This window comes from Schistocerca americana, chromosome 2, assembly GCF_021461395.2.
Source record: "Schistocerca americana isolate TAMUIC-IGC-003095 chromosome 2, iqSchAmer2.1, whole genome shotgun sequence".
NCBI classification, from domain to species: domain Eukaryota; kingdom Metazoa; phylum Arthropoda; class Insecta; order Orthoptera; family Acrididae; genus Schistocerca; species Schistocerca americana.
The window spans coordinates 498,080,751-498,224,929 of record NC_060120.1 but is presented as its reverse complement, the minus strand read 5'-3'; positions in this window follow the sequence as shown (position 1 = coordinate 498,224,929).

The window sequence follows — 144,179 nt, the reverse complement described above, 5'->3', positions numbered from 1 at the left end:
TAGTGCAAACTGTCAGCATACGGACCGAAGGATGCAGAGTCAGATTTTCACACTCAAGTTACCACTTAATCGTGACTTATTTAGTATCATAATCAAAAGAAGTTCCTTCAGATACGTATATTGATAGAGTGCTGTAGTGTTTTTGCAATCTCATTACCTAGACGTGAAAACTCTACCTGAGGAAGGCAATGTAGACGTCTTTGATAGTCTTAATATAGAAAGAGTTGTCTTTAGAACTGGAATTAACTCGTAGATGAATCAGTACGCCTGCACAAGCACATGGGCACTTTTAAATTAAATGGCAAACTATCTCGAAAACAGATCTGAGATTGGCAGTGTCCACTAAACGTTGTGCAACTCATGCTTATAATTCTTTCAAGGCCACAATGAATTATTCAAAAGTTGCGCTTTTTGTAACGCCAGCGACATTAGGGAACTGAAGTGTGTTTGTAACAATGTGTTCTTTCTACTTTCTTTTTAAATGCATCCCCATCAAATCAGAAAGAAGTTGATTCTCACCTTGCAATGTCTTACTGTGAGCAGTATGCAATCAAGTCCACTTAAAATTCGAAGTCTGCAAATTCATACCACACATTCTAATTTTCGTTCCTGCACTCTTTTTTCATCCATAAATTCAACAACAGCGAGTTCTAAATTGAAAAATCGCTCCAGGAATGTTGCTTGACTTAACCAACGTACTTTGCAATAATATGTGCACTGATCAGCCAGAATATTATGACTGCCTAACTAACAGCCGATATGTCCACAATTTGGCACGGGTAACAGCGGCGACGCGACGTGGCTTGGAAGCAGTGAGGTCTTCGTAGATTTCTGGAGGGAGATGGCACCACATCTGCACACACAAACACACAAGTCACATATTTCCTATAAATTCTGGGGAGGGGGCTACAAGCTCTGACGCCACATTCAATCAAATTCCAGATGTGTTCAATCGGGTTTAGATCTGGCGAGTTGGGTGACCAGCACGTCAACTGGAAGTCGCCACTGCGATCTTCGAACCACTCCATCACACTCCTCGCCTTGTGACATGGCGCTTTATCTTGTTTGAAAATGTAACTGCAGTCAGGAAAAATGATCTTCATGAAGGGATGTACGTGGTGTGCAACCAGTGCATGATAGTCCTCGACCGTCATGGTGCCCTGCACGATCTCCACTGGACCCATAAATGCCCACGTGAATGTTCCCCAGAGGACAATGGAGCTGCCTCCAGCTTGTTTCCCTCCCGCAGTACAATTGTGAGGGAGCTGCTCCCTTGAAAGGAGAAGGATTCGCAACCTCCAGTCGGCATGACGAAGAAGGTAACGGGATTCATCAGACCATGTAATGCTCTGCCACTGCGCCAACGTCCAGTGCCGACGGTCAAGTCTCCAATCCAGTCGTAGCTGCCGATGTGGTGTTCACATCGGAATTTCCATGGGTCGTCGGCTGCGGAGACCCATGGTTAGAAGTGTTCGGTGCACTGTGTGTTCAGACACACTTGTACTCTCCCCAGCATTAAAGTATGATGTGAGTTCCGCCACAGTTCGCAGCCTGTCCTGTTTTACCAGTCTGCCCAGCCTACGATGCCCGACGTCTGTAATAAGGGGGCCGCCCAACCTCACGACGCCTGGAAGTGGTTCTACCTCGATTTCACCACGTGTTGTGGACTTTCTCTACAGCACTCCTCGAGCACCTGACAAGTCGTGCAGTTTCCGAAATGATAGTACAGAGCATCCGGGGCGTTATAATCGGCCATGAGTCAAACTCAGATAGTTCGCTAGGCGCCGGCCGAGGTGGCCGAGAGGTTGTAAGCGCTACAGTCTGGAACCGCACGACCGCTACGGTCTCAGGTTCGAATCCTACCTCGGGCATGGATGTGTGTGATGTCCTTAGGTTAGTTAGGTTTAAGTAGTTCTAAGTTCTAGAGGACTGATGACCTCAGAAGTTAAGTTCCATAGTGCTCAGAGCCATTTGAACCATTTTTTTGATCGCTAGGCTTCCCCATTCTACACATGGTCAGCACGCTCATTGATACTACATGCCCTGCCGGGGTGCATGACGTGCAGTCATTCCTCGCCAGTTGACGCTGTTATCGCCTGGACGGGTTTATATCGATAGTAGGTTCTTATCATCATGTTCATGTTCTGGGTGATAAGTATAAAGGCTCCATACTCTTAGGTCAGTTCCGTCGAGAACTGTTGCAACTGACAGTGAAATAATGCGGTCTGCTTCAGAAATTCCACTATGCATATACCATCAGTTTCTTTACTTACTGCACATTGTACTTCTTGATGCACAAGACAACGAATCCCGTCTGTCGATTTTCGTAGTTTATGGCTCTTTCATGGCCAACTAAAACTTTAAATTCTTTCTGTCGTTCCATAGCAAATCTGCAGTACCTGTCACTTGTGCGACTGCATTCAGAATTCTCATCCCTCTCTTCTGGCATTCCTATTCATTTTCAACGGTTTTGACGATAGATCGCTAGCCTGCCTCCTTCTGTGCAGTCAGTCACTGTACCTGTGTATGTACTTCATACCACGAATAAATAGCGAAAGGTATACAGCGCTGACACCACGATTCTGCCGAACCGAAGAAGGTTGTGCCGGCCGAAAAGTACCACACCGCAGTTCTAAGAAAAAAAAAGAAGGGGGGGGGGGGGGGGGGGAGGGGTCGCCCCCTGCACCGGATACCTCTGAGAAGGATCGAGCAAAGACGAGGCAGGCCGAGCCTTGGCCAACACGCAGCCCCCACAATCGGCCTCTATGAGGTTCGGCACACTTTTGGGCCTGCCCTGCATTACTGTGTTTTACACTGTATTGGAAACGATCATTTGTGTGACACGAAAATTACAGAAGAATTTTTCCGTGTAGATGTCGAAGGCCCTTCATACACGATGAACGAAAGTGTTCAAGAAAGATTATAGTCTGCTGAAGCGCTCCAGGCGTACTAGGCCCGAACTATAAACTCGTTCAAGGCCTTTCCGCAGCGTGTTTAAATGATTAACGTAAACACAGCGTACCGCCACTATCATAACAAAGTCGTGATTTCGTATTAGTGTTATATGAAATTTACAAAGATTTAAAAGTTCCGTGAAAATTTTTTCGAAAAGTGCCCTATACTCACTTGCTCAGAAAGTTCCTTGTGATAACGAAACGAGTATAAACAGAAACAAAACTCAATATACGGTAAGTGCACCAGAAAGCAGTATGGCAGACTAAGCACTCAGCAGAGACGTGATCACACCAGGCAGCTGCTAGCTCGAGCATGCACAGTGAGGCCACTAATACCGATTTTAGAACTGGTCCTATACCTTTATCACTAGGATTATCGCTACTAACGCGATCATAATAGTGAGCCCGACCACAGGATAGACTTCGTCCGTTCACACAACTCGTTGTCAATCGATTACAAGTTAGTTGATCGTATAAAACGGTAATAATATCGCAAGACATTACAGCAATCTACAACTGAAAATGTGTTGCACAGTGATTCACCTGTCGATATGAAATGGTGCTGTTGATTATTTGGTATTTAGACTTTTACGATATGTCACTTTTATGATAGTATAATATAAAATGAAATTAACAGTAAATATATCATCTAAATGCTTAATGCATTCCCCTCTCTTACTTTCTCACTTCCTCTGTGTTGTAAAACAAACTGGTGCACTTGAACTCACACATCCACTAACTCACACATGGCTAAATGTTGAACTCGTTTCCTTAAAAATCTGAAAATGAGCTTTAAATGCTGAATTTGCCATTCTGCTAGGCCATTGTGGTTGACCCAGGATTAAATCCCTAAAATGCGAATATGATTATTTATTTCTTGTTTCATAATGGTTTTACGTACATTAACTGAGCTATTACATCTGTTGACCAACTTATTAAAACGTCCTGGAGCTGCTAAAAGACCTAAAGAATCTTACTGTCGAAAATTTTGTGAGATGACGTATTATTTTCAAAGCAGCAAGTCCATCCAATTGCTAGGGGTACATTAGCATGGTGCATCAGAAGAATTTCGGTTCATTTCTGCATTTCTGTAATATTTCTGCCATGCGGTACTAGGCGCTTCAGTCCGGAACCGCGAGACCGCTACGGACGCAGGTTCGAATCCTGCCTCGGGCATGGGTGTGTGTGATGTCCTTTGGTTAGTTCTAAGTTCTAGGGGACTGATGACCTCAGATGTTAAGTCCCATAGTGGTCAGAGCCATTTGAACCATTTTTTGTAATATTTCTGAAATAACCTGCCGATGAGAAGATATTTTTGCAGGGCAGCTATGAGTATAAATTTAACAAAATTTAAAATCTACTCTCACAACCAGACTGTACGGTTTGTCCACAATTCTCAGCACAAGTAAAGTAAGTGAGTCAAAAATAGTCGAAGCGTTAGCACAATTGCAAAATCAGGACCATACATCGATTTTCTATATGATCTATTAGCTAGTCAGCAAAGTCTACAAAAGTGTTATAAGACAATGTGTTACTGTAATTTGTCAATTTATATTGACGAATACGTTTTTACCACTAGTAAAATGTGTTTGAATCATATTCTACAAGATCTGTTTAATTTTAGTACCAGATTTTTAATCGAGATGTCGAGGTATTAAACAAAGATAATCCTTCTTGAAATTATTTCTTGTCTAAGAATGCGTGCGAATTTTTTAAAAAAGTCTTCTGTTTGGTTTTTAAAGTAAGCATTTACGAAACATGTTCCCACAAAATGTACCGGATAATACAGGTAATTAAATGATAATCAATTAATTTGGGAATTCTTTTGAGAATATTTAGTGACATTTAAATGTATTTTGGATGTTCTTTTGTCGTTAGTTCAGATGTAAAGGGGCATGCCTTCAGGGAGACACGAAGTTACACACGACTCTTTTTTCATTTATCAGTTTGTGACTGCTTTGATGCTGTCCACTACGATTTACTCTTTTAGTCTAGTCTCTCATCTCAGTGAAGCACCTGACGTATGGCGAGAGGTGGGAACACATAATGCACTCATGGTCATTGGCGAACATGATCGTTTTGGTGGTCCAGGTGTTATGTTCTGGGGAGCAAGTACTAAACTTTATGTGCGGCTGATCCTGGCGGAGGTTCGAGTCCTCCCTCGGGTATGGGTGTGTGTGTTTGTCCTTAGGATAATTTAGGTTAAGTAGTGTGTAAGCTTAGGAACTGATGACCTTAGCAGTTAGGCCGCTTAAGATTTCACACATTTTCACTAAACTTTAAATCTTTGGACACGGTACGCTCAGCGGCTGACGTTATTGTAGCTCTATATTCCTTAGCCATGCGCGTCTTTTCGAGTGTGCATTGGGCCATGACTTAATTTTTATGGATGACAATGGACGACCGCATCGGACAACGGAACTAGAGGGGCTCTTAGAGGATATTCGGCGAATGGACTGGCATTTGTGTTAAGTCCCATCGAGCACGTCTGGAATGCTTTAAAGAGATGTACTGGAACACGCCGAAATGCGCAGACGACCATCCAGCACTTGCCCATCTCGCTGGTGGAGGAGTGGCACGCTCTGCCACAAAAAGTCCTTATCAGTCTTGGCCCATCATGGGTGCAGTTTGCGGAGCGTTCATTGCAGTCAGCGGGGATGGCACACACTCTGAAGAACCATGTCCTGCGTTGGTAATTCCCGAAGAACCACCATGAATAGCGGTGACTTCAGTGTAATTAGTGGCTTTGAATAAAATTGTCATACCTGTTCCTCTCACTGCGTATTTCTTTCAGTTACCTAATGTGCTATACTGCAGCAATTCTTTCTATTTATTGTCCAAGTTTCATCCAGGTTTTTTCTTGGCAATGACGCATCATGTGAAAGTTGTTTTCGTCCTTAAGTATTACACACCAGCGTGGACGCTAACCCTTGATTTTTGAGTAAAGAAAAGTTTAAAAACGCAACAACCTTGGGTGAATGTAACGACAACAATAACTATTGCTACTACTACTACTGCTACTACCACCACCTTCACCATTACTATTATAATCCCCATCGTCCTACTCCTTCCTGTAGTTGGACTTTTCCATTTACTCCATTATTACTAATTCTGTGGACAATCTCATAATTTATCAGTCTACATAATTTCCACCATCCTATTATAACAACACATCTCATATACGTCGATTCACTTATTTTCATTGTTTCCTAACAGCAGAAGTACTTCCCACTTTGTTGGCATACGCCGTGATAAGCACAGGACACAGTACATCAAGCAAAGACAGGCTACAGATTTTGCTGCGCAATCTTCGCTCGCTACTCAGATGTTTCAGTTAACATCGCAGCAAAAGTACCTGCAGAAGATGAACACTAGAAAAGATCAGTACCCACACAGCGTTTTCTTGAAACTTTTTCTCTGAATCGATTCCTTTATATAGACATAGTAATCTGTTTGAATTCACTCTTCCAAATATGTTCCCTTAGAAAATCTTTGAATATTGGGATGATAATAATTCTTCAGAAAGTTTAGAGTAGCAGATATCGTGGAATTTCTCCACCGCATATGTGTCATGTGAAATGCACAATTAACAGCTCCGAAACTTTCCAACTAAAAAATTTACGATCAGTAATCGTATAGAGGAGGGGAACAGAGAAAGCCGCTCTGGTTCTGGTACCGAAAGTGTTTTCGAGACAATTCTCATTTTTCTGATGCTCCGTAACGAAGAATCTACGGCATGCTGAACTTATTATTTCTTAATTAACTGTTGCCTGGGTGCAATTCGGTATTAGCCCCCGCCGTTAGCTGTGTTAATGAGAACAGCGGGAGGCGGCAGATTTAACTAATGATGCTCTTGGCTGGTCCCCCGCCTAGCCAGATCTTCGCTCCCTTTTCTTTTCTCTCTCATCCGGACGCCCTTAGGACGAACCGCCAATTTGAGAACATCGTCGCTCTACTACCGCCGGTCAGCCAGCCGAACACGAAGCGCTTTCAATTAAAAAGCCAGTTCCTCGGACGTCTTGCCCCTACAATCTCGTTAAGTTTTATTACGATTTAAGAGTGGACACCGAATTTAGAGAACTGATTCGGAAATTTAATAGGAGTTTCTGTTCTACCGATTTCGGTGAACAGTTTATTTGTTCAGCTCAGTTCTGTCGCATCGGAAATGATGACTGGGGCACTAGTGCGAAGTAGCTCACAGATAAGCATAAGACGACACAAAGAAATTTGAGGGCATATTATAGTAAAAATAAGATCTTTGGAGACAAAGACGGCATCGATATTAAAATACGAGCAAACTCTGCTAAAGGAATTCTGTTCCTTAATTTCCTTGTAAAGAGAAAACGTATCATGAAATGTGTTACTCTATTTTAATCTCTCACCTCAAATAATTTTTACGTATAAGAGGTTCTCGCCGAGCAAACGTATGGAAAATCTCTCAATTCCAAAAGACCTCATCCCAACTCAAGAGTGGAACTAGAGAGCCCTCTGAAAAGCTATGACCATATAGCAACCCTAAAACCAGCGCATATATTATAAATTAGTATTTTACTTTTGTCAGTTGGCTTTAACTGACTGAATCGTGTTCCCGTCGCTACCTTTGTGCGAACTGTCCGACACAGCTCTCCACAAAGCAAACAACTCTATCAGAGTGACGACAGATACATTCTAATTAACCTCTAATTTCAAAGTAATGTATTCGTATGTTCACATAAATATCAAAACTAGTCTAATAAAACATACGACAGTTTGAATTAAATGTCAGTCAAATAGTAACAAAAATATCGAATAATATCAGTTATTAATTTAAAAGTTGGTACATGATGGAGATTGTGTACTGAGACGTGAAAAATTCAATGTGTTTCAATTCTAGTTCAGTTTCCAGAAGCTCTTTACCCATCGGTTTTTCACTACCTTATCATTCTGTTTGGTGTGCTTATTGCTCATCGTTTAACAAATTATTTTACGGAAAGCGTAATTCGTTTAATGCTTCTTATACAGCGTATACTACGACTTACACAGGGCGGTTTCAATTAAAGTTACTCACGAAAGTCTAGTGTGGGCTGTAATTATTGTATGAGAGCAAAACTTGGTATGAATGCTGACGTGTTAACGTGGAACCGATTTACGCTGGAGAAACTGGAGAAAAATTACTTCCTATTTTTGTCAGCAGGCGGAAATCTGGCACTGTAAACTGTTTATATGATGGTGTGACATCCAAGATGTCATTTGACAAGCCGTAACGGTTACTAATGAAATCAGCATTACCTTTCTCATGTGTTTGACCTTTTCTGCTCTTGTACCGTACCAATTCCATTACATATGGAAACATTTCTATACTTCTTGCATTCATGGCGCCAGATTTCCACCTGGTGGTCAAAAATGGAACTAGTTTTTTCAGCGGAAATCGGTTTCGCATTAATGCATAATCGTACCTACGTAGTTTGTCTGCCTTACGATGATTACAGACCACGCTGTACCTCTGTGAGTAACTGCACTTTAATTAGAACCACCCTGTGCAATGTACACTATGTAATCAAAAGCATCCGGACACCCCCAAAAGCATACGTTTTTCATATTAGGTGCATTATACTCCCAACTACTGCCAGGTACTCCATATCAGCGGCCTCATTATTTATTAGACATCGTGAGAGAGCAGAATGAGGCGCGCCGCGGAGGACTTCGAACGTGGTCAGGTGATTGCGTGTCACTTGTGTCATACGTTTGTACACGAGATTACCACACTCCTAAATATTCATAGGCCTACTGTTTCCGATGTGACAGTGAAGTGGAATATTGAAGGGACGTGTACAGAATAAAAGAGCAAAGGCTGACTTCGTCTGCTGTCTGACAGAGACCGCCGACAGCTGAAGAGGGTCATAATGTGTAATAGGCAGACATCTATCCAGGGCCATCACACAGGAATTCCAAACTCCATCAAGATTCACTGCAAGTACTATTACAGTTGGGAGGTGAGAAAACTTAGATTTCATGATCGAGTGGCTGCTCATAAGCCATACATCACTCGCTTGGTGTAAGGAGCGTAAACGTTGGACAGTTGAAGAGAGGAAAAACGTTGTGTGGGTGACAGATCACGGTACATAATGTGGCGATACGATGGTAGGGTGTGGGTACTGTAACTGCCCGGTGAACGTCTTCTGCCAGCGTGTGTAGTACCAACAGTAAAATTCGGAGGCGGTGGTGTTATTGTGTAGTCGTGTTTTTCATGCAGGGGTCTTGCACGACTTGTTGTTTTGCGTGGCACTATCACAGCACAGGCCTACATTAACGTTTTAAGCACCTTCTTTCTTCCCACTGTTGAAGAGCAATTCGGGGATGGCGATTGCATCTTTGAACACGATCCATTACCTGTTCATAATGCGCGGCCTGTGGCGGAGTGGTTACACGTCAATAACATCCCTATAATGGACTCGCCGGCACAGAGTCCTGACCTGAATCCTGTAGAACACCTTTAGGATGTTGTGGAACGCCGAATCGGTGCCAGGCCTCACTAACCGACATCGATATCTCTCCTTAGTGCAGCACTCCGTGAAGAATGGGCTGCCATTCCCCAAGTAACCAGCATTATCTATGGAGTGCGCCAGAAACTTGTAAGTCGTTTCCAGCCAGGTGACGGGGAATTTTGATCACATAGTGTATAAGGCACGTTTAGATTTCTTTGTGAAGTATCTGACACACTGAGCAATGTAGCGCAGTGGTAAGGCACTTGGACTCGCATTGGGGAAGACGGCAGTTGAAGCCTTCTGCGATTTGTCTAACTGGTTTCACTCAAAGACCTGGCCAATTTCTTTCACTTCTCCAGTCCAACCTCCTCGTCCGTCTCTAATGTTCTCGTTGTCGATTTGAACGTTATAATTTTTTATAAGTAATTGGCAGGTACATATTTCAGTATGGGCATTATTAATGTAATATTCGTTTAACTTTCGTCTCGTGAGTGAACATGAACTTTATTCCTAAAAATCATCAGAAATTTGAAATTTCGCATCCGTTGCTATAAATGCTGAATGGTGTGTTAAAGAGGCTCAAAGTGTTACTTTTCTAACCGTTTCATCTGTGCCCATTGTGTAATGCCTCTTCAGAAACGAATAAGAATGATTATCGGCGTATCGGGGATACAAGTGGACATTGGTAGAAGTCGTTTATATTCAAACAGGTGCTGTGGATTACATGCGAATTTTCCCTGCGTAATATACATTACTTCATATGCGAGATGTCTTTGAAAGAGACATTTAGAAGTTTTTATTAAAATGAAATTCCTCCAGCTGTACTTTGGATCTCACCGCGAACTTCTTGACTGAGCCACACACGACTGATTTCATCAAAGTGTACGGGCCTGAAGATGGCGTTGACGCAACGCCGAAACTAGTAGCGAAGTAAAAAAAAAATCTTAAGTACAGCTGGAGGAATTTCACTTTAATATAAGTTATACCAGCTGTGTCCCACCTTCGTCCAGTTTAAATATGGATGTACGAAAATTTAGAAGCTTGGCGATGCATCTATGTGAAAGAGAATGTTCGCCTTCGGAGAAAATAATTTACTTTACGTAAAAAAGTAACGTTTCCGTATTTAATTCGTTTAATAATTACTTTGAGTCTCCTTCCCAACCGGAAATCATGAACGGACTGACAGAAAAACTCTGCGCTTCAAATAATCTGAGGGATTCTGCTGCCATGTGCAGAAATTTATTTATATAGAAATATAGATGAAAAGAAGTAGCATGAATAGGGTTTAATTACGATGCATGTTCACGGTGCCTTTCGTTGAAAATTGTACAGCAGATATGTCATAACCAACCTCCTAAAATTCTAGGGGCTTCGTTGTAGAATTATAATTTATTATGAGGCTCGGTTTTAGTTTAATATGTATTAAATGTGTCTTTGAAGTAAGTAATGATTAATTTACGTGCAATACCGAATGTTTGAGTCAATTTTCTAGTGATAGTCGTTGCGCAGATAACGGCAACTGTTACACGAGAAGGATGCCGTCAGCTAGTGAAAAACTGGTCTTTAGACACGTAGTTAGAGAGATACGATATCCTATCTCGAGAAAGTCGTCTTCAGAGCGTTTGGGAGACGTTTTTCCGGAGTCGTTACCCAGTCGAATGTTGATACAAACGTTAAAATATGCAAGGTGTATGTTTTAACTTGAGACAGCTTAATATTTCAGAACGACATATTGTCCGAAATAAAGGAAATGGTCTTGGTGAAAACTTAATGTTAGTAAAGGGGACATCTGTCTGTGCTGCAACTGGCCTCCTCCATCACTTCTGTGTGGGAGGGGTCAAGTCTGTATTTTCAAATGAAAACTCCACCTTTTTATTGCATATTCGGTTTCTACGCCAAAAAACCTACATACGGTTTACTCAAACCATTGATATCTATTCGTGGTAGATAACCCCCTAATCGAAAAATTTTAATTGTGACTGTTTTTGCAAGTAGGAACGAACACTTTTGATTCTACATTCCATTAACGACTAAATGTAAACCTTTATGTTCTAACGGTTGGTACTGATATTCAAATGCTACTGGGGTATTGCAAATTTGAAAGTACAGTACAGATAATATGGCTAGACATTAACATATCTGGCAAATCAGCTACTTGTATGGTTAATGTAATTTTCTGTTCCCTAAGGGGTTACGATGTGGCCAGTTACAGCAAAGACAAATGTCACCTTTACTAATATTGACTTCTCATCTAGGAGATTTCTCTTTTTCGTACAATGCATCGTTTTAGAGATATTTAGTTGGTTCAAGTTAGAAGAAACATGCTGTACATGATGCGTACAGATAATTATATCACGAAACAAAGAAGCAAAAGAAATATTATTACAAATCTACATCTATAGCCCACAACCTTCTTCCGATGTGTGACAGGGGAGTATTTTGCTTACTGCTGTAGCCTCCGGGTGAGCTCTTATCTCTCAAACTTTACTACCAAGGTCTCTCCTCGCGATACATGCAAAAGAAAGCAAATAAACTGGTTGACTCGTCTGGGAACGTATGTCGTCAGAGTTTTAGCAGTAAAATAAACAATGGTGAAGGACAAAGCTCCTGCAGCGTGTACCAGTGAGTACTGAGCATATGCGTAACATTTTCGCATTTGCTAAACGAACCTGTAACGAAACGGGCAATGCTTCTTTAGACCTTCCCTGTGTCCACTATTAACTGTATCTGGCACGGATCCCAGACTGACGATCAATATTCATGTATCGGCAGAACGAGAAGTTTGTAAACTACCCTTTTGTGAATGCACTACATTTCCCGAGAACTATTTCGATTAATCTGTCCGGCATTGGCGCTACCTGCGATTAGATTAATTTGGTCGTTCCATTTTTAAATCTACCTGTACTTACAACGTCAGAACTGTCTTTACCTTTTCTAAAGCCAAACTGATTGTCATCCAATAGACCCTCAATTTTCGTTTCTATTCTTTTTTGTATTATCAAGTGTCAGCAACTTGGATTCATGAACTGTTAAGCTCATTGTATGGTAGTTCTCGCACTTACCTGTCCTTGCTACTTCGTAATTGTATGGATAATATTTTTCCTAAAGTCTGATGGAATGTCATCAGTCTCATAGATTCCACTCAATAACATGAATAGTCGTATGGTTGTCACTTCTCCCAATGATTTTAGAAATTCCGATGGATTGATATCTGTCCATTCTGCCTAAACTGACCTCAAGTCGTCCAAAGCCCTCTTAAATTTGACTCTAATACTGGATGCGCTATTTCTTCCCTACTGATTCTAATTTCTTCTTCTACCACGTCATCGGACAAGTCCTCCCCATCATAAAGGCCTTCAGTGTACTTTCTTCTCATTTCCGGCTCGTCCCCAGTGCTTCCTATTTATTTAATCCCTAAGTGATGTATGGTTCTGTATTCCTATCTTTCTCTGAACATTTCTGGTACTTCCTGTTTCCGTCGATCATTTGAAGTATTTCTTCTGTTACCCAAGTTTTCTTCGCAGTTACGTTCCTATTACTTCTGTTTGTCCTTACAACAACTGCGAATGCTCTTTCTAGAGTCGTACACTCCTCTTCAACTGCACTGCCTACGGTGACAGTCTTTACCACAGAATCCACATTTCCCGAACTTCTTCATTACCTCGGTACCCCTCTTCCTTCCACACTGATTCTCATGTACGGCTCTCTTAAACTTCAGTCTTCTCTTCGTCGTTAGTGAATTATGATCTGAGTTTCTACTTGCTCCTGGGGACTACTTAAAATACTAGATCTGATTCCGGAATCTCTGTCCGAGAACGACGTAATCCAGCAAGTATTTAGCGTCGGTAAACTGCATGTTATGCGTCAGTCCACATCATGAGCTTTCTTTCTCAGCATAGTTAGCCATGTAATGCATAATATTCAAATCGCTCAGGTTGCATCTGTCACCAAACGAAGAAATGTCATTTTTGACCAATGGTGTTTGAAATGGAGATGCGTTAGCATAATCGTGCCTATCTTCTGAAATGCCTACATCAGATTGAGAAGAACGAGTGAAATTGGAAGTAGCTTCCTTTATATCTAACATACGTTCACAATTTTCTTTAACGTTTTCGTTGGGTAATACCAGTTCCGTGATTTTACTTTCAAAAAATGATTTTATTGACGCTTTAGAAGATATTGTTTGGCCTTTTTAGCTCCATGTTAGTTCCAAAAAAGCAGCAACAAAAAAGGGAAATGTAAGCTCTCAAAAAGTTTTGACAATGTAATGGCGAAATAATCATAAATATTGTATTTTAAAATAAAGGGATGAAAGTAGTCTAAGTAAGTTGATTTTATAGAATATGTTTTTTCTAATGAGTAATCTGAACAGTGAGAAATTACGTAGAAGGACATGTTTAAAAATTCCACAGACTGATTTCCGTAACATTCCAGAATGTAGATCCGTTCAGAAAACGCACTTCATCGCAATTCTTTTATTCGTTACAACGAGTCAACTATTAATGTTGAAGATATCATGACAGTCATTACATTATTTTCTTCGATGATTGGTTAGCTCCATTAGGTAAACTGAAGAATGTGAGTGTGGTGTTGCGACTTACACTGAGATGACAAAAGTCATGTGATACCTCCTAATATCGTGTCGGACCTCCGTTTGCCCCACATGGCCATCCTAGTTCTGTAGCCGTCCGTCCATAACTGCGAAAGAGTTGCCGGTGCAGTATGTTGCGCACGAATTGATATCTCGATTACGTCCCATATCTGCCCCATGGGATTCACGTTAGTCTATCTGGGTGACCAAATAATTCGCTCGAATTCTCCTGAATGTTCTTCAAACCAGTCACTAAAAATTGCGGTCCGGTGGCATAGTGCATTGTCACCCATAAAAATTCCATAGTTTTTTGGGAACATGAATGGCTGCAAATTGTCTCAAAGTAATCGAACATAACTATACCCAGTCAATGATTGGTTCAGATCGACCAGACGACCCAGTCCAGTCCATGCAAACACAGCCGACACCATTATGGAGCCATCATCAGCTCGCACAGTGCTCTGTTGACCAACCGGGTAAATGGGTACGTGGGGTTAGAGCCATACTCGAAATCTACCATTTGCTCTTAGAAACTGAAATCGGGAGTCATCTGATTAGGCCACGGTTTTCCAGTTGTGTAGGCTCTAGGGTCTAACAGCTGTGGTCACGAGCCCAGGAGAAGAGCTGCAAGCGATGTCGTGCTGTTAACAAAGGCCCTCGCGTCGGTAATCAGCTGTCACAGTCCGTTTACACCAAATTTCACCGCAGTGTCCTAACAAATACATTCATCGTGCGTCCCACACCGATTTCTGCGGCTGTTTCATGTAGTGTTGCTCGTCTGTCAGCACTGACAACTCTACCCAAACGCCGCTGGTCTCGGTCGTTAAGAGGAAACCGTCGGTCGCTGTGTTGTCCGTGGAAAGAGGTAATGCTTCAAATTTGGTATTCTCGAGGCATTGTTGACACTGTGGATCTCGTAATATTGAATTCCCTAAAGATTTCCGAAATGGAATGTCCCATGTTCAAACTCTGTTAACTCCTGTCGGCCGGCCGTTGTGGCCGAGTGGTTCTTGGTGCTTCAGTCTGGAGCCGCGTGACCGCTACAGTCGCAGGTTCGTATCCTGCCTCGGGCATGGATGTGTGTGATGTCCTTAGGTTAGTTAGGTTTAAGTAGTTGTAAGGTCTAGGGGACTGAGGGCATCAGATGTTATGCCCTATAGAGCCATTTGAACCATTTGAACTCCTGTCGTGCGGCCATAATCAGGTCTAAAACCTTTTCGAATGATCCATCCGAGTATAAATGACAGCTCCGCTAACGCATTACCCTTTTGTATCTTGTGTGCGCGGAACTGTATATGTTCATATCGCTATCCCATGACTTTGTCACCACAGTGTATGTTTGTGTGACTTAAAAGTCTGTTTTAAAGTTTTGGGTTTAAATTTTATGTAGCGACTGCAGTACCACTGTTAAAGTACCACTGTTCATGTGTAACTCGCTGTTTTTTTTAATTTCTTTATTTAAAATCAAAACGCTTTCCTATCTATGTCTAAGAAGTGTTTATGCAACATACCGTTTCCTTTCCTTTCACACGCGATTCATGCACTTAACCCCCACCATAGGTTGCTCGTGTTAAGTAGCATTGCAGTTTCTTACGCTAACGCCCAGTGCACTCGCGTAAAGTGACCATGCCAACTTTCCCCGATGCAGTGCCAAGTATTGGTCAGAATTCGTCAATAGCATGCGGAAGCTTTCAGAACGCTGCCACTGTTCTTGCCACTCTATGTGAACTGACATTAAGATACACTGCACTAACTGACATGCAGTTAACTGATTGACCTTGAGCTGTGGTATTAATTCTGTTTCATTTGAAATTCACATATGAACATTAACATCGTTGTAATGGGCGTTCGCGAAACTTTGTTACGTACTACCGTCTTTTCCATCACAGATCGTAATGCGAGCTGCAAGTGTTAACGACACGGCGGGAGATGTCCAACCCACCCCCCTCCCCACCCACCCACCCCCACCCCACCAGTTACATTAAATTGACCAAGCTATACTGATATTGGCTTATGGCAGGCCCGTCATACTGGATTCTCAATAGCTTTCAGTTTGCTTCACCATGTTATCATTTTTTGCTGTTTTCTGGATAAACTAAATTTGAAAATGCTCTCAAAACACCAGTCTTAAGGCATAATTTGCAGGAGTGACGTATAAACTAAAGGAACGGTAGCCCTACGGAACTATTATCGAATTGAAATATAAATCGAATTTAAACGTATTCATTTAGGTACGTCAATCTATACGATGGCTTCTCTGTGGCCTCCCCATTCCCCCATGCAGCAGACCCTGTGAATACGGTAACTAAGTCCCTGTAAGTAAATGAATAATGAAACATTTTCCACTCTTTTATGTACATTATTCTACACATTACAGTACATACGAAGTCACATGTCCATTCTTAAAGTGTTTTTCCTCCAACGGGACTGTCTTCCGGAACATTTGCCTTATTTTTAATGCACTTAAAAGATCACTAGAGGCAGAAAATTTAAGGTTTATTTAAGTGGAAACCCTCTGAGATTAATATTGAATTGTTGAATGGAAGATAGAAAAGTTACATTTATTGTCATTTAATGTGAGCATGATTAAATTAACATAATTCATTAATAACCATCACTCTTCCAAAACACACATAAAAAATCTTAACCGTGAAATATCACCTCAGATGAAATGGACAAACACAATCTCAGTCACGCTAAGTACTGTAACTCCCTTCTTGTTATCAGTGTGACGAAACGTTTTAAAGCTTAGCGTTATCCATTGTGATAATATGAATATTATTTGTTAAATAATTATTCCGGGCCCACCCCATATTTTATTTATCCCTGTACTGAATCGAGGAAGGTGGCGAGAAAAACGAAAGGATTATATCACAGTCCGGCAATGACCTGCAAGAACGTTGAGTTACACAAACCAAGCATACTCGAATGAACAAAACGGCAACTAAAAGCGAGTAGGAGGTTTCTACCCCTATTAAGAAAATATTATGAAAAACATCAACACCTAATATTACGACCCATGACGCTTCCACTCTTCCTCTAGTTGTAAAGATACGTCACACCCCTATAAATCACTGGACATAAATCATCAAGCATCCCTTCGAATTTGATCATGTCTTGGTGGAAGCATACACCCGGGTTCGGCCTAAACAAGTTTTGTATTACAGCTCCAACAATTTCTCGAGAAGATGCTTAACCACTTGTTGGAATCCTCTATCCAGGAACCTACAACCTCTATGAAACTCTCGATATTTGTCACTAAATTCATAGCAACCCTTTAACATCTACGCTGGAGGGCCATGAAAATTCAGGCTCTGGTATTTGCTTCTTATATTCTCAGAAGATAGTTTTCAGATATTTAAAACTTCAAAATCAAGGAACCAATGCCTTCACTCGTAAGTGAGTGATTTCGAATAGGGCGAAGGAATATGTTCTTGGACACACATGGTTCAAACTTCACATTTTCAAGGCAAATCACAAATTCTAGCTGCTTTTATAGTGCCTGACTGTTCCTGGTGTCACATCAACAGAGACAACACTAATATTTATACATTAGGAGTGAAAGGCTATAACACTAACGTGCCGTGAAACACGCTAATGTTACCCTGTGAGAGGATTTCGAATTTTGACCGCGCTTATGTCTAATGGACAAAGGTATCGCACTCTAATTTTGAATATGGTGAAATTAACAGAAAAAATAAAAGGACTTTAACCTTGGGTGTTAATGAAATTGCTAAACTCATAAGTGAATGAAAATAAAAATGAACGGTCGCCAGTCCAATTAGGGACATTAATTTGGAAAGATATGTTCAAGAAAATTGAATATTGGTTATTTAAGTTACTTTAGCTGATATTTCCCATTGAATAGCATACAGGACAAAAACTGTCACAGTGCACTCTGAACTGTGTGTACCACCAGTTACCAATATCACACAAACCAGTGAATTATAGGAAACAAATACGCACCGAGCTCATACTAATGACAGCTACTCTCAAGAGTATTACTTAATCAAATACTGAAATGTTACTGCATGAAGCGCAGAACTAAATTTGAAAATGAGCAGTTTTCATGTTAACTGACATGAAAAAAACAAATAAAGATGAATAATATCATAAATAAACTGTTTAAACTCCTCTACATGTATCAGTTTTCCTTGGCAACAGTAATGGTTAAATTTTCTTTTCTAATAGATGGAGAATATGGTGGGGACTCATAAACTAGTATAGTTCCACTAGTCAAGCTCTCTGATTATTACAGTACAAAACGTCTAATTCAAAAAGCTAAACATTCACTTCGCTTGGAGTAGTTCATAATTAACTTTTCAAGACAATAAAATAAAACACTGGGCTTAATTAACTTCAAAAAAGGAACCATTCATGATAAAAATCAAAACCACACTATTTTTAAAATGAGCTTAACTTATTTGCCTTTTTCTCACCTGTGAGGCAGGTATTCTAGACAATAATACGTACACAATCTTGCACTGTAATCCTACAAATAATAAACTAAGGATACTGTAGCATAAGCCTATCCAACTTAACTTTTGTGGTGTTAACTTTAACTTTTACTACTCCTTTTATATTAGACAAAAAATCGCTTTTAAACACTTGAATGCGAGAACCGTTCATTTAAATCGTGTTACTCGGTTTTAGTAGCACTTGGGTGAGGACTCCGCGTAGGTTCGTGATCAGGATAGAAAATATGGTTCCGCAGACGGATTTATAAAGTTGTGATTATTACTATAACAACACACATATTAACTGGTCCATACCCATATACAATACTGAATGTATGAAGTTAATGAATCAGTGGAGAAGAATGGTGGCAAGCGACATGGCGGCTAATTGTACTCATGACTCTTGATGTTCGAATGGTCTATAAAATCTCTTCTTGTCGTCGGATTTTCCACTTATTAGAGCCATTCCTTTATGCCGAGAATACCAAATAATGGCCAGATCCACATCGAAGGCAAATACTTTATAAAGCAGCTTCCAATTGCCTCTCTTGGCACCACTGAAGTGTACTGTGCTACGGCTAGCCACATACTGTGTACCGTTCACACAAAGGAGCCGCTCAGTTCGACCACGAAAACCACCTTTTACATCGCGCCATTCCACTTCCGTTGCGGAGGAACTTTCATAGAGCTTTTATATGGCACAAATCGAAGTGCCCTAAGCATGAGCCAGCTTTCAATAAACATTTTATTTTTATGAATATACGCATATTGTAATAGTTTATCATTTTAACGTATCATTTTGCTTTTTTCATATACACATCACAAAACACTAATTTTCTTGTCACATATCAAGGAGTTTAAATAAATCAGAATACACATTCCATAATTGCAGATACTTAGTTACATAATCTAAACCTACTTCTAATCGATGTAAGTGTTACAAGGCTTTTTGTATCACCTGTAACATCCTAATGGCTGCTGTTGTTGCTACACCTGATTTTGGTTTTGAGCAGACTAAACATCTAAGCTTATCAATTTTAAATCTCACTTCATTGTAGTGGGTGTAATAAACAGACGAAAAGCCTAGAGAATGAAGTCTCACGAGACCCAAAATATTGCTTTCTCGGAATAACTCGCGCCTAAACAGGTATCGTCCAAGCGGGTTATTTCCATCCATATAACAAGGCTCACTAACAGTTCACCTGAAAACCTGTCAGCAACATATTAATGACATTTGTTGTGGCAAATTACAGAGATGAGTCAATGCTTGAACGAAAATAAATAATTATTCATCCTTATACGACTTACATTGATACATACATCTTAACTGATCAAGGCCAGGAGGAGGAAAGTTAAGGAAGCAAGTAAAAAAAGAAGTATTTCGGACAAATGATAGGGATTGCCTTACAGAAATATCGAAGTGCGACTTAGACGCCAAAACGTAAAACGTAATGGATTCGTGTTTTACATGTAAGAATCTATAATATATCACCAGTGGCACAGTTAACAGTTACTCCATTATATTTGCTTTTAGGAAAAAGAAAAACAGTTCTGCTAAAGCAAGAAAAAAAGAAAAATCCTCTCATTCAATAGGTTCATTTACTGAAAGAGGACAAGTTACTCTCTCACCTATTTTTCGTATACAGAAAATTATTAAAGATTTTGTTACAACCTTACGCACCTTGATCGAGACTTTAGAAAATTAATGGCCTGAGCAGGCGTTGACGGAGCCTGGTAGGGAGTTAAAAGCATCAGGTATTTTTATGGTTCTTAGTTCGTAGAAATGAAATGTTGGAAGTTGAAAGCAATTGGCGGCGAGTCCATCCCTCAGTAAATCTTGTCAGACAGGCCCACAGCCGTAAAGGGCAGACAGAGCTGCCCCTAGTCGAGATAGTTCTCCAGCAGGACAATGCCGCTATGCCTGCATTGGCGCCAGACATTGGCTATGCTGGGGGCGACGGACTGAATGGAAACGTCTACACAGTGGAGTCACAAACCAGACATTGTGTGCAGAGCCACGCGTAATAAAAATTCACAAGTTTTCGTGTTCGCCGATCCTGCAAATAGGCCTGTGACCCACTTCCATCGGCCCCCTTGGTTGTATAAGATACTCCGGCATCTGAGAAATGTTTAGAGATGGAATCTTTACTACACCTCATAGCTAGGACTAACATACTCCAAGGCACAGGCGATTTAGATAAAGATCTTTAAGACTGTATCTGTTCTCTTGTTGCCATGGGAAACGACGCGACTTTAGAGAAAAACACCTTCTGCCACCGTGAAAACTTAAAAAAAGCCAGTAATTGCCAGTTTCTTTTTTTTCAGAGATGCAGGTTTCTTAACTCTTGAGCTGGTTCGACATGAGTTTGTGCTGTCGTGTAGGAGGGGAGATTTAGCTTCTCTTCACTTGTAAGTAGTTAGACTGGAGATCCTGTGGTGAAGTTCTTAGTGTACTGACAGTGTGACTTCAAATGTCTCTGACTACTCATTTGCTGAGGGCACACATATTCATTTTTGGTTTACCAGTCTTGACGTTTGGTATCCTTGTACGTTCTGTCGTATAAGTGAGCCAAATTGGTCCTTGGTACGACCAGAAAATGGGTGTGTCACGCACTGGAATCTGATTTCAGGGCTCTGGTAGAGAGTAAATTGCGATCCAACTGCCTGATCGCTAGACCGTGAGATTTTGCATTTCCTTCGTGGCCACGATCGTTTCACAGGTGCCGCCTTACGCCTCGCCTCCGCCGAACACATCTCGCCAGCTGCAAGTTACATCACTGCATGAAGCAAACAGGGTAACGTACTGCTGCTCCTGCCTTGTCAGGGCGTATAGATCTCAATCGCCACTTGCTCTCAGCTGCACCTATATAGACTTCTGTAGATTATCAGTAAAAGTCTGCTCAGCATCAGATGAATTCAGATTGCATTATCCACATCTTTAGGGTCAGAGTACTTGACTCACTTCTGCCACCAAGGATCTTTGTCCATTGTTCTCTTAACCCAACTGTCAGTTTTTTACTTTAATCTGTCAATAACTATAATTTATGTCGGTTTTTCTTTTAAAAAATGAATGTTGATAGTAAATTTTACTACGTTTTCAACCATTTTAAATAGTCAGCACCATGGGATAATTTTCATTCTGGCGCCCTTGCCAGGATAACTTTCGATATATTCAATACCCAGGATGTAGTCACTGTATCCCGTTTGTCTGCGCTAGATTACTATATGCAACTGTAAAAAAGTGTTCTAAATGTTCATATAGTGCGTATCAGTGGCGGAACGTGGATTCCATACCGGTATTCACCTAGTGGATGTGGAAAACCACCTAAAAGGCACTTGCAAGCTGGCTGACACACTGGCGGGCGGATTCGAACTGGGCCAGCTTGCCTCCCGCTAACCCAGTAGCGGTCTCTTTAACGCTCATGGCTATTTGGAAGGGTAACATCCCACTTGCGTTGCTAGTAATTTAATATTTTTTTGTAATTCAGATGTCTATTGAATACTGATTCCACCACTGAACGTCGAATTTATGACTGCCAGCGCCCGAAATACATTACAGAATTGCGTCAAGGCGTTGTTGCCACTGTACTACAGACATCTTAGCGCCAACAGGCAGATCTCGTCAGTTGAGAGGTATTAGTCACTAATAAAAGGTCATGTGACGGTGAGAAACGTTGGCACACTACACACCAGTTCCAGAAACTGTTTTATGCAACATCGAACATGTACTGGCTGAAAGTGTAGTTTGGGTTGAGAAGTACCACGAATATGATGTATATCTTTTATCTTTTATTATTTCTTCATTCCCCTTGTCGCTTTCGGGTAATGTATGGGTGGCAGAAATAACATTTACTTTCACCTTTGAACCACAGATTTTATCTCATTCATGTCTCTGGTTCGTCTCTAATGATATCCGCATAGCCAGACGCTGAACTTGCATCTGTCTTACAATCTCGACTACAAAATAAAAATAACTGTCAGCTTATATAGTAATTACACATGCTATTTTCAGAGTCCGTTAGCATTCGTGTTGATAGCGGTGCCGTTGAACGCAGTTTTATGTCAGTTTCCCAACGCACGTTGAGCTAAAGCCAATTCCCATGCATAGCGTAGTTGCAGACACCTATCATATTCAGTCCGACGTTGTTATATTGTGCCTACGGTCTTACCGAAATACTAAGTCCCCAATCACGCGCGTGGTGCGTGGGATTTGAGGACTTTGCTTTCTTTCACAGGCCTCAGGGTTGACTTATTTTAGCTGTGATTCTGAAGATGGACGTTATGCGTCTTTAGGAGCCGTCTGACCTTCTTGTTACCAAACTACAATTTTAAAAAAATAAACAGAAACTTAAGCTTTTTATTGTCCTCCATTAACGTGTTCTACCTGTGGACACCGCCTGCAGTAGCTTGCGGTACTTATTTGTTGCTGCACATATTCTCGGAAGACTTTTCTTGGGTAGTTGAGTTCTTTTGGCACGTTTCGGTATAAGAGACGGCATTTGCTCGATGAACAAGCTTTAGGACTGGATGGTGACAAAGTGTACAGATACCGGCTTTCCTGTATACGGTGTGAATGAGACACCCTAAATGGGGCCATTTGGTCCTGTTGAGGGGAACACATTTAGACACAACAGAGATTTATTTAAATACAGCATACTCCTTTTTTGCCACGGTGATCTAATGGGATCTGGAGGATCTGAAACCTTCCAAAATAGGAACGAGGAGTTTTCCTCATACTTCCTCCAGAACGGCCCGAGCCTGCTGTCAAATGAGATTTCTTTTCTTTTTTACGACTGTTTTCATTCCGCCCACCACGAATTCGTCTTCTGTGTCGACCTTTTCATCTCACAGTAGCAAGTGCACCCCACGTACTCAGTTATTTGCTGTGTGTATTCTAATCTCTGTCGTCCTCTACAGTATTTACCCTCTAAAGCGCCCTCTAGTACCAAGGAAGTAATTCCCTGATGTTTTAACAGATGTTCTGTCATTCTGTCCCTTCTTCTTTTCTATGTTTTCCATATGTTCCTTTCCTAACCGATTTTTCGGAGAACCTCCTCATTCCTTATCTTATCAGTCCACCTAATTTTCAAAATTTGACTATAATACCACACCTCAAAGGCTCCGATTCTCTTCTGTTCCCGTTTTCCCACAGTCTGTGTCTCACTGTGCTAGAAACACACATACTCAGAAATCCATCCTTCAAATTAAGGCCTATGTTGGATACTAGTAGACATATCTTGGCCAGGAATGCTCTTTTTGCCAGTTGTTGGTTCGTTGGTTGGTTGGTTTATTTGGGGGGAGGGGACCAAATAGCGAGGTCATCAGTCCTTCGGATTGGGGAAGGATTGAGAAGGAAGTCTTCCGTACCCTTTCAAAGGAACAACCCCAGCATTTGCCTGAAGCTGTATACGGAAATCACGGAAAACCCAAATCAAGAGGCCGGACGCTGGACTGAATCGTAGTCCTCCCGAATGCAAGCCCACTGTTTTTGCTTTTAATGTCCGCTTTGCTCCATGCGTCATGGATTATTTTGCTGTCTAGGTAGCAGAATTCCTTAACTATCTCACTCCAATCAATATATCCTGTAATTCTTCTTCAGTTTCACTGAGGATAGCAATGCCAACAGCGAATCTTAGCACTGAGATCCTTATTCCCACTCTTGAAACTTTCTTTTAATTTGCTCATTCCCTCTTCGACGTGTAGATTGAACACTAGAGTCGAAAGAGTACACCTGTGCCTTACTCGCTTTTTAATCCGAGCACTTCGTTCTTGGGCTTCCAGTCCTATTTTTTCCTCTTGGTTCTTGTACATATTTGTATATTGCGCGTCTTTCTCTCTAGCTTACCCCTATTATCAATATTTTTCTCCGTATTTGGAACATCTAACACCATTTTACGTTGTCGAACGCTTTTCCACGGCGACAGGTCTACCGAACATGTCTTGGTTTTTCTTCAATCTTGATTCTGCTGTCAGCCACAACGTCAGAATTGTTTCTCTGATGTCTTTACCTTCCCTAAATCCGAACTGACGTCATCTAACACGTCCTCAGTTTTCTTTTTCATTCTTCCTTATATTATTCTCTTCAGCAACACGGACGCGTGAACTGTTAAGCTGAATGTACGACAAGTCCCGCACTTATCGCGTCATGCTATTTTCGAAATTGTGTTTACGATGTTTTTCCAAATATCAAGTGGAATACCACCAGTCTCATAAATTTGACACACCCATGCGAATAGTCGTTTTTTGCCACTTTCCCCAACGATTTTATAAATTCCGGTCTAATGTTATTAATTTATTCTGCCTTATTAGATCTTAAGCATTTCAAAGCTCTTTTAAATTCTGATTCTAATACTGGATCCCCTAAATCTTCAGTCCGGAACCGCGCGACCGCTACGGTCGCAGGTTCGAATCCTGCCTCGTGTGATGTCCTTAGGTTAGTTGGGTTTAAGTAGTTCTAAGTTCTAGGGGACTGATGACCTCAGAAGTTAAGTCCCATAGTGCTCAGAGCCATTTGAACCATTTTTGAACCTAAATCTTCTCTGTCGAGTCCTGTTTCTTCTTCTATCAAGTCATAAGAAGTCCTCCCCCTCATAGAAGGAATCAATGTCCTCTAGCCGCCTATCCGCTCTCTCCTCAACATTTGCTCAGATCTTAATGGCACCGCCCTTGCGTTTAATTTCACCGAAGGTACTTTTGACTATCCTATATGCTGAATCCGTACTTTGACAGTTATTTCTTTTTCGATTTCTTCCTGAATTTCTCTGAAGACTTTTTTACGTCCCTCTTTCGTCGATCAACTGAAGTATTTCATTTGTTATTCATCGTTTCTTTGCTGAAGTCTCCTACGGTTTCCTTTCCTGCTTCTGTGAATGCCCTCTTTAGACATATCCACGCCGCGCGTGGTGGCCGTGCGGTCTAGGGCGCTTTGCCACGTTTCGCGCGGCTCCCCCAGTCGGAGGTTCAAGTCCTCCCTCGGGCATGGGTGTGTGTGTTGTCCTTAGCGTAAGTTAGTTTAAGTTAGATTGAGTAGTGTGTAAGCCTAGGGACCGATGATCTCAGCAGTTTGGTCCCATAGGAACTTACCACAAATTTCCAAGAGATATACGTTAATCTTCAACTGTACTGCTTACTGAGCTATTCATCATCACAGTGTCTACAGCCTCAGAGAACTTCAAATGTGTCTCTTCACTTCTTAGTACTTCCATATTCCATTTCTTTGCACATCTAATTTTCCTGACTAGTCAGTTAAACTTTAGCCTAATCTTCAGAACTACTAAATTTTGATCTGCTTTTGGGTACACCTCACAATCCAGTATCTGACTTTGGAATTTCTTTCTAACCGCGATGTAATCTAACTGAAAGCTTCCAAGTATAATTCCTCCTCCGGTGATTCTTGAAAAATGGAAGGAGAGGCACACAGCAGTTGGTCGCAAACCCATTAGCTTTTATTATTCCTCCAAATCGAGGTTTCGGCTCTAAATAGCCGTCTTCAGTGCATTTTCGGTACATGTCAACAGATTCGAGGCAGTTCATGTCACTATATGTTCTTATAGATGTATAGGCCTACACACATGTAAGAAGATATGGTGACATGAACTGCAGCGAGTCTGTTGAAACATAACGAAAATGCGCTGAAGATGACTATTTATAGCCGTAACCTAGATTTGCAAGTATAATAAAAGCTAATGCGATAGCGACTGGCCGCTGTATGCCTCTTCATCCTTACAGTCTACGGTCGCTGTGCACAACGGTTTCTGATGGAATCAAAGTTTATTGAAAAGAGTATTCGCTATTACCAACTCAGAACTCAATTAGTCTTTCTCCTCTTTCGTTTCTATTACCAAGGCCATATTGTTCCGTTCCCTTTCTTCTACTCCCTCCCCTACAACCACATTCCAGTCCTCCACGATTTTCATCTCACTTTTCGCGCTGAATTACCAGTTCAGTAAATGTAGATGTCGTGTAACTAAGGCCTCCCGTCGCTTAGACCGTTCGCCAGGTTCAAGCTTTCGATTTGACGCCACTTCGGCGACTTGCGCGTCGATGGGGATGAAATGATGATGATTAGGACAACACAACACCCAGTCCCTCAGCGGAGAAAATCTCCGAACACAGTCGGGATCGAACCCGGCCCCTTAGCATTGACCACTCAGCTACCGGGGGCGGACGCCAGTTCAGTATCCTACGGCTTACGATTTCGGCGGGTATACCTGAAATACAGTTGTCCACGAAGATTTTCTGTCGATTGTGATGGTAGCAACCCTATCCCTGAACTGTTTACCATAGCTCACCCATCCTATTGATAACGAATGCTATACAATTTTCTGCAGCCATTGATATTACCCTATACTCGTCTGACCATAAAACCTTATCTTCCTTCCATTTTAGTTCACTGACCCATATATATGTAGATTGAGCCTCAGCGTTCCCCTTTTCCGATATCCTAGCTTCCCTACGACGTTCAAGCATTTGACATTCTACGCCCTGACTGGTAGAAACTCGTAGAACGTTATCCTTTCATTGGTTATTCAATCTTTCGCTCATGGTCACCCCTTCCCCTCGGCGGTCCCCTCTTGGAGATCCGAATGGGGAACTATTCCCGAATCTTTTGCCAATAGAAAGATCATCATGACACTTCTGCAATTATAGGTCACATGTGCTGTGGATACAAATTGTGTCTTTAACAAAAGAAGTACCGAATTTCGCTGTACCCATAGTAGTACTACGTGGGTCATTTTTGATCCTCAGCAGAAAACCCCCGTTTTATTCGTATTTGGGTGGTATTTCGAGCGTTGGCAATACGTTTCTAAAATGAGTAGTTCACTGTCAAACATAGATTTCCAGATGTAAACTTATTTTATTTTAAATTTTACAGAAGAAATTACACAATCTTTCATCAATCGTCATTAAAACAAGTAAGTAAAACTAGGTTATAACGTTTTCCTTTGTAAAAAGATTGACACAGAACCAAAATATATTGTTTAGTGCGTATTAATAGTATTTTTACTTTTATAGAAAAATAAAATAAGTACAAAATATTTTTAATAGATTCTAAAATGCAGTAGGTGACTAAAATGCTCTGTGTGCTTTCCTGCTTATTGCAATATGGAACTAAAACATAATAACAGACAACTTCATTCTGTAATTATAAATATTTGGAAATATTTAAGAATAAGAACTTGACAGAACTGCCTAAGCTGAGATTCAGACATTCGACAAGTGTTTTTGATTGGCAGCTTTTGCACACATAATTATTGCACTTGAAGCATTCGCTTGATGCTTTATTTCCCTTTGTTGTTTTGTTGTTTGCAGAGAATCTGAATTTGGCAACGCCTTTTCCATATTGGCCAGCGCCGGTATCGAGTGCCTGCAAGGGGAGACTAGCTCCTGTCTGCAGTTAGTAGAGGGAAACAAGCTGATCTGCTACTTTGAGGATAAAGTCCCGACGTGAAATCTTCTTAGAGATAAGTAACATAAAAATTGTGTGATCGTTGATCATGGGAAGGTGAAGAATATTCTAAAAGACATGCACAGGCCATTGGTGGGTGCCAGGTGTCTAGCCATTTAGTCAACTATATCGACTCACAGTTTTTGGAAGTTTCGTCTCAGTATTCTCATTCATCTGACACCCAGCATGCATGTTAGTCTTGATGTGTTGGTAAATGTGCCAACACCTTGTAGATAGAGGCGGCCTAAATGCACGCTATCTAACGCAGACGGGCGTGAATTCTGGAACAGGATAAGGAGTGAATGCTAATAAGAAAAGTATGCAGCACCTCGAATACTTAACTTTATATCGTCCTTGTGGTACATCGCTCTTGATAATACAGATAAGACTATCTTCAGATACGGTTAATGGCGCCTTGCTAGGTCTTAGCCATGGACTTAGCTGAAGGCTATTCTAACTGTCTCTCGGCAAATGAGAGAAGGCTTCGTCAGTGTAGTCGCTAGCAAAGTCGTCGTACAACTGGGGCGAGTGCTATATCGTATCTCGAGACCTGCCTCGTGGTGGCGCTCGGCTTGCGATCACACAGTGGCGACACGCGGGTCCGACATGTACTAAATGGACCGCGGCCTATTTAAGCTACCACCTAGCAAGTGTGGTGTCTGGCGGTGACACCACAAGTCTTTTTTTTCCTTTATTGAAATTCAATCCGCCCCAGAGGGGGGAGGGAGGGGGGGCTGACAGCACCTTATATGCCGATCTGCAGCCTACACAAGAGTTAAAAACATAATGAGAAGATAACAAACAATAAAAGCGGGCGGTAAAACGGTGACTTTGTAAAGATTGTAAAGTGGCGGAAAGTTGTGGAAGTTAAAATATAAAAACACAGGTTGATGACGCTAATGAAGACACAATTAAAAAGACATGGTGTCAGTCTGGTTTCTGTTCGGTACACTTGAGAAAGGGTATGCACAACACTGAACACTCACATAAACAAAACACTGCACTATATAGTACACATGAAGATGACACACCACAGCCTGAGGCAGATGGGGGGGGGGGGGGGACCTGGACAGATGAGGAAAGAAACGGAGGAGGAGAGGGAAAAAGCAAAAGGAGGGGAGTAGCTGATTGTGGGAGAGGACACATAAAAGGGGGGGGGGCAGGATGGACGCAATAAGGAGTGAGGAAGGCAGAGGAGAAGAAAGCAAAAGGACTCCTGGGGGATGGGGGAGGAGAGAATGGAGGCAAAGAGAGGGTAGGCGGAGAAAAGTACGATGGTAGGAGGGGGGAAGAGGGAACCCAGGAAAAGGAGAGAGGTAGGAAGGGGGAGGTAAGGATCAAAGTGATAGGAGGGATAATGGAGGGAGAGAGGCCCTTATCTGGAGGGGGAGTTGACAGAAGGCATGGAATGCATATTACTCAGGACATGGATTTTTTTTTCTTTTCCCCTAGGTATACTGTGAGAAGGTTGTTCCCTGGCTTGTGTGTTGCATACAATGTGTCTCTCCACTTCACACTGTGGGAGGGTGCTCCTTGTGTGATCTCCGAAGAGAGCAGACTAAACGTGTTTCTTGCTGATTCAGCTCATCTGCCAGTTTCACTGAGGTGAAGAAGTTATCAGTCATGATGTCCCGTAAGGGCGACGCGCCTGACATGTGATGTCGTGTTAGAGAACTGTTAGCAATGCCGCAGACAGCAGTGTAGAAGGGGACAGGGGGATCCCCCACTGTATAATATGTTATTCTGTAGCGTCCCAGTGTCATTCCGTAAGTATGAATGTCGCCGTTCCATAGAAAACGGAAAGATGCGCCGATGTAAAGTACCATCCGAATACCAAATACTTTGTATTTCACATTCTTTTTGGCTCAGAGTATCACAATATGCTCTAACATCTCGTGAATAGCGTCGAGGCATGCCCAGAAACTATTTAATGACTGAAAACCGGTGTTACTGATACCAAATTGCGTTAAAATGCATATGGGTCAAAAATGGCCCATATGGTACTACCGGTATAACAGGTAAATATTTCATACTTCTAGAAGTCAAAAGTGACCCACATGGTTATTCTAGTGTTAATGAAGTAGTTTTCATTGCCTTCTGCACTTTCATTCCGTTGATCATTGCTGATGTTTCGGCCCTCAGGGGCTGTTTCCCACCCCAAGGGCAAGACACTGCCCTTCACCTCAATCCGCTCTTCCACTCTCTTTGATAAGGGTGCTCGTTGAATGAGGGTGACTTCTTATGACGAAAGTCTTCGGCCGTCATTGCTTATGGCGTTTATTCGAGATATAAGCGGAGACGGGGTTTGAACCCGCGATCGAGGACGTTTTGATTACTAATCAAAGACGCTACCACTAGAACAAATTTCCCAGAGCAAAAGGCGTCTGGGGTGCTGGCGTCTAAACTTTCCCTCTCCCATTGTCACGTCAATAACAGTGGTGCTCCTTCCCGTAGTCGGAAATATTCTGGCTATTGGCTTGCACAACACACCTTCATATTCGCTTAGTTTAAAATGTAAATCAAATGAGAGTACATAAACAAATAAAAACACTCGACCGCAAAATAAACTGTAAGACAGAAAAACACGCACCATGAAGGAATTATCCGAATGGGACGGTAATCGGTAGACGTTGTTTACACTTACAGACAAATAAATGATTACAAGTTCTGATGACTTCTGATGACTTCGGATAACTCATTCAAGAGAAAGAGATTCACAAATTGAAGATGTCAGTAATGCGTTGGTCCACCTTTGATCCTTGCGCAAACATTTATTCTGTTGATAGAGTTGTTGGATGACCTACTGACGGATATCGTGACACATTGTGTCCAGTTGGCACGCTATATCGTCAAAATCACCCACTGGCTGGAGCACCGTGTCCCTAATGCTTGAAGAATTTTCAGTAGGGGGAGCGACCTTGCTGGCCAACGTAGCGTTTGGAAAGCTCGAAGACCTGCAGTAGAAATTCTTGCCATGTGCGGGCGTGTATCGTCTTGCTGAAATGGAGGACCAGGATGGATTTCTAAGAAGGGTAACAAAACCGGCCGTAGAATATCGTCGACTTACCGATGTGATGTAAGGGTGCCGTGGATGACAACCAACGGGGTCTAGCTATCGTATGGAATGGCACTTCAGACCATCACTGTCTGTTGTCGGGACACATGGCGGGCGACAATGAGGTTGGTATCCCACTGCTGGCCAGGTCGTCTTCATGCAAGTCTTCGCACGGTTAGACTACGAAGTCTATCGCGATGGTGTCCCTGCATAAAAAGTTTTCGGTTTACTTGCCGCGTCAAATTTTGATTAAATCCCAAGCTTTCGATGACTACCTCCGTCATATTCGTCAGGGGTAAAACTGACTGTCGTGGATCTACTACTACTACGCTATGCAAATTCACGGAGCATCGTACTCCGGTGTGCTGTAGGGTGAGCGGATCACGCTGTTCCTACTTCTGCCAGGGTGTGCTGGAAGTTGTCCTCTCGTCGGAATCTTCCTCACGGCTGCGTTTCTTCTTTTACTTCATCCGGATCATGTTGCGGCGTGCCTTCACTCCAGCAACAGGTCTGGCCACCTTGTGGTCGGGCGCCAGTGCACTTGGTTCCCCAAGTTGCGTATAAGCTCGTTCTCCGACATCCGGGCGGCCGCGTAAAAACGATGCGCCGCCTGCCGGAATGGGTGTCTAAGCAGCGGGACTCCTGCCACTCTGTGGAGTTCTCCGGTGCTGAAGTCTCGTGGCAGGTGAAGTGCTAACCTAAGCGCCTTCTTCCGGACAACTGTCGTGGACCTGTTTTTTTTCTTTATTGCTATTTTGAAATCTGTTTACAGGCAGGCCTGCAGCAGCATACGACGCCGCTCTTTGGCCTCAGAGAAACACAAGGATACAAATGAAGACAATTAGAGAAAAAAAAGATGGTGGACATATAAACAAAGACAAACACTGTTTAAAATACAAGGTGCCGTTCACGGGCGTAGAGTCCAAGATAAAAATGTTCAGACACTTGGACACATACAGAGACGAAAATTGTCACACGTTAATGTAGGTGCACAAAACGAATAACACTGAACCACTTAAGCACAAAACGATGGCACACACAGAACACGAGGCGTTGATCTCCAGCGCGCAAATGTTCACTAACTGTGTACGAGTCGGGGACCTGCGAAGAGAGGAGGAGGGGGGAGGGAGAGGGAGAGGGGAGAGCAGATGCCATGGGCAGGGGAGATAGGGGGAAGGGAGGAAGGGGAAGCCTGGGGAAGAGAGTGGAGGGAGGGGATGGGGGAAAAGGAAAGAGAAGGGAGGGAGGGTGCCTAACAGAAGCGACACAGGAAGTGGGGGGGGGGGGGTAGGATCAAAGTTGGTAGGAGGGGTATACGGTGGGGAGGAAGACATCATCAGGGAGGGGGAGCTAGCGGAAGCCACCTTGGGAGAGGGTAAGGAGGGTGGAGAGATGGAAACCGGGTGGGACGTGGGAATACAGGCGCGGCAGTGGGCGGGGGTGGGAGAGGATGGGTGAGACAAGTGGGTGAGGAGTATCGAGTTTACAGGAAGTGTACGAGATCCGTATCCTTTCAAGGAAAAGGAGGAGGTGGGGGAAGGAGATGAGACCGTACAGGATCCACATGGGGGAGGGGAGATGGATGCGATAGGCGAGGCGGAGAGCATGGCGTTCAAGGATTTGGAGGGATTTATAAAAGGTAGGGGGGGGGGGGGCGGTGGAGATCCAGGCCAGATGGGCGTAACAAAGGATAGGGCGGATGAGGGATTTATAGGTGTGGAGGATCTGGAGGGGTCCAGACCCCACGTACGGCCGGAAAGGAGCTTGAGGAGATGGAGTCGGGAGCGTGCCTTGGCTTGGATTGTCCGGAGATGGAGAGTCCTGGAGAGGCGACGGTCGAGGGTGCCGCCAAGGTACTTAAGGGTGGGAGTGAGGGCGATAGGACGGCCATAGATAGTGAGACAGAAATCAAGGAGACGGAAGGAAGGGGTGGTTTTGCCTACAGTGATCGCCTGGGTTTTGGAGGGATTGACCTTGAGCAACCACTGGTTGCACCAAGCGGTGAACCGGTCAAGATGGGATTGGAGAAGGTGTTGGGAGCGCTGCAGGGTGGGGGCAAGGGCAAGGAAGGCGGTGTCATCGGCAAACTGGAGAAGGTGGACGGGGGGTGACAGGGGGTGACGGCGGCGGCATGTCCGCCATATACAAAACGTACAGAAGGGGGGAGAGGTCGGAGCCTTGGGGCACACCGGCAGAGGGGAAATAGGTGTAGGAATCTGTGTTATGGATGGTGACGTAGGAAGGACGGCGGGAGAGAGAGGAGCCAATCAGATGGACATACTTAATGGGAAGGGCGAAGGTTTGGAGCTTGAAGAGGAGACCAGAATGCCGTACGCGGTCATAAGCTCGTTCGAGGTCCAGGGAGAGGAAGATTGCTGAGCGATCGGAAGTAAGCTGGTTGGAAAGGAGATGAATGAGGTGAAGGAGAAGGTCGTCGGAAGAGAAGGACGGCCAAAAGCCACACCGGGTAACGGAAAGGAGGCAGTGCTGGTGGAGATGCTGGTGGATGCGTCAGGTGAGGATAGATTCCAGGACCTTGCTGAAGACTGAGGTAAGGCTGATGGGACGGTAGGAGGAGACGGCGGACGGCGGTTTGCCAGGTTTAAGGTACATCAGGATACGGGAGGTTTTCCACAGGTTGGGTAGTAACCGGTGAACAGGATTACATTGTAGAGCCTGGCCAGGGTGGAGAGGAAAGAGACAGGAGCTTCACGAAGGTGACGATAGGTGACACGATCGTGACCAGGAGCGCTGTTGCGTTTTGTGCGGAGTGTAGCAATGAGATCCTGTGTAGTGGTAGGGGCATTGAGTTCTGTGTGTACAATGTTGACCAAGTACTGGAAACCAAGTGCGAGGGGAGGGACAGAGGTGTCAGTTCGATTGCGGACATCCGGGAAGAGGGAGTAATCGAACTGGGGATCATCAGGGATGGAACATACATCAGAGAGGCAGGAGGCAAAGTGATTGGCCTTACTAAGGGTGTCAAGGAAGGGGTGGTCATCATGGAGAGGAGGATAGTAGGGGGAGGGTGTAGTCCCGGTAAGGTGACAGAAGGCTGACCAGAACTTGGACGAGTTGATAGGTAGGGTAGCATGTAAACAGGTGCATGTCTGTCGCCAGTCCCAGCGTTTCTTAGCCGCGAGCAAATTACAAATGTATCGCTGGAGTTGCCGGTGGTGTTGTAGTGTGTCCGGGTCATGCACGCGGAGGAAGGCACGGTAGAGAAGGCGGGATTCACGGAGGAGGAGGACGGCCTGTGGGGGTAAGGTAGGACGGTGGAGGTGGAAGGCGACGGTAGGGACATGGGCCACCATGGCCTCAGACAAGGTCTGCTGGAGAAAGGAGATGGCATGGGTGACTTCGTCAGGGTGGTGGTAGGTGAAGGGGTGGCTATCGACCTGGATGGAGAGGGTATCCCGGTAGGCACTCCAGTTAGCACAGGAATAGTCATGGACGTACTTAGGGGGAGGGTCATTACGAGGGTCGGGGCGGGGGCGACGACCGTCTGAAATGGTGAGTAGGACAGGGAGATGGTCGTTACCAATAGGCTCCAGGACATCCACCATTATGCGGCCAAGGAGGTTGGGGGAGGAGAGGATAACATCGGGAGTAGAGTTGGATTCGGGACGGGTGTGCTGGAGGATGGGGATGAGGTCGCCTTGAAGGGAGGAGAGGAACCGATGCCACCGCCGTAATTGGGTGGCGGAACGACTATGGATGTTGAGGTCGGCGGCGATCACGTAGGAGAGAAGGTACGGTCAATGTGGGAGCGGAAGTCAAAGGGAATTGGGGCTTTAGGGCATACATAGATGGTGGCGCAGGTAACAGTAAGGCCGGGGAAGAAGAGGCTGAGGATTAGGTGTTCGGTGGGGTCGGAAAGGAGAGGTTGGAGCCGAATGGGGATCTGGTGGTGGTGACCAATGGCAACTCCACCACGCGCAATCAGGAGGGGATTATCGGAGCAGTGAAGGAGGTAGGGCGAAGTGTGGACGGTGTGGTGGGGTTGGAGGAAGGTTTCATTGAGGAGGAAGGCATCCATGCGGTGGGTGGCAAGGGTGTGCAGGAAGAGGTTCTTGTTGGCGGGAAGGGAGTGGATGTTGTTGAAAAGGATACAATGCTGTCGCGCTATGACAGGGATTTAAATGAGGGTGTCAAGACGGGAGAAGGTGAAATGGGCCTGGTTGTTGGAGTAGGTGGTGTACATTTTTAGGTGGAAAACGGAACGGGCGGCGAGGGAGATCTGTTGGAGGGTGTGGGGCCGCTGAAAAGGATGAACATTCTGTAGGGCGATGGTGAGGAATCTGATGATGTCCTCAGCGGTAGGGGGTGGGCGAAGGGGATTGCCAGGAGGTGTGGGGGCGACCACAGCGTGGACAGGAATGGTGAGTTCAGGAGTGGTAGGAGGGAGTTGGGCCTTACATTTCTGGGAGCAAGTAGGATGAGGGAGGTTACAGGTATTGCAGGAGAGGGGGGGGGGGGGCTGGAGATTGGGGCACTGCCGTAAGAAGTGGCCTTGTCTACAGTGGGGGCAGGTGGGGGCCTCGCAGCACTCAGATGTCATGTGTGCATTATACCGCGAGCACCTCTGAAAGCGGAGAGATTGAGGAGGGGAACAGCGGGGGTCAACTTTATAACGTTGGTTAAAATGGAGGGCACCCTCCTTCAGGAGACGGCCTATGGAGGGGGTGTGCTCGGAAAAGACCCGCATAAGACGGGTGGGGCAGGCAGAGTTGTGCATGCGACTAACCGCACGCATCTCCAGATGGGGATGTGCCTGAAGTTCCGCCAACACCTCCTCCTCTGTGATTGTCGGACTAAGCCGAGTGATCATGGCAGTGAGGATCGGCGGGCGATGTGGGGGTTGGGGTTGGCGGGAGGGAGGTGGGGAAGGAGCAGGGGTGATGGAGGCATTAGGTCGAAAGTGGGTGACAGGGATGCGGGAAAGGAGGTCTGTGTGGAGGGTAGGGCTGGGGGAGGAGATGAGCACTGAATCACAGTGAGGAGTGAGGAGGGAGATGGGGGCACCAGGAAAATTCTGGCGAAGGAAGAGAGTGAGGTTCCGGGCTTCAAGAAGGGAGGGATCAGGACGGGAGAAGAGGTAGCGGTAGGAGGAGGGGGTAGAGGAGGAGGAGGAGGGGGCAGGGACAGGCGGGAAGACATCATGGGTGGGGGAAGGGGGACGAGGCAGAGCCTTTTTGGGAGTAGAGGAGGCAGGGGTGCCACTGGGGTGCTTGACGGCGGCAGAGGAGGTGTAGGGGATGGGAGCGACTGGAATGTGGCGGGGAGTGGCAGGTCCCAGTGCTGGAGTCGGCACCGGAGATGGTGAGGGCGATGGCGAAGGCGACGGTGAAGAAGATTACAATGAAGGCGAAGGGGAGAGTTGAGTGTTGGCCGTAGCCCTCCGGGCGACCACCCTAGCGGGGGCCGCAGAAACGGAAGGTGCAGAGGGAGGGAGTGGAGGGGAGGGATCAGAGGAGGCGCGGGAGGGAAGAGCCGGGGATGGGGCAACACATAGGGAGGGAGTTGGGAGAGTGAGGACTGGGGGGGGGGGGGATGGACTGAGGGGGGAGTGATGCGGCACACCACGTGATAGTGGTGGCAGCGGCGGAGGGGGAGGTGTATATAATGGCATTGGTGGTGGCTGTAGAAGAGGTGGTGGGGGTTGACATTATGATAAGGGGGAAAAAACACAGGACAAGACAAAGAAGCAAACGAGAGATGGGCAGGGCGACGAGAGACAGAGTAGAAAGGGACGGAGAATGATGAAGGATGAAGGAAACTGGGGCCGAAGCCCCACTCTGCTGTCGCTGGCGGGGGGAGCGACCCGGCTGGCTGGCTGGTGGGGACGCCTCCGCTGCTGCTGCTGCTGCTGGTGCTGCTGGTGGTGGTGGTGGTGGTGGTGGTGGTGGTGGTGGCGGTGGTGGTGGTGGGGGCAGCTAGGACCACTGCTGGCTGCTGGCTGCGACCGCTGGTGGCAGCGACCGCTGGTGGCTGCAACTGCTGGTGGCTGCGACCGCTGGTGGCTGCGACCGCTGGTGGCTGCGACCGCTGGTGGCTGCTGGCGGGGTCCGCTGCTGGCCGCTGGCTGCTGGCGGGGAACAGTGCTGGTGGGGACCGCTGCGGGCTGCGGGCGAGGACCGCTGCTGGCTGCTGGCGAGGACTGCTGCTGGCTGCTGGCGGGGAACGCTGCTGGCTGCTGGTGGGGACCACTGCTGCCTGGACTGCTGCACGCCGACGGGCTGGCTGGCTGGCTGGCTGAAACCTGCAACACCTATCGCTTCGATTGGTACCGTAATAGCACAATCGAAGGGCGGTATTCAAACGAATTACCGCCGGAGATGGTCGTGACCTGTGAGGCTTCCGCCCTTATAAGCAGTTGACGGCTTCTCATTGGCTGGATGACATCATGCTGGAAATGGCGCGTACGGAGTTGGCGGCCTCTATGTCCATAGATTTTGTTTGTATGGTTAATCCAGCGTTGCTTGCAGCGGAGAACTGAGAGGAATAGAAGAAGTCTCCCTCTGCGCTCTTTCTTTATCTATTGCACGCTTCCATGCATTGATGAGTGCATAACCGGAGTCTCTGTTGAAATTATTTTCACAGAGTCTAATGTCAACTGCTTCCTTCATGACAGAGTCCCAATAGTTTGAAGCGTGAGCAAGCAGTCTTGTTTCATCGAATAAAATCTTATGTTTATTTAAGAAACTGTGCTCAGCCACCGCTGATTTTTCTAGATGCCTGTATTTCAGGTGATGCTGATGTTCCACACATAGATCGGCAACAGTTCTTATAGACTGGCCCACATAACTTTTGCCGCACTCGCAAGGAATGCTGTAAATTCCCGGTACTCTCAGGCCGAGATTATCTTACACGGGTCGCAACATTTCCGGAATCTTCCTGGTTGGCCGGAAGACTGGTCTGATTCCCTGCCGGCTCAACACTCTGCCGATCTCGCTGGTCGTTGCGCCGCAGAATGGTAGCCAGGCGATGTGTTGATCCTCTTGATCTGTTCATGCAGCGTCCTTCCTAGGTTTCTTCGCCAGAGTAGATCTGATATCACGATCAGAATATCCATTTTTTATGAATACCGTCGTCAGATGGTTAATCTCGGAGCCGAGATGATCCTTGTCCGAAATTGTCCTTGCTCTGTGTACCAAGGTATTCAGCATAGCTCTCTTCTGAGCTTGGTGGTGAAAACTACACGCGTTTAGATATAAATCTGTATGCGTCGGTTTTCTGTACACAGAATGTCTGAGACGTCCATCTGATTTTCGCTCCACCAGCACGTCTAAGAAGGGTAACTTCCCATCCTTCCCATCCCTCACCGGTTCACGACAGTCAGTTTTACCCCTGACGAAGAAGACGGAGGTAGTAATCGACAGCTTGGGATTTTATCCAAATTTGACGCGGCAAGTAAACAGAACTTTTTTAGCTTCGCAGGGTTCAGTTCGAAGCGGAACTCATCACTGAAGACAATTCTTCTCCTTTCTGATGCCCTGGGCCGCGATGACATTGGGACACCCGAGGCGAGCGCTTTGGCGCCTCTGGAACCTGTAGCGTCACCTGTGATCTCTGATGCCACTGCGCCCTCGGATTCGCACGTCCCTGCCGGTCGACACTTGCCTGACGGTGATTGGCGAACAATGTCGGGGTCGCGAATCCCTGGGCGGAAGGCGGAAGTTGGTGCTGGCCGCAAGGCTGTACCCTTACACCTCCGTAACAGGTTTGAGGTACTGGCCACTGCCGAAAGTACTTCTTAGCCAGCAAGGGCGGCCTCGCCTGTTGCGGCAATGGCCGGTCTTCCTGAGAGGTCCGGACAAGCGCAGAGGGTTGGATTGCTTGTCATTGGTAGCGCCAATGTTAGGCGGGTGATGATGCTCTTTAGGGATATGGTAGCTAAGGACGGAAAGAAAATCAATGTGCACTCCTTGTACTTACCGGGGAGAGTCATCCAAGATGTGGAAAGGGTACTTCCGGGTGCCATGAAGGGTACAGGGTGCAGCTAACTGCAGGTGGTGGCTCATGTCGGCACTATTGACGTGTGTCGCTACGGATCGGAAGAGATTCTCTCTGGTTTCCGGCTGCTATCTGAGTTGGTGAAGACTGCCAGTCTTTCCAGGGAGATGAAAGCAGAGCTCACCATCTGCAGCATCGTCGACGGGACCGATTGCAGACCTTTGGCACAGAGCCGAGTCGAGGGTCTGAATCAGAGGCTCAGACGGTTCCTCGACTTGCGCCATAGAGTGGTGGGGTTTCGGGTTCCGCTAAATAGGTCAGGTGTCCTCTACACGCAGGAGGCGGCTACACGGGTAGCAGTGGCTGTGTGGCGTAGACTGGGTGGTATTTTAGGTTAGACAGTCTCGGGAAAGATCAAAAAGGGCTCCAGTGTCAAAGGGTACAGTGCAAAGAAACGACAAGAATCGACCAAGCAACAGTCGATATTGTAGTTGTAAATTGTCGTAGCTGTGTTGGAAAAGTACCAGAGCTTCAAGCACTGATAGAAGGAACTGAAGCTGAAATCGTTATATGAACAGAAAGCTGGCTAAAGCCGCAGATAAATTCTGCCGAAATTCTTACAGAGGCGCAAACCGTGTTCAGAAAGGATAGATTAAACCAAGTTGTTGGTGGTGTGTTTGTGTCTGTTGGTAGTAGTTTATCATGTAGTGAAGTTGAAATAGATAGTTCCTGCGGATTACAATGGGTAGAGGTTTTACTCTACAAAATAATAACTGGCTCCTTCTACCGAGCTCCCGACTCAGATGATACAATTGCTGAACGCTTCAAAGAAAACTTCAATCTCATTACAAATAAGTACCCCACTTATACAGTTATAATTGGTGGAGACTTCAATCCACTCTCGATTTGTTGGCGAAAATACATGTTCAAAGCCGGTGGTAGACAGAAAACATATTCCGAAATTGTACTAAATGCTCTCTCTGAGAATTATTTTGAACACGTTGTTCATGAGCTCACACGAATTGTAAATGGTTGCGAAAACGCACTTGACCTCTTAGCCACAAATAATTCTGATCTAATAGAGAGCGTCATGGTGGATACAGGGATTAGTGAACACAAGGCCATTGTAGCGGGGCTCAAAACCATATCAAACAAAACTACTAAAAATATACGCAAAATATATCTATTTAAAACAGCAGATAAAAATTCGCTTGATGCCTTCCTAAGAGAGAGTCTCCATTCCCTCCAAGCTAATTATGTACGTGTAGGCCAAATATGGCTCAAATTCAAAGATACAGTATCGACAGCAACAGACAGATTCATACCGCATAAGTTAATAAGAGACGAGACTGATCCACCATGGTACACAAAACACGTCAGAACACTGTTGCAGAAGCAACGAAAAAAGCATGCCAGATTCAGAAGAACGCAAAATCCCTAAGACTGGCTAAGTTTCACGGAAGCTCGAAATTTAGTGCGGACCCCAATGCGAGACGTTTTTAATAGTTTCCACAGTGAAATATTGTCTCAAAATATGGTAGAAAACCCAAAGAGATTCTGGTCGTATGTAAAGTACACCAGTGGCAAAAAACAGTCAATACCGTAACTGCGAGCTGGCCGCTGTGGCCGAGTGGTTCTAGGAGATTTAGTCTGGAACCGCGCTGCTGCTGCGGTCGTAGGTTCGAATCCTGCCTCGGGCATGGATGTGTGTGATGTCCTTAGGTTAATTAGGTTTAAGTAGTTCTAAGTCTAGGGCACTGATGACCTCAGATGTTAAGTCCCATAGTGCTCAGAGCCATTTGAACTGTCACTGGCCGGCCGAAGTGGCCGTGCGGTTCTAGGCGCTGCAGTCAGGAACCACGAGACCGCTATGGTCGCAGGTTCGAATCCGGCCTCGGGCATGGATGTGTGTGATGTCCATAGGTTAGTTAGGTTTAAGTAGTTCTAAGTTCTAGGGGACTGATGACCTCCGCAGTTGAGTCCCATAGTGCTCAGAGCCATTTGAACCATTTGAACTAACTGTCACTGCGCGATAGCAATGGAAATGTTACCGATGATGGTGCCACTAAAGCGGAGTTACTAAATACAGTTTTCCGTAATTCCTTCACGAAAGAAGATGAAGTAAATATTCCAGAATTCGAAACCAGAACAGCTGTTAGCATGAGTGACATAAAAGTAGGTATCTTAGGTGTTGCGAAACAACTCAAATCACTTAAGAAAGGCAAGTCTTCCTGTCCAGATGGTATACCAGGCAGTTTCCTATATGAGTAGGCAGACACAATAGCGCCTTTCTTAGCAATCATATACAACTGCTCACTTGACGAAAGGTCTGTTCCTAAAGACTGGAAAATACCACAGGTCACACCAATATTCAAGAAAGAAAATGGGAGTAACCCATTGAATTACAGACCCTTATCACGGAGCTCAATTTGCAGTAGGATTTTGAAGCATATACTGTACTCGAACATTATGAATCACCTTGAAGAAAATGACTTATTGATACATAACCAACACCGATATCGTTCTTGTGCAACACAGCTAGCTCTTTATTCCCATGAAGTAATGACTACTGTCGACGAGGGATCTCAGAGCGATTCCATATTCCTAGACTTCCAAGAGGCTTTTGATACAGTTCCTCACAAGTGACTATTAATCAGCTTGCGTGCATACGGAATACCGTCTTAGTTGTGTGACTGGATTCGTGAGTTCCTCTCAGAGAGTTCACAGTTCGTAGTGATACACGGTAAATCATCGAGTAGAACAGAAGTGATATCTGGCGTTCCGCAAGATAGTGTCACAGGTCCTCTGCTGTTCCTGATTTACATAAATTATATAGGTGATAATCTGAGAAGCCCCCTTAGATTGTTTGCAGATGACGCTGTAATTTACCGTCCAGTAAAATCATCAGACGATCAGTTCCAGTTACAAAATGATCTAGAGAGAATTTTTGTATGTTACGAAAAGTGGCAATTGGCACCATTGAAAAAGAGAGAGGAGCGCTGCAAAATGGAGCCATAAAAACAACACAGGAAGCTCGTCGTTATTATCTACAAAATACGCTGGTAAGCTCTATTTTAATCGGCTACAGCACCTTATGTAACAAAAAGAATATTTTAAAATACTATCAATGCAGTACATAAAAAAACCATTACAAAGAATACAGTAGCAGGTATCAGATCGCATAAATATCAACAAAAGTACCAACTTCATAGAATATGCCACCTAATAACAAGTGGTGTTACCACTTTTTTTTTGTCATCAGTCTACTGACTGGTTTGATGCGTCCGCCACGAATTCCTTTCCTGTGCTAACTTCTTCATCTCAGAGTAGCACTTGCAACCTACGTCCTCAATTATTTGCTTGACGTATTCCAATCTCTGTCTTCCTCTACAGTTTTTGCCCTCTACAGCTCCCTCTAGTACCATGGAAGTCATTCCATCATGTCTTAGCAGACGTCCTATCATCCTGTCCGTTCTCCTTATCAGTGTTTTCCACATATTCCTTTCCTCTCCGATTCTACATAGAACCTCCTCATTCCTTACCTTATCAGTCCACCTAATTAACAACATTCGTCTGTAGCACCACATCTCAAATGCTTCGATGCTCTTCTGTTCCAGTTTTCCCACAGTGCATGTTTCACTACCATACAATGCTGTACTCCAGACGTACATCCTCAGAAATTTCTTCCTCAAATTAAGGCCGGTATTTGATATTAGTAGACTTCTCTTGTCCAGAAATGCCTTTTTTGCCATAGTGAGTCTGCTTTTGATGTCCTCCTTGCTCCATCCGTCATTGGTTATTTTACTACCTAGGTAGCAGAATTCCTTAACTTCATTGACTTCGTGACCATCAGTCCTGATGTTAAGTTTGTCGCTGTTATCATTTCTACCACTTCTCATTACCTTCGTCTTTCTCCGATTTACTCTCAAACCATACTGTGTACTCATTAGACTGTTCATTCCGTTCAGCAGATCATTTAATTCTTCTTCACTCTAACTCAGGATAGCAATGTCATCAGCGAATCGTATCATTGATATCCTTTCACCTTGTATTTTAATTCCACTCCTGAACCTTTCTTTTATTTCCATCATTGCTTCCTCGATGTACAGATTGAAGAGTAGGGACGAAAGGCTACAGACTTGTCTTACACGCTTCTTAATACGAGCACTTTGTTCTTGATCGTCCACTCTTATTATTCCCTCTTGGTTGTTGTACGTATTGTATATGACCCGTCTCTCCCTATAGCTTACCCCTACTTTTTTCAGAATCTCTAACAGCTTGCACCATTTTATATAGTCGAACGCTTTTTCCAGGTTGGCAAATCCTATGAAAGTGTCTTGATTTTTGTTTAGCCTTGCTTCCATTATTAGCCGTAACGTCAGAATTGCCTCTCTCGTCCCTTTACTTCTCCTAAAGCCAATCTGATCGTCATCTAGCGCATTCTCAATTTTCTTTTTCTTTCTCCTGTATATTATTCTTGTAAGCAGCTTCGATGCCTGAGCTGTTAAGCTGATTGTGCGATAATTCTCGCACTTGTCAGCTCTTGCCGTCTTCGGAATTGTGTTGATGATGCTTTTCCGAAAGTCAGATGGTATGTCGCCAGACTCATATATTCTACACACCAACGCGAATAGTCGCTTTGTTGCCACTTCCCCCAATGATTTTAGGAATTCTGATGGAATGTTATCTATCCCTTCTGCCTTATTTGACCGTAAGTCCTCCAAAGCTGTTTTAAATTCCGATTCTAATACTGGATCCCGTATCTCTTCTAAATCGACTCCTGTTTCTTCTTCTATCACATCAGACAAATCTTCACCATCATAGAGGCATTCAATGTATTCTTTCCACCTATCTGCTCTCTCCTCTGCATTTAACAGTGGAATTCCCGTTGCACTCTTAATGTTACTACTGTTGCTTTTAATATCACCAAAGGTTGTTTTGACTTTCTTGTACGCTGAGTCTGTCCTTCCGACAATCATATCTTTTTCGATGTCTTCACATTTTTCCTGCAGCCATTTCGTCTTAGCTTCCCTGCACTTCCTATTTATTTCATTCGCCAGTGACTTGTATTTCTGTATTCCTGATTTTCCCGGAACATGTTTGTACTTCCTCCTTTCATCAATCAATTGAAGTATTTCTTCTGTTACCCATGGTTTCTTCGCAGCTACCTTCTTTGTACCTACGTTTTCCTTCCCAACTTCTGTGATGGCCCTATTTTGGAGATGTCCATTCCTCTTCCACTGTACTGCCTACTGCGCTATTCCTTATTGCTGTATCTATAGCGTTAGAGAACTTCAAACGTATCTCGTCATTCCTTAGTACTTCCGTCTCCTACTTCTCTGCGTGTTGATTCTTCCTGACTAATGTCTTGAACTTCAGCCTACTCTTCATCACTACTATATTGTGATCTGAGTCTATATCTGCTCCTAGGTACGCCTTACAATCCAGTATCTGATTTCGGAATCTCTGTCTGACCATGATGTAATCTAATTGAAATCTTCCCGTATCTCCCGGCCTTTTCCAAGTATACCTCCTCCTCTTGTGATTGTTGAACATGGTATTCGCTATTACTAGCTGAAACTTGTTACAGAACTCAATTAGTCTTTTTCCTCTTTCATTCCTTGTCCCAAGCCCATATTCTCCTGGAACCTTTTCTTCTACTCCTTCGCCTACAACTGCATTCCAGTCGCCCATGACTATTAGATTTTCGTCCCCTTTTACATACTGCATTACCCTTTCAATATCCTCGTACACTTTCTCTATCTGTTCATCTTCAGCTTGCGACGTCGGCATGTATACCTGAACTGTCGTTGTCGGTGTTGGTCTGCTGTCGATTCTGATTAGAACACCCCGGTCACTGAACTGTTCACAGAAACACACCCGACACCACTGAAGTTGCAAACAGCGGTGGTTTGGGCTATGTGGAACGCACGCTACAAGGCATCTGCCTCTGAGATGTCCCTAAAGTAGCCAATTTACAACAGCTCGTTGTGTCACTGTGATTCCAACTGCTGATGAAATTGCTACTGTTGATGCATTACGATGGGCCAGAGCCAAGCGCCGAACACCATGGTGTTAACTCTCGGTAGAGCAATGTGGCCAGCCGGAGCCCGGTCTTCCGGCGACCATAAGTTCTCGTGACCACTGCTGTCAGCAGTCATGCACATTGGCAGCATTCCTACCAAGTCTTTTCGCAGTATCGCAGAAGGAACATCCTGTTTCTCCTAGACCTATTACATGATATCGATGAAATTCAGTGAGGCGTTGATAAGTCGTCTAAGTCGCGTTAAAGGCATTCTTGGCTAACATGAACTTACCACGTCAAATCTCAACGGTAACTTAACGCTCACAACCGTTACAGCGCATATTTAAACCGAACCTGATTTTCATTCTTATAGTGGCGCTACTAACGCCACTCTCATGCGACTGACGCGAAGTTTAAATAGACACCATCTTTCAGATGTAGAAACACACCTACCAACTTTTGTTTAACTCGCACAACTCCTTCTTGGTGCTATGATTTCTTTTCCTTCAGTGTATTTAAGTTAACAGCAGTGTCCAATAGGTTAAGAGGTCTCGGGAAAGTGTCCAGGGAGAAGGTCGAAAAGAAGACGATGTGAGACTAGACTCATGATGTCCCGTTACGAACGTCACAGTTTGCACCATGTGAGGGGAAGATATCTAGTGGAACCAAAGTGATATCTGGAGTCCCCAAGAAAGTGTTGTAGGCCCTCTGCCGTTATTAATCGATATAAACAACTTATGAGACAATACGAGCAGCTCTCTTAGATCGATTGTGGAGCATGTTATCGTTAACCGTCTATGAAATTCATCAGAAGATTAAAACGAATTGCAAACTGATTTAGACAATACAGCTGAACTGTGCGGAAAGTGACTAAGCAATAATAAACATGAGGTCCACCACAAGGTTACTAAAAATTCTGTTAAATCTCTTTCACACGATAAAAACAGAAACAAAAAAGGTTGGGGATTCGCTCTGTTACCTAACAAACAAGGGCAGTTAGTTTTGTGTTATCGCAAAATATAGCAGAGTGTCACGGAAATCAGTGAGTTCGAGGTGGGGCCAGTCATGTAAACAATGGCGTCTTTCTTTGGAGCGAAATTTTTTCACAAACTTTCTCCTCCGAATGTGAAAATATTTTGTTGACTCCCAGCTACAAAGGGAGGAATAACCATCGTAAATAAAGACAAATCAGAGCTCGCACATTAAGATTTAGGTGTTCCTTTCTCATGTGCCATTCCAGAGTAAAACAGTTGAGAAATGGTCTGAAACTTTTCTGCACACCTCCTGTCAAAAAGTGAGGATTGTAGAACACTCATGTAGAGTGATATATATATATATATATATATATATATATATATATATATATATATATATATATATATATATACAGATACAGATCAAGAGATGTGATGCAATACTCTTTCACTAAATGTAAATTGTCCCTAAAGTGAAATGTATAGTTTTCTAGCTATTTAGGTCTTAGAGAAGATTTTAGTGCTGCTCGGAATTCTGCCTTTTGTCCAAGTGTGTATTCTGGTATTTTGTAATGCAAACACGTCACTGAAAGTCATTGTGTAATGTTGATGCATTAAGTTGTTCTGAAGGCAGTGGTGATATTCAAGACAATAAAAGCGGGTTAAAAGCTGTGAGCTATCTGGGGAAGTTAACCTTGCATGACTGAGCAACTCTTTCACCAGGTATCCAGTATAGCTTACCAAATTACCAACCAGACTAACATTAATCATAATCTTTTAATAGTCATCTTACGACAAGAGAATTTAAATAAAAAGAAATAAATCAGTTTATTTGGACATTTATTTTTACATTGATAATTGTTCCGTTAAAATTTCAGCATATTATTCTTGACTCATAACTAAACTGGTGCCTTATTTAGGATTGTGAAAATGTGAGTTTGTAATCTTACAGAACACATCAAATATGGAGCCAAGATTGGGAGAGTGCATACAACACTGCATTCATAAAATAACACACGAAGAACGTTGAAACATATGCAAGAGGAAATTAACCACAACCAACCGATTCAATTTTCACCCAAAGAAGTTATGTTCGTAGCGCAATCTTGTCCGTCATGAAATTACCACACACTGGTATACTAAATTCATACTAATTCTCTGTGAAATCTTCCCGAAAAGAATAGCTGATGGCTCCTTTGATGATTATACCACATGCTTCACGTGGTAAACTTGGTTTACACAAAGAGTATAATTCCACAATATTTTTGATAATTAAAATAAATTACATCGAAATGCAATTTACAAAAGAAAAACATCAAACTGGTTGCTATCGTCTTACTATTAACCTGATGGGTCAAACATATGCATAAGCACGTGGTACTGGTCTCACAAAGTACACACCACGTGGGCTGAACTTAAGGAGAAGCTGCTGTATTGAAAAATATTGTCAAGACGAGACGTTGTAATCTCACGCACATTCGTATTTAAGATTGATGATCTTAATTAGAGTTATGTATCATCAACACATGGTTCCACTTTACTCACAAAGTAGTGACATAGCAGCTACTGGAAGATATTCTGAACTTCACTGCGTTGCAATTTAAGATAACATTAGATATTATAGATCTAAACCTGATATAAAGGTGATTAAATTTTCAGTTAGGCTGAACATGAGGAATAACACGTTCCACTGCTCAGTCTCCTCTCAGATAGAGTCAGAAACACCACAGTAAATTTAGAAGAGGTATTTATGCCGTAAATGACAACAGATTTAAGAAATTAACATGAAAGGAATCCAACAGAGATCTTTCATAACCCCAACGCTCGGGGAAAAGACCGTGCAGGGAATTTTCTGGCCATGCTAGGACATTCCCAGGCAGGCTTCTCACACCCAACTTGAACTAAATAATGTAATGAAAAAGCAAAAAGTCACCAGCTATTTCCTAAAACACTATAATTTCAACACATCTTTAGGAATCTACCAATTTCAAAGAGAAAAAAAAAAACAATGGTTGACACCTATTTATAAGATAGTGTGGACCTAATTCGGTCAGCAAGTAAAAACAATGGTCCCTGTGTCATTAATATGAAAACAATTTCTGGTTGTTACTCTTATGGAATTCACCAGTATTTGCTCATTGAAAGAGCCAACTGATCACAGGAAAATTTATGACTGTTTATTAACAAGCAAAATTTATGAAAATAGCAAAGGTGCCACAGCAATTAAAAAAAACATGAAAATAACATCAGTATTATAAAGCAGAACATTACAATTCACAATCCGCAAAAGCAAAAAAAAAAAAGAAAAAGATAATAAGAGAAAAAAACATGTTTTACAAAGTGGTTATCGCAAAAAAATTCTATGTCTTATAAACTGATAATTTGTAGAATTTAAATAATTTTGTGGCACTAATTTAATCACTCTCCTATCTTCCAGTTAGTTATCAAACAATGATTCCTCTGTCTTTATACTGAAATTACAGTTAATTATGTGATTGTTACCCTTATGGGGTTCCTCACTATAAATATGCCCCATGCAAAGGCTAATCGTTCACAGTCCAATGGGAATGAATAGCTATCTGACTGATAAACGAAGCAATGCCACAAGAATAAATTAATGAATTTACTAAACAAAATATCACAAATATAGTACATCACACAAAAACAAACACTGATAAATAAAATAGCTCTGAAAGTACAATAGTCAATGTCTAAAAAAACACCAATAAATAAAACACCTACAAAATACAAGAGTCAGTCTAATAATAAAAAAAAAACACCATTAAATCGAACCTCTGCAAAATACACTAGTCAAAGTTTCTCTGAAAGAAGCACACGTATATGCATTGGACTATGAACCGAATAGTCACTGTTCACTGGCACACTCGGTAGTTCCACAGTTCCAAGGCACAATATAAGGAGGCGGGGTGGGGGGGGGGGGGGAGGGGGAGGCGCTTGTCGCCGCAGCTGTCAGTATGGATTTTTGTCCATCTGTTGCGTGCAATCCTGCCGTCTCTGCCCTCTCATGAAGTTTCTCTTAGTGGCCCGTGTCACGTACATCTCGATTTGGTTCCATGTTTGTGTTGTCAAATTCTTGCGGTATCCTCGTTTGACTCGCCAGGTTGATATTCCTGGGTAAGGATGATAATGGCTCTTCTTTGTGCCACCCTTAGCGACCAGAGAACATCGAACCATGATTTACTGTCGCTTGACAGTGGGCATCCGCCAGAAAAAGTTGATAGGCGTCATTGAAGTCTGCCAGTTTCTCTGGACAGTATGTGTCAAAAGGCTGCACGCCCCTTGTGTTGTTACATTCTTGAGTTATTCTCAATTGGCTAACCAGTTTGATATTCCTGGGCAAGGATGACACTTAGTGGCTCTTCTTTGTGCCACCCTTAGCAACCAGAAAACACCGAACCATGATTTACTGTCGCTTGACAATGGGCTTCCGCCAAGAAATGTTGATAGTCGTCGTTGCCGTCTGCACGTTTCTCTGGACAGTACCTGTCAAAAGGCTCCACGCCCCTTTATCCCTAGTCTTCTGTCGTTTCACTGCAGCCGTCTTGTCACTGTCACGTGCGTGTGGTGCGTTACCAGCAGATGGATTTCCGCGCGGTGGACCGCTCGGCCATCTAAGGTCATCGCCTCCATGAAGGGTCGCACTGGTGCAGTTGGCCATTAGCTCCGGGTGGAAGGGAAAGTGTTTTCCCTGTATCCTTGTTTTGTTGTCGACCGCGCTCCCGGTGTGGCCCGGTTGACAGTGTGTCCTGATGGGAAACCCGCCTGTTTACAATCCTCCTCTTCGCTGCTCTCGCTGTCTCATAAGAGTTTAGCCGGTTCACTTTCATGTTCTCAACTGCATTCACAGAAGTTGTTCATGATAGTTATGTGATTACAAAATGTCATACATAATACCACTTAGTATTGTCTTTCACAATTTTTAAGAACAAAAGTGAGACTTAATTTTTTTTGTAAATAAAAAAGTTACATGAATCGACAATATAAAAATAAAAGTTAAATGACTTGACAATATAAAAAAAGTGAAATGACTTGACAGTATAAAAATAAAAGTTAAATGAACTGGCAATATAATATCTAAATCCACATCACTAATGTGGTATGCTTCAAATTTAAACAATTCACTTTAGTTTTAATAAATCAAACGATACTTATTAATTCACTAAAATGAATAGGATTATGCCTCGTGCAAGTACGGGTCAGGGCAACATAGGTTGTAAATGTTATTTACACACACACATGCACACCTGTTGTCTATTCTACAAACTGACTACCCATAAACATGAATTACTCAAAATCCACTACTAGTTAATCCAACAAGCTACTTCAATGCTACTTCAACACAGTGTTTATACCAATACAACATTGTCCTAATTTGTCCTCTTCTTGACGCTCACGGCATATGCCTTGTCACATGATAAATATGGAGAAACTTTCCTTAAACATACATAGTAAAAAGAACAATGGTTATTTACACGCCAAAACACGCCGTAACTGTTGCGTTCACGATCTTATCCACGTCCTCTATCGTTTCCCTTGTTCCACCTGTGTTCGTGACTGTTACCCCAGTTTCTATACAGCTGGTCCCGATTATTGTTCGGTTCGCGTAGCAACGACCAGTCACGCCGTTGATGAGTACTATGGCCACGGCTGCGGCCGCGCTGCTGTGCCCCGTAATAACTTTGTGCTTGATCAGGCAGCCATTCTTCTGTATTATATTCCAACTCTTGGAGAAGTGTCTTAAACGTTTCCACGTCACCTTTGCATCGTCCCGCAAGAATGACGTGGCACAAGTGCAACAGCAATTTGCTGATGCATATCCTAATTAGTTCCGAAGGCTCAACTTAAGAAATCCATGGTCCTATGAACTTAGCCAGAGATCTTACCACTTCAGATGCTCGCTGTGGACAGACTGGCCTGGGCTCCTACCGAGGGTACCTCACACATACAAACGGCAGTGACCAGAGAGGCAGCTTCCTACACCAACATGACAAGGGATGGACAGGACCATACCAAGAATAGAAACCTCTTTGCTTTTAGAAAGCGTAGCTACCTCTTCCGACGTTGGTTCCACTGTTCTCTAGCAGACAGGCTTGTCTGCTACCATTAAGCATGCAACTAGAAATACATTTGCTCATTCGTCCTTTCACACAGAAGGGAAGGGGGAAGACAGTATCTTATCAAATAAAGTATATAAAAGAAAGCGGATGTAGGTTCTGTATGAGACTGTGTGACATGAATTACATATAAAATGTGTTTTAAAGTGTAGTAGTGTGACAGATCGTTCTTGTTTATGTGCAAAAGTAACACGTTCCACTGCTCAGTCTCCTCCCAGATAGAGTCAGAAACACCACAGTAAATTTAGAAGAGGAATTTATGCCGTAAATGACAACAGACTTAAGAAATTAACATGAAAGGACTCCAACAGAGACCTTTCAACCGGCGTTCGGATGGGGATTTTTTTTTTTGGGGGGGTGGGGGGGGGTGGATGTGAGAGGGGCAAGATGTGGCACGTATTCGCTCATGGAACACGAGGTATATATATCTTATTACAGGATTCTCACATATTTATAATTACAATTGCACATGATTAAACTGAGCTGTAGACCTAGCAGCACTGCTCAATGCGACAGCAAATATGGTGACTTTAGGAAACACTGTACAGCTCGGGTTTGTTTGACTTTTAGAATGCTCACGGGAAATTGTGAAACGGCAGAGATTCTGGCACCGTCCTGCAGCCAGCACGGATGTGGAGATCTGTAGGTCGATAAGCTAGAGGCCCAAATGTATTGTTTGTTCTTAATGCTCCCTCCCTCCCCCCTCCATCAGATTTAAAGTAAGTGTAAACAGTTCCTGCATATGTGTCTCATTACGCGAATGATATTAAAGCTTCGAATAAATGAGCACTGTTGATCCCAATAGCTTCCTGAACTCTGGACAAGTAGATACTGTATTTACTCTTGATATGAGTCGTCGTTTATGACTTAGAAAAGTATCACCTTGTGCACTTCCAATACTCCGTATACGTAGGTAGTAAAATTCGGTGTACCGACTTGACAGAAAATCCTAGGAAGTTCTGGTCTTACGTTAAATCAGTAAGTGGCTAGAAACAGCATATCCAGACACTCCATTGAAACAGAGGATGACACGCATAAAGCTGAAATACTAAACACCTTTTTCCAAAGCTGTTTCACATAGGAAGACCGCACTGCAGTTCCTTCTCTAATTCCTCGCACAAACGAAAAAATGGCTGACATCGAAATAAGTGTCCAAGGAATAGAAAACCAATTGGAATCAGTCAACAGAGGCAAGTCAACTGGACCTGACGGGATACCAATTCGATTCTTCACAGAGTACGCGAAAGAACTTGTCTCCCTTCTAACAGCCGTGTACCGCAAGTCTCTAGAGGAACGGAAGGTTCCAAATTATTGGAAAAGAGCACAGGTAGTACCAGTCTTCAAGAAGGATTGTCGAGCAGATGCGCAAAACTGCAGACCTATACTTCTGACGTCGATCGGTTGTAGAATTTTAGAACATGGTTTTTTCTCGCGTGTCATGTCGGTTTTGGAAACCCAGAATCTACTCTGTAGGAATCAACATGGATTCCGGAAAAGGAATCGTGTGAGACCCAACTCGCTTTATTTGTTCATGGGACCCAGAAAATATTAGATACAGGCTCCCAGGTAGATGCTATTTTCCTTGACTTCCGGAAGGCGTTCGATACAGTTCCTCACTGTCGCCTGATAAACAAAGTAAGAGCCTACGGAATATCAGACCAGCTGTGTGGCTGGATTGAAGAGTTTTTAGCAAACAGAACACAGCATGTTGTTATCAATGGAGAGACGTCTACAGACGTTAAAGTAACCTCTGGCGTGCCACAGGGGAGTGTTATGGGACCATTGCTTTTCACAATATATATAAATGACCTAGTAGATAGTGTCGGAAGTTCCATGCGGCTATTTGCGGACGATGCTGTAGTATACAGAGAAGTTGCAGCATTAGAAAATTGTAGCGAAATGCAGGAAGATCTGCAACGGATAGATACTTGGTGCAGGGAGTGGCAACTGACCCTTAACATAGACAAATGTAATGTATTGCGAATACATAGAAAGAAGGATCCTTTATTGTATGATCATATGATAGCGGAACAAACACTGGTAGCAGTTACTTCTGTAAAATAACTGGGAGTATGCGTGCGGAACGATTTGAAGTGGAATGATCATACAAAATTAATTGTTGGTAAGGCGGGAACCAGGTTGAGATTCATTGGGAGAGTCCTTAGAAAATGTAGTCCATCAACAAAGGAGGTGGCTTACAAAACACTCGTTCGACCTATACTTGAGTATTGCTCATCAGTGTGGGATCCGTACCAGATCAGGTTGACGGAGGAGATACAGAAGATCCAAAGAAGAGCGGCGCGTTTCGTCACAGGGTTATTTGGTAACCGTGATAGCGTGACGGAGATGTTTAGCAAACTCAAGTGGCAGACTCTGCAAGAGAGGCGCTCTGCTTCGCGGTGTAGCTTGCTCGCCAGGTATCGAGATGGTGCTTTTCTGGATGAGGTATCGAATATATTACATAAGTAGGGACTTATACCTCCCGAGGAGATCACGAATGTAAAATTAGAGACATTCGAGGGCGCACGGAGACTTTCAGACAGTCGTTCTTCCCACGAACCATACGCGACTGGAACAGGAAAGGGAGGTAATGACAGTGGCACGTAAAGTGCCCTACCCCACAAACCGTTGGGTGGCTTGCGGAGTATTAATGTAGATGTAGATGTAGGTTACTATGTGATAAGTGGGTTTTGTTGTGGCATTCAAAAGACAGTGATCATCGTTCTCTATCGCTAAAAATTCACTTTTTGCTATCATAAACCGTTTGACGACAACATTATTCCGATGTTTTCGGCATCCGCGAAGAAAATTTAACTGGTCAATTTTGGAATGTAAATTTTGTGAAGGACCTATTGACGGTAAGTTGCATTTACGTCGAATTATAAGGGCTTCTTCGTTTCACTTGTCTTCGTACAATTACTAGTCTTTAAACCACTGTCTTCTCCTAAAGTAAACAGATATATCAAGAATGAGATTTTTCACTCGGCAGCGGAGTGTGCGCTGATATGAAACTTCCTGGCAGATTAATACTTTGTGCCCGATCGAGATTCGAACTCGGGACCTTTGTCTATCGCGGGCAAGTGCTCTACCATCTGAGCTACCGAAGCACGACACACGCCCGGTCCTCACATCTTTACTTCTGCCAGTATCTCATCTCCTACCTTCCAAACTTTACAGAAGCTCTCCTGCTAACCTTGCAGAACTAGCACTCCTGAAAGAAAGGATATTGTGGAGACATGGCTTAGCCACAGCCTGGGGGTTGTTTCCAGAATGAGATTTTCACTCTGCAGCGGAGTGTGCGCTGATATGAAACTTCCTGGCAGATTAGAACTGTGTGCCCGACCGAGACCGAGACTGAGACCGAGACCGGGCGTGAGTCGTTCTTCGGTAGCTCAGATGGTAGAGCACTTGCCCGTGAATGGCAAAGGTCCCGAGTTCGAGTCTAGGCCGGGCACAAAGTATTAATCTGCCTGGAAGTTTCATATCAGCGCACACTCCGCTGCAGAGTGAAAATCTCATTCTGGAAACATCCCCCAGGCTGTGGCTAAGCCATGTCTCCACAATATCCTTTCTTTCAGGAGTTCTAGTTCTGCAAGGTTCGCAGGAGAGCTTCTGTAAAGTTTGGAAGGTGGGAGACGAGATACTGGCAGAAGTAAAGCTGTGAGGACCGGGTGTGGATCGTGCTTCGGTAGGTCAGATGGTAGAGCACTTGCTCGCGAAAGGCAAAAATCCCGAGTTCGAGTCTCGGTCGGGCACACAATTTTAATCTGCCACGAAGTTTCAGATATATCAACTTTTCAAAGATTGAAGAACATATTTATTAGCAGTAGATACCTGTTTTTAAAATGGTCGATATCTTTCTGAAATGCTGTTCCGCAGTGAAATTTTGTATTGAAAGGAGGTCAGGTTGACGTACAAACAAGGGGTAGGCTATGAACGTTAGAAAAAATCGGATGGGAACCAACGAACCAAGACAAAAATTTACACCCTTGCAAGATTACATTTTCAGATGGAGAAACTGAGGGCTCTGAGAGTAAATTTGAATTGACTGAACATACCTTACTTGCATGACTTGTACTTTCGGACTTCAATCCAGTGGAGCATCTAAACTACGAGGGTTGACTGAAATGTAATGCCTCCACCTTCGTAACTCTTCAACAGTTGGCAGCATTGGTTTGCGGTAAGTAGTGTCTTGTTCCGTAGCCTCTTCTCCACAACTCCAGGTGGCGGGAAGCGTCAGAATTGAACGGCTGTGTTGTAACAGTGTAAAGTAAGGCACCCTGCGAAGATGTCTGGTCAATGCGATTTAAGCAACGTGCAGTCATTGAGTTCTTGACAGCAGAAGGTGTCATCCCAAAGGAGATTCGTCAGAGAATGAAAGCAGTTTATGGTGAATGTGTTGATGTGAGTACTGTGCGTCGGTGGGCGAGTAAGTTGAAAGATGTTGAGGCGGTAACATCTGACCTGCGTGACAAAGAGTAGGGCATCTTGTGAAAGCAACCAACGAGTTTCAGAAGCAAAATGTTGATAGATTGATTCAGGACGATCGTCGTATCACTCACAGAGAAACTGCAAGCACAATCGGCATTTCACAAGAACGTGTGGGTCACATTATTGCTTTGTTTGAATATCGGAAGATCTGTGCACGATGGGTACCCCGGATGCTGACTCCTGAAATGAGAGCGCACAGACTTGAAATTTTCCAGGAACTCCCTTCGCGTTACGAGAATGAAGGTGACGCCTATCTCCATTCAATTGTGACAGGAGACGAAACGTGGGTACACCATTACGACCCAGAGACGAAACGTCAGTCATGGAATATCGACACAAAGACTCGTCCCAGAAAAAGCAATTCAAGACGCAGCTCTCAGCTGTTAAAATCATGGCCACAGTGTTCTGGGAGGCAGATTGTGTTATCCATGTTGATTTCCTTGATCGTGGAACTACAATAAATTCAGACCGTTACATCACAACGCTGCGAACTCTGAAACGACGGCTGACAAGGGTCCAAAAGAAAAAGGAAAATGTTTTCCTGCAGCATGACAATGCCAAACCACACATTTCACGTGCACACCACAGCAGAACTATAGAGACTGAATCTCAGCACCGTATGGCATTTCCATACAGTCCAGATTTAGCACGATCTGACTTCCATCTGTTCCCCATAATGAAAGACGGTCGGCGGGGACATCATTATGCTTCTGATGAAGACGTTGAGAGAACTGTGAGACTGTGGTTTCGGAAATAGACTGTCGAATTCTTCCGTGACGGCTCAGAAAACTTGTTCATCGTTGGCAGAAATGCATCCAGTTGGTTGGTGATTATGCGGAAAAGTGAATATTGGTAATTAAAGATCACATTCCAAGGATTATTTCTGCGTTTGATTTATTAAAATATTCCCATCTAAACCCAATTAACGAAGATGGAGGTATTACTTTTCATTCAAAGCATTTAGAGTCTAATGGAGATGTAGATGAGTATCTTCCATGCGTACTAAAATCTAACTTAATGGTTGGCATCAACACACTGGAAACAGGTTCCACAATATAAACTGACCGAAAATGGAACTGAACCGAAAAATAAGTGAATTTTTCGTCAAATGGACACAGTCGTTACTGAAACATTGAAAGAGTATCACTTGCTCTAGTACTTACAAATGCCATACATAGCTTCTGGCACATTTGTGAACCCTCTACCAGCAATTTCATATTTAAAAGCCTGTGGCCAAATGTGAGATACAAATAAACCTTTTGTCGATGAAGCGACGGTAATTAACTCAGAATTTCATCCACTGCTATGCGATGCAAATTTTAGTCGGATTCCAGAAAAAAATGTCGCTTTTCATACACCAATCCAAGCGAGATATTTAGTAGAGCAAAGAGAAAATAAAATGCGTTTTAATGGATAAAATTGTTCGTTCATTGAAGTGTTAAGCCATTTATACCTCATTTTCATGATACAGCGTTCATTTCCCCTGGACTGCATTTTACAGAATTGGTAATTGCTTCCCGACGACAGTATTTTTTATGGATATCCGTTTCTGAGCATCGTGCAATAACGATAAATTGTGGGTAAATTATGATGATAGATACTTTATTCATTGCTTCTCTCGTATGCATCAATAACGGCTAAGATTGTTTCTTAGGTATTTATCAGATAACATTGGTACGTCTTTGGATTATTACTCTTCCTATCGAGATAAAGCTGTCTCCCTAGTGCATACATGTTTTCCACTGACATTAAATCAGTTTAGTAGCTATGTTTATTCCATTCACCCAATGCCAAACGTCGATGTTATGAAATCAACTTATGTTTGTAGTGAATCAAAAAAATTTTCAAATGTGTCTGAAATCTTATGGGACTTAACTGCTAAGGTCATCAGTCCCTAAGCTTACACACTACTTAACCTAAATTATCCTAAGGATAAAAAGAAAAATCACTTGATAGGATTATGTCGCCAAATGTCTCCTCAAAACACTTTGAAACAAGTCGTACATTTCATTCTACTATCCTTTCTCCAATATACCCTTCATGTTTCCAACACTTAAATGTACAGAGTTTATTATATCAATTGCCATGCTATCACTGATGATTGTAGGTTGACGTGTCAGGTTGCATGAAGTTACATCAGCTGCTAAGCTACGCAATTCAAGGAATTAGATAGTCCAAAACTTATGAAATAAGTACTCCAGACAATATTAATAAAGAAGTTTTGCTGTGTAGGAATTTCACGGTCAGGTACAAATTATCATGTTCTGAATAATGGTATTGTAGAGATTACTGTAGTTAAAATTATATTTGGTATTTAAATAATGACTTAAATTCTACAAATGAATAGAAAAAGTAGAAAGATCTTATGCAGATCCGAATACTTAATTAAAATAGTTCAAACATTAAGTTATATGATGTCATAATCTGAATAGAGCATTTCAGTACAAAAACAAAAATGCATCTGGATAGGGGATTTAGAGAGGGGATTTTTTTTTTTTTTGCTACTCACGAGAGCAGGAAGGGCTGTTGCACAACTGTGTTCTTTTCATGCAATTATTCCAGCTGGTGGTTAACGGCGCAGAAGGACTTCAAATGAAAAATAATTGGATGAGGATTTACAGCTCTGGCACTCGTCTAAAAATCGAGGAAACTACCCGAAAAGCTTCATGAGAAGTACAGTAGCGGATGTGGAAGTACGTTGTCCATTTTCCCAGATTAAAATTAGACGCGCATCCGCACTGTGTGTGTGTGTGTGTGTGTGTGTGTGTGCCGGCGTGCATTTACATTTTATTTGTCGGTGTGAATATGTGCTTGTTATCATGTATTCTGAAAGGATTTAACATATCAAAAAACTGCAGAAGAAGTAGTATAATTCACCGATAATTAAGTTAATAGAGGGTGATTTTTTCCACCGCGTACAAACTCTAGAGATTGATCGCTGAGAAGCCACGGAACAAAAAAGGTGCAATGAGCTTATGTCAGGAACCGCATGTTTCCATGCTAGAGACCATTTATTCAATCAAACTGTGTTACAGAGACAGCGGTCTAATACGTTTTTTTCTGTACCGTACAGCCACAATTACGGTATATATGGCTTCCTCCTAGGTACTGCCACGCCCTAGCGCCTCACCTGCCACAGTACTTGGTAATGTTGTGTACGATTTACTTATCTTGCTGACTCACCTGGTAGTGGATGTGATATAGCGTTGTATGCAATGGTTCCGTATTCGAACCGAAAGCTTGCCGACATGGTGTTTACTTATGGGAAGGCAAATGGCAACGGGCTGCAGGCTGCAAGGTTGTCTCAGGAGACCTATTCCCGCCGATAAGAACCACAGCACGCAATGTTTGCAACCGTGTTTCGCCGTTTGTCTGAGACAGGGTCGTTTCAGGAAGAACGAAACCATGAAGGACGTACCAGAAATGTTCGGACACCAGGCTTGCAGGAAAATGTGATTAACACTGTGGAAGGCGACCGCCGTGTCAGTACCAGGCAGCTGGCACTCCAGTACAGGGTAAGCCAGACGAGTGTGCGGAACATTCTCCATGACAATTGTTGCTACCCTTATTACTTGCAGGCCTCACTAGGACAGACTTTCCACATCGGGAGCAGTTTTGTCACTGGTTTCTTCACCGGGCAACCACGATTCCCAGACCTGTCATCCATCCTATTCACAGATGAGGCCACCATTAGGCGGAGTGGTATCTTCAGCTTTCAAAACAGTCATCTCTGGGATAGTATGCGGAACCCCCATGGTGTGGTGACAGCGAATCAGCAGTTCCGGTGCAGCCGGAATGTGTGGGCCGGGATACCTGGTGACCGTTTTTCAGGACCAGTCTTCGTTCCACGTCGCCTAACAGGCCGGAACTGTTGGCGTTTCATGCTGGTGACTTTTCCTCCTCTGCTGGAAGAAATGCGATTGATGATTCGAAGTGTTATGTGGCTGCACGGTGGTACTACAGTCCACTTCGCCGTCAACGTTCGGACACATCTGATCGTCTCTTCCAGTTGCGTGGCATGCTCATTCACCGATTTATGATTATGGGGCCATCACAAAAGTATCGTGTATGCAGAGGCCATTCCAGACGTGGAGACACTGGAGCAGCGTATTCACGCTGCCTTTGACACTGTTCAGATGCAGCCCTGCTGATGTGAACGTGTGAGACAGAACATGCTACGGTGGCTACATGCATGCTCTGAGGCACATGGAAACATTTTCTGCGACATCTATAACTGTGGCTGCATGGCACAGCGCGTACTGTATGAATAAATGGTCTCTAGCACGGAAGCCATGCATATCCGGGCATAAGCTCATTAGACCTTTTTTGTCCCGAATCCTCTCATCGATTAGTCCCTAGATTTTGTACACGGTGGAAAAAATCACTCTGTATAATGCAGCCTCAGTATCTCTAACAGAATTAAAATAAATTTTTTATGAAATTCGAAAAACTGAGAAAAACCGAGTTAACATAGTTAACAACAACATCAAAACGTTGCACACGAGTATACCTGACATTGTGCCAGAACGGAGACGATCTGCAGTGTAATAAGCTCAGAAGAAAAACTTTAAAAAGCGAAGATGGCTACTAAAGTATTTAGTTCGATAACCAGTTTCGGTAAGACTTGATCTATACAAATTCACGTAATTTCCTCCATTTGTGCTATGTGTCTTGTCAAGTCACTAATATGCAAGTGAATATCATGAAAGTCACTGGATATCGGCTTGTCAAATTTAAAATAAACAATATGTGCAAACGTAAGGCTAATGCGCCGAATACAGTGCTCATGCTCACACAACAGGCAACTATAAAGTCCAGCGATCCCGATGATCTTCACGTGCATATTCGCGATGGTTAGCGATACATAGAACAGGTAGAGAAAATTATGTGAATTTGTGTTGCACAACATCCGAAGATGCTAACGTAGTCTTGCCGAAACCTGTCATCGAAGTAAATTCTGTGCTAGCAGTCTTGGCTTTCCGAAGTTTTTCTTCTCAGTGTACAACAACCAAAGAACAAAAGAAGTGACGAAGATGTCCGTTCAGCCTGTGCACTGTTCACACATTTAATGTGCCAATAAAAATCTGAGGAAACGTCAGTATTCTAGGTCTTCCGAAAAACTCACTAGAACACCAGTGTCTTTATGTTTCTCACTAATGGACACCAGTTGAACGAGGGGTCAATAGAAGAGAAATGCGAAATTGGCCTGTAGAGATGAGTCAAACATGAATCATTTGCGGGATGTAGAGTATGCGTGACGACCTCAGATAAGATCATAATCCTAAAGAGGAATTACTTAAAGACAAGATAGAACTCAATAAAGAATGAGGACTTGTGAGCGAAACGTGATATTAACACGAGTAACTTGTTTTATGTGTAGCATGGAGGAGGCAAACACATCGTAGTAACTCTTGCTTAACAGTGAGTTATATTTCTGCGTGTTGCAGTGAACAGCACACGACCTAATTCGTAGTTACGGTTATGTTGCGTGTGCTCCAGAAAGTACTCTAAAGCTTATTGACATGTGTAGCGGTGAAGTGTGTCCTATCTCATGCAACTACTCGACACATACCGCCTTTTGCGTCTTTCGGACTTGAAGCGGTGTGCTTCATGCCTACAGATAGTGTGCGCGTCACTCGTATTATTTGATAGCGTACATCATGGGTGAAGTCAGTGAATGCAGCAAGTGGCGTGTGCGTTTACCTCTGAAGTCAATTCAGAGGTTATGATAGCAGTTACGGATATAAGAAACCATTTAACAGCATTAATATCAAATGTAATTATTGCTTGCATTTAAACCAGGTGACAAATTTACACCATGCATTTTCCTGATGAAAATTTCTTAACGAATTAATTTATTAATTTTTTCAGATAATGAATACCATAAAGTCTCAAACAAAGGGATGAATCCCAAAGGTGAGAAAAACGGGGAACCGCAACTACTCTTATTTGTAATTGCAACTATTTCTCATGCTGATTATTTTTACTTTAAATGAAATTATATTAATTGATTTTCATGTAACGGATAAAAAGAGCTTCAGGCCAAAAAGTCATTATTGGTTAATGACGTGCTTGGTGACGAATGATCATGTATGTAATTAATGTTCACATTAAGGAAATTATTTTGTAGACCGCTTCTGGAACATCATGCAAGTTCTTAAAAGTTGCTGTATTTTGCTATGCATGTTTGGAAAGTCGTAAGTAAGATTAATTTTCTTTGAACATTTTGCAGCAACAAGGGTGTCTCCATGGCTGAAACCAGAAGTAGAGTGCTCTGATATGTTTAGCGAATCATGAAACGTATATCAGAAAGATGGATTTGTCGCCATTGAATGGGTAGTGTTCGTCACAGTTAACAAAAATACTGCCTCTATTGCAGTCGCAGTTGAGTGTGACAGTGAAGTTACATGGTCACATGTATTGGGTTTTAGGTGAAACCAAGTTAGTTGCTGGATGTTTCTACCGGCCATACAATTCCACTGCGGCAGTTCTAGAGTCATTCAAAGAAAGTCTAGTTAGTAAGGGGTAAATACCCTAGTCGCGCAACACTAGATGGAGGCTTCTCCATTGCGGGGGGTACAGACAGACAGTCTTGCGAAGTACTTTTGAATATGTTTTCTGAAAACTGTCTTGAGCTAGTAGTTTGGCAGCAAAGGTAATATCTTAGACCTCGTAGGTACAAATAGGCCGGACCTTACCAACAGCGCCAGTATAGAGACAGGGATTAGTGACCATGGTGTCATTACAGCAAATATCGTTACGAAAAGTAATAAATCAATCAAGAAACTGATAAGCATTTGTTAGCATTTCACTTAAACAGTGAACTGACATCACTTAGTTCCAGTAAGACGGACACAGAGGAATTATTGGGAAAGTTAAAAGAGTTTATAAATCGTGCTCTGGACAAATATGTGCATAGTAAGTAGATTAAGGACGGAAAACATCCGCCATTCTTCAGCAACGAAATTCAGAAAATGCTGACCAAGCAAAGATTATTGCACACTCTGCTCAGAGGAGAACGCAAAAATAATGATAGGCAAGGGCTAGTAGAGATTCGTGCGTCTGTGAAAAGATCTATACGCGAAGCATACAAAAACTATCACAGATCTACCTTAGGAAAAGATGTGGCCCAGAACCCGAGAAAAATCTAATACTATGTACAATCGGTAAGTCGGTTTAAGGCTTCCATCCAGTCATTCATTCACCAGGCTGTTGTGGCAGTGAAAACAGCAAAACAAAACCGAAGTTCTGAATTTCAGGGTTTAGAAATCGTTCACGTTGTAGAATAGTAGAAACATATCATCGTTTGACCATCGAACAGTCTCTCGTACGGGCAACATAGTACTCGTAATAAGCATCCCTGGCGTAGAGAAACAATTCAAAGAGTTGAAAACAAATAAATTACCAGGTCCGGATGGAATCCCAATACCGTTTCACAAAGAGCACTGGCCCCTCATCTGCATTTATCGCGAATCTCTCGCCCAGCACGAAGTCCCAAGCGACTGGGAAAAAGTCCAAATGACTCCTGTATAGTATCCCTAACATCGGTTTTGCGCAGATTCTTTGAACATATTCTCTCTTCAAATGAAGTTTATGTCCATGAATCATCATGGTTTTAGGAAACATCGCTCATGTGAAATTAAACTTGTGCTTTTCTCACATAGCTAAAGAAAAAAGAGAGATCGCAAATTTCTGTATTTCAGAAAGCGTTTGACACGGTGCCGCACAGCAGAATGTTGGCGAAGGTAAGAGCACATGGAATAGGTTACCAGATATGAGTGTCTAGAAGACTTCTTAAGTGATAGACCCAATATGTTGTCCTCGAAGGCGAGTGTTCACCAGACAGAAAGATATCGCCACGAGTACTCCACGGAAATGTGATAGCACCGCTATTAATTTCTATATACATAAATGATCTGGTGGACAGGGCGGCCACCAATCTGCAGTTCTTTGCTGATTATACTGTGGTGTGCGCGAAGTTGCCGAAGTTGAGTGACTGTAGGAAGATACGAGATGACATAAACAAAATTTTTAGTTAGAATTGCAGCCACCTCTAAATCTAGGAAAATGTAAGTTAATGCGAATGAGTAGGAAAAACAAACCCGTAATGTTCGAACACGGCATTGGTGGTGTCTTGCTTGACACAGTCACGTTGTTTAAAGACCTGGGCATAAAGTTGCTAAGCAGTACGAAATGGAACGAGCATTTTAGGATTGTGGAAGGGAAGAATTTTGTGGAAGTGCGGATCATCTGTAAAGGAGGCCGCGTGTAGGACGCTAGTGCGACCTATTCTCGAGTACTGTACGAGTGTCTGGGATCCGTACTAGGTTAGATTGAAGGACAACTACGTAGCATCGGAGGCGGTCTGCTAGATTTTTTACCGGTATAATATAATAACACTCAACGGTTTCAGAAATGCTTCGGGAACTCAAATTGAGATTCTTAGATGGAAGGCGACGTTTCTTTGAGGAACAATTTCGAGAAAATTTAGAGAACCAGCACTTGAACCTGACTGCAGAAGGATTCTACTGCCGTCAACTCACATTTCACATCAAGACCACGAAGGAAAAATACAAGAATTTAGAGCCCTTAGTCCTAGATTCGAACGGCACTACCACTTAAATTTTGAATAAAAATCGTCAGCAACGGCTTCCAAAGATTTATGGCATAAAAAGTCAACCTCATTCAGCTCACGGCCTGGTCAAAGAGCGGACAAAGGTTCAGGTCACTCTATTGCCCCTGGGGGATGGAGGGCGGGAGAGAGTACTGCCCTAAAGAAGTGAGAATGAGCAATGATCATCAGCATGAGAATGCACAAGGCAATGGAAACCACTGCATTACAAACACACAATGTGTATCCTCAGCGATTGTGGCCAGTAATTGAGAAAGTGACAAGATAATCTCTCCATTGGCAAAAGGTTCCAGAATAACCCCCCATTCGGACCTCCGGGAAGAGATTGCCCAAAGGGGAGGTGACCGTGAAAAAATGAATAACCAATGAAAGGTAAATGGAAATGCCGTGCGTGTGACTAGGGCCTCCTGGCGGAGGGACCGTTCGCTTGGTGGAAGTCTTTCGAGCTGACGCCACTTCGGCGACTTGGGTGTCGATGGGGATGAAACGAACACCCAGTCCTTAAGGGAGAAAATCTCCGACCCAGCCACTGACCACTCAGCTAGGGTAATTTTCTATGAGCCGGGGCGTGGAACGTCAGAAGTTTGAACGTGGTAGGGAAGCTAGAAAATCTGGAACGGGAAAGGCTAAGGCTCAAGTGGGAATCAATGAAGTGAAACGGAAGGAAGACGAGGTTTTCTAGTCAGAAGAGTATAGAGTAATATCAGCAGTAGCAGAAAATGGTTTAACGGGAGTAGGATTCGTTGTGAATAGGAAGGTAGGGCACAGAGTGTGTTACTGTTAACAGTTCAGTGATAGGGATGCCCTCTTCAGAATCGACAGCAAACAAACATCGACAACCATAGTTTAAGTATACATATCGATGTTATAAGACGAAGATGAAGAGACAGAGAAGGTATATGAGGATATTGAACGGATAATTCAGTACTTAAAAGGAGATGAAAATCTAATAAGCATGGAGGACTGGAAGGTGGTTATAAGGGAAGGAGCAGGAGAAATGGTTACGGAACGGTATGGGCTTGGTACTAGAAATGAGAAAGACTAACTGAGTTCTATAAAAAATTTCAGCTAATAATATCAAATACTCTATTCAAGAATCACAATAGGAGGAGGTATACTAGGAAAATGCCTAGAGATACGGGAAGATTTCAATTACATTACATCATGGTCAAACACAGATACCGAGGCCAGATACAGGATTTTAAGGCATACACAGTAGCAGATATAGACTGAGATCACAAATAGTGATGAAGAGTAGTCTGAAGTTCTTAGAGATTAGTCATGAAGATAGTCAAAGAAGTGGGTACGGAAGTAATAAGGAATGTCTATGGCTATATATATTGCAATAAGGAATAGGTCAGTAGGCAGTATGCTATTTTGGACATAATGCGTTTTTATTAGTTTTCAGTGACATAGAACTGGTAAAAAGACTTTTTATTCTTTGAAAACATATTTTTTAGCATACAGAGAAACATTTTAACATCAGAAGGATCAAAAACGAAAATGTGCTTCATTTACAATAATCAATTTCACAATATTTTTCGCAAATCGGGATACTCTTCTAATGAATCACAAATAGTATCTTGGGCAATAAGTTCGTTACATGGAAGGCTGATAGTCTGAGTGAAAAATTCAAGTGTTTCATTTCTCTCCAGTTGTTTCCATATCTGAGGCTTAGTAGTTTATCCACATCGTCTTTCTTTTCTTGTTTCAACCTCATCAGTGATGACAATGTGGAGATTTTTTATACTTTGTTCAAGCTGTATCCGCGTTTACCTAATGCCAAAAAGGACTTTGGAGGATCATCAGAACGGTAGGTGATGTGCGTTTTGATTTTCACATCAGTTACCCTTTCACCTACCGTATACATCTTCAAATGGAGCCTTTTAGGATCACTGATCCCAGCTACAGATCTCAAAACGGTACTTAGTTCCATAAAATCAAATATTTCTCAGTCTTCCCCTAAAATCCTTGCTTCATCCACTTCTGCATAAACCTCCTGATACGTGTTTGGATTCAACATTTTTGAAATTTTACAAAGCTTCTTTTCTACTCGTACAAATGCTTTGTCAGCAGGTAAAAAGGAATTTCTTCGAACTGGAAAGCAGAAAAGTACATCAGTCATATGCACTGGAGATTCTTTGAATAACCAGAAAGCAATTGCATGAATAACGTGCTGATTTTTGTTTTGGCCGGACCATCCATCTGCGAACAATCTCAGAAATGTGACTCAGGCTACAGTCATACGTTTTCTTCATTAATTTGTGGAAAGCTCAAGCTCTTAATTTTTGAGACCTAAGTTCAATTATTAGCTTTTTGTTTGTATTAATGCCTGTAGCAGTTTTCATTTGGTGATACATTCTATGGCAGAAGCTACAGGTATCACTTACTGGAGTTCCAAAAACTAGATTAAATTTTGTATTAAATATTTTCGTATGAAATGTTTTCTTCACTTTCAGATCAGATGCGACTGAATTGTTACACGTGGGGAAAACTTTGTTTATACTCAGGTCACTTGGCAGATAAAGGTTCTGTCTCTTACTTCTGGAGTAATGACTTTCCCTTGCTTGGAGATGTGAAATGAATTCAGTTACCTTTTTCCTTTTTGCACTACACTTTCCAGCTTTATGGTCTCCTCTCTTGTCAAGCACCTCCTTCACCTGTTTTAAGGCCATAAGCGATGGTATGCACTCTTCTTTGACCAATGCCAAAAAGCTTTCTCAAGAAACCAGCACACACAAGAACCTCACCACCTTTTGAATAAAGCGGAAAAGCATTAAAGGTAGCAATTACAATATTATTCCTCTAACATGTTTTATCAGAGAAATAAATAAAAAATTTGACGATTTTTTACTTAAATGATACTGCACTGTTAGAGCAGTTGGTTTATTTTTTGGATCACTTCGTACTTCCTGCGCTTAGGACTGCTCACATTGAGAAGGAAGGAAAGGCTTTTATCTTGCTCTATTTTTTGTCTTGTTTAGCAAACACTACCCTTTTTAGTTTTGTGTAGACTGTTAGCTGTAATCGAACAACCACAAAAGCTTCCTACTTTATGCTGGCAAGGAGGCTCGAAGCGCACGAAATGAGGATCCTTATCCCGATATCTGACAATAAAAAATTACAAGAGAAATAATTATACAGATAAGTACAAGTAGATCACTATGTATAGCTTTGTAATAACAGTAATTTTATTACTCTTTACGCTTATCTGTTTTCTAACGCTAATTCCCTTTTTGATTTGCACCTTATTCATTTCTCGTTCCACGATTCATTCCCTCTCCAACAGTCACACATTCACTCGCTCTAATACTCTCCATCTTAGCACAACAACGTTTTTACGTCTCACTTATATAAGTCTAACAGACAGAATGATAAACGTTTATACATAACAATGCTGTAATACTGAAAACTAATATTAACTGGTCATTGTTATTCAGTTACAGGGTTTCGTGTTAGTCCACCAGTCTTAAATTGTAGCCAACAAAATAAAGGCAACTGTTGGACTTAATACAGTTTAATTCAATCATACTGGAGGACAAAATGTTATTTGTTGCATCTTCTACTTTTCAGCGCCCTTTATGAAGGTGCTAAAATGCGTTTTAACACAATCTTATTGTAGGAGTGTGTAGAGCGGGTAATAATATACCGGAATTCATATCAAACTCAATTTTGTCCACCAGCGGACATAATGCGTTTTGAAAAGCTGCTCCTCGTACGTTGATGGTCCAATGGTTAGAATTCTTCCTGCAGTCGGCACCCGCAAACTATTGTGAGAGTTGTTGTGTCTTTGGCTTGTGTGTTCTCGTTTGTTGGGACCGCATATTCGGGAATCGGTTATAGCTCCACTGCGGGTGGTTCCACTGTGACGTGTGTCCGCAGCTCGTGATCTAGTGGCTAGCGTTGCTGCTACAGGGTGCCGGGTTCGATTTCCGGCTGGGTTTGGTATTTTCTCTGCCCGGGAACTGTGTGTCTGTGTTGTCCTCATCATTTCATGATGAACATGATCAACAACAGAGCAACATTCTGTCTCTGTTCATTACATTGATCTTTCAGTTTTACCTCTTGTTCAGCATCTAAGTTGCTTACACCCTCGGTCAGTTGCTGAGCAGTTCGTTTTAGGTTAGTGTGCTCCAATTCTATTGAACCGACTTCGTCTGCTATTTTTGTATAGTAAGCAGCTTCTAATTTCGAAATTTCGAGTCTTATGGCATCTTGTGTTAACTGAAAGGGATACTGAGTGGTCTACAAGGTTTCCTATTGCTAATGATATGCGATCGAAATTTATTCTTCCGTCCTTTTTTTCATCTCCATAAACGGTCCTCAGTGTGGCTAATTTGTGCAATAAACTCCTCACCTATAGCTGGCGACTCCATCTCTCCAGTTCAAGATTCTACGTTATCAGTTGCTGGAGCAGTAAGTTCGCTGCCACTGGTATGAAATTCAATATCTTTTTCTATAGATTTTATGTTTACAATTTTACCTAATTTTATCACGCCGTAGACGAATCATATTGTTCTAATAAATTTTGTTTGCCTGTTTCAAACAGCAATATACAAGTCATCTTGACTTACAGCGTGAATTTTCAACAATTAGGTATCGAGCTGATTAAAAAAGAAAGTAGCGTTGTTCCATATTGCCCACACTGTACAAAAAGTCAGCTATCCTGTTGACTCTAATTTCATGGAAAAAGGAATTAACAAATTTGAACACTAAATCTCTGAGATAAAACGTGTGCTGTGAACTATCTACAAAACTGACAAATTTTGTGAAATTCATAGGCAGGGGGATGAACAATGATAACCTGATCTTCCATGTGGCGTCCTACTTCAGATCGTATCGGAAAACTTTATTTTTAAAATTTTATTTACTTTTTAACTTTCCTCACTTTATATTTATTACTTATTGACTTTGTTCTCTGCACCAGGACGTGCATATGAAATGTGATATAGAAAAAAATAGAGATTGTAGTTATGTGAGGACAAAATTCGTATTTCCAGGAAACTCAGCAAAATTACATTTTAGTCCGGATAAATGGTCGGCACTTGAAGTGATTTCCTTAAATTGATGAACTTTCAAAATTATAAGAGTCAAATTCTTGTACACTAGGATCCCCTACAACGGTGACAGAAAAGAGGAAGTGTAAGCAACGTCATTTGTAATTGAAACTGTTGAAACTGCTGATTATTTTCACTTTAAATGAAATTATATTCATCGATTTTAATAGAATGAATAAGAATGAGTTTAAAGCAAAAAATTCATTGTTGGTTGACAGCTTGCTTGGTGACGAATAATCGTGTGTGTATTTAATGTACATAAAAGGGAAATTATTTTGTAAATGTTAATTGGACTTTGAACCAAGATGGAGGCTAAAGTTTTAACGATAGTAAAATAAGTAATGGTAGAGCAGTTATGGCGCCTGAAAGTTGCACCACCAACAGATTGCATCCAGCTTAATTTAAATGGCTAGAAATGTCTTTATTATTTAAGTAAAACAAGAGATCTAGAAGTATTACAAAACAAGGCTCTCTAAATGCAATATTTCTACTATTATTCGCAAAAAGATACAGCTAATAGAGCTTATGTTCTTATCGTGTCGATGCCAGGAGAAGAAGATCTCGTGTAGTTTTTCACAGATATAATGACAATTATCGGAGAACAAAGATTGGTATAATATCATAAATACAGCCAAAATACATAGTTTTTGCTGTTCATTAAATGGAACGTTCATAATCTCGGAAATATTTTATCTGAAATGATATTAGTAACTGTTACCTGGCAGTCGTAATATCACTTTACGTCATTATTATCCTGTTCGTAAGGACCATTAATTCAAAGTTAGACCCTGCATCCTTATCAACAAGTGTGATATAGTATCACTCATAATTTGAAGGGAGTATTCTCATTTATCAATGAATGATTTTGATGAAACTTGTCGGGTGTGTAAAGGGGGCAAAATAACGCAGTATGTATTTGTTTTGTTTCTGCCTAGTTTCATTTTTAAGAGGTAAAACATACCACGCTAGACAATTTCGCATATTAGGTTTCGAGTGAATAGCGTTGAAACCATGAAATGTAAAAAAAAAAAAAAATGTGCTTCGTATAAAAGTTTAATCTGACTAACGTTCTAAAAAATTGTACAATCAATCTTTGAAAAAAATTGAAAATTTGTACATTACTCCATTACCATTAATGAAATTTGCAAAATGTAAATATTTGCTACTGCATAAACTGAAGTTGTCACGCTGCGGTATCTACAGCTACCAAATTGTTTACCCCCTGTTCATAGTTTTAAAAGAAATAAATGTAGAGTTGGGACCGAGAATTAGAGAATCTCTGAAGTTGGTTGGTTGGTTGTGTTGGGGAAGGAGACCAGACAGCGAGGTCATCGGTCTCATCGGATTAGGGAAGGACAGGGAAGGAAGTCGGCCGTGCCCTTTGAAAGGAACCATCCCGGCATTTGCCTGGAGCGCTTTAGGGAAATCACGGAAAACCTAAATCAGGATGGCCGGACGCGGGATTGAACCGTCGTCCTCCCGAATGCGAGTCCAGTGTCTAACCACTGCGCCACCTCGTTCGGTAATCTCTGAAGTCCCAAGTGTTCTTGTGACGGCATCGAAATCTAGTAAACTAACGTTTGACCACGTCAGAAGATATTTGACATAAATTTTCTTTCCTGTGTTGGAGAAAAATCAGTATTGTTACATTTATGGAGTGGTCAGTCTGAAAGAACTGTTTTGAGTATCGTAGTTGAGGACAATGAACTTGTTTGTCTGGCGTCCCTAAACCGTTCGACAGGGTATGTACACCCCCTGGACGTGTACAGGTTTCGATGTTGGAAGAACTTTGTGAGATTTTCAATTTTAGTTGTGTTGTATGATTATGATGTCATTCACCACTTGAGAAACCATGTAATCACGCTGCCGTCACTAATGCATAGTCAGCTCTCTCCGCAGAGGTTTTCCCGTGTACTGAAATATGCCTGGTACAAATCAGGGTGTTTGGAGGATCGCTCGCGTCAATGTGCGACACCCGCTGAATTTTTTGTTGTTGTCTTGTCCATTCTGTGTATTATGTGGAGAAATAAAGTTCATCTTGTGTGCATGGTGTTCAAAACCGTTATTTTAATCCTTTCTTTACAGATCATCATTACTTTAACGATGTAGTAACATAATAATGATTTACTTATTACTTTCAATTAACAAACTACAGTATGTGAAACAATAAACTAAAAAAAAGCAACGTGAACTGAAAATGTAAAATAACAGTTTACACAATCCAACAAAAACATGTAAAACAAAGAATTAGAATTGAACACTTAGATATTTTAATTAGATATGTTGCGCATACTCAGACAGCATATTTTGTACAACCTAATTTCCTAAAATGGTGTACCAGAAACCAGTATTATGACAAGTGGATGTATGTGGCGTGAAAGCTTCTTTAATTTATGGTGAAACAAAGCTTTCCATTTTCCAAAATTCGTTGATGATTGTCAGGCAATTCACAAATGTTCAAATTTTTTAACAGTTGAATATGTACTTTCCAAGAACGCTAGTCACAGTTCAACGTTTATATGAAACACATGTTTACATTTAATGATTTAGAAGCCATTTCTTGTGAAGTTAACACGCTAAATTACGTTTCGGGGTGTGTTTCACCTCTTGAAAGTGAAATTGGGCACAGAAAAAACTGCATTAATTTGCCCCTCTACAAACCCGCCATGTTTCAGTGTGGACGGTCATTGATACTTGCGAATGTTCCCTTGCATATGGCGTACTCACGGAATGAGGATATCGAATGCTGAGAGTGGCTTAGACGTTTACCTCTGAAGTCTGTTTGGACGATGCGATAGCACATATGGAAATGTGAAATCCTTTAGCTACTCATATATCGGGTGCAATTACTGTTTGATTTTAAATCAGGTGACAAGCTTACAGCATGCAGTTTCCTGAGGAGCTTCTTCCATGTTACGAAAAGAATGAAAATTTCTTTTGAATTAAGCATTTATAATAATTCATTTTTGTGGGATGAAAAAAAAAAAAAAAATAACATCGCATCTGCGGAAGACAAAACTCCGTATTTTAGTCGACTAGTACACAAAGTAATATGTCATGTTGTTCGTGAATAGGCGCATTACTGGACCTGCCTTCTGTGCAGTGCTACTATCATAAAAGTGTTTGACATAATGGAGCCGCATCCAACGACTGCACTGATACTGATGGAAACCAATTTCTTTTGTTGATATTCCATTTTCCACAGAAAGTGTAACCGAATACATAACAGACGGTTATCCCCTGGTCAAGTGAAATAAATATTTTGCAATAACGCTAGACGCTATTTGCTTTCAGTTCCTTAAACATCATTGTACATGCTTATTTCATCATAGGAAAAGAGCATGAATCGTCAACTGCTTTAATACCTTAGCATTGGGGAATCGAAAGGAAATCATTTTGATATAACAGCTGCGAGAACAGTTTTGATAGTAGCCGTTTCAGTTACAGTAATGCTTACGAAAACGTTCTAGTAGTAAGCAGATAAATACCCGTTGGTGAGTCACAACATTATGAACACTTCCTTAGTATGGCGTAGGTTCATCTTCGGAAATCAAAGTAAGGGTGATTCTGCCTGGGGTGGATCCCAGTCGTCCTTTGTAGGTTTCCTGATGCATATGGCAACAGATGTCTATGCACAGGTCACAAAACTTCCCACATTACGGGCCGGTGGTTTTTGAGTTTGGAGAGTATCCATCTTGTCAGTCGGCTACAAGCGTCATTCAGTCCTAATAACCATTTAAGATCAGCGTGATCTGTCACTACCATAATCTTTTCGCCTTGTAAATAACAGTGGAGGTATGCAATATCTTAGATTACTGCTAGCCTGCTCAGTCGTGGAATAATTTTGCTCTGCTTTATTTACCGTCGGACTGCGTACATTACAGGATGTTCTACACCGTCTATATTCTGTCCTAGGGCACATCTAAGAGCCATATTACTAGCATCACAAAACAGAAAAATTATTTTTCATAATCAGGAATATCAAAACTGAGCCTAATGTGTGTTCACTTAGAAATGTAGAACGCCATCTGACATTCGATAGATCATTCAAATTTTGTCCATTTCTGTAACAAACAGTTCAAAGGTCCAGTGATTTCACCAAAGTCCTTTACAAATCGACGATGATTATTACAGAGACCGATGAAACTCTGGACGTGTTTAATTCTTTTCGTGGTGAAAAGTTTTAAAATGCTGAGACTGAATATGGATCTGATCTCACACCTTTCTTGCTAGTTATATGCCCAAGATTACTTACTACTCGTACCGAAAAATGACATTTATTGATACTCAAGATTTGCCCTGTTTTTCAAAGTCTTTTGAATACCTTCTCCAACCGTTGAACATGCACTCCCCTGTCTTTTGAAAACACCATTACGTCATCCTCATAGATTAAACACTATTTTTCTCTCAATCCACTACGTACACTATCCAATAATCGCTGGAAGGTGGCGGGTGCTTTCTTGAGTTCGAATGTCATTCGACGATATTGGAGATGACCTTCTGGGGTGGAAAAAGCCTTCTGGTCGATCCTCTCCAATACTTCTATTCGATGTTCCGTACAATTTACTTTGCCTAGCCAACAACATTCCATCTCTGCATACGTTTCTGTAGTCTGCTGTTTTACTGTCCGATGGGTGAGACATCCGCATTCCCGTTTAACGACAGATTTTTAGGAAGTTGTGCACCATGCCGGAATTGCCGCCTACGAGTGTCCAACTGTCTAGCCCTGATAAAATGTTCAGACGTACCCCAATCCAGTACAAGAGGAAATCGAAAAACCATTAAATATACACTATGGATCAAAAGTATCCGGACACTCCCAAAAACATACGTTTTTCATATTAGGTGAAATGTGCTGTCACCTACTACCAGGTACTCCATATCAGCGACCTCAGTAGTCATTAGACATCGTGAGAGAGCAGAATGGGGCGCTTCGCGGAACTCGACGGACCTCGAACGTGGTCAGGTAATAGGGTATCACTTGTGTCATACGTCGGTACGCGAGATTTCCACACACCTAAACATCCCTAGGTCCACTGTTTCCGATGTGATAGTGAAGTGGAAACGTGAAAGGACACGTACAGCACAAAAGCGTGCAGGCCGACCTCGTCTTTTGACTGACAGAGACCGCTGACATTTGAAGAGGGTCGTAATGTGTAATAGGCAGACATCTATCCAGACCATCACACAACAATTCCAAACTGAATCAGGATCCACTGCAAGTACTGTGACAGTTAGGCGAGAGGTGAAAAAACTTGGTTTTCATTGTCGAACCGCTGCTCATAAGCCACACACCACGATGGTAAATGCAAAATGACGCCTCGCCTGGTATAAATAGCGTAAATATTGGACGATTGAACAGTGGAAAAACGTTGTGTACAGTGACGAATCACGGTACGCAATATGGCGATCCGATGACAGGGTGTGGATACAGCGAATGCCCGCTGAACGTCATTTTCCGGCGTGTGTAATGCCAACAGTAAAATTATGAGGCTGTGGTGTTATGGTGTGATCGTGTTTTTCATGGAGGGGCTTGCACCCCTTGTTGTTTTGCGTGGCACTATCACAGCACACGTATACATTGATATTTTAAGCACCTTCTTGCTTCCCATTGTTGAAGAGCAATTCGGGAATGGCGATTGCATCTTTCAATGCGATGAGCACCTATTCATAATGCACGGCCTGTAGCGGAGTGGTTACTCGACAATAACATCCCTGTAATGGACTGGCCTGCACAGAGTCCTGACTTGAATCCTAAGAACACCTTTAGGATGTTTTGGAACGGCGACTTCGTGCCGGGCCTCACCGACCAACATCAATAGCTATCCTCAGTGCAGCACTCAGAGAGAATTGGGCTGCCGCTCCCCAACAAACCTTCCAGCACAAGATTGAACCTGTGCCTGCGAGAGTGGAAGCTGTCATCAAGGCTAAGGATGGGCCAACACCATATTGAATTCCACCATTACCGTGGAGGTCGCCACGGACTTGTAAGTCATTTTCAGCCGGGTGTCAGGATACTTTTGATCACATAGTGTAGATTCTATAAATTACTAATAATTCGTGGAGATGCACAGTAGACATCGATATAACCTCTCAGAAGGTAACTGGTTCTTGAAAACACTGTATTTGCAACTCAGGAAACAATCAGCACTCGTGTACCTGATCGATTTGGTAAATAAGCTTTTCTGCACTATAACGATCCCACGGATCTTCCAAAGTTAAACTCATCAACACACTACGAATCTAAGTACCGTACAAATTACTATTAATGAAAATTGTACAGTAAGTCGTACTCTACCATGTAATATTGACACCACTTAACTCGTTACTCAGATAATAACAGCGCTGTACTCGGCATTAAATTTTTAAGTTAATTAATCCCATTTCTTAATTACAGCATTTACGCGTTCCCCAATGTGTGAGAAGGGTCAGCCGTAAATTATTTTTAGAAAGTAGTTGTCTCAGCCCAATTGCAACTCCAATGTTAACTCTCAAGACATCACGTAAATAGTAAACTTCGCTCCGTTAAACTTTGATAAAAGAATTCTCTGCTTCCGTTTTAGAAACTCGTCATTCATTCATTTATGCTATATTGCTGAGTTGAGCATGCTCGCTCTACATGTTATACCTTAGATCGCTAAACTTTCAACTTCTATTTTTTTCTTTCTAAGTTAAAAATTGTATTTCACTATTTTGGAAAAGTGGAAAAATGATAATCCGGGGACTTAGTTTTAATTTTAACGAATCAGGGTTCGTTTAAAATGAATTAGAACTTTACATCTGAAACGTTGATATGAGGGAGTGACAACAAATCTAATCCCCACACTGAACGACCTTCGCGCCATCATCACTTTCAAGCTCAACTTAAAATCAGATTTTGAAAATACAACCACTTCAGTTGTTGTTTTTCTCGCACATTCACTACAAATCTAACTGAATGCCACTCGCCACTTCCTCCCAGAATAATGGTAGCAGTTGGATTTTCCGTCTTCCAGTGGTTCAATTAGGGCAAGGGAATCTCTATAAATGCGTCACTAACACTGAGTACAAGCTAAATATACGGGTAATCACAATTCACTCTCTGTCGTTTGTTCCTGTACTTGACCCTACGATCAAGAAAAACTCGAGAACGACGCTCGATTATTACATATCCAAAGTATAAAATTAGTTATTACTTCATAGTAACATTATCCTCCACAAATCTACACAAACAGCTAACACTCAACTACCTTAGAGTGTGCTCGTCCCAAAACCTTCAATCTATACGCAACACCCAAATCCTCTCGCGTGTGCAACAAACTATTGCAGGCAACAAAAGCGGAACTCATCAGACACAATGGCTGCCATAAAAACTTTCATTTACGGTCGTTTCTACGACACACAAGTACCAGACTTCAAACTAACACAACGTTCCAGCTTCGCTACACTAAGCTCGTTGCTGAAAGGTCGTTTGACCACAGGTCAAATACAAAACAAAATGATGGAGAGCTACATTACAATAAAATTCATCAAAGTTAAACTGATTGTGCTCTAGTATCGTTATTACAACGTCTGATCTTGCATTTAAAAATCTAAATCTACTCATTAAAATCTTCCTAAACCCTTACATCAAAATTTACGGAATATCTCCAACTGTCTTGATGGTTGAAGCGAATTATCATAGCGAGGTATCGATAGAGACACGCGTAAACGTATCTCGACCCACGTGCAGCAGTACAAAAGTCGTCTTACCGACTGAAGCTCACGAAGTCTTCGGCTCCTCGATACTGACTAACCGCTTCTTTCCTCAAAACCATAGCTGAACCATAAATCTAGACAAAACGTAAAATGTTACCATTATTCTTTAAAGTCAATATAATTTTCTGTAGCTGTCATTTCGTTGTATAGCGGCCAGCTAGTGTAACGCGCCGACTGGCGGTACCCAAGATCTAACTTACAACGACAATCGATGTTACTGTACCAACGTCGCTATGTCGTTAATGTATGGCTTCCTGCCACGCAAAATACTTGGACGAACAAATCGACCACTACAGCTTTAATTAGGTACAGATTTTAAGACCGCTGCGGTCGCAGGTTCGAATCCTGCCTCGGGCATGGATGTGTGTGATGTCCTTAGGTTAGTTAGGTTTAATTAGTTCTAAGTTCTAGGCGACTGATGACCTCAGAAGTTAAGTCGCATAGTGCTCAGAGCCATTTGAACCATTTGAACAGATTTTAATTTCACAGTCGATGTTATGACTGCATCGCTATCTGATTTTAGAAGATTCCAGTCGTAGTAGAGCGCCTGTCGACTACTCGAAGTCTAGCTAGTGTAGTAATCGCACTCTCAAGGAACAAATTGAAGACAGATCACCCTTAGTATAATTACTGCGGCAACCTCAACCACTGACTATGCAGCCGGCTCGAATATCGAATAATGAAAGACAGATCGAACAATGACACGATTACACTATGAATAGACACATTCAAACATTCTAATGACAATGATCACCAATATCAAGCAGTGATTACGGGATAGGCCTATTTAGATAACAATTCTCGTTATCTAAGCTACTTGTCGAATCCAAGCATCAAATCTCTTTAAATACAGTACCTGTTTATATTATGTCGAGATAAATGCCCCAACTAGCTTGAAATTGTTCTCCCACACAACGAAATTCTGACAACGCAGTATATTATCTCTGGAAAAGACTCGTAACTTTTTAATTACTTACAAAATTCCAGAAAGCTGGCTTAAGCCAGAGATAAATTCTGCCGAAATTTTTACAAAGGTACAGACGGTGTTTAGAAAGGATAGATTGCATGCAACCGGTGGTGGAGTGTTCGTCGCTGTTAGTAGTAGTTTATCCTGTAGTGAAGTAGAAGTGGATAGTTCCTGTGAATTATTATGGGTGGAGGTTACACTCAACAACCGAACTAGGTTAATAATTGGCTCCTTTTACCGACCTCCCGACTCAGCAGCATTAGTGGCAGAACAACTGAGAGAAAATTTGGAATACATTTCACATAAATTTTCTCAGCATGTTATAGTCTTAGATGGAGATTTCAATTTACCAGATATAGACTGGGACACTCAGATGTTTAGGACGGGTGGTAGGGACAGAGCATCGAGTGACATTATACTGAGTGCACTATCCGAAAATTACCTCGAGCAATTAAACAGAGAACCGACTCGTGGAGATAACACCTTGGACCTACTGACAACAAACAGACCCGAACTTTTCGACTCTGTATGTACAGAACAGGGAATCAGTGATCATAAAGCCGTTGCAGCATCCCTGAATATGGAAGTTAATAGGAATATAAAAAAAGGGAGGAAGGTTTATCTGTTTAGCAAGAGTAATAGAAGGCAGATTTCAGACTACCTAACAGATCAAAACGAAAATTTCTGTTCCGACACTGACAATGTTGAGTGTTTATGGAAAAAGTTCAAGGCAATGGTAAAATGCGTTTTAGACAGGTACGTGCCGAGTAAAACTGTGAGGGACGGGAAAAACCCACCGTGGTACAACAACAAAGTTAGGAAACTACTGCGAAAGCAAAGAGAGCTCCATTCCAAGTTTAAACGCAGCCAAAACCTCTCAGACAAACAGAAGCTAAACGATGTCAAAGTTAGCGTAAGGAGGGCTATGCGTGAAGCGTTCAGTGAATTCGAAATTAAAATTCTATGTACCGACTTGACAGAAAATCCTAGGAAGTTCTGGTCCTACGTTAAATCAGTAAGTGGCTCGAAACAGCATATCCAGACACTACGGGATGATGATGGCATTGAAACAGAGGATGACACGCGTAAAGCTGAAATACTAAACACCTTTTTCCAAAGCTGTGTCACAGAGGAAGACCGTACTGCAGTTCCTTCTCTAAATCCTCGCACAAACGAAAAAATGGCTGACATCGAAATAAGTGTCCAAGGAATAGAAAAGCAACTGGAATCACTCAATAGAGGAAAGTCCACTGGACCTGACGGGATACCAATTCGATTCTACACAGAGTACGCGAAAGAACTTGCCCTCCTTCTAACAGCCGTGTACCGCAAGTCTCTAGAGGAACGGAGGGTTCCAAATGATTGGAAAAGAGCACAGGTAGTCCCAGTCTTCAAGAAGGGTCGTCGAGCAGATGCGCAAAACTATAGACCTATATCTCTGTCGTCGATCTGTTGTAGAATTTTAGATGTTTTTGCTCGAGTATCACGTCGTTTTTGGAAACCCAGAATCTACTATGTAGGAATCAACATGGATTCCGGAAACAGCGATCGTGTGAGACCCAACTCGCTTTATTTGTTCATGAGACGCAGAAAATATTAGATACAGGCTCCCAGGTAGATGCTATTTTTCTTGACTTCCGGAAGGCGTTCGATACAGTTCCGCACTGTCGCCTGATAAACAAAGTAAGAGCCTACGGAATATCAGACCAGCTGTGTGGCTGGATTGAAGAGTTTTTAGCAAACAGAACACAGCATGTTGTCATCAATGGAGAGATGTCTACAGACGTTAAAGTAACCTCTGGCGTGCCACAGGGGAGTGTTATGGGACCATTGCTTTTCACAATATATATAAATGACCTAGTAGATAGTGTCGGAAGTTCCATGAGGCTTTTCGCGGATGATGCTGTAGTATACAGAGAAGTTGCAGCATTAGAAAACTGTAGCGAAATGCAGGAAGATCTGCAGCGGATAGGCACTTGGTGCAGGGAGTGGCAACTGACCCTTAACATAGACAAATGTAATGTATTGCAAATACATAGAAAGAAGGATTCTTTATTGTATGATTATATGATAGCGGAACAAACACTGGTAGCAGTTACTTCTGTAAAATATCTGGGAATATGCGTGCGGAACGATTTGAAGTGGAATGATCATATAAAATTAATTGTTGGTAAGGCGGGTACCAGGTTAAGATTCATTGGGAGAGTGCTTAGAAAATGTAGTCCATCAACAAAGGAGGTGGCTTACAAAACACTCGTTCGACCTATACTTGAGTATTGCTCATCAGTGTGGGATCCGTACCAGATCGGTTTGACGGAGGAGATAGAGAAGATCCAAAGAAGAGCAGCGCGTTTCGTCACAGGGTTATTTGGTAACCGTGATAGCGTTACGGAGATGTTTAATAAACTCAAGTGGCAGACTTTGCAAGAGAGGCGCTCTGCATCGCGGTGTAGCTTGCTCGCCAGGTTTCGAGAGGGTGCGTTTCTGGATGAGGTATCGAATACATTGCTTCCCCCTACTTATACCTCCCGAGGAGATCACGAATGTAAAATTAGAGAGATTAGAGCGCGCACGGAGGCTTTCAGACAGTCGTTCTTCCCGCGAACCATACGCGACTGGAACAGGAAAGGGACGTAATGACAGTGGCACGTAAAGTGCCCTCCGGCACACACCGTTGGGTGGCTTGCGGAGTATAAATGTAGATGTAGATGTAGATGTAGATGTATTTCATATACCGTCGTGTTATGACCAGTTTGTATTAAGACGCTTCCGCTAATATCGATAAGAATTGAAGTAGTTTATGCTACCCCTAAATCTCTTTTCACTTAGCCCAGCGTTCCAATAAAATAATACGACGTCACGTACTTCACAGATTTAATAATTTTTGTCCTTCGTGTAATCGTTGACCTTTCCGTACTAAATTGCGACAACTTCAATTCTACTTGCATTTACTTAGACAGTCTTTCCACTAATGAAATCGTTTTAACTTTTTAGAATATCTATCCTCTGTAGGTTTATCGTGGTTCCACTCAATCAATGAACTATTGATTAGGCAGACATACAAATACCAGCGTATACTTGTGTCCTGCAACGCGGTGTTAAGATCTGTGGAATTCACCCTTTTTTCCAGTAAAATATATATATACACACCAGATAGTAATTAAATTCACGTAAGGTTTATGTTAACCCAAGAAAACTTGAATTTATTTCCTCTAGGTATTTCAATACAATTTCATTCACGTAAGCGTGCGAGTGCCATCAAAGACTACACCCTACAACACGGAAATTCAGTAATAAAAAAATTAAACAAAACCCTAAGTTCCACCGCCGCTTTAAATCTAACCTTAAGTGACAAGTTAAAACAATTCTGACAATACGTGACCCGCTAAGTTCCCTCCTTGAATTCGGCCACTCGTCACTTTGGCTAATCAAGTTTTTGCTTTGCTTAGCTGCGTGTTGCTTGTAAAATGGTTCCTTTATTTTCTCGTCGCTTATCCACTCAACTACTGGTTCACTCTATCAGAATATAGCGAAACAGTTCGTATTTATTCGAGCCAATTCTCGGTCCGATGTAAGATAGTGGTATTTAAACAACAACTACGAACGTGTGTTCGAGGCTTTCCCCTCTCGACACACACACACACACACACACACACACACACACACACACACATACACACACCAACAACTACCAAACCACTTCAACAAAACGGCTAACAACTCAATTACCTCTGGGTGACCCGCGACTACTAATCGTACAACACGGACAGGATATCGGTTCCACCAATTCCCAAAAACTCAGCACCTACAAATCTACTTCTCTCTCTAACCAGGCTCACGCTGGATTTACCACAGCAAACTTTTCGACCAAAACTGCCCACAAGACGACAGTCAATTGATAGCACGTGCACCTATATCCGCCAGAACCGGCGTATCAACAGCGACTATTCAGAAAATCCCACAGAGTATCTGTATATTCCGTTGCTCAGCTTTGGGAGGAAACAACCGTCACAGCCACGTACATGAGCAGGGGCCTAACAGACTAAATAGCCACGCTGCCTCCGCGAACTGTACCCAAATTAAAGTACTGGCACTACCAATCCTAACTCCTTTCCCTCTCCCAAGCCTTAACCGCCAGCTGCGGTGCCTCACTACACCACGCAGCCGGTCGCTCTACTATCGTACCTCGATGCACAGCGATGTATCCACTTAGTCGGTGAGGGGTCTACATGGGAACTAACTAACTGTTTATGTCATTCCATAGGAACCATTTAAAACGAACAAACACGCAGCGCCACGACAACTTTTGACGATTAATTAATTATTCGTTGCTGCAGTCGGTTCTGTACGACAGCGGCCGGCTGCTGCGCTTCGCTCAGGCAGCATCTCTGGACCCAGTGAAGGCGAGTTGTTGCATCGCTGAAGTCGCGCGCGCTCGCCACCTGAATTTTCGTCGACGTTCGCGGCTCATCTACAACATGTCTTTTTTTTCTTAATACATCGTACACGTATGTTTACAGTAACCACCAGGTGTTATTATTATGTTATTGAGTAGGATGCTCGGATTGTTACCCGTGGTCTAGGGGTAGCGTCTTTGATTCATAAATAAACGTCTTCGGTCCCGGGTTCGATCCCCGCCACTGCCGAAATTTTGATAAATAATCAGCATTGGCGGCCGAAGACTTCCGGCATAAGATGTCAGCCTCATTCTGCCAACGGCCTAGTCAAAGAGGGCGGAGGAGCGGATAGAAGTTCAGGGCACTCTCTTGTCCTATGGGTGGGAAATTGCCCCTAAAGGCGGAAGAATCAGCAATGATCAACGACATGAGGATGCAGAAGGCAATGGAAACCACTGCATTAAAGACACGTAACGTGTATCTACAGGACATGTGGCCTGTAATTGAAGAAGTGTCATGATGATCTCTCCATTGGCAAAACATTCCGCAATAGTCCCCCATTCGGATCTCCGGGAGGGGACTGCCTAGGGGGAGGTTACCATGAGAAAAAGATTAAATAATCTACGAAAGGATAACGTTCTACGAGTCGGGGCGTGGAATGTCAGAAGCTTGAACGTGGTAGGGAAACTAGAAAATCTGAAAAGGGAAATGCAAAGGCTCAATCTAGATATAGTAGGGGTCAGTGAAGTGAAGTGGAAGGAAGACAAGGATTTCTGGTCAGATGAGTATCGGGTAATATCAACAGCAGCAGAAAATGGTATAACAGGTGTAGGATTCTTTATGAATAGGAAGGTAGGGCAGAGGGTGTTACTGTGAACAGTTCAGTGACCGGGTTGTTCTAATCAGAATCGACAGCAGACCAACACCGACAACGATAGTTCAGATATACATGCCGACGTCGCAAGCTGAAGATGAACAGATAGAGAAAGTGTATGAGGCTATTGAAAGGGTAATGCAGTATGTAAAGGGGGACGAAAATCTAATAGTCATGGGCGACTGGAATGCAGTTGTAGGGGAAGGAGTAGAAGAAAAGGTTACAGGAGAATATGGGCTTGGGACAAGGAATGAAAGAGGAGAAAGACTAATTGAGTTCTGTAACAAGTTTCAGCTAGTAATAGCGAATACCCTGTTCAACAATCACAAGAGGAGGAGGTATACTTGGAAAAGACCGGGAGATACGGGAAGATTTCAATTAGATTACATCATGGTCAGACAGAGATTCCGAAATCAGATACTGGATTGTAAGGCTAAAGTTCGAGACATTAGTCAGGAAGAATCAAGACGCAAAGAAGTAGGAGACGGAAGTACTAAGGAATGACGAGATACGTTTGAAGTTCTCTAACGCTATAGATACAGCAATAAGGAATAGCGCAGTAGGCAGTACAGTTGAAGAGGAATGGACATCTCTAAAAAGGGCCATCACAGAAGTTGGGATGGAAAACATAGGTACAAAGAAGGTAGCTGCGAAGAAACCATGGGTAACAGAAGAAATACTTCAGTTGATTGATTAAAGGAGGAAGTACAAACATGTTCTGGGAAAATCAGGAATACAGAAATACAAGTCGCTGAGGAATGAAATAAATAGGAGGTGCAGGGAAGCTAAGACGAAATGGCTGCAGGAAAAATGTGAAGACATCGAAAAGGATATGATTGTCGGAAGGACAGACTCAGCATACAGGAAAGTCAAAACAACCTCTGGTGACATTAAAAGCAATTGTGGTAACATTAAGAGTGCAAAGGGAATTCCACTGTTAAATGCAGAGGAGAGAGCAGATAGGTGGAAAGAATACACTGAATGCCTCTATGAGGGTGAAGATTTGTCTGATGTGATAGAAGAAGAAACAGGAGTCGATTTAGAAGAGATAGGGGATCCAGTATTAGAATCGGAATTTAAAAGAGCTTTGGAGGACTTACGGTCAAATAAGGCAGAAGGCATAGATAACATTCCATCAGAGTTTCTAAAATCATTGGGGGAAGTGGCAGTATTCACGTTGGTGTGTAGAATATATGAGTCTGGCGATATACCATCTGACTTTCGGAAAAGCGTCATCCACACAATTCCGAAGACGGCAAAAGGTGACAAGTGCGAGAATTGTCGCACAATCAGCTTAACAGCACATGCATCGAAGCTGCTTACAAGAATAATATACAGAAGAATGGAAAAGAAAATTGAGAATGCGCTAGGTGACGATCAGTTTGGCTTTAGGAGAAGTAGAGGGACGAGAGAGACAATTCTGACGTTACGGCTAATAATGGAAGCAAGGATAAATAAAAATCAAGACACTTTCATATGATTTGTCGACCTGGAAAAAGCGGTCGACAATATAAAATTGCGCAAGCTGTTCGAGATTCTGAAAAAAGTAGGGGTAAGCTATAGGGAGAGACGGGTCATATACAATATGTACAACAACCAAGAGGGAGTAATAAGAGTGGACGATCAAGAACGAAGTGCTCGTATTAAGAAGGGTGTAAGACAAGGCTGTAGCCCTTAGCCCCTACTCTTCAATCTGTACATCGAGGAAGCAATGATGGAAATAAAAGAAAGGTTCAGGAGTGGAATTAAAATACAAGGTGAAAGGATACCAATGATACGATTCGCTGATGACATTGCTATCCTGAGTGGAAGTGAAGAAGAATTAAATGATCTGCTGAACGGAATGAACAGTCTAATGAGTACACAGTATGGTTTGAGAGTAAATCGGAGAAAGACGAAGGTAATGAGAAGTAGTAGAACTGAGAACAGCGAGAAACTTAACATCAGAATTGAAGGGTCACGAAGTCAATGAAGTTAAGGAATTCTGCTACCTAGGCAGTAAAATAACCAATGACGGACGGAGCAAGGAGGACATCAAAAGCAGACTCGCTATGGCAAAAAAGGCATTTCTGGCCAAGAGAAGTCTACTAATATCAAATACCGGCCTTAATTTGAGGAAGAAATTTCTGAGGATGTACGTCTGGAGTACAGCATTGTATGGTAGTGAAACATGGACTGTGGGAAAACCGGAACAGAAGAGAATCGAAGCATTTGAGATGTGGTGCTATAGACGAATGTTGAAAATTAGGTGGACTGATAAGGTAAGGAATGAGGAGGTTCTACGCAGAATCGGAGAGGAAAGGAATATGTGGAAAACACTGATAAGGAGAAGGGACACGATGATAGGATATCTGTTAAGACATGATGGAATGACTTCCATGGTACTAGAGGGAGCTGTAGAGGGCAAAAACTATAGAGGAAGACAGAGATTGGAATACGTCAAGCAAATAATTGAGGACGCAGGTTGCAAGTGCTACTCTGAGATGAAGAGGTTAGCACAGGAAAGGAATTCGTCGCGTCAAACCAGTCAGTAGACTGATGACCAAAAAAAAAAAAAAAAAAAAAAAAAAAAAAGGATGCTCAGAACTAGTAAGGGCGAACGTAACACGTACGTTTTGACACAGCACATTCGCCCAGGAAGATATCTGGAGCGCGTTGCTGTGTCAGTCGCCGCCACGTAGAAGGTCTTTGCCGCTTCTGGGAGAAAACATGGACTGCAGGTTACAATACTGTTCTTTATAGAACACATACACACAAACATTTACTTTGGTTACAAGAAATTAAACAGTTTTATATCTTTTACCTGCTTTACGACGATTTTCTGCTGTCATAATAGAATGAAACGACCACTTTATTTACGTAACGACACGAAAGTGTTCAAAATTAATGTTGACTCGTTACAGTTGCCTATTCTGTGTTTTCCTCAGACAGCCATGCGATTAATTGCCCACCTCCCTAGATTCATAACATTTGGACTGATGACATTGTTTCTTGGTGTGGCCTGTGCGCCCACATATAAAACATTGCAGAAGAAAAAACATCGCAGTCACTCTGTCTTCGTGTAGAGATGTCGATCTCTTATCGTTGTGTAGCAATCCTATTAGTAGCAGATAAGTCACTTGGGTTCTCCATTTCGATTCTTCTTGACGTAGCAACATAAATACCTTTTAGAATCATACCCAGAGTCATATTACCCGCCCCACGTAGAATCACTCTATTGGTCGCCACATTATGTGTCACTTCAAATGTTTGCGAGTTCAGTTTTCTAAGCCTGTCAGAATGGTCTCCACTGATTCGCCATGGTTCTGTGATAGTCCACCGAGTTTTTTCATAAAGGGCTTCGCGCTCTTCAGCTTCACATAATGCCGTATAAGACCATTAGCTATTTCATCAAATGTTTGGGACTCACTGACAGTCTGAGGGCACACTACGCTCGTTTTCACATCACCCGCTAAACTTAATCTAGCCATAATCAAGAACGTTCCTTTCGACCGTTTTCCTAAGTTAGCGGCAGAGTTTATATCACTACTGATGATGATGATGATGATGATGTCGTGTGCCTCTCGTCGGGTAGACCACTCGCCTGGTGCAAGCCTTTCGATTTGACGCCACTTCGACGACTTGCGCGTCGACGGGGATGAAATGATGATGATTGGGACAACACAACACCCAGTCCCTGAGCGGAGAAAATCTCCGACCCAGCCTGGAGTCGAACCCGGGCCCTTAGGATTGACAGTCTGTCGCGCTGAGCACTCAGCTACCGGGGGCGGAGTGTATCACTAATAAAAATAGATAGTCTCGATTGCTTTCCTCGAAAATGGCGCAATGAGGCTAGCTGCTGTGGGATCGATGGAATAGGCAGATGCACTCAGCATGGGTTTATATTCTCCTGAATCAAGGAGTCCTTGACCTCCAACGGCCTCCTAATGCTCTATTCTCCTACGCAATGTTTCACTGTCTTGCCCCTTGTTGCGTTGTACTTAGTAACAATGCAGCTATCTGCCCCTTCAGAGCTTCCATTATTTCAATCAGAGTCGCTGCTCGTTCTTTGGCATTTATGGAACTCAATCGGTCTTTATAACTTTTGTGGCGGTGTTCGTAGGGACAAACAATTCGCTGTAGAAACGGCTTACGAAGTCACCGCCACACTTTTAATAGCGGGCCGACCGGTCCGCTGGAACAGTGAACAGAAAGATGACTACCCAAACACTCTGATTAAATAAAAGTCGGTACTTATCTTTATTAATGAAGATACAGTAACACAGTAGTGAACTCGGTGTCTACAGAAATCCGTCTAGTTCGAGTCGGAGCGGCTAGGTCAGCGTCGGCTGACGACAAACAACAACTCTGCTGCGATGAACACACAACTGACTAGCAAGTACACAATTCGGTGGCGAGTATACAACTGAGCGGCGAATACAGAACTGTCCTAGCGCTCGCGACTCCAGCGCTTAAGAAGCCAGAAGCCAGCGGTGGAGCGCGCAGACTTGCGGCGATTTCCTGTCTCGCTGGCGCTGCTTATGCGGACGGCGTCCGGACTTTGATGCTGCCAACCTTTTGGCAGCGGACTCGGGTGGCATTACTGGCTAGGATATAACAATAACAGAACCTAAGGTAACTGCCCACGCAATAGGATAAGGAAAGGAATTACACTAAACTTAATCTTTACACTGTAACATAGCCCAACGCGATTCTGTGCACTGGCGTGCTTCGCGACCAACCCTTCTACACTTGCTACAGGTAGTTGATTCAGACTGAACACATGGCATGTCAATGAAGGTCCCTAAGACTCATAATGGTCACACAGAACAGAACCGAGCAAGAAAGCAAACAAATATCAGTCTCTCACCACACCGATTTGTTACGAACTTTAACTCCTAGCTTTTGTCGTTATGGTGGGGCTACATAGATGGCTGGCTGCCGTTGTCCTAGATGCAGTCATCCCTACTACCGGGAACCACTTGCTGACACCAGAACAGGGGTCCAGTCCCACACTTCCACATTCATCAGAAGAGAACTGGGCGCCATGCAGTGGTGAGGTCCTTGTTACACTTGAGAGTACCTAGAAAACATCGTTGCTAGTAACACATTTATTAGGCAGTAATATGGGATTCAGGAGAAATGTAGGAATACGTGAGGCGATACTGAACCTATGCTTTCTCATAGAAGATAGAATAGGGAAAGGAAAATCTATGCGTACAGCATTTTTAGATTTAGAGAAAGCTTTTGACAAGTTTGACTTGAATGCTCTCTTCTAAAGGTGGCAGGGGTAAAATACAGGGGGCGAAAGGCTATTTATAATGTATACAGAAAGTAGATGACAGTTATAAGAGTCGAGGGACATGAAAGGGAAGCAGTGGTTGAGAAGGGAGAGAGACAGGATTATAGCCTATTGCCGACGTTATTCAATCTGCATAATGAGCAAGCAGTAAAGGAAACAAAAGGAAATTTTGGAGTAAGAACTAAAGTCCAAAGAGAAGAAACAAAAACTTTGAGGTTTGCTGATGACTTAGGACAGCAGCTGAACTGAATGGACAGTATCTTGAAAAAGAGGATGTAAGATAAACATCAAAAAAAGCGAAACGAGGATAATGTAATTTAGTTGAATTAAATAAAGTGATGCTGAGTGAATCAGGTTTGGGAACGAGAAAGTTAAAGTAGTAGATAAGTTTTGATATTTGGGAAACAAAATAACTAATGATGGTCGAAGTAGGGTGGATATAAAATGTAGACAGGCAATGGCAAGGAAAGTGTTTCTGAAGAAGAGAAATTGGTTAACATTGAGTATAAATTTAAGGATCAGGAAATACTGTCGGAAGGTATTTTTATGGAGTATAGCCATGTATAGAAGTGAAACATGTACAGTAAAAGCTTACACAAGAAGAGAGTTGAAGTTTCTGAAATGTGATGCTACAGAAGAATACTCAAGATTAGATGGATAGATCATGTAACTAATGAGGAGGCACTGAATGGAATTGGACGGAAGAGAAATTGGAGGCACACCTGACTAGAACAAGGGATTGGTTGGTAGGACACATTCTGAGGCATCGAGGGATCACGAATTTAGTACTGGAGAGAAGTGTGAGGAGTAAAAACCGTGGAGGTAGGCCAAGGGACGAATGCAGTAAGCAGATTCAGAAGGATGTAGGCTACAGTGGTTACTCGGAGATGGGGAGGCTTGCACATGTTAGAGCAGTGTGGAAAGCAGTAACAAACCAGTCTCTGCACTGAAGATCACAAGAAAGTGCCGCACCACAGCTGGGCTGGCGGAGGAGTGCCTCATCAGCGGGAGAAAGCGAGCTAGTGCTTGTCTTACAGTACTACCAACACAGTGGCAGCGACATCGTGGTTGCCATAGACCTGCGGAGTTGAGCGGCATCGGCCCACATAATGTGACAGCCTCCAGCACTATGTATCGATCTCCAAATTGCTCTCATGAACGTCGAAGATTTGCATTCAGGAGTCTTGACGCAGGTCCAACTGAAGTACTCGCTGGCATTCAGGGGTCGACTCTCAGCCCCCGTTGAGTAAACAGGAGCCAGGAACATTGGTGTCTGCTACTGGAATCGGATGAGCAGCAGCGGTGCCCAACCACTGAAAGATGGTTGAGGGACAGCATCCAAGTTACAATGGTCAAACCTCCAGCAAACCCATAGGTTGATTGTGGACTCCGTGTTCTATTAGCGTCACCTTAGAAGTTGTCAGTGAAGCTGGCAGCAGCAGTATCATTCCAGCTGGACTCTTGGTTCCATAGACAATCGAAGACAACTAGGCGTGCTGAGGGTCAACCTCCATAACCTCCGATGTCGCTAGATAGCTGCAACTGACACCAGAGCTGAGACTACACATTGCGCAATTGGCAATTAGCACTCATCAATCAGCCGATTTTCATGGAGAGTAAGGGTATTTACGTGTGCGCATCTCGTGCGCTTTCAGTGGTAGGGATGGCTATGACATCATGTGTCCTGATTTTCCGTCTCTGACAGCTCTCTTGTTGACTTCAGACTTTCGCAACTTCACCTTTGAGAGGGTCTTTTCTGCTAGCTTGAAACCTGAGTACTTAAAAATTGCGTAGTACCTAGCCTTCCAGAAGAAACTGTGGTTTGTCAGTAGTATGACAGTATTATGCTATGTTTGCAGACTTGGGTGCTCCGTCGTTACCCCGTGCTGCAGTAGTTTCTGTGTTTGCTGCAATACTCTCAGCATTTCCCCATAGGTTACCCAGGCAGATCGGCTTCCAGTAGCTTCCAAGGTAGAACTTGGACCAACGTTTAGTTTCTTCTGGGGGTACTATTCTTAGGCCAAATTAATGGAATCATGTGATGTGCAAAAGAAATGTATGATACAAGCAAAATGATCAAATTTTGTGCAATGATGGAAAGAATTACAAGTTCTCCAATTCCTAAAATCAGTTGTAAATAGATTTGAATAATCACATATGGTAAGAGGGTGTATTTGATTAAGACATGGGTTGCCGTTAGCTCCTTTGGTTGGACAAGTGGGACTGACGAGGTGATTCTTCCAAAGAAGCTCAGAAAACTCTAAATTTTGGCTTCTAGAAGAGTATTTTACTCGTTTCTGGAGCATCATTGGCGGAAGCGAATAAAAAGTTATCAGAATAGACAGCACTCGGCAGGTTAACCACTTTTCCGCCTCCTGACTTTCACTGCACACACCTATGTTGACTATATATATATTGGTGATACTGAATTACCATGTTTAGTGTGAATTCGCTCAAATTCTCGTTAAAATCTTACTACGTTTCCTGTGTGCCATTTAAAAGAGCTGTGACTAAATTATTGTCCACAACCATTAATTAGTAAAAATCATTCAAGTCTGAAATCTAATCGTTAAGTTGAGATTCGATGATGTCGACATTTTCGGAATTGAGTGAATGCTTCGTGAAACTATTGCACTGTAAATCGATCATGCAACGTAATGGCTTAAATGTGACCAAAAATTTATTAAAATTTTTCGATTAAAGTGTAAGCTTAAAAATCAATCCATAAAATACCGATGTTTTCAAACTATGTTAAATGTATCTATGTTTTCTATGTTTCTATGTTACGTGTCTTTCACAACCTTTTAAAAGTATGTGAAGTAATAGATAAAGTTTAAAGAAACCAAAAGCGTAATAATGAATGTTTTTATCATTATAGCGACTCTCATATTCAGAGATTAATTGAAAATGTATAATACTTTTGACAAAGCAAGTAAGAAAGTCGGGAATCAACTTTTGGTTTTCAATCCACAATTGTGTGGATGACCCAGACACTAACTGGCACGGATACGCCTTGTCAAGTAATAATTTTATTTTATGTTATTAGTTTTGTTTATTGATAGAAACTGTTATGTAGACATGCCGTTGCTATTTTGTATTAAAAGTTTTTCCTGTCTACTCCATTTTTATTTATTTATTGATTAATTTTTTACTTTTTCATTGCATTACCATGTAATGACACATTACTACGCAGAAACATACAATACCTTAAAGGTTGCGCCAAAGCTTAAATTCAGAGGGACGCAGAATATAATCTCTGTAATGTTCATATTGGATTCCCTTTTGTTTCATACTCCAAGAAGGACTTAAGAGACACTTTCGATTGTTACCTTGTAGGGGATGGACGTAATTTTTGTAGTGTGCGGAAAGGCAGCCATCTTGTTAGTATTTATGGTTTGTGCGACGAGCGGAGCAAGTCTTATTGTCTTGTGAATAAAAAATGGTGAGAAGTATCTACGTTTTACGAGAATTATTTAAAGCGACGTAGCATTGTATTCCTTGGTTTCCACCGTCTTCCTGAAGTGAACCGATGCCGACTCAGGAAGATACACACGGTCAACAAAGAGAAGAACATCGATGGCGACTAATGAATCAATATTGTGGCAGAAGGACGAATTCAATCAACAATGAAGTAGAATTAAAAATTGTAATTAATCGGAATTGTAAATAATATTAAAGGCAAATTTCACGCAACACTGAATTTTTCCGCATTCAAGCCGGTCAATACAGTCCGTAAAAAAGCCTTTCAAAAATTCTAAAGTTACAGTTCCAAATCCATAGCTTTTTCTCTTTCCAAAAAATCTATAAATTTAATTTTTTTTATTTATTTCGCCACAACCACCACACTGTCAAAGATGTTAGTTACTGTATGTTTCCGCTCCAGTCTAGACGTGTTACTTCTCTTCCAATGTTGTTTGCCAACATTGCAAATTCTTTGGTGACAATACACAGTAAATGCCTGAAGATGGCCTTTTAAGCCGATAACCGGTTAACCCAAAAAAGTAATATTGTAGAACAAAAGCAAATTGGTGCTTTTCATTTATTATAATGTTGTTTCACCAAGAACCGACGGAAGATTCTGTTAACATGATAATTTTAATTTCATGACAGTGCTGTTTCCTGATGATCAGCTTGTAACAAGAAAATCAGAAGAAATTTTGAAATTATAGCACGTAAGTCGAACCCAACTGCTGCTAAACACAGAATGAGACTATCGTCAGACAAAAGTGATGACATTCCAGCGACTGAAACCCTAAGAGCAGTAATTGATACAGACGGACAGACAATAGAACAAGTAAGAGAGTTTCAATATCTCAAAGTCAGAAGCTGTAGAGCAAAAACAAGCCATATTCAGACATTCCTGTCATACGATACAACGTACATTAAAACACAACGTACGTAATGATCAATTAAAGCTTGAGAAGTAATAGTCCCACCTTTGCGGACGTATGGTAGTGAATGTTCGAGTGTAACATCATATCGAATTCGTCAAATCTAATCATCACAGATGAAGTTCCTCCGCCTTGTAGAGAGCTATTCATTTTTTTAGTCATCAGTCTTCTGACTGGTTTGCCGCAGGCCACCACGAATTCCTCTCCGTGACAACCTTTTTATCTCAGAGTCTTATACAGCCCTATTTCTTGTCAGTGTCTTCCGTATACTCCCTTCCATACTGATCCCGTGAAGAACCTCCTCATTCCTTACCTTATCAGTCCACAAAATTTTCAGCATTCTTCTGTAGCACCACATCCCGGCTGCTTCGATTATCTTCTGTTACGATTTTCGCACAGACAATGTTCCACTACCATGCAATACTCTGCTCCAAACGTAAGTTCTCGGAAATTTTTTCCTCTAATTAAAGCCTATGTTTGATACTAGTAGACTCCTCTTGGCCAGGAATGCCCCCCTTAACTGTGCTAATCTGCTTCTTATGTCCTATTCGCTCAGTCCATTTTGGTTTTTTTGCTACCTAGGTAGTTCTGTTTCTTAAGTTCGTCTAATTCTTAATCGCCATTTTCTAACGTTAAGTTTCTTGTTGTTGTCATTACGGTAATCGTTTTCTGTTCATTCCGTTCAACAGATTCTGTCATTCCTGTCACTTTCACAAAGCATAGCAATGTCATAACTGAATCTTATCATTGGCATCCTTTCACTCTGCATTTTAATCCCAGTCACAAGCCTCTTATTTCTGTCACTATTTCTTCGATTTATCGATTGAAGACTAGAGGTGAGAGACTAAATCTCTCACACACCTTTTTCAATCCAAGCACTCCGGTCTTCCTCTCCCACTCTTATTGTTCCCCCTTGGTTCTGCATACTGTATATTACAGTCTTTTCCTATAGCCTACGCCAATTTTTCTCACAATTTCTAACAACTTACACCATTCTACTTTGAAAACGCTGTTTTCACTTCAGCAAATCCTATGACGTATCTTGATTTTCCTTCAGTCTTGCTTCCATTATCAACGGCAACGTCAGAATTGTCTCTCTTGTGCCTTAACCCTTCCCAATGCTCCTAATGCCAAACTGATCGAGATCTAACAGATCCTCAGTCTTCTTCTTGATTCTTCTGCGTATTATTCTTCTCAGCGACTTAGATGCATTAGCTGTTAATGAGATTGTGTCATCAATAGAATGAAATACCAATCGAAGTTGCAAATTTTTTACTTTGTATTCATTTGATGACCAGTTTTGGCCGAGATCCACTTCCAAATCAACATTACAAAATCGAAAATAGCATTTTCGAAGATGACAAATGTGCAATGAACATTTACAGTGCATACAGATAACTATGCACATTTTGACATTTTCGGAAATGCCATTTTCGACATGGTAATGTTGATTTTGAAATGGGTCTCGGTCAAAAACTAGTCATCAAATGAATAAAAAGTAAAAAATTTAAAACTTCGATTGAAACTTCTTGGCAGAGTAAAACTATGTGCCGGGCCGAGACTCGAACACGGGACCTTTGCCTTTCGCGGGCAAGTGCTCTACCAACTGAGCTACCCAAGCACGACTCACGCCCCGTCCTAACAGCTTTAATTCCGGCAGTACCTCGTCTCCTAACTTCCAAACTTCACAGAAGCTCTCCCGCGAAAGGCAAAGGTCCCAAGTTCGAGTCTCGGCCCGGCACAGTTTTAATCTGCCGGGAAGTTTCATATCAGCGCACACTCCCCTCTAGAGTGAAAACTTCATTCTAGGTACAACTTCGATTGGTTTTTCGTTCTATTTATTAACAGACGTGTCTGACCCAAGCTACTCCACCATGCTGCAAGTTCGTGGAATGTGTGATGATTCTCGCACTTGTAGCCCTTGCTACCTTCGGAATTCTGTTGATGATATCTTTCCGAAAATCAGTTGGTATATCACTAGAGTCATACATTCTACACACCAACGTGAGTAGTCATTTTCTTACCACCTCCCTAAATGATTTTAGAAATTTCGATGGAATTTTTTCTATTCCTTCTGCCTTATTTGATGTTAAGTCTTCCAAAGCTCTTTAAAAACCTGATTCTAATATTGGATCACTTATGTTTTTCCTGTTAACTTCTGTTTATTCTTCCATTACGTCACCAGATAATTCCTTCCGCTCACAGAGGCCGTCAACGTACCTCTTTTCCAGCTATCTACTCTCTCGTCTGCATTTAACAGTGGAATTCTCATTACATTCTTAACGTTACCGTTCTTGCTTTTAATTACACCGAAATTTGTTTGGTCATTACTGTATTCTGAGACAGTCCCTCTGACAATCTTTTATTTTTCGATTTGTTCTCATTTTTCTTGCAGCCATTTCGTTTTAGCTTTCCTGCGCTTCCTATTATGTCATTCCTAAATGACTTGCTTTCCTGTATTCCTGAATTTCCCTGAACGGTTTTTTACTTCCTTCTTTCGTCGATCAACTGAAGTATTTCTTATGTTATCCATGCTTTCTCCGCAGTTACATCCTTGTACCTTTCTTTCCCTTCCAGCTCCTGTGACTTCCCTTTTTATAGATATGCGTTCCCCTTCAACTGAACTGCCCGATGGGATGTTAATTATCACAGCATCTATAGCCGCAGAGGACTTAAATCGTATTTCTTCAGTCCTTAGTACGCCGTATCCTATTTCTTTGCACATTGATTAATCCTGACTCGTCTCGTTTCAGTCTACTTTCATCGTTACTAGTCGTGATCTGAATCTGTACCTTCTCCTGGTTACGCCTTACAATGCAGTACCTGATTTCGGAATCTGCCTGTCCATTATGTAATTTACTGGAATCTTCCTGCATCTCCCGGCCTTTTCCAAGTATACTTCTTCCTCTTGGGGTTCTTGAACAGAGTAATCGCCATTGCCATTTGGAATTTATCGCAGAATTCCGCCATTGTCGTACCTTATTCCTACTACCGAGCTCGTTTTCTCCTGTAACCCTTTCTTCTACTCCTCCTCTACGATCGAATACCAATCCCATTTATCATTAGATTTTCATTTCCCTTTACGTTCTGGATTATCTGTTCAACATCCTCATATACTCTGTCTCTTCATCTTTTGCCTGTCGGCAATGATTGTTGAAAAATCGTTGTTGGTTTTCTGTCTATTCTGACGAGAGCAATCCTACTGCTTAACTTTTCACAGTAACTTATTACCTGCCCTACCTTCCTATTCGTTATTGGACCACAAAATTGGTACCTACGATAGGCAAGGACTAATTGTCGAACACGTTACCGCTACATCTGAAAAATACTGACTGAACGGAAAAGACCATGTCCAACATTTCTGTAACATTGAGATAACTAAACATGCAATGGTGTATAAGCCAATAGAAAAGAGAAACTTTATACATCCGTTAAAGAAATGGTGTCAACAACTGTGAGGCAGAACTGGCCAGAAGGTCTAATGTTTGATGATACTAATGAGTATTTACATTTGGATCAACAACAAATGCGTGAGCATCATTGGCCACGAAAACTGGTAGTCCGAATGTACAATGATATTTAACACAGGAAAAACTTCTGGAATATGATTTTAGACTATAGGCCAAAAATCTGAGAGACAGTAGGTGACAATGCCGAACGCAGGCACGCTCTATACCACTCTCGAATAACAACATATATGCAACGAATTTTAAAGACTTCATTGGAGTGATGGTTGTATATTCCGGATATTGGCGTTCCGTTTGATTCTCTGGAGTTTTTCAGTAGAAGTAGAACAACAGAAAATTTTTGCGACTGTACCATTATGACTGGACTTGCTTAGCGATATTGGACATGAAAAATTGTAATCTGGGTACATCAGTGTGAATGCGGGATGGCAAGAATTCGATGCGGCACCGATGTAAGAGATAACTACCTCATCAGCAAGTACAGAGCTACGTGGTTGTGGCTGAGCAACCTCAGCCTCGTCGAGCGATCTCCGTACAAGATAGTGGGAAATGAATGTGCGCTGGGAAGTGTGAGCCTGCCCCGTGTGGTAAAGAGGCAGCTGCGGCGAAGCGCGCAGATTGAGTGGGCCGTGTCAGTGCTGACGGGAGGTCCACGGCCCAGTCTGGCCCGGAGCGCTTAATTATGCGGCGCCGGTCCCGCAGGATGGCGGGGGTGGAGCGGGTGGGGAAGCGATGTTTGGACAGGCCCCGGGCGCGGCCGCCGGATCAGCCGCTAATTACGCACGTGTGTGTGTGAGCGCCGTGTGCTCAGCTTGTCCTCCGCCCCCCCCCCCCCCACCCTTCCACTGTGCGCTTCCACTCTGTCATCGGCGCAGCGCCTCGTTTACATACCAGCGCGACGCAAGAGGTTGCGGCGTCTGCGACCCAAAGATACCTTGCAATCACGCCGCGGAGGTGAAGTGCGACGCGTCTTCAGCGCATCGCCTGTGCCTCCTCCGCCAACCCGCCTGTCCTGTCTCCAGTCCCGAGCACTGTACGCAGCAGAAGTGAGGGCATCCGCAGCCTGGATACATCAAAAATATCGTAAATATTCATCTGTAAAAATGAAAACTTGACCGTTGTGTCGTACCACAAAACGAAAATTAAAGTTTAACTCCCTTTCCAGGAGAAGCACAACCTTAGTTTCAGAAGAAAATCAGGCTAACTTTATCAAAGATAATACCTCAGAGTTAATCTTAATACTGTAAATGTCGTGCGACCAGGGTCTCCCATCGGGTAGACAGTTCGCCAGGTGCAAGTCTTTCGATTTGACGCCACTTTCGCGACTTGCTCGTCGATGGGGATGAAATGATGGTGATTAGGACAACACAAAACCCAGTCCCTGAGAGGAGAAAATCTCCGACCCAACCCTGAATCGAACCCGAGCCGTTAGGATTAACATTCTGCCACGCAGAACCACTCAGCTACGTGGGGTGGGCGTTTATCTTAATGAACCCAGGGAAAATACAGAAAACCTATATTTTGATGACCTGAAAGTATCTTTATGGTCCACGTTAGTATGCCATGTTACTGCTCATGACTTACGAATACTGCAAAGTTGTCAGCCAAATAGTCATAAACCAGTAGACGCAAACTTACACTGAGGTGAGAAAAGTCATGGAATACGACGTATTGCAGCAACTCTACGTGGGATGGACTGGACTAGAACCCCTTGCAGAAATATTGAACCAGACTACCTTCATAGCCGTCCATAATTGCGAAAGAGTTGTCGTTGTAGGATTTTGTGCACGAACTGAGCTCCTGGTTATGTCTCAAAATGTCCGATGGGATTCATTCGGGGCGATGTGGGTGGCCAAATCCTTCCATCGAAATGTCCAGAATGTTCTTCACAGATATCGAGAGCAATTGTGACTTAGTGATATAACATCGTTGTATGGTAACATGAAGTCCATGAATGGTTGCAAATGGTCTCCAAGTAGCCGAACTTAACCTTTTCCAGTCAATGATCTGTTCAGCTGGACCAGAGGATCCAGCCCTTCCACGTAAAGACAGCCCATACTGTTATAAAGCCACCGCCAGTTTGCACAGTATATAACAATATGGGAATCTATTACCAATGCTATGATAATAGTCTTAAGATGGCAGGGGTCAAACACAGGGAAAGAAAGGCCATTTACAACTTGTACAGGAGCCAGATGGCAGTTATAAGAGTCGAGGGAAGTAGTGGTTGGGAAGAGAGTCAAAGAGGGTTGTAGCCTATACCCGATGTTATTCAATCTGTATATTGAGCAAGGAGTAAATGGAAAAAAAAGAAAAATTTGGAGTAGGAATTAAAATCCATGGAGAAGAAATAAAAACTTTGAGGTTTGCACATGACGCTGTAATTCTGCCAGAGACAGTAAAGGACCTGGAAGAGCAGTTGAACGGCATGGCCAGTGTCTTGAAAGGAGGATATAAGATGAACATCAACGAAAGCAAAACGAAAATAATGGAATGTAGTCGAATTAAATCAGGTGATGCTGAGGGAATTAGATTAGGAAATGAGACACTTGAATTAGTAGATGAGTTTTGATATTTGGGGAGCAAAATAACTGATGATGGTCGAAGTAGAGAGAATGTAAAATGTAGAGAGGCAATGGCAAGGAAAGCGTTTCTGAAGGAGAGAAATTTGTTAACATCGAGTATAGATTTAAATGTCGAGAAGAATTTTCTAAAAGTATTTGTATGGAATGTAGCCGTGTACGGAAGTTAAACATGGACTATAAATAGTTTGGACAAAAAGAGAATAGAGGCTTTCTAAATGTGGTGCTTCAGAAAAATGCTGTAGATTAGATGTATAGATCACGTAACTAATGAGGAGGTATTGGATAAAACTGTGGAGAAGAGGAATTTGTGGTACAACTTGACTAGAACAAGGGATCGGTTACTAGGACATGTTCTGAGGCATCGAGGGATCACCAATTTAGTACTGGAGGGAAATGTGAGGGGTAAAAGCCGTAGAGGTGGCCCAAGACATGAATACAGTAAGCAGGTTTAGAAGGATGTAGGCTGCAGTAGTTACTTGGAGATGCAGACGCTTGCAAAGGATAGGGTAGTATGGAGAGCTGCATCAAACCAGTCTCTGGACTGAAGACTACAACAACAACGTGATAATAGTAAAATATCCACAGGTATTTTTGTGAGATATTTTTTTAATGGCGCGTTTCTAAAACATTATTTTGCAGAGTAAACTTAATTGTGCAGTACTGTATATACGTAGTTCCTATTCAATATGGCACACTTAAGTGGACTCAGCACGTTGTATGATGTTCGTTTCCTTAACTGAATCTGATGATATTTTCGAAACGCGTCATTATAAAGAGCGATCACAAAAATAGCTTTCGGTATTTTATTATTATCATAGCGTTTACAATAACTGTTCCCATGCTCCTACCTAGTGCCTAAATGGGCTCACACCTTATTTGCGATTTTACATCGGAAACGCAGCTTGGATAGTGCCTTGTTGACAACTTGGGTACATGGATTTGTGGTGTCTTCGTGAAACTCGAACTGCGCCATCAGTTCTTGCCATCTGAAATTGGGACTCATCTCACCAGGGGTGGGGTAGAACCAATATGGTTTGGAGCCCAGGAGAGGCGTTGCAGGCGATGTCATGCTGTTAGCAAAGGCGCTCGCGTTAGTCGTCTGTTGCCATAGCCCATTATCGTCACATTTCGCTGCACTGTCCTGAAGGACACGTTCGTCGTGCATCCCACACTGCTTTCTGCATTTATTTCATGTAGTGTTGCCTGTCTGTTAGCACTGATAAGTCTGCGCAAACGCCGCTGTTCTCAATCGTTAGGTGACTTCCGTCGGTCTCTGCATACAAATCATAGGTACGCCAATTCACTGCCCTTTTATACCTCGTGTAAGCAATACTACCCCCATCTGTATATCTACATCTCGGTATCCCATGACCTTCGTCACATCAGTGTATAATTCTAGAGAAAATCGACATAGCTCTTCGTAATCAATAAACAGGTTTTTAATCAAATAAGACGAGCGAGTCCAATGCGTTTGCCTTCACTGAGTAATAAGAGAATGATCGCTGAGTTTGGCACTGCTCACCACCATAACGCCGCCGTATTGAGGACAACGAGCTTGGTATGCACTAGATTATAGTTATTATCAGTGGGTAGCATAAACACGGAAAATTTGTAAAACAGTTTAAGGGGATACGGAATCACCTATCCCCGCAATGTTAATATATGCCTACTATAGGGAACATTTTCTCACAAACTACTGGAGACAGAGAGGTAAAAATTTTACTGTATGTGCATTCATATGTTACAACAATACTGAAACAACAGTTTATTGTCAAAGTATTTTCTTACAGAGATATTGTACATTTATTTTTAAGTAAATTTTTTCCATCGCTTTTTACTAGACTATCACCCCTAAGTCTTTTGTAAATCAAGTAATTAAAAAATCGTTGTTTCAGTATGTAATAGGGACCTATGTCACTACGTCATAAAAATTTCAGACTTCTAGGTTGACCAGTACCTGAGATAATGTTCCTAGATGAAGTAAAAAGTAAACTTACGGGAAACGGAGAAAGAAGATTAAAACATTCCTGATCCGTAGCTAATACCCCCTTCACAGTCTTCATAATCATCTTCAAGTCTTCTTTTGGCACCCCTCTGCACCTGTCTTGCTTTTTTCACTAATGTTTTGATTATATTATCAGCATGCCTTAGTCTGTGCTGATCTAAAAAGAACATAGCACGTACCGTACGGGAACCAACACACATACCCAACTTTTGAAGGACCTGGCATTTAGTTATATTTCCAAGATTGAAGGTTGCCACAGCATCATACACACCAAAATGTAGTGTATTAATTCCGACAAACACTGTTTTTGGGAGACGATGCCATATCACACTATTCAAGCACTCGTTGGGGTTCTGCGTTTTTCCGTGAAGACATTTCATCAGAAGACTTCTGTCAGCCAGATCTCTGAAAATGGGCTTTATTTCTGCCATGATGGCTGATGGTAGACTGTGGTGGTGAATGTATTTCTCTCCTGTTGTTAGTCCCCTATTGTATTTACACCAGCTGTTTTCACCTTTGGGGCACAAACCATGTTGTGGATGCTCATCCGTGGATGCGGTGTGGAAATATAAAGCCCATATAGCTCTCCTCATTTCTTCAAGATTGCCTGTATTTTGCCTGATTGCAAGGCCATAGCAGTTCTGAATGTGGTCTATTATGGAATCAGTCAATCTTCCTCTGCCATCCAAGGTTTTCCCATCATCTAGTTTTTTCCCTTTCATAACTGATTTTAACCTTCTCAGCCTGGCACCCATTCTCTTCTGCACATGTCCTATACATTCAAGTTTGCTTATATTTACACTGTTCCCATATGGTTTGCTTTCCAAAACTTCTTTGAATGCTTTAGAGTCACCATCTCCCAGATATTTGACATAGCGAACATTATACCACTGTGAAGAGCGATGAAAAATTTTCTTCACCCCAGCAACCTCCATGCCACCACTACTACCATAATAATTAGCAATACAGTCATCACTGTGTTCATTTTTCAGCCTGCCTGTGCACCTACAGTATTTAGACATTATTGCAACATCAATAACCTTGCCAGTATCAACACTAGTTGCTGTTACAACACCATTGTTGGAGGTGTGGCCCCTTTTCTGCCACGTGCCATCAAACGCCACTGTGAGGTCACGACTGCCGTCATTTTCTTCCACTGCTTCTTCCACAGCAACCTGCATTGACTTCTGTGCTACATCTTCAACTGCAGATCCTAGTACATAATTGTAAGCTTCAAACTTTGAAGGTGCACTTGGAAGATTTAGAACACCACATAGCATATCACCAGCTGCTTTGCCCTTACCAATTGCTCGCAATCCATAAACTAACCTAATATTTACACTATAAAGTTCAGTTTTCTTGTATCCATTATTTACAGTTACTGAAACCGAACTTGGAAACTTACAGCTGTATTTACAAACACTGCATATTAAATTAAACTGGGCAGCCAGGCCAACATGGGATTCTACTTTCAGAGAAACGTTTCCATGACATTTTTTGCAGCACAAACTGTTTTCAAGAGCTTCACACAATATATTCGTATCAATGAGTTCAAAAACTTCATTCCCTCTATCAAGTAAATTATATTTCTCTTCCAAATCTCTTAGTTTTTTATGAGTAGCACTGTTTTCATTTGGTGTAAGTTCGTTCGGCAAATCAGTAATAAGTGGATTCACATTTTCCAACAGTGATGATGATGAACTGCTTTGCTTTGCTAATGAATCATTATTTCTTTTCTTTTGCCAGTTCACACGCTTTTTAAATACTTTTGCTTTAGCTCTAGGCATTTTCACTGCGAAAAATGAAGCACTAAATACGAAATAACTCAACAACAACTACTTTCTTATATCACACTGTTTACAAAACAGTCCCGCCACAAAGTCAAAGAGTAACTTGAGGAAACCAGAGAGAAACATTTTCGGGCAACTAGTGTATAAATAGTCGCTGGAAACCGGGATATTTGAATTCATGTCATTTTAAAGGTACTGCCAAAAAGTTCATGGTCAGCCACGAGAGACGTGTATAACTAAAGCGCAATACCCGATCTCACAAATATATAAAAATAAAATAGTTATAATTGTAGTAGAGCTATGTATGATACGTCATTTTAAAGAGGAAACATAGCAGAATATAATACGCCAATAAAAAAAAATTCGATTTTTTAACCCAAAATCCGATTCCGTATCCCCTTAAATTATCTTGAGATCTAATTAGAATATAGCACTAACAGATATTTATTTCCCACAAGCACACATATAAATCTGAATACAACTAGCAGAAAACAAAGTTCTCTAAAAATCTGATCAAATTACAAAACGTTGCTAGCACTTTAGGGAGGTATCAAAACCTGTGCAAGACTGTTCAAATGGATCAAATGGCTCTAAGCACTATGGGACTTAACATGCAAGACTGTATGGAGGAATGCAACAAGAAGCCATAGATTAAGTAACACAAGTGATTTCTTGCTCAGGGTGAGGATCACGCTACTGCAATTGTCACACATTTCCCCAACAATAGCTAGCTTTCAGTCCCCGGATTTGCATTTGTAGTGAGAAATTCGATATCTACTTCAGTTGCTTTCCAGTTGAGATTTCACAGCATCTGAGCCACTGTTGTTCACCAGTATGACAGCCTAACAATTCAAAAGGCTCTTTGTGTACAACTGAAGTTCTCTGGTATTTTAACTCTCATACCCTTCTGCAGAATTTCACTTTCGTGAAGTATTTCACTATTATCTGCGCAAGTGTTACGTAAGGAAACATTTCTGTAAGTAAACTTAATTACTTGGCATCCTGCCAATTAATGGAAGCCTTCCATTATGCTTTAGTGACAACTGAGTCTATATGATCGTTGCACTTCTTGTCGCCAAGTAATGTAACTCTGGATGGTCATAAATTATCTGATCAAAAGTATCCGAACATCTATTAGTTGTCATTAATATGGAGAGTGTCCACCTTTTATGAAGGCTTGAACTCTGCCGTAACACATTGTCTGTAGAGGAATAGCAGTCCATTCTTCCTCGAGAGAGGAGGTAGTGATGAAGGATGCTGGGATCTGGAACGGAACGAACTCATCAGAAAGGTGTTGCACAGTGTTCAGGTCGGAGCTCTGGGCAGACCAGTTGAATTCATGAACATTACTTTCCAGAGGTCAGTGCCTCATAGATGCTGTTTTATGACAAGGTGCATTGTTATGTTGATACGAACGTCATTATCTGTAGTACAAAATGCTGTACAACATGTTGGTATCCTTCCCCACTTAGTGTTCAGGGACCAACCACGAGAAAGACCACCATGCCTTAACACCATCTCCTCCTCTTCCTCCTCCTCCCTATTTCACTGTTGTGATGATGTTCATTTGAGGTTAGTGGCGCTCCACTTCATGGTCATCAGGGCCCTGACGAAAAGTCTCATGGGTGGGGACGAAGGCTGTCTCCACATGCGGAGCAGTTTATAACGTATTAAAGTCTGCCTCCCTTCCCCACCAATTGAGGGATGAGGCCTCACAAAATCTCATCACCCTTATAAAATTGGAATCGGTATCTGCGAGGGTGGTGGGCAAATCTCCATCGAGATTGAGGGCTGCCCTAATATTAGTGTATAGGACACACGTTGCTACAAAATGCTGAACTGAAAGTGGCACACCACAAACTTCATAGAGTGGAGAATCCTCCCGCTGGAGGAGGAAGCCGTGTGGTAAAGGGCTATGTCCGATGCGCAGCCTGGTAAGCAGGACCTCCTTCCAGCGGTGAGGCCCACATGAAGTCTTCCATGCCTTTGTGGTCGATTTGAGTGACCGTAATTTGTTCTCTGTCAGATGCAACCATTCAGTCTCCCACTGACGCATGATGCGTCTGTTAGAAAATGAGATGATGGCGTGCAGTGGGATGGGACACTGATGGGCAGCATCATCTTGACATATTTCCTTAGGGGTTTTATCAGCCATGTCGCTGCCCTGTATCACGATGTCGCCAGGTACCCAGCGAGAGATCACCTCCTTACCGCGGTGTTGGAGTCGCTGTATGTAGTCTTGCATGTGCTTCATCGGCTGGTCTATGAGATACAGTTGATTAAGTGCTTGTAATGCTCTAAGCGAGTCTGAACAGGCAAGAAACCTTGTACGGTGATGTCTGTGAACCCTCTCCAGCGCCATCAGAGTACCACATAATTCAGCATCGTAATTTGTAAATTGTTCCGGAAGATGCACATTAAAAACCATATCAGAAAAAGCAGCAGAATAACCGAGAACATTCTCTTGCTGGGATCTATCTGTATAAACAAAATGAAACTGTGGTACGTACTTAAAATGGACAAAAACAAAGTTGTAAAAACATAATGTGGAGTACAAATTTTCTTGCACTGCGTCAAGCTTAAAATCACTTTGGGCCTCTGAAGACGCCAAGGCGGCGATGTGTCCAATCCCTGGCTGTGTATTTTGATGCCTGATAAATCCAGATCCTTGAGACAGTCTGAAACTCATGTCCCAAATGGCTTGGTCGCAGGGGGCTGATTCCTGATCAGCCGTTCAAAGGTGGGTTGGACCACTAAACTAATGTCAATGACTGTGGTGATGCTGAGATTTTCAGCGCCTGTCGAGCTAAAAGGATAGGTCGCTGAATCCAGAGTGGTGGTTCACCAGCCTCTGCACACAGTTTCGGAACTGGGCTGAATGCCCTCATGGTGAACAATATCTAACATCTTGGGGTAGTAGGAACGGGCTCATCTGCCATAATCTAAACGTGATAGAACAAATGCACTATAAAACTGGAGGAGCCAGCACCTGTCAGCTCCCCACGGTTATCCGCTACAGCATTTCAGAATATTCAATGACTGGAGGCCCTTTGTTCATAGGTCTTTCATATGTCGGAGCCAAGTTAATTTCGAGTCAAATATTAAACTAAAAAAACGTACAGTTTCTTGAAAAGATAAAATATTGTCCTCTATTGTGAGAATTGGTCAGTTAAAACTTCGACGAGCGCAGTTAAAATTGACACATCTGGTCTTCTCGTGTGAGAACCGAAAATCAGTTCTCCTGGTCCAGGTTTCCAGCTGTAGCTGCCTCGTCATCGTTATAAGATCAGAGGAAGAGTAGAGGGTTGCAAAGTCATTCACAAACAAAGAGCATTCCACAGGGCTCCTGACTGTGGAGGAAATGCCACTGATAGCGATGGCAAACAATGTGACACTGAGGACACTGTCTTGGGGGACCCTATTCTCTTAAACATAACAGTCAGGCAAGGCATCGCCAACGCGATATCGAAGACGCTGGTCCTCGAGAAAGGCTTGGATAAGAAGTGGCAGGCATCCACGTATCCTCATTCATGAAGTTGTCGAAGAATGTTGTACCTTCAAGTACCGGAAATGCATATCTTCCTATTTCCATCTATTGTACTAAATTTTTTTTTCCTTGTTTTGTTACCTCAAGATATGACATTTCTGTGTCTTTATATATTGTAATTGTTTTACTATTTGTATATAAATATTTATGCATTTATGTCGATGTACAGGGTTATTACAAATGATTGAAGCGATTTCACAGCTCTACAATAACTCCATTATTTGAGATATTTTCACAATGCTTTGCACACACATACAAAAATTCAAAAAGTTTTTTTAGGCATTCACAAATGTTCAATATGGGCCCCTTTAGTGATTCGGCAGACATCAAGCCGATAATCAAGTTCCTCCCACACTCGGCGCAGCATGTCCCCATCAATGAGTTCGAAAGCATCGTTGATGCGAGCTCGCAGTTCTGGCACGTTTCTTGGTAGAGGAGGTTTAAACACTGAATCTTTCACATAACCCCACAGAAAGAAATCGCATGGGGTTAAGTAGGGAGAGCGTGGAGGCCATGACATGAATTGCTGATCATGATCTCCACCACGACCGATCCATCGGTTTTCCAATCTCCTGTTTAAGAAATGCCGAACATCATGATGGAAGTGCGGTGGAGCACCATCCCGTTGAAAGATGAAGTCGGTGCTGTCGGTTTGCATGAGCCAATTTTCCAGCATGTCCAGATACACGCGTCCTGTAACGTGTTTTTCGCAGAAGAAAGAGGGGCTCTAAACTTTAAACCGTGAGACTGCTCAAAACACGTTAACTTTTGGTGAATTGCGAATTTGCTGCATGAATGCGTGAGGATTCTCTACCGCACAGATTCGCACATTGTGTCTGTTCACTTCACCATTGAGAAAAAATGTTGCTTCATCACTGAAAACAAGTTTCGCACTGAACGCATCCTCTTCCATGAGCTGTTGCAACCGCGCCGAAAATTCAAAGCGTTTGACTTTGTCATCGGGTGTCAGGGCGTGTAGCAATTGTAAACGGTAAGGCTTCAGAAACCTGAAGTGCGGCTTCAGCCGAACAAAACTTTATGAGTTTTTCTACGCATCTGTAGTGTGTCGTGACCATATGTCAATGAATGGAGCTACAGTGAATTTATGAATTCGCTTCAATCTTTTGTAATAGCCCTGTATAATTGGTTTGTTTTGTAAATATTATTTGTATTTTTACGCTGGGTCTTGCCTAGGGAAAACTATGCCATCGAACGAATACATCGATAGGTCGTGTGGAGAACCAAAGTGTTTAGGATCTTTGGGAGTGTTAACTCTGGCGCGTGGAGCGCGGGCAGAGCAGAGTCTGGCTGGAGGAGGGCGGTGGAGAGGTGTGTTGTGTGACGCTCCCGCGAGTTGCCGCGCTTTCGGGGTTTGGCAGCATGTAATTGCGCTCGAATTGCTATGATAGTTTCTGACACGGTGTCGCGGACGGGAAACATTAGCAGGCGCACATCAAGAGCCCGTTTCGCCTGGTGACAGTGTCGAGAAGAAGGCGCGCCGACATCCAGCTTCTGCAACAGCGACGGTCGACAATGAGTGACTGTCGCCACCTCCTCGATCGACGACTTCAAACCTTCAATCAACCAACAAGGAAGACTGGAAGCACGTAAAGTTTTAGAACTGTATGGCAGACCTCAGCTTCTCAAACTGTTCAAATCACAAAATTACAGCAACGTAGCATGAACCTTCGTTGCTCATTGTCCCAATTGCATTACCAAGCTGGGTCCCTTCCCTCCGGAACGAACCCGAGTGTCGTTGAAATTCATACGCCAGCATTAAAGTAATATCATTCCATTTCACTGCTTTAATTTCAAAGTTCAGCTAAAGTATTGATAGCTGGCTACAATATTTAGATTACACAAGCTCAAATGAAGAGTGCGAGTTTTGTTACCATATTTTAGCTTACCTGTGACTGCAGCATTGTTAATTGTTCAGAATCATTTAATTCAAGTTCAAAGTTAAATCTATTATTTATAACTGGCGTAGCTTCAAGTAGCTTTTGAAATGATTGTTGAGGTAGCCCAAGACTAACCGTATTTTACTGAATTTCGATGTGCTTCAGAAACAAAGCTCACAATTAATTTCAGTCACTAAATTAGCTTTCAATTTTCCGGTTTTATCAATTATTTTGCTAAATTAAGTCAGAGTGTAGCGAAATTTATTACTTCTGACAGACATTCAGTTTTCACACTACACGTGTCAACCTCCAGTTGGCACGCTTCTAGTGCTAATTATATGTGCAATAACCTTTCTTTTTCAGTTATGATAGTAGTTGTCCATAGGGCTGGCGACCGTAATTTTCCCCAAATCTCAAATATCTAATTACCGCTAGTTAATTGTTAACGTAACGGCCGCACATTAACTTTCTTTATTAACTTTACCCCTTTTCAAAATTAATTTCCACCAGTTTCATTTGCATTTTTCCTTTCATTTAGATGTAACCCTTTCCTCCCTCATTACCGACAGGTTAACTTCGGTGACGATTGCTTTTCCCAAATTTCCATTAGGTACACGCGGTTTAGTTTCTCACTGTCATTAAGGTCGATAAGTGAGGGGGAGGTTACAATATACTTTTTCGAGGTCAAAAAAACACACGAACCAATTGGTTTTGGCGTAAGAAGGACTCCTAAATCACCGTCTCCAGTAGGATTAAGTTGTCAAGGGTGGAACGGAAATGCCTGAAACCGCACTGGGAGTGCCTTACATGACCTCGGGATTCGAGCAGCCAGACGAGGTGGCGGTTGAGCATGCGTGTAAGAGTGTTACCCATACAACTGGTAAGGGCTACACTCCGGTAACTTTTAGGGGCGCTGCGGTCCATGGCTGTTTCCAGAATGGAATTAATATTGCCTTCTTCCAAGACGTCGGGTACTGTCCATCAAACCAGATCTGATTGAAACATGAGGATAACTGTTCTTTCGATTCATGGTACAGATGGCGAAGCATGGCATAATGGATCTCATCAGGTCCAGGAGCAGTGCCTCTGGCTGTAGACAAAGCTGATTCCAGTTCTCACATGGAGAGCAGACTTCCTCATTGTGCGGGAAGAAATGGAGTTTTCACATCTTTGCAGTCCTTTGGAACACCTGAGAAGCAGGAGCTTATCTGGATGACTTAGTAACAGCAAATAAGTTTTCAGCTAAAACCTGAGCCATGCGGTCTAGCGTGTCAGCCATGACCCCTTTACTTAACAAGGCTGTAAGGAAATATGTACTGCCCTTGCCTGAGATCCGTGTTATTGATTTCAAAATTTGCGCAGTGGAAGTGGATCGATTAATGGAAGTCGTTAACTCCCTCCAGGAAGCCCTCTTCCATTATTTTATCACTCACCTTGCATGTGCTGGCGCAGATTTGAATCCATGAAGGGTTTCTGTAATTGGTCAGTGAAGTTCTGCAGAGCTATTCGTCTGGCCCTGATTTCCAATCGACAGTCGTCATTCCACCAAAGTACAGGCCAATGTCTGAGGTGGTTACTAGAAAGAGGGATAGATTCTGCGGCAGCCCATTGGACCTCACAAGTGATATGGGCCACAGTCTCCAGTGCACAATCCTTTTGTTCAAAAATAGCCTGTCGAATGTACTGCAACCGATTTGCTCTTTGTATGATCCATAGCTGTGGAAAAGTGTGTCATCTGACCCGCGTTTAGATATTCTCAGAATGGACGAGTCGCTCGATCATCCAATCCCTGGAGCAAATGGTAGCCAGGCCGCGCAGCACATTGTGTGCATTTAAGTCCCCCACAAGGAGGAATAGGCGTGGGAGTGCCCAGAAGAGATCTGCCAGTCCATCTGCATCCAAAGCATCATTAGACGGAAGGTACGAAGAACACACAGTTGTATTAAAGGGTGCGGGAACTTACACGGCAACTGCTTTCATGGGCGTGGTAAGAGGGACAGGAGAGGAGTGGCATCTGTCATCAATGACAACAGCCTTTCCACTTTTAGCCCTGCCTCCAGTAGTACCATCCTTCCTGTATGGGTGGTAACTCCGTAATGCAGGTGTGTCAGTGACTAAGATGCGTGTCTTGTAAGCAAATGAAGAACGATTCCTCCTTGACCAGGAGCTTTAAATCTTCTAAATGTGAGCGATATCCATTTAAATTCCACTGCAATACAGAAGACCCTGTGGAAGGCATTGTTCATCGGTGGTTGTTCTTTCCTTTCTCTCTCTGAGGCGGTGATTTACCGGGGAGGTCAGGTGGAATGTTAGCCAGTTCCCGGCTCTCCGATTCATCCGATTGGAAGTCCATATCCTCCCGAGCATAGTTCCCATCAGAGAGGGAGAGAGCTCGCCGATCTGAAGGTATAACTACCGCTTTCTTAGACTTGGAAATACTTTTCGAAGGACGTTTTTCTTTACTGATGGGAGGAGGTGGTCGCCTGGGTTGTGGGAACGGCTGAGTTGGCTTCTGATGGTAGGTAGTGGTATGTGGCTTAGGTGAAAAGACCATTGGTGATGGCTTCCGAACGATTTCAGTTGCAAGTGGAGCGTTTCGCCACAGGTATACCGACAAGTGCATGTGATAATACTTGAATCTATGGTCTGAGTTTGTGTGGAGACATCGCACTTGGCGATTGGCGTCTTAAGGGCTGATGCGAAAGAAGTAGCGAAAGCCAGAGATTGCACAGCTTTGAAACCCTTTTTAGCTTCAGCGTAGTATATGCGTCTCTCGACCTTCGACCTCAACATTTTGCTTTCCTCGTTGTAAAACTCACACTTTCTGCTCCACACTGTGTGAACCCTCTAGCAGTTTACACTTTCTGAGGAAGTGTACATGAGTTGTCTGATTCGTGAGCTGAGCCTCCACAATTGCCACACGTAGCCTCCCATTACATCCCATCATGGTATAGCCAAATCTTTGACATTTGTATCATTGCATTGTGTTAGGACCAAAAGGGCGAAACTTAAGACGGATATAGCCTGCAAAGAAATGTTCAGGTAATTCCGAAGTACTAAACATTAGAATAAATGTTGCCGATTTTTCCAATTTGCCATTGACTTTCATCACATAGTTCTGCACTTCCGTCAGGCCCATATTTTTCCATTCTTCACGTAAGTCTGCGGGGTCCACCTCCATTATGTCAGAGCAGGTTACCACACCCCTACTTAAGTTAAGGGTGTGATGCACTAGGACTCGACTGGGTAGTCACCTAAGACGTTACATCCCAGGAGCTCAGATATTTGGGTTGAATTAGTAGTTTCAACTATAAGTGTTCCATTACCTACTCGTTTGACACTTTTTAGAGACCCAGCAATACCTTACAATGCCTTGCGAATATAGAAAGGGGAGACCTTCTCAAAGGTTCTTCCTGTTCGGTTTATTACAATGACAGTGTTATGGCACACTAATGCCCTGTTACCATGATTCTGAGACTTTTTTTGGGAGGGCTGATCAACCGAGCTCTCTTTGATGAGGGGGTGTATATACTACCTGACGAACACCCGTCCCGCCAGGAGTAGTAGTTTGATGAAACCGTTCCATAGGGATCCCACGAGAAGCTAGGGAAACAAACGTCTACCCGGGCAGAGCCCTGCGTGCCTGATCAAGCCTTATAAAAATGGTGGTTGCGGAGGGGGGGGGGGGGGGGGTTGGTGCCCAAGGGCTTGCCCGCTAGAGACTGTTTTATCTCAGCATCCATTCACCTGATCAGCACCTAGCACACCTTGAGGTTGAGGTTTTTTTTTATAGAGGTTTGTACCTTCTTCTTTGTCCAGGCGGTGAAGCCAAGACCCCCCTTCTCAAAAAACACACAACATTCCACTGCTGCGCCGCATGGTGGTCGGTGAATCATGGTTCAAATGGCTCTGAACACTATGGCACTCAACATCTGAGGTGTTCAGTCCCCTAGAACTTAGAACTACTTAAACCTAACTAACCCAAGGACATCACACACATCCATGCCCGAGGCAGGATTTGAACCGGTGACCGTAGCAGTCGCGCGGTTCCGGACTGAAGCGCCTAGAACCACTCGGCCACCGCGGCCGGCACTGAAGCATGCCCAGAGTTTACGGTGACACACTGGCGGCGCTTACCAGTCCCCAGCTCAGGAACCCCGGGGTCGCCAAGCCGATATTCAGCAAACGAGTGCTGAGCCACTGAGGAGTACTTCACTGCTGACACTGCGCATGACGACAGTTAATGTCTTCCATGCATTCGCCAAACCCAAGTCGTTTCATTGGATTTTTGATTACATAGTGTATTGGGCACCTACTGGAATTTATAAAACTGTCACACACGGGAATAAAAGGCAAAACATTGACATGTACTCCCGCGAGGTAGGCTGAAATGGGCATGAAACGATGAAGTTTTGTGCTGGAAAATACATCCGTATTTACATTATTTTAAATTATGAACTTGCCATCCAGACGTTCGCTGCAATGGTGCGTTTAAGGACAAAGAGTTCATTCTCAATTATGGTAAAACCGGTAGTGCAGCACTTAAGTGAATAACAGTCAATATTACAAAATATAACAAGAACGATTATTCTAAACCAACAGTCTAGTAAACATGAAATATAAAATGCTATTTTAAGAGCTATGAGCACTTCTTCATCTTCGAGACTGTGAAACAAATCTTTTCTATTGCAAGCTTTTTGCTTTCCATATTTTCAGAGGTGGTAGTACGGACCGAAACAAGACAAAAAAATTGTCTAGTAAAGATCGTCTCTAAAATGCATCCGTCAAGAGGCATGAGCACTTATCCATTTAGAGCCCATCTGTACCGGCTTTTTTGCTTCGAATGAACGTTCCTGTCATATTACTGAATGTTGACCGTTCCTCCTGAGAGAGCCTGTATGTCATGATTAGAGAATTAATTTTATGAATTTCTAAATTTATTTATTTATTTTCAGCCATAGTGACTCAATGATTGGATTATGTGTTAGTTACGTCAATTTTAGTTGTCCAGACAATGTTTTTAATGCGTGGCATAATATTCGTCGTTCATAGTAAGCAGAATTATTGGAGTGGATAGAGTAACGTTAGTGTCGACCATCGTGGTGGTTTCCCAAGAAGTAATCCCCCATTTTTGATTGTCCTATAATACTGCCTTGTTAGGGTTAACAGTCGTACCTTAAAAGATTACGTAATTCAATCGACAGAATCTATGCCGTGCGGAAGCGGGAGCTGAGAAAACATTATCTTAATCCAATTCAAAACCGAATGGACTGAAAACAACCGCACCAGCAGATGATACGTGCCTTACGTCTTACGATCAGATTTATCTTACAGCATTCCTCAAAACCACAAAGGGAAGTTTCAAGGCGTTGTAGAGAGCACCAAAAGGTTACAGCCACATTACAGAATACTAAAAACAATGAAGCCAGAGAGCAGCGGCGCGCTGAGTAGCTTAAAAACAGTGTTAATTCATATTATTGCAAATGGATGGAATATGTCAGGCCGTTAAATAAAAAATTTTCATTTAATTTACCAGTAAAGTGGCCTAGGGTTAGTGTCTTTGATCAGTAATCAAAATATCATTCATCATGAGTTCTATCCCTGTAGCTGTTTATATTTCCTACTAAAAAAATTATCGGCTACAGCGGCAGAATACTTCCATCATATGAATTCACCCTCATTCTGCGAACGGCCTTGTCAAAGCGGGCGAAGGGGTGGACAGAGGTTTAGCAAGCTGTCTTGCTCTTAGGGTAGGAAACTGTCCCTAAACTGTGGAAAAATCAGCAATGATCAACCTCATGAGGATGCAAAACGCATTGACAACCACTTCATTAAAGACACATAACGTGTATGTACAGGACACGTGGCCTGTAACTGAAAGTCTCATGATGGTCTCTCCACTAGCGGAAGATTCTGGACTAGCCTCCCATTCGGAACTCCGGGAGGGGACCGCGAACGGGGAGGTGACTGAGAAAAAGAGCTAGCGACCAACGAAAGGATAACATTCTACTATTCGGGGCGTGGTACGTCTGAATTAAAGTGGTAGGGAAGCTAGAAAATCTGAAAATGGAATTGCTAACAAAGGAAACCCCCGCCCCACCCCCTCATATTTAGTGGCAAGAAGGCCCAGTGGACAGCCACTCAAAAACTGAACACACACCAAGCATGAAAACAGGGAGAAGGTGAAGTGAACTGTGGAAAAAAAGAAGCAGAATAGAAACAGTGAACGGTCCAAGCACAAGAAGTGCGATATACAGGGTGAGGCAGCTAAGTCGTAACACCCATTTTATCTCCCCAACCGTAATAGGTACAAAGATGCCGTTTGGACAGTGAATTACAGGGACAGGGGCTACTTGAATACATCACATTTCATGTTTGTGCTATTCTTACTACAGAGATATGAGGCCATCTTTGGTTTTTTTAAATGGAACCCTGTGTTAAATTTTAGCGTAACATGATGGGCTTAAGAAGACGGTTTCAAATATGTGTATATCATAATATTTAGGCGAATAGTTTTTGAGACACAGATATGTTCTCGTATCGTGTTCGTCCTTCGAAGCGGCGTTGTCCAATCCGACCTTCCCTGCTGACCACTGCGGAACTCAAAACGGAAGACGTTGTTTTCCTGCTTCTCGATAACGCCGCTAGGTGACGGACGAGGTAGCTGGAGAGAAGGGTATAAATGTGCTGCTGGGGTAATGAGACATATCCTACCCACACCATTTCTCCTTTGGCAGGTCCCCGGATTTGTACATGAACAGTGAACATTCGTGCGCCGGAGATCGTCGCCAGTGTTTGTGTGTGCCTTCGTGTCGGTGCTTCAGTGTTTCACCGTTTTTGCTCCATCGTTCACGTGTGTCATTTCTGTCATCTCTGTTCGTGTACAAGTGCTGAACGTTTTTCATTCGGACACTGCGCCTGTAAACAGCTCCATGTATTTTAATTTGTCTGTCTACTGTTTTTTATCCACCGTGTTTGTTTTGTTTTTGTATGTCTCTTTATGTTCTGATTGTACTATCTGTGGCCGAAGAGCGGCGTAGTTTTGCCGTTGCCGGCCTACCTTTCCTGTAAAGGTGTGAAAATGACTATATAGAAAAAGAAGAGACATCTCGATTCCGTCCCAGTTTCTTAGAACAGACATGTACACCAACGAAGAAATGTTACCTATGCTTCTAGTGGATGGTGAAAGGAGAAGAAATGCTGTTAGAGCAATAAAGCGATATGGAGAGCTGTATCCTGATAGTGAGCGTCCTGCGCGCCAGCTTCTTGCACATATTTGCAAGGAACTACTTGAATCCGGATCACGGAACGCCATACATAGGACAAGGCAGAAAACTGAAACTGGCGAGGTACATGAAGAGGGATTTCTAGCGTTAGTGCATAACGACCCTATTGTTTCGTCGCGACGTATTGCCTCGGAATCTGGTGTAAGTCAGAGAAGTGTTCTACGCATATTGCACCGGCATAGATTTCACCCGTTTCACCTCTTATTACATCAAGCACCATCCGGTGTGAATTTCGAACGGCGCCAGGAATTTCGCCGGTTTGTTCTGCAGCGCCCACAAGATGATCCAACGTTTTTTCAACGCGTGCTTTTTACTGATGAAGCGACTTTCACCAACCACGGTAATGCGAATTTGCATAATACGTATTACTGGTCAGTAGAGAACCCTTATTGGCTTCGACAGGTACAGCATCAGCAACCGTGGAGTGTTAACGTGTGGGAGGCATCGTCGGAATGTCATTGTGGGGCCGTGCGTCATTCCGGGTGCATTAAATTGCAATAACTATGCACAGTTCCTGCGAAACGTTCTGCCCATTTTGCTGGAAGAGGTACCACTAACTACGCGTCAGTGCATGTGGTTCCAACATGAAGGCTGTCCGGCCCACTCTTCCCGTGTGGCTACAAAGATGTTAAATGAAAAGTTCCCGGGTTGTTGGATAGGACGACGTGCTGAAGTGAAGTGGCCAGCCCGGCTCCTGATTTGACCCCCCTTGACTTTTTTTCTGTGGGGAGCAATCAAACATAAAGTGTGTGCTCAAATACCAACTACGCCAGACGATATGAAGCTACGTATCATCGAAGCGTGCGCTGATATCTCACGTGACACCCTCGCAGCCGTCGACAAATCATTCGAACGGCGACTACAAATGTTCATTGCAGCAGAGGGGAAGCGTTTTGAGCACATGATTCAGTAAAGTTTTGTATTATGTACAGTATGTATTTTGCGTCTTTGTATGTATTTGCTTCATTTTTTTATCAATAGTAAATATTTTCAAATAAAAAACAAATACGTACGAAGTAATTGTGACCAATAAGGGCCTCCTCATTTACATTTGTATTTCTGTTACTTAAAATGTATTAACATCTTGTAGTATTTTAGTGCTGTATGTTGTCTACTGTTTTGATATCACAGTTGTCAAATAACTGAATAATATTTGCGCGACCTCATCAGTTAATTTTTGCCCAAAATATCGCAGTACGTATACTATTGTCGGGTATATGGGAGTGTTTGTGAAAGGACGGACTCGCGACGTTCACCATGTACTCTACACAACAGGAAGGGTCGCATTGGACAACGCCGCTTCGAAGGACGAACACGATACGAGAACATATCTGTGTCTCAAAAATTATTCGCCTAAATATTAAGATATACACATATTTGAAACCATCTTTTTAAGCTCATCATGTTACGCTAAAATTTAATATAGGGTTCCATCTGAAAAAACAAAAACATAGGTGGCCTCATATCTCTGTAATAAAAAATAGCACAAACATGAAATGCGATGTATTCAGGTAGCCCCTGTGCCTGTAATTACGGCATCTTTGTATCTATTACGATTGCGGAGATGCAATGGGTGTTATGACTCAGCTGCCTCACCCTGTATAGCAAGGCATGTGAGCAACATTGTCTTGGTTAAGTAGTACGATATTGGACTGCAAAGCAGATGAGCCGTGTTCAACGCTCCCTCGTGCCATTTTTCTTTTTGCAGTTCGTTGTGTTTAGTGTTGTGTCTGTGTCGTTTGAAATAGCGAGGTGTAAGGGAGGGACCTATAGTGAAAGCTAATTCTGCACAAATACTCTATTAGCAGCCGAAAGGACGTGTCTTTCATATGGGAACCGCAAACATCTGATTATAAGGCCACAAGTCAACCAAATCCTCCATGGGAAAACACGTCTGGTGTGTCATATGCAGCGTCAGTGGTAGCACCGGGTGATCAAAAAGTCAGTATAAATTTGAAAACTGAATAAATCACGGAATAATGTAGCTAGAGAGGTACAAATTGACACACATGCTTGGAATGACATGGGGTTTTATTAGAACCAACAAAATACAAACGTTCAAAAAGTGTCCGACTGATGGCGCTTCATCTGATCAGAATAGCAATAATTAGCATAACAAAGTAAGACAAAGCAAAGATGATGTACTTTACAGGAAATGCTCAATATGTTCACCATCATTCCTCAACAATAGCTATAGTCGAGGAATAATGTTGTGAACAGCACTGTAAAGCATGTCCGGAGTTATGGTGAGGCATTGGCGTCGGATGTTGTCTTTCAGCATCCCTAGAGATGTCGGTGGCTCACGATACACTTGCGACTTCAGGTAACCCCAAAGCCAATAATCGCACGGACTGAGGTCTGCGGACCTGGGAGGCCAAGCATGACGAAAGTGGCGGCTGTGCACACGATCATCACCAAACGACGTGCGCAAGAGATCTTTCACGCGTCTAGCAATATGGGGTGGTTCTAATAAAACACCATGTCATTCCAAGCATGTGTGTCAATTTTTACCTCTCTATCTACATTATTCCGCGGTTTATTAAGTTTTCAAATTTATACTGACTTTTTGGTCACCCGGTACATGTGTCATATGATAAGAATCTCTTATCGACGCACCTAATTTGTACGCCTGGTGAGTGTATGAGACAGGCCTCCTAGCCCGATTTAGGTGTTCGAATGAATGTGGATGTACTCACTTCCAAGGAAATGATGAAAACATAATAGATTGTCACATAAGGTGCAACAGATGAACGCAACAGTTTGACAGTTACAGTTTCTCTGTGTTCTGTGCAAACATATGTTTTTGAGGTTGCGTTCCGTTTTGAAAGTTATGACTCTTTAAATCCTTTGCTGTATCATGGTTCACATCTGCTTGTTTGTTGTTTTCATTTTTGTGAGACGCCTATGTGGTATCACGCCTGCTCTCAATATTCGTCACATTTACTTCCAACGGTAACGTATTCTTACCACGTGACTCATTTTGCATAACGAATGTATAGTGTGACAGCTGCCAAGATTACAAAAAGAGAAACATTTCAATGACCAGACGGGCACATCATGATGTTGTGAATAAAAAGCGAGCTCTGAACACGGTTCGTCTGCTTTCTAGTCCACCACCATGACCACTTAACCACGACGCCGTGGCTGTTCGACATCGCTAAATGTTGCACTTGTTAATCTTCCATTGTTCACTGTTTCGGTTTTGCTTTTCTTTGTCTTCACAGTTTAGTACACTTTCTTTCTGATTTCATGCTTCATCTGTGTTTAGTTTTTGACGGGCTAACCACTGCGCCATCTTACCACTAAATATGAAGGGGAACGATGGGGAGTTTCCCTTTTAAGGATCAATCTAGATATAGTGAGGTTAAGGAAGTGAAATGGAATGAAGAAAAGGATTTGTGATCAGATGAGTATAGGATGACATCAAAAGCAACAGACAATGGTATAACGGGAGTAACATTTGTTAGGAAAAGGAAGGTAGGGCAGAAAGTGAGTTTCTGTGAACAGTTGAGTGGCAAGACTTTTCTGATCAGAATCGACAGTAAACCAACACCGACAACAATAGTTCGGGTATACTTGTCGAAATCGCAAGCTGAAGTTGAAGAGATAGAGGAAGTATAAGAGAATACCGAATGGGCAATTCAGTATGTAAAGGGAGCTGATAATCTAATAGCCACGGGGGATTGGAATGCGATTGTAGGGGAAGAAACAGAAGGAAGGGTTACAGGAGAATGTGGCCTTGTTGCTAGGAACGAGACAAAAGAAAGTCTAATTAAGTTCTGCAATAAATTTCAGGTGGTAATAGGGAATAAACTGTTCAGAAATTGTGGTAGATTCTTTTATGTGTTTGTCTATTTTTTGTTTGTCTGTTGTCGATGTATTATGCTCGCAGTAAAAGGTCGTAACAGCGTGATAAAATTGTCTCTGATAGTGCTGTTAAGAGAGTTACTGTTCGTTTTTGCAGAGCAGACTGTAGTTCGTTATGAGACGCAGCTTGACTTTCTCGAAATTCTTGAGACATTTCCTCTATTCGTTTCAGCAAAACTGTCATAGGGCCAACTACCTCCTGCACACTAGTTTCACCCGATTGAGCCATATTGGTCTGAGATCGTATCTTAACCATATAATCAAACACTAATTAACACTAAATGATCCGTTAAAATCGTGTGTAACATATACTGTTTACTCAGTAGCTAATGACGTGCTAATGGTTATGCAGATGACCGTTTTGTGACAAATAGTCGTATTGAGCTGACACACAATTTGTAACACAAACTACCGCTGATCTATTAAGGAAGTATGTGCCTACCTACACTTAACTCTTTGCTACTACCCATAGACGAGTCAGCAGAATAGAATATGGAAACGTACTCTTACTCATTGTAGATAACTGCGATATAGACTGGCATATCTCCGCTTTCTATCACCTTTGTTGTAACTTTGTTCTCTCGTTTCGTCACAAATGGTTACATGAAAAAGAAAATACAATTAACATCACACAATGTTAATCACAATACACATACAAACGTTTGTTGCTAGGACAACCGTGTGCGTGCTCATGTATGGAGTCCTGATCATCCGTCGCCAACTGTGGTAGATTCTTTTATGTGTTTGTCTAGTTTTTGTTTGTCTATTGTCGATGTATTATGCTCGCAGTAAAAGGTCGTAACAACGTGATGAAATTGTCTCTGATAGTGCTGTTAAAAGAATTACTGTGCTGTTGTCCACGTCTCTTCCTGTACACGTCGCATTCAATCTGAAACAATTCTGCTATTTCAATACTTCCAAAAATACTAATAAAGGTCGTAACGCTCACCTTTATTCTCATGAAATAGTAACGGTTTATTGCGTCTCTTGTAGAATTCTCCACATAACATCAAAAGAAGCGATCAGAATACTCTAGTTACCCTTAGTTACGAGTAAACCACAGAGAGAATAATATTGCGAGTCAACGATACAATTATCATAGAGTCTCTCAGATAACGTCTTTGCCACTTAGCTTTCTCACAGTCGATTCAGTACATTACATATTTATTACACTATAAAATCACAAGAGGACGAGGTGTACACGGTTAAGGCCGCGAGATGCAGGAAAATTTCACTTGAATTACATCATTGTTAGGCCGACTCCGAATGAGAAGGAAGTCTTTTACGAAATCACTGTCGTGCAAAACATTCTCGGGCTTCTTTCCGTGCCAATTCAAGGTAAAACCTTAAACTTTCGACCATTAGCTCCACCGTTTTCGTCAGCAGAAGACGAAGACGATGTAGGTAATCGCCGAAAGCTTGAGATATTGCACTTGATTAACGGGGCAAGAAATCCGACAATGTTTTATACAGAGATTCCGGAATCAAGTATTGGATTGTAAAGCGTTCCCAGGACAGATATAGACTCAAATCACAGTTTTGTAATGATGAAGAGAAGCATGAAGTTTTAAAGACTAGTCATGAAGAATCAATGTGCAAAAAATCGATACGGAAGAATTAAGGTTCAAAATGGCTCTGAGCACTATGGGACTTAACTTCTAAGGTCATCAGTCCCCGAGAACTTAGAACTACTTAAACCTAACTAACCTAAGGACATCACACACATCCATGCCCGAGGCAGGATTCGAACCTGCGACCGTAGCGGCCGCGCGGTTCCAGACTGTAGCGCCTTTAACCGCTCGGCCACCGCGGCCGGCAAGAATTAAGAAATGAAGAGATAAGTCTGAAGTTTTTGGAGGCCATAGATACTGCGATAATGAGCAGCTCACTAGGCAGTACAGTTGAAGATGGTTAGACATCTCTAAGAAACACAATCACAGAAATTAAAGAGAAACAAATAAATACAGGGAAGATAACTGCGAAGAAACCATGGATAACAGAAGAAATACTTCAGTTGATCGACGAAAGAAGTACAGCAATGTTCAGGAAAATTCAGGGATACAGAAAGACAAGTACCTTAGAAATGAAATAAGTAGGAAGTGCAGGGAAGCTAAGGCGAAACCTTCGGCGTAGTAAAAGCAAGGACGATAACAGTAAATGTGCAGTGGGAATTTCAGTGTTAAATGCAGAGGAGAGAGCAGATAGTGGAAAGAGTACGCTGAGGACCTCTACTGAAGGGAAGACTTATCTGATGTCCTGATAGAAGAAGAAACAGGAGTCGACAGGAAAGAGATAGCGGACCCGGTATTAGAAGCGAGAAGAACTTTGGAGGACTTAAAAGCAAATAACGCAGAAGGGACGGATAACATTCCATCGGAATTTCTACAATCATTTGGGGAAGTGGGAAATAACTATTATTCACTTTGGTGTGCAGAAAGAATGAGAATAGCGATATACCACCAGTCCTTCTGGAAAACATCAAAACAATTCCCACGACTGCAAGAGTAAACAAGTGCAATAATCAGGGTAGAGTCAGATTAACGGCTCATGCATATAAGTTTCTCGCAAAAATTATATACAGAAGGATCGGAAAGAAGACTGAAGATCTGTGAGATGATCAGTTTCGCTTTAGGAAACATAAAGGCACCAGAGAGTCAGTTTGACGTAGCTGTTGTGACTTGGCAAGACAGCCAAGCCACTAGGACAGGAAGCCGAAAGGCACGCGTTTAAGCTCACGCAGGCTGGCGTGAGGTCTGAAACAGTTAAAGGAGTTGAGTCTAGTAAAAAAGGTACATAGCTGCTGGAATACTTAACTTTAATCCATAATTGGTGAACATCGGTCGGACGGTACATGCATCACAAGATAAATAGCAAATGATAATGGCGCCTTGCTAGGTCGTAGCAAATGACGTAGCTGAAAGCTATGCTAACTATCGTCTCGGCAAATGAGAGCGTAATTTGTGAGTGAACCAACGCTAGCAAAGTCGGCTGTACAACTGGGGCGAGTGCTAGGACGTCTCTCTAGACCTGTCGTGTGGCGGCGCTCGGTCTGCAATCACTGACAGTGGCGACACGCGGGTCCGACGTATACTAACGGACCGCGGCCGATTTAAAGGCTACCACCTAGCAAGTGTGGTGTCTGGCGGTGACACCACAGTAGAGATAATGGAAGCAAGACCGAAGAAAAATTAAGATACTTTCATAAGATATGTCGACCTGGAGAAAGCGTTCGACAACGTAAAGTGATGCTAGGGGTTCAAACTCCTGAGAAACTTAAGGGTAAGCTATAGAGAAAGACCAGTAAGATGGAATATGTAATAGGACCCAGAAGGAACAGTAAGAGTGGAAGACCAAGAACAAAGTACACGAATTAAAAACGTATGTAAGACGGGGCTGCAGTCTTTCGCCCCTCCTGTTCAGTCTATACGTCGAAGAGCGAATGACGGAAATAAAAGAATGGTTCGAGAGTGGGATTGAAATTCAAGGTGAAAGGATATCAATACGCTGATATCATTGCTATCATCGGTGAAAGTGAAGATAAGTTACAGGATCTGTTGAACGAAGAAAAGTCTAATGAGTATGAAATACCCATTGAGAGTAAATCATAGACAGACGAAAGTAATTGGAACTACCAAACACGAGAACAGTGACAAACGTATCATAATTGGTCATCACGAAGTAGATGAAGTTAAGGAATTCTGCTACCTAGGCACCAAAATAACTAAATAACTCACGATAGACGGAACAAGAAGGACATAAAAAACCGACTAACACTGACAAAAAGGGCATTCTTGGCCAAGAGAAGTCGACTGTCAAAGACAGGTTTTAACAATCCATTGTACCACAGTGACTTTTGGACTATTGAACGCGCCAGGTATGAAATTCAAAATCTGTACCTCTCATTTTAGTTACTTTATGGTGTTGCTGATTGATGTCTACGGCCATACGTATGTCGCAATCCCTCGCTCTACAGTAACTGCCAGTTTTCCGTTATCGTTTAGAAATATTTTGAAGTGATACAGATTGTACACCGCTACTGCTTGAGGTTGTCTACGAGGGGGAGGACTAGGCTCAAGTAAGGACTGAACATCATTCGTGACTACAATATTTACTGAACAGCGTATGCTTAAATGGTTAATCAAACCACTTAAGAAAAAATTATTTATAAGTTTTCAACAGTTAACTAAAAAACCCTTTAAGAAAACAAGTCTCAAGAGGGGTTAAATTTCATAATTATATGAGCACATCCCTCATATGTGCTGCAGCATTTACTTTGCATTCAAATAAGATTTGAATATACTACCAGACTGACCCACATTGTTCTGTTAAAACATAGGATATCAAGAATGTTGTATATGATTATGAAAATGTCTACGTTCAAAGACAACAAATGATCTTTGCACGTAACTATCACAGTTACGGAAGCAAATACTTTCAGTTTTTTCATAATTCTACAACCCAAATCACAGAGGCAAAGATATTTGTTGCAATTACTTGAGTGTCAATCCATTATCACTAAGTTTCAGTTCCTATAACGAGCACGCATGTAATTATCAGGATCCATTTTTTTTTTGTACGAGCTTATGTGAGAGAAGAAGGATGCAAAAGTTAGAGACAGTATATGCTTCAAAACAACAGCTCCAACAAGAAGAATTTGTGTCACAAGCAAGGTGACAATTCGCCTGTATACTGATTTCCACCTGCTTGGTATCAAGAATGTTCCGCACCACTATTGACCAAATGATCTTAAAATTTACATTCATATCCCCAAAATGAGACAAACACACAGTTTCAAAAAATACATAACTTAAAAGAAAAGCAAGGCATGTACAATGTTGCGTTAAGCATCTTTTTCGTTGGCCCACTCGAGTACTGTTTAAGAAGATGCAGCGCAACACGCGGCCTCAGATTCCAGCCGGCTGCACCCAGGCAGTTACTCAGCGTCAATCAGATTCAGACACTTCCTGGATAATCGAGACAAATCTGGGCGTGGAGCTAGTAGCTGTTAGTATTACCCGGAAAAAAAGGCTGTTTAAGTTCAACAAATAATCAAATCACAAATGATCTTTAACCTCTCAAACATGGAATTGAACATGATACGGGTACACGCGTAATTACACACCACATACCGATAAAGAGACAGAAACCAAGCCCTCCAGTATTTATAGCAAAAAAGACAATTGAGACCTCATTTCTGAACATTCACCAAAATCTCAGCAAGGAGATAAGAACATTCACCCACTAACTGCAACTCAGTTTCAAAACAACGTCCAGTGAAATAACGGTAGCAAGGGCTCGCCACGCGGGACGAAAGTCAGTAAGATTTGCAAACGATTGGCAGACGAACTTCGATTAGATTAGCAGATGACACGTTAAATACCGAGCAATAGGTGCGAATCTTTTTCTCCCAGAACAAACAAGTTAACTAGTAAGCACCAAAACCATTCCTAGCAGTAAACGAGACAATGTAAACCAAAGTCAACAAAGCTATCATAAAAAAGAAGGTAAATTACAATGTGTCTCTGTTACAGAAAATCACAAATACACGCTGGCATAAGAAACTGTTGGTTAAAACATGTGCAGGCCTCTTGAAGTCGCACGACCGGACTTCAAGCAAGCAAGAAGGTTAAGCCGGTATTTTTAAAGATGTAGTAGCCGTGAGGGTGGGTAAGGCGCATAAGCAGACGGCGGTGCGCTAGCAAACAATAGAAAGGAACATTTTGTCAACTTCACGCTGTCCCCAGATTCACTCAACAGAAGTACGGTACCTCACCACATACCTAAGCTGGCGGGCTTCCCTATTAACCAATGCGCCGTAACCACGGGCTTCCCCAGAAGGAATAGCTTCGGCCGCCTCGTGTCCTCCGGAGCCGCCAGGTTGAAAATTTATACCTGGACACGCGATTCCAGTCCGACAACGAAATCGGCCGACTCAAATCACAACACGCCGGGCCTGCAGCGCCTGCTCCGCCGCCTGTCTCCATCCGACTCACTGCACACCACGGCAATACATTACTAGACTGGCAAAGACGTAGTTTTACTGAAGCAAATGGTTCAAATGGCTCTGAGCACTATGGGACTCAACTGCTGTGGTCATCAGTCCCCTAGAACTTAGAACAACTTGAACCTAACTAACCTAACGACATCACACAGATCCATGCCCGAGGCAGGATTCGAACCTGCGAACATAGTGGTCACGCGGCTCCAGACTGTAGCGCCTAGAACCGCACGGCCACTCCGGCCGGCTTTACTGAAGCCTGACGTTTTGTGAGGTAAGATGGTGGCGTCAGGAAGTTGGTGTGTGGTACTAACATGGTTTGTCCGCAGCTCGTGGTCGTGCGGTAGCGTTCTCGCTTCCCACGCCCGGGCTCCCGAGTTCGATTCCCGGGGGGGTCAGCGATTTTCTCTGCCTCGTGATGACTGGGTGTTGTGTGGTGTCCTTAGGTTAGTTACGTTTAAGTAGTTCTGAGTTCTAGGGGACTGATGACCATAGATGTTAAGTCCCATAGCGCTCAGAGCCATTTGAACCATTTGAACGAACATGATTTTCTGAAATGAAATGGCGTTGTAAGCTTTACGAGGTCGTTTACAGAATTTCTGCAGTTTATGAAATAGTTGCACACTAGTTCAATTTAACACACTCAATGTACAATCACGTTGTGAGAAGAGACTCAAGTTACATATACGAACGTGTAAACCAGACTTGTTTTCGTAAGAACACTCAAATGAATACAGACTCTTGTTATGAATGACAAATAGGACGTCCTACTTATAGGAGCACTTTCATAATGAGCATACTGTTCGAAGAAACGCCGAAGTTGATCAAAGCTAGTAAAAAGCACATCATTAAACACTGTAAATACTACATTATTACACCCCCAAAACACAGATAAGCTATTTAAATACTGCCGGTGTTTCGGATAAGACAAACTGTAATGTAATTATTTAGGCTTGAATACAGTGTAAAAGTAAAAACACTTAAGATGTTTCTAGTTATGCATGTATTGAGACACGTTCCTTTTCTAGCGTCTTCCGTCTGCTAAACACGACGCTTGTATTGACCATTACGTCAAAACTCTAAAGGTAGGGCGATAGTATCAGTTTAGTCTCATTTCTTACGAGTGTTTCATCAGGAAATAAACAGCTGGTTAAACGTCTTTTGCGCTCGCCGCCATATTACTATCCTAAACTGCTGGTTTCAGTGACACTAATGATACTGTATATGGCATTGCCACTCTAATAATACAGGGTGTTACAAAAAGGTACGGCCAAACTTTCAGGAAACATTCCTCACACACAAAGAAAGAAAAGATGTTATGAGGACATGTGTCCGGAAACGCTTAATTTCCATGTTAGAGCTCATTTTAGTTTCGTCAGTATGTACTGTACTCCCTCGATTCACCGCCATTTGGCCCAGTTGAAGGAAGGTAATGTTGACTTCGGTGCTTGTGTTGACATGCGACTCATTGCTCTACAGTACTAGCATCAAGCATATCATTACGTAGCATCAACAGGTTAGTGTTCATCACGAACGTGGTTTTGCAGTCAGTGCAATGTTTACAAATGCGGAGTTGGCAAATGCCCATTTCATGTATGGATTAGCACGGGGCAATAGCCGTGACGCGGTACGTTTGTATCAAGACAGATTTCCAGAACGAAGGTGTCCCGACAGGAAGACGTTGAAAGCAATTGATCGGCGTCTTAGGGAGCACGGAACATTCCGGCCTATGACTCGCGACTGGGGAGGACCTAGATCGACGAGGACACCTGCAATGGACGAGGCAATTCTTCGTGCAGTTGACGATAACCCTAATGTCAGCGTCAGAGAAGTTGCTGCTGTGCAAGGCAACGTTGACCACGTCACTGTATGGAGAGTGCTGCGGGAGAACCAGTTGTTTCCGTACCATGTACTGCGTGTGCAGGCACTATCAGCAGCTGATTGGTCTCCACGGGTACACTTCTGCGAATGGTTCATCCAACAATGTGTCAATCCTCATTTCAGTGCAAATGTTCTCTTTACGGATGAGGCTTCATTCCAACGTGATCAAATTGTAAATTTTCACAGTCAACATGTGTGGGCTGACGAGAATCCGCACGCAATTGTGCAATCACGTCATCAACACAGATTTTCTGTGAACGTTTGGGCAGGCATTGTTAGTAATGTCTTGATTGGGCCCCATGTTCTTCCACCCACGCTCAATGGAGCACGTTATCATGATTTCATACGGGATACTCTACCTGTGCTGCTAGAACATGTGCCTTTACAAGTACGACACAACATGTGGTTCATGCACGATGGAGCTCCCGCACATTTCAGTCGAAGTGTTCGTACGCTTCTCAACAACAGATTCGGTGACCGATGGATTGGTAGAGGCGGACCAATTGCATGGCCTCCACGCACTCCTGACCTCAACCCTCTTGACTTTCATTTATGGCGGCATTTGAAAGCTCTTGTCTACGCAACCCCGGTACCAAATGTCGAGACTCTTCGTGCTCGTATTGTGGACGGCTGTGATACAATACGCCATTCTCCAGGATTGCATCAGCGCATCAGGTATTCCATGCGACAGAGGGTGGATGCATGCATCCTCGCAAACGGAGGACATTTTGAACATTTCCTGTAACAAAGTGTTTGAAGTCACGCTGGTACGTTCTGTTGCTGTGTGTTTCCATTCCATGATTAATGTGATTTGAAGAGACGTAATAAAATGAGCTCTAACATGGAAAGTAAGCGTTTCCGGACACATGTCCACATAACATATTTCCTTTCTTTGTGTGTGAGGAATGTTTCCTGAAAGTTTGGCCGTACCTTTTTGCAGCACCCTGTATATGCCTGTGCTGCTTATGTCTAAACGCCACGTCCTTCGCTGGAGGCAAAGATGGCAGGCGGAAGATGTACAGCGATCTATCGACACGGTACGGCTCAACAAATACAGGACGATGGCGCGCTGAAAAGTACTGTCTTCGAATATTTTTTGTTGTGTTCTCAATATCGACTGAAGTATTACATGTCACCCATTTTACTCGGTCGACTTTCCAGCTCCGCGAACGCAAGATACAAGCCTCTGCCGCTAGAGAGCTCACAATTGTAGCGCGTAACTTGGCGGTGTGCAACGTAACTATATCAGTGCGTGAATAACAGCGTACAGTAATCGACTTACGAATTGCAGAACGTTCACACATGGTGCACCTCTCCTTCGACGTGACAATGTCAGATTACACACGAGCGCTACAAAATCTGCAACAATGAGACGCCTTGGGTTCACAGTCATCTCTCATCCTCCGTACAGCCCCAACTTGGCCCGATCCGATTTTGATCTGTTTGCAAAACTTAAGGTACACTTCACTGTGACAATGATGAAGCTGTTCATGCAGAGGTGACGTTGTGGCTCCGTCAGCAAAGTCAGATATTCTACAGTGACAATATCAACAAACTGGTCTCTCGTTTGGAGAAATGTGTTCATCGCCTGGACGACTGCGTTGAGAAATACAAAGGCAGACATGAAGAATAAAGATAGAATGTTAATTTGTTTTATTTAAAAAGATTTAAGGGTTCTAAAGAATTGCTTTTCAGTACGCCTTTGTATGTAAGATTAAATGCTTTTGCTACCATTGCCAATTGCTACAGAAGTATGTGTATAGTCGCACCGTCTCTTTAGGGTTACTGTTATCCCTACCAGACGTTTTAACTTTTCAGCCCAAATCTTCTTCCTGCGATCTGGTACGACTGAAATATTAATAATTGTACTGAACATAATCGTAAGACTCGTATAGTAATGAAACAGTTTTCCCTTAACTCCATTATACAAGAATATCGTGTCTGGTAGTAGACAGTGCCAATATTAAATATTTATTCCATGTTTACTTTCTGGAAATGCAAACACTTACCTGTATTCTTTGTAGTGTATCAGATTATATTTTGCTACTACACCATCAACATTCCTTTCGTTATATTTTGCAACTTCACCTTCAACATTTCTTTCCTAAGGTTTTTTGAGAAATCACCAAATACCACTTATCAAATTTATATCGCATTCTTCCATTTCCAACCAATGCAGTTTTAGCTCTTTTTTGTTGCATTTCTATGGCGCTGTGTTTCTATTTCACTGCACGGAAGAACGACTGGTGTGACCACAACAAAAATTCATTGACCTTCAACACGATTGTTTTGTTTTTCTATCATGCCGAAATTTTACGACTTCATGTGTACATAATCACTACAGTGGCTCATTATTTGATGTTTTGTCACTCAATAGATATCCCCACAAATAGTTTACCAAATTCGTGCACGTTCCTTTGTAACATTTAGAAAAGTTTAACGGGCTCTTAACAGCTTCTTAGCGCCACGGAAGGGGAATGCGCTCTTTGTCGCAAGCTAGCCTTTACTTTCAGCGGAACCCTCGCCGGAAACAGTTTCTATTTGTCACCGCCGGTCGCTGGCCAAACACTGAGATTGGTTCTTGTAGTGGGATTTTCCTTGCCTCAGCCTTTAGAAATCCAATCTGTCACCCACAAGGAGATGAAACAAAAGTGATACGTTCTTTTCAAAGAGTTCTCGACGTGCAATCGAATTTCGATAGTCACTCCGAGGATGTGTACGTGTTTGCAGCTTGGTTGACGTAATGCACGTAATGAAATAATAAATTTCAAAAACACGTTTCTCTGCTAGCAGTTTAGGTGACAGGAAATTGAATACCATTCTCGGAAAACTTCGAGAATACTGATTTCCATGCAGGCAAGAGCTACATGCATTACGCCGGCCGAAGTGGCGGAGTAGTTCTAGGCCCTACAGTCTGGAACCGCGCGACCGCTGCGGTCACAGGCTCGAATCCTGCCCCGGGCATGGATGTGTGTGATGTCCTCAGGTTAAGTTACCTTTAAGCAGTTCTATGTTATAGGGGACTGATGACCTCAGAAGTTAAGTCCCATAGTGCTCAGAGCCATTTCAACCATTTTACATGCATTAAGTACTAAAAAAACTAAGCCTCTTCAGTTCTGATGAAAGCCACAGAGTTGACGCATGAATAAAAATCTGTTTTGCAACAGATGCTTTATTGCAATCACTTCATCAAACGGTTGAAATGGTACTGAGCACTATGGAACTTAACATCTGAGGTCATCAGTCCCCTAGAACTTAGAACTACTTAAACCTAACTGACCTACGGACAACACACACATCCATGCCCGAGGCAGAATTCGAACCTGCGACTGTAGCGGTCGCGCAGTTCCAGACTGAAGCGACTAGAACCGCTCAGCCACACCGGCCGGCATCACTTCATCGAACGTAAAAATTCTAGAAAATGGCGATATCATAGCCACAGTACAAAAATAGTGCCAACCTCCAGGAGACTCCAGCCTAAATAACGGCCCAATTTCGGTGAGGAAGGTAGCCCACAAGTTTCTTGAAGTGCGTCCTATCCAACTGAAACCAAACTGTTGTGTCTAGACAAGACAGCCTAGACACAATGAGAGGAAGCCGAAAGGCACGCAGGTGGGCGTGAGGTCTGAAACAGGATACGTAATGAATGCTATAAAGAAAAGTACGTAGCTTCTGGAATACTTAACTTTAATCCATCCTTTTGGTAAATGTGGAGATTGTGGCGATACAAGTGAGACTCTTTAGATACATGCAATGTTACTAATGGCGCCTTGCTAGGTCGTAGCCATTGACTTAGCTGAAGGCTATTCTAACTATCTGCTCTGCAAATGAGCGAGGCTTCGTCAGTGTAGTCGCTAGCTACGTCGTCCGTACAACTGGGGCGAGTGCTAGTCCGTATTTCGAGACCTGCCTTGTGGTGGCGCTCGGTCTGCGATCACACAGTGGCGACACGCGGGTCCGACATGTACTAATGGACCGCGGCCGATTTAAAACTACCACCTAGCAAGTGTGGTGTCTGGCGTTGACACCACACAAACGTTAATTATCACATTCCGAAATGTAAACTTTCGACGGCAGAAATATCACAGTTAGTAAAACGTTCCCGGCCATTATTCCGTAATCTAATTGATTTCACATTATAACCCAATGTTTCGTCACCATCTGTTGTTCCTTTTCCTAAATCTGAACTGTTCATTTCCAATGCATTTACTGGACTTGCCATAAAACCTTTTATTCTGCAAGTTACCGTAAGTATGTTCATGTTGATGCTTTATGTGAAACACTCATTTGGAAATATCAAAACTCCTAAGCAGTCATCATTTACAAATTTAGTTACTTAATGGGATATAATCAGTAATTAGAATTAATAAAATGTTCCGGGAAATTATGCCATGGTCGAAAGGATTTCACATTAGAACGCAACATTTCGTCCCCACATGCGAGAACATTTTCAAGGGGAATTGTAACCTCTTTGAATGTCCGATTTACACTCTGGCTACAGCAAACTTCTACTTCCGTGTACTTCCGCGCTGTGGCGTGACGTCACATGTTTTGAATGTCCTAGCGGAATTGGCCACTGTCGACTGCCATCGTTCACTGTTGCTATCTTCCCATGGTGGAAGACTGGTAGACATCTTCTTCATCACCAGAATCCAGATTTCTTTCAGTTTCAGGCCGTCCTCTTTCCGCTGAAATCCCTGGGGTGTTTAATATCTCCTTGACCTTTCTGTATAGACTTTCGCGGTATCCGCTTGTGGATATCAGTAATTGAGTCCTATCAAAATGAATATGGCGGTCTCCTAGCTACAAAGTATCTTCCACAAGAGCTGATCTGTCAATCTCCCTTCTTCTCTAATTTCTCTTGTGGTCTTCTAATCGATTTTTTCCCATCCTCCACACCTACACGGAATCCCGTAAATTTCCGCTTTATCCAGCGGTTGGCGAGAATTCTTGGCAAATGGTTCTGACAAGGGGAAGGCCTCAGACACAGCCAACCGATTCGGCTGAAATTTGGCAGGTCGCTTGTGTACAACCTAAAACGAAGGAATCTAAGGTATTTTGGGTCAACACCACCGCGTTTTTGAGAAAATCACCCTTAAAAGTTATAACGAGCAATCGACTCGAAATTGGCGGGATAGATAGATAATTGTAAATAGAGCATTTTTCATCATTAGGTATGGGGTCCGAAAACGCAAACATTTCCAGAAATCGGGGTAAGAAACTTTTACAACTGCCGCCTCTGTATCCGCACGGTAAAAGCGATAGCGCAATGGCCAAGGTAACTGGCTGGGGATCGGAGAACCCGGGGTCGAATCTCTAAGAAACCTAGCGGACGTTCTTCTTTTCGTTTGTATTTTTCCATATTTCAATTGATAGCGAGAGGAGGAAGGTAAGTAAATCGATAAGGAATGATAATAATAAGGTAGGCAAATAAATTTCTCAAACCTCTTGGGATAGTAAACAACTACAATGTTACTCCAGGTCATTTTACAATTGCTCTTCCTGTCACTGTTACGTGTCCTCACTTTTCTTCGAACAACTAGATGGATGGTACTTGTCATATAAACATTCGAAACAAATATACTCACGGCATCAAAAATGGCTCTGAGCACTATTCGACTTAAATTCTGAGGTCATCAGTTGCCTAGAACTTAGAACTAATTAAACCTAACTAACGTAAGAACATCACACACATCCATGCCCGTGGTAGGATTCGAACCTGCGACCGGAGTGATCACTCGGCTCCAGACTGTAGCGCCTAGAACCGCACGGCCACTCCGGCTGGCACTCACGGTATCAAGAACATTTAATGAATGCAATCTTTCGACAGCTATACTGTTCCTTCCGAGGAGTAGGTGGAAAACAAACTTGGTTTACATTTAAATATCTGTCTTTTTCGGAAATTAATTTTTATACAAACTACGCATACGTAATCATTTCCTGAAAAATCGGTTCTGAAAGTTGGTTATGAACTATGCTGTGAATAGTTATTGCATCCGTGCGGTTGTGCAATTCCCGCTGGGTTTCCAGAAGCATACTGCAGTTCTGAAGCCTGGAAATATAATTTTTAACCTGGCGGTAGAAATAAACATCACACGGCTGGCACAAAGGCGTGCAGTTTGGTGGTATTACTTTTACTGTTCACGTCGGCTGACCCTCTCTATCTATAAACATTGTGTCATATATTGTAGTATTAATTTGTCCACTCCAGGAATCCAATATTAGACAAAAATTATTATCAGAAATGTATGGTTTTAAAACATTCTCAAGAAATGTTCTGTAAATCGTATTCGTTAGTTTCCCGGTTTTGGAGCAGGTAATGTAAACATTTTTCAACGAGTCAGTTAAACGATTGACCTCTTCTATAACCCGAGGACCAATGTAACATTCATTTCCTGTAAACACAGGAAAACCGTAGGCAACACTTTTCCAGAGCCTGTGATGGCATATTGCGCCATCTACGAATGTGTTAGTTTGTTTCTACTACCAACTGCAACAAGGGTTCGTGCCTGTGGACCATGACGATGGTCAACCACGTACATTATCTGGCTGTGGCCAGGAGGGACACCTCAGGTCGAACTGTATGCAACGGCGGATTACGCAACTGCCTTCAGATATGCGGGAGCCATCGCCGGCGATGACAGTACTACCGATCACCTATGCCAAAGCCCTCACTGAGTCCGCTGATGACCGAAAGGACACAACCCCGGTGGAAGATCAAGATGGCACTCTCCGAAACCTTGTCGCAGACGTCGGGATGACAGAGGATGCTGCTCCATCGAGCATACAATCTACGGCGACAACATCAGATGAGACCGAACTCCCACCAAGCATACCGATAGTACAAGAAGCAGTTCCAGCCACTACGGATGCTGTTCCGTCTGGAACGCACTCTGAGACGACAACATTAGTTTCCCGCCAAGTTCAACGATAGGACTCGAAACACTTCCAGTTCCTACGGATGCTTTTCTGTCGGGCAGCCGTGATCGCCTACAATCTGAGGACACGGAAGGAAGATCACGCAAACAACGTTCCCCGAAAAGGAGGAAACGGCGGCGTCGCACGGCATCTCCTCGGGATGACTCCCCTTGCCCCGACGACGATGTGCCTGTGGACCAAGACGACACAACAGCCTCTACGAAGCAGGATGAGGCAATGGGAACTGTTCGATCAGACCCACAGCGGTCTATCAAATTGACGGTACCGGGACGTGGTGATGCTGAAGAGGAACCACAGCCAGTTGTCTCTCCAGACGCAGATGCTGTGGCTATGGACACTAATATATCACAGCCTGAAAAGATGTGGTATAACGATATTGAGGAGGCGCCGGACGTCATACAGAGGCAGCTGGCACTCACGAAGACGGCCTAACAATTGCTGAAGGTGAAGGGAGAGGGGCGAGAGAACGTCTTCTAACTCAGCCCCCAGCGCCGATGCAGGGAGATGTTTTTGCGCCTCGATAGAGTAGAATTCAACGCCATGCGTATTGCGACATTAAATGTAAATGACGTGAGTTCACGGCTAAAATACACCTACTGAAGGAAACGATTTGGGCATCTGATGTGGATACTGCCTTGCTGCAGAAAGTCCACATAGCTACACTCCCATACATAGCAGGCTACCAATCCTATTCGTCACATGGAGATCACAATGGGAGTGGGGTGGCAGTTTACGTGCGAGATGGCTTCCCAGTGGAAAACGTGTGTTATTATCTTCCGTCGGCCAAGGGAATGGCTTTCAGGACGTTTGGGACACGCATAATCAATCTTTATGCACCGTCGGGAAACAATCGGCGGCGGGAAAGGGCGCGATTTTATGCAGAAGACATTGCTCCACTATTCCATGGACGTTATGAATGTGTAATAGTTGGTGGAGATTTCAACTGTGTTTTCCAGAGCCTGTGATGGCATATTGCGCCGTCTACGAATGTGTTAGTTTGTTTCTACTACCAACTGCGACAAGGGTTCTTTTTTCTCCCTTATGCGAAAACGTGGGTCGAAAATTCACGCGATACTCGCATCCTGTTTGATCGGCGTTGATCACGTAATCACGATTAAAACCGGTCATAAGTGACGCCGTTTGCGTGCTGAAAAGAGCCGCTACTTCCTATATATCTTCTATATTTTGTACCTCCATATGAGAGACGTATTTGGTGACGTGCCGTTAACGAATTTTATGCTCCGATTTGAAATTTCTTGCCCAAGATAATGATGCAGCAAACGTAAACTCCTTGTCGGCTGTATATTGAAGCGCTGCACCTGCAGTCCACTCCTGCAGTATTCTCGTTGTTACATTCTCGTTACGACAACGAGATTCGACAAATCGGTCGTATATCCACTTATTTATCGCCTGGTATTTGTCGTATCTTGTCCGTCCTTTAACGGTATCACTTTCCCACAGTTTCAAGTCCTTCTTCCTTTTCAAGACTGATGTTGCTCCATTTTTTACAGTGTTTGTAAGTTCTAATTTGGATGATTCCTGGCTAGCGCTACCGCCTTTACTTTTACTTCAAGGGGTATAGCACCGTAGTTCAATCGTTTAGTAACCGGTTCGTAATACTTAACTGGAACAGATGAAGCACATATTCCCAGTGACGTGGAAATTTCCAAAGTGTTATGACCATTTTGCGATTCACTAGTCGGGATATCTTCCACTGAATCACCATCTGCTTCGTCTTTACGGTACAGTACTTCAGTGTCTACAAAAGTCATTTCGTTCGTCAGCTCCAAAAATCGCTCGCCGCACCTATCAATATGGAACGCCGAGAAACAGAACTACCTGCTTCCGGTAGTGCACTGATAATTCATCTGTCTTGCAACACTTTTACAAACCAAAACACTGCGTCGGTAACTTCCCGCTTGCCATCGTCTGTGACAGGCTCCCAACTATATATTACAGCGCTAGTCGAAGGGTATACATCCTGCATTATTCACATTATACACCTGAAAGATATGACACAACAAACAATACCTAGTTACTAAGGCATAAACAGACGAGCTAATTACTACAGACTACATACAGTACTCGTCATATGTTACTTACGGAAGAACACTGTATTCATCCACAAACGTGTTTCATTCGGCTCATTAACGATGGAAAAATCGCTACATATAGCCACGAGCTTCGCCGCAGCCTAATGGCGGAAAATAGCTCTTCCCGACTGACTTCTATAAGGCACGTGCTGGACACCTTCGCTCTTCCAGGTTCACAACTATGATAATACGAAGAGGCAACCGGGACAACATAACTCTCCCCGCGTGCATTCTGTCCCGTGCCTCGCTGTAAACAAGCGTCGCGTGGTTGGCTATCTGTCATCCCTTGTGAGAAATTCGCAGCACTCTAACTCGAAGTTGTTTTCGTGTAACAAGACTTGAAAGTTTAATACTTTACTAACTCACGGCGTTTGGGAAATTAGTTTACCTACTTTATTATTATCATTCCTTAACGATTTACTTACCTTGTTAACCCTCCTATCCCTGTCAATTGAGATATGGAAAAATACAAACGAAAAGAATAACATCCGCTAAGTTTCTTCGAGATTCGAACGCGGGTTTTCCGATTCCCAGCCAATTACCTGGGGCGTTACGCTATCGGCACTGCGGGAGAAAAGCGTTTACCATGCGTGTACAGAATCGACAGTTGTAAAAGTTTCTTTCCTTGATTTCTGGAAATGTTTGCGTTTGCGGACCTCATACCTGATGATGAAAAATGCTCTATTTACAATTATCTATCAGTCCCTCCAATTTTGAGTCGATTGCTCGTCATAGCCTTTAGGGGTGATTTTCTCAAAAACGCGGGGGTGTTGTACGGAAGTATCTTAGATTCCTTCATTTTAGGTTGTACACAAGCCACCTGCCAAATTTGAGCCAAATCGATTGGCCGTGTCTGAGATCTTCCCCTTGTGAGAACTATGGGACTTAACTGCCGAGGTCATCAGTCCCTTAGAACTTAGAACTACTGAAACCTAACTAACATAAAGACATCACAAACATCCATGCCCGAGGCAGGATTCGAACCTGCCCCATTTTAGGGGATCTTGTATCTTCCGGGTGATTTGTAGATTACCGCGATATTCCGCTTTTTCAAAATATTTCATGTGTGGTCAGCAAGGTCCTTAACGAATGGCAGGAAACTTTCAATTTCACTGGCGCTTGAGCATTGCTGTCATTTCACGGCCGTGGTCTTATATCTCTTTTTACCTCAGCGAGCGAATAATTATTCTTGACCAACTATCATGGTAAGATTAAGGACAACGTCCAATTACGCTCGGACATTCAAAACCTGTGACGTCACGCCACTGCGCGGGATTTTGCAGTAATCCGTAGCGAGCTGTGGTGTGAATCGGACAGTCAAGGAGGTTACCCCTAGAAAATGCCCACCGTATATAGGGACGAAACGCTGGGTTTTAATGTGAAATACATTGTGATACGTGGCGTCGTTGGCGCCAGATGTTTCCCTATATTCATTCAAGATCTCTGTGGTCGACTCTGTATCGCGTGGCCACAGTTTTCCTCTTTGGTCGCTTTTCGGCTATTTAGGCGCACGTCGCTAAGGGGAAAGGGCTGGTTTTGGTCGGTGGACTGACGTTCCGAAGTGCAGTCTGGTAGTCAGCGGTCGCTCTTTGCGAATGCTGTTTCTGTCACGTGGGCAGTGGGGCTCCGGACGGAGACGTGCGTGCGGTCGGCGAGGGTGTACTGCGTCTAGTGAGAGGGCGATGGTCTCGTCTGTGCTGCTAAACAAAATGAACCCGTGAAGGTGACTTTGGAGTGTATCAGTCTGCAACCGGATACGCTACAGAATCAAACGGTGGGAATTATTCAGGTTCTTAAAGTACGGATGTATGCTGAATTTCGTGCTGTTTGCAGTTAACGGCTCTGCCAGGGTTTGGACGCCCACGTAGTTTCGTGGTGACTACTTGTGCACAAGTTATTGAACAGTGGTTTGTCTGTTTTGGACGCACCTGAGATACTGGTAAAGAGTTTATATCTAAGTGGGTGCCTGAGCACTTCGAAATAATCACAGGTTTGATTTTCTGGAATTTCTTCCTGTCTTTTGCTATTAAGCGTAACCCACCTATACGAGCATTCTTTTGCAAAATTAAGAGATTGGCGACATTGTTTTTCTTCTTGCATGTAATTATTATTATGAATGATAAGACAGTACGTGTTCTGGTTTCTACACACTCAGCAGTAGTCTCATGGTGAATTTTTATGCATCGTGGTTCCTGTGTGAATTGAGGGTAACTGTTGTTGTAGACCGTGATTGCAAGAGATTTAATTTGGCTGCAAAGAGTAATTGTGCTCCTGCTTCGAAATTTTTCTGTTTTAAGGATTCTGTTAATCTGGATACTGCCGAGCTGCTGTGTGGTTTAATGTTGTTGTTTCAGTGATATCAGCGGTGCACGCCGTCCATTGTAGCTGGTCACTCAACTGGGGGCACGACGCCTTCGCGGCGGCCAGTTCGAATTGTAACCGATAGCGTGGTCGCTGTGTTTATCAGCAGACTTCAGTTCTTCGGTGAATTTAAGTTGAGTATATTATTATCTGTTCCTGGTGACGACGAGCCGTCCGTCTTTCCTTCCCCACGGTTCCTTTCAGCGTTCATTCAGGCTCGATCTGAGTTGTAGTTTTCGCGCACCTCCGGTGTGCCGGCCGCGGTGGTCTCGCGGTTTTAGGCGCGCAGTCCGGAACCGTGCGACTGCTACGGTCGCAGGTTCGAATCCTGCCTCGGGCATGGATGTGTGTGATGTCCTTAGGTTAGTTAGGTTTAAGTAGTTCTAAGTTATAGGGGACTGATGACCACAGCAGTTGAGTCCCATAGTGCTCAGAGCCATTTGAACCATTTGAACCTCTGGTGTGCCATTACTTGTCACTGAAATTTTGTAATACCTGAATGATACCTTTCATTGAACTGGGTTGTTAATGTCTTATTCTGAAAGAGAAATTGTGAGTTGCTTCTGCTGTTATATCTTAAAATGCGTTCTGCTTCTGTGGAAGTTTTTCTCAGTAAATCACTTATTATTTTTATAGTTGTTAAGATTTATGTGAAGAGGATTTTAAAATTATTTATTGTTTGGAATGGACTTTGATGCCCGTCGACTTTGATCTGTTTAGCAGTGTTTCAGATTCTAGGGCAATAATGTATATTATTCTGGGATAACAGTAGTTTTCTGTGGTCATGCAATTGTTAAATGAAATCTGTTGGAAATTACGAGGCAGAGTTTCTGATTCATTGTTAATAATTGCCTTGTCTTTATTGAGTATAAGTATCTTGGAGAGTGTGTTCCACTGTTTACATTCGACCACGGCATAATAGCTTGGAACATTTTATTAATTGTAATTGCCGCGCGGGATTAGCCGAGCGGCCTTAGGCGCTGCAGTCGTGGACCGTGCAGCTGGTCCCGGCGGAGGTTCGAGTCCTCCCTCGGGCATGGGTGTATGCGTTCGTCCTTATGATAATTTAGGTTAAGTAATGTGTAAGCTTAGGGGCTGATGACCTTAGCAGTTAAGTCTCATAAGATTTCACGCACTCATTAATTGTAATTAATGATCACATCCAATAAAGCAACTAAACAGGGAAAATGACGACTGCTTCAGAGTTTTGGTATTTCCAAATGAGTGTTTTGCTTAAAGCATCAGAATGAACACACCTACGGTAACGTGCTGAATAAAAGGCTCTACGGTAAGCCCAGCTAGATGCACTGGCGAGAAATAGTCCGGGTTTAGAAGAGGGAAGGGAATAAGAGATGCTACTGGCGTGTTAAGAATCATAGGGGGAAGGTATACCGAGAAAGATAGAAAATTTATGCTCTTATTGGTTTTAAAAAAGCTCTCGACAAATTTCAGTGAACTGGAATGAGAAACTATTGGTAGAAAATCTATATTTATAACGGACAGCAGAAATAAGGCCTGGATATGTAACGTCGGATGGAAGCAGCACTGGAAGGGGCAGTAGGCAAGGTTGTAGCCTCTCCCAGTTATTACCAACTTACACCTGGGAGAGGGTATTGCGAAATGCTCTGATGGAAAAAGAGTAGTACGTATTGATGTGAATAGGACAGAATGTATAACATCTTATGATCACATGGTATTAACGGTAGAAAGCGAACGAACTGTAAATAGAATGCTAAAGATCTCAATGAAGCTTTTGTGTAATAAAGAAAAAAGTATACTGAATGGCACATGAAGGAGACTGGCAAAGTGTTTATATAAGACAAGTTGTTATTAGCCAAATAAAGGCATTTAAATATCTTGGAAGTGCGATCATTAAAGACTTGATACGTCATCAGGAAGCGAAAACTCGCATTGCTATTGCCTTGCATTGCTATAGCGACGGAGGCATCCAACAGAAAGGGAGGGTAATATGCGGTAAACTATATAAAGATCTGAGGAAAAATCTTGGCAGTTGTTTTGTCTGGAGTGTGGCGTTCTGTGGGGTAGATATTGGACAGTGAGTCGAGATGATGAAACATTTGTGATACGGACGTGGAGAAGAATGGACAGGACAAGGTGAGTAAGGAAAGAATTCTGGAAAGGGTTGCTGAGAAGAGAAGACTGCTGCAGGTTATAAGAGAAAGGAATAAGAATTGTACGGGACGCTCTTTGAGACGGGAGTGCTTGCTAACGGAAGTTTTAGAAGGAATAATTTATGAGAGGAGATTGAGAGGGAGGAGGGATGCATGATGATAGACGACATCAATGGAAGCGGCAATTACTCGGACCTGAAAAGCATGGCGGAAGACAGGGGAGCTCGAGGAATTACCATGTGAAAACATGTCTCTGCGCAGAACACTAATATCGATGATTATTAGAGTAAAGTAAAAATAGGTGGTCTCATCAAAAATTATAATGTAGGAATCAAGCACTGAGGTCAGAGTATTAATCGGCCACACTAACAACGTGTAAGAAATGCTCTAGCCTTGATAACGGACTCAGTCCGTCGAAGAAGAAAGACACAAGTTTCTTCAAGTACGTCAAATCTAGCTTCATACGTCCACTGTTGATTGCATTCTGTAGATCTCTTAAACTGCGGGTTTGGTAGCTGCCACGTTTCCCAATAATCTCAGACATGTTCTGTGGGCATATAATCGGGTGATTCAGTGGGTCAGTCGACGTGCAAAAGGGTACAGTGTTCATTAAACTAGGGGAGTGTGCGTGCTGCTTGTGAACGGTGCTGTTGTCATCTTGGGTGAGGAGAGTGTCCACAGAATACACACCATGAAGATACGGAGGAAAAGGCATCATTTGGCCACTGAGAATGTAGAAATTAATCTACTTGTTGATGTCCACTCCACCTCCGGCTTGAAGTACATCCTCCACACACTGTTAATTATACGCTTCATCTGGCTGTTGGTGCACTGACTGGTTTTCATAATTGTATAACATCAAAACTAGGCAGTGTGGGGGGACGGACGTACTTTCTACATTCACATCTACATCTATATCACATCTGTATCTATGCAAATACTCCGCAAGAGAGCACACGGTGGATGGCGTGGGGTACCTTGGACAGTCGCTAATCCTTCCCTTTCGTGTTCCACCCAGAAATGGAACGATCGAAATACGACTGCCTTATACCTCAGTTTGAGCAACGATTTTTCTCATATTGTCTTCGCCGACCTTACGCGAAACGTACAGTAAGTTGGTGGGAGATGAATCGTTCAGCAGTCACTCAGAAATACCGGTTCTCTAAACCTCCTGAATAGAGTTCCGCGAAAAGTATCCAAAACACTCGAGCAGTATAAAAGAATGGGTAGCATAACTGTTCTATGCACGATCTCCTTTATAGATGAACTACACGTTGCTGCAGTTCTCCCAATAAACCTAAGTCGGCTATTCTTACCCCCTATCGTCTGTGCTCGCTCTCTTTCATAACTTTCTGCTACGTTACGCCTACATTAGGTACTTAGTCGACGTGACTATGTCGAGTAGCAGACCGCTAATACGATATTTCAAAATCATAAATTTTATTCCTACTTAGACCGTGTATAGAACAGTAACGCTACATCCAGAGCAAGCTGCCATTCATGGCACCAGATTCCATCTACGTTATTCTGTATCCTCCTACAGTCACTAAACGACGATAATTTTCCGTAAAGTACAGCGTCCTCAGCAAAATGATTGCAGCTCACCCGATCCGTCAGGACATTCGTGTACGGAGGAAAAAACTTCCCTGGGATTCTCCTCATGATATTCTCGTATTGTCTGAGCTACTTTTCCAACTGAGATTAAAACAATGCCTGTCTCCACAGCATTATCCAAAATTTATTTTTAAATAACCGTGGATCTTTTGCTTTCTTTTTATACACTTACTCCGCAGACATTTCTCCAGAGCGTCATGTACTACCAGTTTAAAATTCACCCGTGGTCCTCTACGTCCTACTGAAATTTCCATTCACTGTCTAAGTGGGATGTTAACAGTTGGTTATCTGTTCTTTTCTTCAGAAAAACTCTCCTATCCTTCTCGATTTATTATTAACCTTAGTAACCCTTGCCGCTATGATATACAGTCAGGCCTATTTCTAACTATGAGGTCTAAAATATTTCCATTGCATGTCGGTTTTAGGACTAGTCGTTCAAGCAGTTTTTGGGAGCAAGCGTACAGCACTAGCTAAGACCATCTGTCCTTACTACCTGCAAGGAATCCCTAGCCGTTCCAGCCTATACTCGGTACATCAAAGTGACATTCAGTTACGAGAGCGTGTTGAAAATTTGTCGCCGAATCAACGTGAAAACTCTCAGAGATTTTTAAATAAAAAGTTACTAGCATTTTACATCTTTATTCACCATGTCAACATATTTATTTCTCAACATGTCACCCTGGTGACGAACACATTTCTTCCAGCGAGAGACCAGATTGTTGACACCGTCACTGGAAATTGCGACTTCGTTTACAGTCACAACCTAAACTCTGTTTGCAGCGCTTCATCATTATCAAAATAAAGTCCTGGAAGATGTTCTTTAAGTTTTGAAAGTCGGATGGGGCCACGTCGGGGCTGTATGGAGTATGATCTGTGACAGTGAACCCATGGCGTCGAATTGTTGCAAATGTTTCGGTGCTCGTGTGTGGTCATTATGCTGAAGGAGAGCGTGCTCCATATTCGGACTCTTCGAATTGGTGCTTTTAGTTTTCGAAGTCTTGAATTTTCACACCGACATAATCACGTTACAAATCACTACGTAATGCGTTACAACTCGGAGCCCTCTGGCAGCAGAGAGCTGGAAACATGTAGACGTGATGAACAAAGATGTCGAATATTAATAACGTTTCTTTCATTTTAGAAGTTTTGGGAATTCCTACATAAAAAATTTGGAAACGTTACTTTTCAGAGCGCTCCCGTAGAATTGAAAGATCACGGTACTTCCGCGCTCTTGAGTGGAGACTTTCTGTGACTGACTCTACAATTGTTACACAGTAATGGAGTGGATGGTAAAAGCATCTGATGATGTTACTACTGCTGTTATCAGGCTCTGTGGCTGCAATAGCTTCTTGAGCGGTTTGTCGCCTGCAGAGGGCAGGTCTGTTGACCAGCATGAAAGCACTGTCGCGGCCAGGAGGCGCCCTCGAAGTTACAGGCGGTTGAGCGGTGTGTTTGACAGCGGTTGGATTAAAACGTGTGACGTCGAGGCCGATAATATCCTTGCTCGCTGCTAAGAGTTGCGTTTTGGTCACTGCGGATTCGGTGGGATTGGGTTTCGTCTGGGGCTGTAAAGACTGCTCGTTGAAAAAGCTACTTCTGCGCGATTCACGGAACCCGACATGTTCCTAGCATTTCAGTCTGCAAGAAGCATTTGTGAACTGTGGTGCCGGGTTGGGATCGTGTCTGCCACTTTCAAGGACCGGGTAGAGAGGCATCTGGTGAATAGCGTCCGTTGGTTCCTGATTCCTAGCAAACTTTTCGTAACACCTACTTGATGCAGCCCTTAGTCGAGCGGTTCTCAAATTACGCATCGATAGTCAAGAAATTATA